This window comes from Emys orbicularis, chromosome 6, assembly GCF_028017835.1.
Source record: "Emys orbicularis isolate rEmyOrb1 chromosome 6, rEmyOrb1.hap1, whole genome shotgun sequence".
In the NCBI taxonomy this organism is placed as follows: Eukaryota; Metazoa; Chordata; order Testudines; family Emydidae; genus Emys; species Emys orbicularis.
The window spans coordinates 1,632,797-1,774,257 of NC_088688.1; the positions used below are offsets into that span (position 1 = coordinate 1,632,797).

The 141,461-nt window shown below is 57.1% G+C and overlaps 1 protein-coding gene across 1 annotated transcript; it reads right to left on the minus strand.

The window, feature by feature from the left end:
* Nucleotides 1-20,112: 20,112 nt before the first annotated feature.
* Nucleotides 20,113-108,151, minus strand: LOC135880332 (receptor-type tyrosine-protein phosphatase T-like). The gene is made up of 30 exons (XM_065406597.1): nt 107,723-108,151; nt 106,637-107,257; nt 106,032-106,279; nt 89,303-89,645; nt 86,704-86,833; nt 75,670-75,852; nt 67,741-68,058; nt 66,687-66,784; nt 62,273-62,465; nt 57,095-57,206; nt 55,359-55,614; nt 52,689-52,728; nt 51,659-51,767; nt 50,318-50,385; nt 49,762-49,910; nt 47,727-47,814; nt 46,789-46,859; nt 46,059-46,095; nt 44,630-44,727; nt 43,789-43,905; nt 42,548-42,705; nt 42,335-42,470; nt 41,418-41,567; nt 29,851-29,950; nt 29,260-29,339; nt 27,503-27,637; nt 25,695-25,820; nt 24,273-24,430; nt 20,730-20,865; nt 20,113-20,187 (listed from the first exon to the last, which is right to left on the minus strand). Exons 1-30 carry the CDS (start codon nt 108,149-108,151, stop codon nt 20,113-20,115), a joined length of 4,962 nt encoding a protein of 1,653 aa, XP_065262669.1.
* Between the last annotated feature and the right edge of the window lie 33,310 nt (nt 108,152-141,461).

Below are 141,461 nucleotides of genomic sequence, written 5' to 3' on the forward strand. Positions count from 1 at the left end.
GAGGCCAAAATTAGTCTGCTAGGTAAGGGATTGAAGTCCAGGACCTCCATGGTAGCATTCACTGAAATGCTTCCAGTTCCACGCCCAGGGCCAGTTAGACAGAACTGCGGGGTCTCAATGCGTGGATGAGATGATGGTGTAGAGAGGAGGGACTTAGGTTTATTAGGAACTGGGGAACCTTTGGGGAAAGGAGGAGCCTATACAGGAAGGATGGGTGCTACCCAAACCAAAATGGACCGAGACTGCTGGCATGCGAAATTAAAAAGGTCATAGGGTATGTTTGGCGCCAACGGAAACGACGTGGGAAGGCGGGACATAAGCCCTAAATGGGGCATGGAAACCTGTCAAAAATGCATGGTGATGAATGCTATTGAGCCGTATACTACTCATAATTATAATGTATTTTATACAAGATAAAATGTGACACAATCATTTCATAATATTACTATGACAAATATGGGGAGCAGTGTCACAGGACGGTCCCAACTACAGGATTGGTTCCCTCTGTTCCAGTTGGATGTTCTCCTTCCCTGAGACTTTCATCCTCCTCAACAGCACAGAGACTGTCAGACCGGGGGTGGGACCGTTCTACTGTGTCCCAGAAAGTCTTATCTATGTACGTCTTTGTCTCCCTCAGCTCCTTCGGTTCAGCCACTCTGCTCTCAAGAGCTTATACGTAGCCTCTGAGGGCCAGGAGTTGCTTTCACCGAATGCACACCTGCGCCACCTGCCCACAAGGCAGATCGTACATGCTGCATTCAGTGCAATAGCCTGGGTACCCCGCCCCCCCACACACACTCTTCTGCTGGACTCTTGACTGTGTTGTATTTACTTTTGCAGAGTTTGTTTGCAGGGATTTATTGGCCTAAGTTTAGGGAATGTTTGGTAGGTGTGTCTGGTTCTCACACTGCTTCTCTAAACTCCCGTTTGCTGCTCCTGTTCGCTAGCTTAGGACCATTCATGCAGGACCGGCCCCAACACCTGTGCGACCCTGGGGCCGGCTCCCCAGAGCCAGGGGCTGTCAGACCGTAGGGCAGACGCGTCCCCATGTCCGCTTTCCTGTTCCTTTCACAGGGATGTGCAATGACTGGGTGAGGCAGGTGGATTTTGACCCTGCACAGACGGAGTTTGGCGTCGGGGCTGAGGGTCGGGTGACCTGTCGTCAGGAGTTCCAGCAGAACTCGTTCAGTGTGACGTGCAGAGAGACGGAGTCGGGACGCTTCGAGTGGGATTTGGGTGCACACAAGTGTGTCAGTGAGTACGGGGAGCCGGCCCTGGGGCTGGCCGAGCGCCGTCTGGCCGGGGAGGGCTCCAGCCAGGCTGCTGAGAGGCCATGGGGAGAGTCCTGCTGCAATGAGGAGCTTCCCACCCACGGTGTCCCCGGGGGGCAGGCGCGTGGATCTGATCCCGGCTCCTGGCCCTGCTCCCCGTGCAGGAGCAGCAGAGACCAGGAACACCGTTCTCCCCACGGCCCAGTGGGGCTGACTGGTCTGCACTCGCCCTCCCCACGGCGGCCCTGAGCGTGTGAACGGAGTAAATGTACCTGAGCAAGTGGGGCCTGATCCTGAGAGGGGCTGATCCTTGCAGCCATCCCGCTTCCCCCCCCCCCCACCCTTGTGGGCGCCCAGCATGGTTCAGACTCAGCCCATAATACTCAGTGGAGTCTGCCTGGTTCCAGTGACCCCCAATACTCTGTTCTCATTTACCCACAGGAAAATGTGAAATACCCAGAACCTGGGACCCCAAATTGCAGTTTGCCCCCAAGAGGGAGTTCTACTCCCCGGGTGAATTGGTGACACTGAGCTGCCCAGAGGGATATCGGCCGTCACCACCTGTGATCGTATGTGCCAGAAATGGGAGCCAGCCTGTCTGGAGTGACACACCCACCTGCCAGCGGGGTAAGTGTGGGACCCCCCCGAGATTCCCACCCATGGTGTCCCCGGGGGGGCAGGCGCGTGGATCTGATCTCGACTCCTGGCCCTGCTCCCCGTGCAGGAGCAGCAGAGACTAGGAACACCGTTCTCCCCACGGCCCAGTGGGGCTGACTGGTCTGCACTCGCCCTCCCCACGGCGGTCCTGAGCATGTGAATGGAGTAAATGTACCTGAGCACGTGGGGCCCAAGGATCTGGGGGGGTTGTGGGAGTATTTTCAAGCTGCAGGAGTGGGGCTCAGGAGCCATCTGGCCCACGCCCCCCAGGACCCACTCGACCCACACCCCCTGGGAGCTACCTGCCCCCCCCGGCTCTGCAGGGTCCACCCATCCCATGCCTCCGAGTGTGTTCCAGCGAGCGCTCGGCGGAGAGAACAGCTGACCAGCCGTACCCAGAGAGCACGAGCCACGGCCGGGGGTCTCTGAGCCCCTCGTTGCCTTGCAGCCGGGCTCAGAGAGCGCCCTGCGTTTGCTGGTGGTGCACAGGGGCCTACAGCCACGCGAGGTGCCCACCAGTGCACCTCAGGAGCCTGGCGTGGCCGTGTGCCCTTCTGCTGCTCTCCCCGGCTGGCCACACAGGGCAGGCTGCGTCTGGGGGGACGTGCTGCTGTTCTCCACTGCGGGGCCCGGGGTGTCAGTGATGCCAGGCTGGCCAGCCTAGCTACAATCTGTCCCGCTCAGCTTCCCAGCCGCTGGCACCGGCTCTAACTCCTGCCGTAGGTGCTGTGACCCCACAGCCACCGCAGCAGCCCGAGGCCCTGGGGGTGGGCCTGCCGCAGCGTGCACAGCAGTCTGGCCCCGGGGAAAGCGGCCAGTGGGTGCTGGGACCTGGCTCCGACTGCAGCCTGAAGCCGAGGTGGCTGCGAGCCCACGGGCCAGCTGGGCTGCCCTGCCCCTGCTAGCATGGCCGTGGGTGATGGGGCTGGGTCCCAAGCCACGACAGACCCAGCTCTGCCTCAGCGCAGGCGGGGAGCTCTCTGCTGCACCTCAGGGACGCAGACAGATCCCCACTCCCCTGGGCGGGGGGACACCGCCCCCCTGCCCGCCCAGACAGACCCACTCTGCCAGCACTGCTGGGGGCACAGGGGCTGTGGCTGGGCGCAGGGACCGGATCCTATTTTCTTTCTGACCCTGCTGGTTCTGGTTCTGTTGCTTGCAGGAGAGGCCCAGACTCCCCAGCCCGGGGGCCTGGCGGTAGCCGTGGCAGTGCCGGTGGTCCTGGTGCTGCTGGCCGCAGGGGCCCTGCTGCTGTGGTTCGTGCTCACCAGGTCAGTGCGTTCGGTGGGGCCCAGCCTGGCCGGCCTCCGGCTCCGCCCCAGCGCTCTCGGCTGGGGGTTTATTCCTACCTGGGAGGGGCTTTCCCAACTGCTCATTGTGCCCACAGCTAATCTGTGTAGCCCTCCCCTCCCCTCCCCTGCCCGACCCACCCCGCCCCAGCCTGGCCTAGCCTGCCCCCTGCCCACCCCGCCCCTGCCTGGCCCCTGCCCACCCTGCCCCTGCCTTGCCTACCCTGCCCCCGCCTGGCCCACCCTGCCCCCGCCTGTACTAGCCTGCTCCCCGCCCACCCCGTCCCTACCTGACCTAGCCTGCCTCCACCTGGCCCACCCTGTCCCTCACCTGCCCCAGGCATTGTTACACCCACTGGCCCCTCTGGTCTCCGTGGGGGCTAGGAGCTCTCTGGGGCCGGCCACGTCTCTTGCAGGCTGTGCCCACGCGAGGAGCTCGGCAAGGAATCCCCGCAGGCGCGGCTAGTGGCTCAGCGCCCCCCCGGACGGGCCGGAGCCAGCCCTGGTGTAGACGGGTGTTGGGATTTCGAGCTCTGATGCCTCTAGCTCTGTGCACAGGGGGCCCTACTTCAGCGAGGGCATTTTATGAGCAAGGGGCGAGGCTGGGTCCGTCCCTGTCCCCCACCACAGCCCCCGGGGCCGCCGGCCGCCCAGCCCAGTGCAGGAACCCCATCGCCCCAGCATGGACCTGTCACAAAGTGGTATGAATCCAGCTGGGCCCTTTGCTGAGCTCCGGGGGTGCAACCCAGAGGCTCCCCCAATGCTCCTTTTCAGCCGGGTGCGTGGGGGGGGAGCAGCTGGCCCTGTCCCGTCCCTCAGCACGTCCCTCTTGCTGTCCCCAGGAAACGCCAGGCTGCAGCGAGCCGCCCTGCCAAGGACGCTGGGGAGGCACTGTACACAGGTAGGAGCCACCCGCCCCCACCGTGTCCCCAGCTAGGGCCGCCTGCCCCCGGGCTCCACCGGCGGGGCTGAGCTGCCTGGGGAAGGCGTGCGAGTCCCTCCCAGCCGGACTCAGCCACATGGCGGTGGAGGGCCCCGGCAGCAGGAGGGCGGGCGGGCGTACGTAGCACCCCACGGGTTGCCCACAGGACGGTTTCCCTGTGGAGGAGCCGGTTGGGCTGGGTGCCCTGCAGCGCAGTCTGGCCTGTGTCGGGCTCGCTGGGGCTTGGGGGCACACGAGGCTCTTACACCCTTGGCCTTAGCTGCAGCCGCCCCCAGTTTTCAGGGCTCCGGAGTTTTTACAGTTGTTCCCCAGGAAACCCCGGGCAGTGGAAGAGCAGGAGCCAGGCTGTGCATCCCTCCTGCCTGCCCTGGGCCGGGAGTCCAGCCCCCCATGGGGAGGGGGGGTCGGGGAGGTTACAGCTACCCCTGAGCCATCTGGCCAGTGCCCTAAGCAGCAGCCCCGGAGCATGTCAGCTGCAGTGCGGCTCCATCACCCTGCCTCAGCTCCCCCGACCCCCCACAATTTAGTAACATGGGGCTCCCCGGGGGCAGCTCTGCCAAGGCCGTTCCCGCCCCTCCCCGGGGGGCTCTGCCAGGGGCATTCCCACCCCACACCTCTCTGGAGGGACCTTTGCCCAGCCCCGGGGCTCAGACTCCTGCCTCGGGCCAGGGTCTCCACAGCCCTCCTCCCTGCGCCTGGGTGGCGTCCGCAGCCCGCTGCACCCAGGGTCTATCGCGGGCTCTTCCCTGCAGGTCCCTGCTGGCTCCAGGCTCCCCTGACTGAGCATTATAACCCTCTGCGCGTGGTCCCCTGGCTTAGGTACCAGCTGGGTCTGGGGATCCTTCCCTGACCTACCTGCTTAGGGGCCAGGCCTTGGAGCAGGGCGGGCTGGCCCTGGCCTCCCCCTGCCCTGCGCTGCTGGGTTACTGGGTGTGGGTGGTAGCTTAGGGCCAGACCCAGGCCACGGATCCTCTGAAGACCCCCATGCCCTGCTGCATTTGGAGGGCACCCGCTGGAGCGTTCCCTGGCAGCACAAGGCTAACGCTGACTAGCCCGTGGCCACCCTCGGTGCCTGTCCCTGGGGCGGCCGGCTGGCCGATGCTCCTGGCAGGAGCTCTGGGTGTCTCCACTGGGCCGGGAGCTGGCTGCCAGGGTCGCTGTGCCAGGCAGCTCCTCTCCCCAGGCTTCTCCCAGTGCCACCAGTATTAGCTCCCAGCAACACCAGGGACCATGGGGAGCAGGGGCTAATGCCCCCCCCCACCCCTCCAAGGATGGGCACCAGCCACACACTGCCACTGAGTCTCACCTCTCCTGTCTGCGTCCTGCTCCAGCCCCCTCCTGCCAGCTCAGCGCAGTGAGTGTGCTTCTGTGTCTCCCACCCGCAGAGCTCCAGCCCCGGGACACCCCAGATATTTACTGCACGATCCAGACGCCAGACTACGAAGCTGCAGGTAGGAATGGCACAGCCTCTGGCTGGCATGCGGCACCCAGGGCCCCGCTGTGACATATTAATATCAGCTGGGACCGTATAGATCATTGTTGCAACCAAGGTCCTGTAGTGGCACCAAATCTTGTATAAAGGGGGTCAAATAAGGTTTCTAAGACAAGCTTATGGTTTGCTGGTTATGATTATGCTGTCTGGGTGCATGTATCATTTTTGTATTTAAAGTTATAAGTATTGGCTCTGTACTGTCTGTATTTCAAACTTGTGCTGTGCTTCTGGGTGACACCCCAGACAATTTGGCATCAGCTCTGCCTGGCCTGCTTGATGGCCCATTAAGGACCATCAGCTAATACAATTGACCCATTGAGAGAAGGCAGATACACCTTGTGACTCAGCAAGGCAGGGACAGGCCTATGGACAGAACTCAGGTTTTTCCAGGCCATGTGCTGGGCAGCTTGTAGTTAGAACAAAGAGAGCAGAGGCCACATGGCAAGAGACTATAAAAAGCTGCTGCATCTTCTCCATGTTGTCTTCAGTCCTGCTTCTTACTTCTAGAGGAACCTTGCTACAAAGTGAAGCTCTGAACAAAGGACTGAATGACCCATCCCAGCTGGGGATGTTCCAGAGACTTGATTTGAACCTGCAGTTTATTCCGTCACTGCTACAAGCCTGAACCAAGAACTTTGCCATTACTGTATGTAACTGATTCCATTTAAGCAATTCTAGCTCTCATCTCTATCTTTTTCCTTTTATGAATAAACCTTTAGATTTTAGATTCTAAAGGATTGGCAACAGTGTGATTTGTGAGTAAGATCTGATTTGTATATTGACCTGGGTCTGGGGCTTGGTCCTTTGGGATCGGGAGAACCTTTTTCTTTTACTGGGGTATTGGTTTTCATAACCATTCATCCCCATAACAAGTGGCTGCTGGTGGTGATACTGGGAAACTGGAGTGTCTGAGGGAATTGCTTGTGTGATTTCTGGTTAGCCAGTGGGGTGAGACCAAAGTCCTCTTAGTCTGGCTGGTTTGGTGCCTTAGAAGTGAAGAACCACCAGTCTGGGGCTGTAACTGCCCTGTTTAAGCAATTTGTCCTGAATTGGCACTCTCAGAAGTGTCCCGCCAGAACCAGCATCGTCACAGTGGCGTAGTTGTGCAAGGACCTACAGAACCAGGTCAATTAAGCTTTGGATCAGAACCCCACGCTATCCAAATTGGAATTTTGGTATTGAGAGTTTTGTTGGTGTAACCCCTTTGAGGTTTAGAGAGCATGGTCCCTTTAAATCTTTTTCCAAAGTGGCGAGTGGGAGCAGTGAGAGAAAGGAGGGTGTTGCCCGCCCAAAGGGGCTCGAGGGGACAACAATGGTCCGTGGCCCGGTGTGCTTAGCACCAATGAAGACACCAAGGGGAGAAAGCAAGCCAAGTTTATTTCAGAGCTCCGAAATGGCACTAGGAGACCAGCATGTCTCAAATCCAGTGCAACAAATACAAACAACTTTTACCTTTTATACTCCAAACTGTTTGCATACATCTCTTTGTCTGGCTGTTCCCCTTACCCTCCCTTCCAGACAACTGTTACAATAAGCTCTACATAAGCTTGTGAGAAAACTTTCCCAGTCTCTGCGACCTTGGGTTAGACATCTGCAAACTAACTACCCCTCCTTTCCCCCGCTCCTTATCTCTATTATTTCTGCTAGTGTGAGTGAAACTGCAGCCATCTGCTAGAAACGCTGACCAATACATTTCTGCTTCAGCCTGCTTCAGAGCATGTAAGCAGTGAGCACAGAAGTAGGTGAGAGTTCACAAGATGGAGTCTGGGGTTTCAGGTAGGCCCAGAGCAAAAGAGTTTCATCGGCACTTTTGGCCTTCCGCTCTCCCGAGTTACCTGGTAGCTATGCCTAGTGGACCCCAACAAGGGAAACTCCAGGGGGTGGATCTGGAGCTCTGGTGGGGAGAAGGGCTGCAGCCCAGAGGCCCTCACAAAGTGAAGCAGCGAAGAACCTCCCTGAAGCCTGGGAAGGACAGGGCCGATCAGGGGCACCCCAGGACAGGAGCCAGGAGGAGCACTGTGCCAGGGAGGAATCGCTTGAGAAGGACAGGCCGGAGCTGGACCCAGTATCATGGCTGCCCAGAGCTGCATGGGGCTGTGAGTACTGGGGCTTGGGACTCTGCACTGGGAACAAGGAGGGAGGCTGTAGCTAGTTAAGTGGGGAGGTGGTCGCTCTGTGTGGCTTTGCAGAGAGCGGCAGAAGAGGGCACCGGAGGGGTTTGTTGGGGGAAAGTTCACTGGCGCCGAAGACAACCAGGAGCAGCCAAGACTCACCACTGGACTGGAACTTTGCTCAGGACTCCTGAACTCTGTGTGCAGACACATTGCTCAGTGTCTGCCCTTCCAGACTGTGCTACCACTGGGCCTGTGGGGCCTTGGTTTGGATGCAGCCCTGTTCTACTGCTCCCCCTATATTTCCCCTTGTTGTTTTTCTCCTCTCATCCCTCTGTAAATAAATATTTCCCTTGTTATATCCACTGTACTTTTCCTGTGGGTGTGTGTGTTAAGAACATAAGAACATAAGAAAGGCCGTACTGGGTCAGACCAAAGGTCCATCTAGCCCAGTATCTGTCTACCGACAGTGGCCAATGCCAGGTGCCCCAGAGGGAGTGAACCTAACAGGCAATGATCAAGTGATCTCTCTCCTGCCATCCATCTCCACCCTCTGACAAACAGAGGCTAGGGACACCATTCTTACCCATCCTGGCTAATAGCCATTTATGGACTTAGCCACCATGAATTTATCCAGTTCTCTTTTAATCGCTGTTATAGTCCTAGCCTTCACAACCTCCTCAGGTAAGGAGTTCCACAAGTTGACTGTGCGCTGCGTGAAGAAGAACTTCCTTGTATTTGTTTTAAACCTGCTGCCTATTAATTTCATTTGGTGACCCCTAGTTCTTGTATTATGGGAATAAGTAAATAACTTTTCCTTATCCACTCTGTGTTCACTCTGGGGGGTTTGGAACAGGTGCCCCTGGGGTGGAAGGGATTTCTCCTGCTGCATTCCTGCGCGCGCCGTCTCTTGGCCAGAGCTGCCTGGAGAGCAGACTCCATCTTGGCCATGAGGGTGCTAAAGTTACATTGGTTAAAGATCAGTGACCATGAGCCAGAAAGCATCCGCAGAAGCAATGAAACTGCAAGCCCTGAGAGACAGCCTGCAGTCTGAACATGAACAGAAACGGGCAGAAATTCGAAAGAGAGAGAAGCGAGCCTTGGCCCAGCTGGAGAAAGAAGCTAAGGAAAGGAATGGCTGAACTGGAAAAAGAGAGGAAAGGGCTCGTAGACGGCAAATGGAACGACTGGCAGCTGAGAAGAGGGTTGCCAGACTTAGGCTCCAAGTCAAAAAAGCAAGGGAAGATCGGCAGAAACTGTGTCCTCCTGGAAATCCAGATTCTAACAAGGTTGGTGTGTTGTGTTACTCTGAGCAGTGTCTGTGTTTAACCAGTTTTGCTCTGGCCAGGGAGAGGGTGACTCTAGCCTGGGAAAGGTGGCAAATAGCTGTTTGTCTGTGAATGAAGTGTCTGAATGTCTGTCTAATGTCTCCGAAGGGAATCTGGAATTAGATCAAACACAGAAAGATCTCATTGGTCAGGAAAATGTTTCTCAGGAGCAGATTAAAGTGGAGGATCAGGTTAAAGCCCCAACTGAGGAAGAAAAGGTTTTTGATGGGCGAGGAGGACAAAGAAAGTCTGGAGGAGCCTAGGCAGCCTTGTGAGCTGATGGCTTTGTCTAGTCAGCAGTTTGGGATGTCAGGGTAGTGGGAGATGAATGTCCCTATCCCTTACCTGTTACCTGTGTGGAGAACAGTGACAGTGAAGGGAATGTGCCTGTGTCTGTCAGGGGTATTGACTGGCCTATGGAGGAAGCTACCTCAGTCTCCAAGCAGTTGTCTGTGAACAGCCCTGTGTGCTGGGACAAGGGAAATGAAATCCCGAGCTGTGTGCCTGGTAAGGAGGGGCGGCAATATGTATTTTGCCGCCCCAAGTACGGCAGTCAGGCGGCTTTCGGTGGTGCACCTGCTGGAGGTCGGCTGGTGACGCGGATTCGGCGGCATACCTGCGGGAGGTCCCCCGGTCCCCGCCTTTGGTGTACCCACCGCCGAATTGCCGCCCAAACCACGGGACCGGCGGACCTCCTGCAGACATGCCACCCAAGGCAGCCTGACTGCCGCCCTCACGGCGACCGGCACGCCGCCCCCTGCACGTGCTTGGTGTGCTGGTGCCTGGAGCTGCCCCTGCTGCTAAAGGAGAAGGTGTCTCCGGCTCGTCTTTGTCTGTGGAGCAGACAGAAGGGGCCTTTCAGCCTGTGAGGGTTGAGAATAGTGCAGTTGTCTCAGAGTTGGTTCTGGATTCAACTAAAGCCCAGGAAGGAAATGGTCCTAAGTCTGTGTCTGCTGGGGAGAATGGCACTGGAACTAAGTTGCCTCCAGTTAGTGTCTTAGCAAAATCCCAGAGACCAGACAATTCTGGTGCTTGTATTTCACCTGTTGCTAATGTGTGGTTGGGAAAGGATGTAGCAACTCTGTCTAATCATAGAATCTCAGGGTGGGCCAATCCCCAGACAGATTTTTGCCCTAGATCACCCCTTCAAGGATTGAACTCACAACACTGGGTTTAGCAGACTAGTGCTCAAACCACTGAGCTATCCCTCTGACTGGGTGATATCCTAGCCAGTGTACAGGGAGAGCAGAAATGTGATTTGATTGTGTTACCTACTGACAGTTTGGAAACTGGTAGCCATAAGGAAAAGATTCCTGAGCTTGTGTGTGGCAAAGGGAAGGAGAATGCTTCTGACCTTTTGACTATGAAATCTAGCAGTTTGCCTGAAAGGGGATTGTGTAGGAATCCACCTGATAAGCCCAAGGTAATCCTGGATGTAAGTGACACCCAGGAAGAGTCTGTTGTTGCTCAGGGAAGTGTTCCTTTAGAGCAAGCCCTAGGTGAAGAGGGTAAGGGCAGAATTTCTGAAAGGGATGAATTGTTACTTAGAAAAGCTGCTGGGGAAAGGAATCCTCATGGTAATCTGTGCAAGCAGTTCCCTGCAACTGAAGGGTGTGAGAGTGATTCAGTCAAGAAAGTTTCAGTTCCTAACAGCCAGAAATTTTCTGTGGTGAATGGATCCCCTGACTTTCCTTTCGAAAGATCCAGTGTGGGTAGCTTTGAGACGGTCTCAGAGGGAATGAAAGTTGAACAGCCCTATGACCAAGTGGCTGTGCTTGCCCAGTTTGTTGGGAAGACAATGTTGTGGGGACAGAAATGTCTCCATGCAGATTCTGTGAGTGAACAGTCTGTGTCTCCGGTTCAGAGGGAAGACTGGGCAGCTGGGTCTGGAGAGCAGGACAGCTGGGCAGTTAATCTCTGGAGAATGCAGGGGAGGGCAGGTAAACTCTCAGCTCCAGACACTTTGCATATGACTTGTGGTCTCTCAGTGAACTTGACATCTGATTCCATGTGGACTTGAGTTGAACCTGCAGTTTATTCTATCGCTGCTGCAAGCCTGAACCAAGAACTTTGCCATTACTGTATGTAATTGATTCCATTTAACCAATTCTAGCTCTCATCTCTATCTTTTTCCTTTTATGAATAAACCTTTAGATTTTAGATTCTAAAGGATTGGCAACAGCGTGATTTGTGGGTAAGAATCATAGAATCATAGAATCATAGAATATCAGGGTTGGAAGGGACCTCAAGAGGTCATCTAGTCCAACCCCCTGCTCAAAGCAGGACCAATTCCCAACTAAATCATCCCAGCCAGGGCTTTGTCAAGCCGGGCCTTAAAAACCTCCAAGGAAGGAGACTCCACCACCTCCCTAGGTAACGCATTCCAGTGCTTCACCACCCTCCTAGTGAAATAGTGTTTCCTAATATCCAACCTGGACCTCCCCCACTGCAACTTGAGACCATTGCTCCTTGTTCTGTCATCTGCCACCACTGAGAACAGCCGAACTCCATCCTCTTTGGAACCTCCCTTCAGGTAGTTGAAGGCTGCTATCAAATCCCCCCTCATTCTTCTCTTCTGGAGACTAAACAATCCCAGTTCCCTCAGCCTCTCCTCATAAGTCATGTGCTCCAGACCCCTAATCATTTTTGTTGCCCTCCGCTGGACTCTTTCCAATTTTTCCACATCCTTCTTGTAGTGTGGGGCCCAAAATTGGACACAGTATTCCAGATGAGGCCTCACCAATGTCGAATAAAGGGGAACGATCACGTTCCTCGATCTGCTGGCAATGCCCCTACTTATACAGCCCAAAATGCCGTTAGCCTTCTTGGCAACAAGAGCACACTGTTGACTCATATCCAGCTTCTCGTCCACTGTGACCCCTAGGTCCTTTTCTGCAGAACTGCTACCTAGCCATTCGGTCCCTAGTCTGTAGCAGTGCATGGGATTCTTCCGTCCTAAGTGCAGGACTCTGCACTTATCCTTGTTGAACCTCATCAGGTTTTTTTTGGCCCAATCCTCTAATTTGTCTAGGTCCCTCTGTATCCGATCCCTACCCTCTAGTGTATCTACCACGCCTCCTAGTTTAGTGTCATCTGCAAACTTGCTGAGAGTGCAGTCCACACCATCCTCCAGATCATTAATAAAGATATTAAACAAAACCGGCCCCAGGACCGACCCTTGGGGCACTCCGCTTGAAACCGGCTGCCAACTAGACATGGAGCCATTGATCACTACCCGTTGAGCCCGACGATCTAGCCAGCTTTCTATCCACCTTACAGTCCATTCATCCAGCCCATATTTCTTTAACTTGGCGGCAAGAATACTGTGGGAGACTGTGTCAAAAGCTTTGCTAAAGTCAAGGAATAACACATCCACTGCTTTCCCCTCATCCACAGAGCCAGTTATCTCATCATAGAAGGCAATTAGGTTAGTCAGGCACGACTTCCCTTTGGTGAATCCATGCTGACTGTTCCTGATCACTTTCCTCTCCTCTAAGTGTTTCATAATTGATTCCTTGAGGACCTGTTCCATGATTTTTCCAGGGACTGAGGTGAGGCTGACTGGCCTGTAGTTCCCCGGATCCTCCTTCTTCCCTTTTTTAAAGATGGGCACTACATTAGCCTTTTTCCAGTCATCTGGGACCTCCCCCGATCGCCATGAGTTTTCAAAAATAATGGCTAATGGCTCTGCAATCTCATCCGCCAACTCCTTTAGCACCCTCGGATGCAGCGCATCCGGCCCCATGGACTTGTGCACATCCAGTTTTTCTAAATAGTCCCGAACCACTTCTTTCTCCACATAGGGCTGGTCACCTTCTCCCCATATTGTGCTGCCCAGTGCAGCAGTCTGGGAGCTGACCTTGTTTGTGAAGACAGAGGCAAAAAAATCATTGAGTACATTAGCTTTTTCCACATCCTCGGTCACTAGGTTGCCTCCCACATTCAGTAAGGGGCCCACACTTTCCTTGACTTTCTTCTTGTTGCTAACATACCTGAAGAAACCTTTCTTGTTACTCTTAACATCTCTTGCTAGCTGCAACTCCAAGTGTGATTTGGCCTTCCTGATTTCATTCCTGCATGCCTGAGCAATAGTTTTATACTCCTCCCTGGTCATTTGTCCAATCTTCCACTTCTTGTAAGCTTCTTTTTTGCGTTTAAGTTCAGCAAGGATTTCACTGTTTAGCCAAGCTGGTCGCCTGCCATATTTACTATTCTTTCTACACATCGGGATGTTTTTTTCCTGCAACCGCAATAAGGATTCTTTAAAATACAGCCAGCTCTCCTGGACCCCTTTGCCCTTCATGTTATTCTCCCAGGGGATCCTGCCCATCTGTTCCCTGAGGGAGTCAAAGTCTGCTTTTCTGAAGTCCAGGGTCCGTATTCTGCTGCTCTCCTTTCTTCCTTGTGTCAGGATCCTGAACTCGACCATCTCATGGTCACTGCCTCCCAGGTTCCCATCCACTTTTGCTTCCCCTACTAATTCTTCCCTGTTTGTGAGCAGCAGGTCAAGAAAAGCTCTGCCCCTAGTTGGTTCCTCCAGGACTTGCACCAGGAAATTGTCCCCTACACTTTCCAAAAACTTCCTGGATTGTCTGTGCAGATTGATCTGATTTGTATATTGACCTGGGTCTGGGGCTTGGTCCTTTGGGATCAGGAGAACCTTTTTCTTTTACTGGGGTCTTGGTTTTCATAACCATTTGTCCCCATAACGAGTGGCATTGGTGGTAATACTGGGAAACTGGAGTGTCTAAGGAGATTGCTTGTGAGACTTGTGGTTAGCCAGTGGGGTGAGACCGAAGTCCTCTTAGTCTGGCTGGTTTGGTTTGCCTTAGAGATGGAAAACCACCAGCCTGGGGCTGTGACTGCCCTGCTCTGAGCAATTTGTCCTGAATTGATACTCTCAGAAGTGTCCCACCGAAGGCAGCATCGTTACACCCGCTTGCAGCGTCCCCGGCTGTGCGGGGCGATGGGGGTGGGCACTGACCCTGACTGTGCTGGTCCCACTGGCTGCCCCACGCGTGGCAGAGACGTGGCCACAGTTTCCCTTCAGGCAGGGCCGTCCCTAGCCATTTTGGTGCCCTACAGGGGCTGTGTGTGAGCCCCCAGGCCTCTGCGGGGGGGGGGGGAGGGGCTGTGTGGGGCTGGCAAAGGGGCTGGAGTGACGTAGCTCACACGCAGCAGCTCCCAAGCAACGTCCCTTTAAGGAAGCCGGCTGCACAGTGAATGAGGCAGGGCTCCGGGGGGACTCTGGTCTGCCCCAGTCTGACGAAGTGGGAATGTTCTTAATGTTGTCTCTGAATACTGTGTGTGCCTCAGTTTCCCCAGTGTGTTACTCAGGTATCTAGGTGGTGGGATAAGGTGTGTGATCGTTGCAGGGCAGGTGTGAGTGCGACTGGCTGCCTGGGCACAGATAATGGCTGACAACCTGTATCCTGGCAGCGGATGGTGGGAGCCCATCCTTTGCACAGAGCCAGCCAGAGGTGCTGGAGAACAAAGAGTCCAGGCGAACTGTTTGCCTGGGAACGAGACAAAGCCCAGAGGCGGGGCAGCTGGGCCTGACAGAGGCTGGGCTGGTCAGTCTCCTGTTTTGGGACTCGGAGGTGGGGATAGGGGGAGGGAGCCCTGGGTCCCCCCAAGATGGACTTTGCTGAATGGTCCTGGTTTCTGAACTAACAAGCTCTGCTCTACACTGGGGTCCTGACGACTAATAACCAGGAGCGGTGCCAGGGTGTTTGCCGCCCTAGGCAGCAGCGCTCCTTGTGATGAACTGGGACTGTTCTTAATGTGGTATGTGATCTTTGAATGCTGAGTGGGGAGTGTTGGCTGGGAAGGCAGGGGAGTGTGGCTAGGATGTCTGCATTGGTGGATGGGAGACTGGCCGAGGGAGAATACCTGAGCATGTAACATGAGAACCCAGGAAGGGGTTAGAGGCCAAGGGACACCTCTGCCCGGGAAACTGAACAAAGGCTGGGGGAAGAGAGGCTGGAGGGAGTTGAGGTTGGTCAGGAGCTGGCTGGTAATGGAGGAGAGCCCAGACGGGGCTCTGACCCCCCCCAACAGGGCTGTGGTGCCCCTGGGACCCCAAGATGGACCTAACTGAGGGGGTCCTGTTGTCTGTGCCTGCAAGACCTGTCTTGGACTGTATTCCTGTCGTCTAAATAAACCTTCTGCTTTACTGGCTGGCTGAGAGTCATGGTGAATCGCAGGAAGCCGGGGGTGCAGGGCCTTGTGTCCCCCCCACACTCCGCGACACTCCTCCTGTGAGCATTCATGGGGCCTGGGGTGTTTGGCGGCGGGGGGTCCTTCCGTGTCTTCAGGGCACTTCAGCAGCAGGTCCCGGAGCGAGTGAAGGACCCACCGCCGAATTTCCGGAGCGGAAGGACCCCCCGCTGCCGAATTTCCGCCGAGGGCGGCAAAATCCCGCCCCCCAAGGTGACCGTCTAGGGTCGCCTAGTGGAAGTGCCGGCCCTGCTAATAACGCGTCTGTGTCACACGCTGGCTGAGTCACTGCTGGCTGCAGAGTGGGGGGCAGGGCCCTGTGGGGGTGAGGCTCCCCAGGGGGACTCGCTGTGGGGAGATCCGGGGAGAGCAGGGGGCTGAACGCTCCGAGGTCAGACCCAAGAGGTGCCGAAGCTGAGCAGACTCCTTGCCCTGGGGAAGGTGCCCTGCGGGGAGACGCTGCCCCAGAGTCCTGGCTGAGCTGCATCCAGAGCCGTTCCCGCTGTGACTCCGTGACACCCAGACCTGTGTCTACACACGCGGCCCCCAGCACGGCTGCCCATTGCAGAGCAGCACCAGGACCCCTCTCCCCTCGGCACCGTTGGCAGAGCAGCTGGGGCCCACGCCGGGGAATCATAGAACATCAGGGCTGGAAGGGACCTCAGGAGGTATCTAGTCCAACCCCCTGCTCAAAGCAGGACCAATCCCCAACTGAATCATCCCAGCCAGGGCTTTGTCAAGCCGGGCCTTAAAAACCTCCAAGGAAGGAGATTCCACCACCTCCCTAGGTAACGCATTCCAGTGCTTCACCACCCTCCTAGTGAAAAAGTTTTTCCTAATATCCAACCTAGACCTCCCCCACTGCAACTTGAGACCATTACTCCTTGTTCTGTCATCTGCCACCACTGAGAACAGTTTAGGGATTGGCGGATGAACGTAGCCCCTGAGCTCAGTGCTGGCGCTTCCTCACGCCAAGCCGGGCACCGAGGAAGGCGTCTGAGTAGAGAGAGGAAACGCAGGAGCTGAGGGAGCCGGGAAGGGGATACAGGGCCTTTCCCCTCCAGGGCACTGGCTCCCGTCCAGCCCAGCACGGTGGGGAAGGGCTGGCTAGGGTGGAGCCGGGAAGGGGGTACGGGGCCTTTCCCCTCAAGGGCGCTGGCTCCAGCTGTGTGCTCACTTCCTCACCAGCCAGCCCCTTGGGCCATTGTACACACCTATGCAGAGGGGCAAGAAATGCTGCCACATCCCCAGGTGCCAGGCGGTGCCGATGCAGGCCCCTGGCCTCTCCAGCACTTCGGGGGGGGGGGTGCTGGACTTGTAGCCGGAGGTCCCAGCTCTGGCTGTGCAGGTTCCCGCCCCGGCCAGCAGCAATGAGCGTGTCTGGCCACCTGCTGCGATGTTGCGCTGCTGCAGCAAAAGCGCCATGTCCCAGAGCACGAGAGGCCGGTCTGTCGTGCAGCTGCACCCAGGCTATGGGGCCCAGTGCGGGGCCGCGGAGCAGTGCGAGACACGCGGGGACCTGGAGCAATGGCTTATGGAGTGAAACGGGCCCAGCGTGGCTAAGCGAGGTGAGGAACGTGTGAAGGGGAGGTGTCAGCACCGCTGCCCGTCTGTAGCGATTATGCTTCCCAGCACCCGCCCCCTCGCCCCGCTTCCCATGCATGTCCCAAACCGGCCGCTGCCCCTGGAGCTACAGCCCATGAGGCGCACTAGTCCCATTCTGCTGGGCGGGCATCTCGTGTGGGAGCATTGACTGCGCTAAGGTTCAAACACACGGTTCCCTGGTCCTGACTGGGGATCCCCCAGCTGTGAGCTCCTCCCTCCACTGCCTCCATAAGTCACGTGTGGGGCAGCCTCCCGTCTCTTGGGCCAGCTACTGAGCAGCCCTGCGGGCCCCAGGCAAGACTAACTGCCCCTTTTCCTGGGCCCGGTGCCCTGTTGTCTCCCATGTGCGAACGCAGGGCCAGGGCTGAGTATGGGGCTATGGGCGTTAAACCACCTACCAATAGCTTGCAGTGAGACCCAGAAAAGTGAAGGTCAAATGGGGCAAATGCCCCTTCCCCCAAGAAATCCAACCCTCCCCCCATTCCCACAGCCCCTCTGTCAGGCTGGTTTGTGAACCAGCGCTCCAGCGCTCCCTCTGGCTCGGCTCTTGGTCCTCCCCCGGCCTGTATGCCCCCTGGGGGGGTGACATTAAAGGGACTGGATGTAATGGGGGTAGGAACTAGAGGGGATCTGGGTCTGGTGTCTTGTGCAGCGACTGGTGCACAACAGAGGCGGCAGGAATTGTTCCGCAGCGGAGGGGAAAAGACGATTCCCTGGCTCTAGAAGGAACCTCCTGGCTCACTGAGCATCGCAGAATCTCAGCAGCGACCCAGCGTGTAACTTGGGAGCATTACGAGACATTGCTGGAAAGGGGGGTCCCGGTGCTGGGCCGGGCGAATTCTCACCCACAGCCCAGGGAACGAGCTCACCCTCCCGGCTAGACAACGCGGTGAGGAGATTTGTTACCCACCGACACCTTCCACTGGACCCAAGCGGAGCAGCAGAGAACCAGCGCGCTGAGAGCTGCACGACGGCTGGTCAGTGCCCAGCACGGAGCTGCCTCCTCCCACGGACCCAGACAGGCTAGAGCCCCGCTGGCACTGTGCAGATCTCTGAGCTTTGCTGACGCCCTCCCCTCCCCCCGGGTCACAGGCCAAAGGAGGAGCGGTGAGATTTCAGGTCAGAGCTCGGGTTTCTCCAGCTTGTTCCTAGCAATAACTGAAGGTTCACGTGTGCAGGCGAGACCCAGGTCGGATCTGAACTCAAGCCGGGGGTGTGCTCGCCCGGTGAGCCCAGGCAACGTGGCCCAAGAGAGCTTTAAACTGAGCTTTAATTGGCTGCTTTTGATGTTTAAACTTGTGCCATTTATAGCAAGTTGTTCAATGGCAGCACCCACCCTCTGGGCAGGGCCTTGAACACAAGTGCAACCTTAGTCCCCGGCGCAGCCTGGAAGCGTGTTAATGTGTCTGAGCTTTGCCAGAATCCATAACTAATGACGATGTTTCAGAGTCGCAGCCATGTTAGTCTGTATCCGCAAAAAGAACGAGGTGTCGTTGTGGCACCTTAGAGACTAACATATTTATTTGGGCATAAGCTTTCGTGGGCTAAAACCCACTTCATCGGAAGCATAGAATGGAACATATAGTGAGGAGATATATATACATACAGAGAGCACGAAAAGGTGGAAGTTGCCATAACAACTGTAAGAGACTAATTAATTAAGATGAGCAGGAGAAAAAAAACATTTGTGGTGATAATCAAGATGGCCCATTTAAGACAGTTTGACAAGAGGTCTGAGGATACTTAACATGGGGAAATAGATTCTATTAGTGTAATGACCCAGCCATTCCCAGTCTCTAGTCAAGCCCAAGTTAATGGTATCTAGTTTGCATATTAATTCCAGTTCAGCAGTTTCTCGTTGGAGTCTTGTTTTGAAGCTTTTCTGTTGCAAAATTGCCACCTTTAAGTCTGTCACTGAGTGGCCAGAGAGGTTGAAGTGCTCTCCTACTGGTTTTTGAATGCTATGATTCCTGATGTCAGATTTGTGTCCATTTATTCTTTTGCGTAGAGACTGTCCGGTTTGGCCAATGTACATAGCAGAGGGGCATTGCTGGCACATGATGGCATATATCACATCGGTAGATGTGCAGGTGAACGAGCCCCTGATGGCGTGGCTGATGTGATTAGGTCCTATGACGATGTCACTTGAATAGATATGTGGACAGAGTTGGCATCGGGCTTTGTTGCAGGGATTGGTTCCTGGCTTGGTGTTTTTGTTGTGTGGTGTGTGGTTGCTGGTGAGTATTTGCTTCAGGTTGGGGGGCTGTCTGTAAGCGAGGACTGGTCTGCCTCTTACAGTCGGTATGGCTACTTCCACCTTTCCATGTTCTGTATGTATATATATCTCCTCACTATATGTTCCATTCTATGCATCCCATGAAGTGGGCTGTAGCCCACGAAAGCTTATGCCCAAATAAATGTGTTCGTCTCTAAGGTGCCACCAGGACTCCTGTTCTAATGACGATAAGGCAACAAACAGGAATCTGGGGATTGGGTTTTTCTTGGTACAGCTGCTGCCCCAGCACTGGGCCGTGCTCCTTGCTTACAAGACGACAGGCTGGGCTACACCTAAAATGTGGGTTGAACCGAGGTGAAGCTGGTACACTGAGGTGCCGTTTCCACAGGGCAGCAGATCGGTGTGTGTTGCTGGGGTCCAGGAGATGCAGGATCAGGCCCGGGAGTGGAACCGGGCAGGGCGTGTAAATGACCAGCCTGCAGAGGGAAGGCACAGGGCTGGTGGAGCCCGGAGTGGAGAGCTCGCGTTGCCGGCAGCCGGGACTCTGAGAGAGTTTTCCTGGTGGGCATGGCCAGGGCTCCCTCCCGCTCTGAGTGGCGGTAGCGACTCCCCTCGGACACCTCGGCTAACCCTGAGACGTCACAGTGCACACTCGCTCTGGCTCCAGGTAAGTTACCGCCCAAGTCCCTGGCTGGGCAGTCTGGGATCAACCCACGCCCCGGAAATGATCCCAGAGGAAATTGTCTGCTTCAGCCAGCTGCGTGGGCTCCAGGGTACGGAGTGTCAGGAGTGCAGAGCGTTCCAGCCGGCACCACCAGGACCCTCCTCGTCTCTGCCAGGTTCCATGGCCCCGGCTCGCTCCCCAGGACAGGGCGTCTGCCCGGGCACAGAGCAGCACGGAGGTGCCACGAGAAGCAGCAGCAGTGGCAGGTCCTGACTCGAGACGGTCCCTTGCTCGCCTCTATTTGAAATTCCCATAGATTTTTACTGAGTCCAGGTAGCTCAGGGCTAACTCGTAGCAGAACGTGTACTGCGCCTGGGGAGAGAAGCTGCACGTGAGCCCCCGGGTGACAGGCCCAGACCCACTCGCACATGCCCCTGCTCTCGCCCCTCAGCGTGCAGGGCCGGCTGTGGGGCTCGCAGCTCCTGAGTGAGTCATGCTCGAGTGTGTCCTCCCAGCCAGATCTAGGGTCAGAAACCCAGCCTCCATCAGGAGCGCGGCCCCTGGACGCAGCCTCCCCGAGCCGGCCCCGGCAGGAGCTCCCACTCCTCCCATGCTGTCTTGGCTCTAGCGGAGCCCATCACCGTAGCCTCTGACGTGAAGCACAATCCCCAGAGGCCGCAGGTCTCACTCCCCCCACCACCCCGAGGCAGCTGGGGCTGGGGTTTGTTTCCCTCTCTGGGGGTCTGGAATCAGCCTGGGCCCAAGGAGCCGGGGAGGGAGGGACTGAGAGCAGCGCACGGGGCGCTGGGGCGGCAGGACCTTTGATTGTGTGACTGTCCCCGGGGTGATTGGGGCAGTCGCCGGGGCTGCCTGAGCTGTGGCTCCTGGCCTTGGGGCCAGGCTGGGGCACTTACCACGTCCTTGATCATCTGCCGTCGCCGGCGCTTCAGCATTCTCACCGCCTGCGAGACATCCAGCAGCGCCTCGCTGCGGATCTGTTCACACACGAAGCTGGCGGCACAGAAGAGCCCGCAGCGGCTGGCACCGTCCCTGCGGGGGAGAAGGGAAGTGCAGATCGGCACAACCCAATGGCGCCGAGCTGCCAGCGCCCAGACCCGGGGCTGTTCTACGGGGCTGGTGCGCCAGGGAGCTGCAGCCCGGGCTATGGCTGGGGCGGGGCAGCCTGGGCTGCTGCAGCTCGGACAGGGGTGCCCGGTGTGCCTGCTCCCGCCAGCCAGTCAGTCGGGGGGGCTCGCAGCCGCCTGCTCCCGCCAGCCAGTCAGTCGGGGGGGCTCACAGCCGCCTGCTCCCGCCAGCCAGTCAGTCGGGGGGCTTGCGGAAGGCAGCCCTGGGCACTATGCTGGGCGGTTTGGGTGCGAGTCCCAGGGGAGGGAGCAGAGATGGGTCTGCTGTAGTGAGGCTGTTCCAGGTGACGAGGACCTGGAGGCTCAAGGGTCTATCAACTAAGCAGGATCTGAATGAATTCTCCCCTGACAGCTCGGTGGGGAGGGGGGGCGGCAGACTTCAGGACCAGACTGTATTTACATGAACACACCTACTCTGCCTAGGTACCCAGCTGTGATGTATTGACATGAATGGTGACCGTATAGATCATTATTGCAACCAAGGTCCTGTAGTGGCACCAAATCTTGTATAAAGGGGGTCAAATAAGGTGTCTAAGACAATGTTATGGTTTGCTGGTTATGATTATGCTATCTGTATCCATGTATCATTTTTGTATTTAAAGTTTTAAGTGTTGGCTCTATACTGTCTGTATTTCAAACTTGTGCTGTGTTTCTGGGTGACACCCCAGACAATTTGGCATCAGCTCTGCCTAGCCTGCTGGATAGCCCATTAAGGACCTTCAGCTACACAACTGACCCATTGAGAGAAGGCAGATACACCTTGTGACTCAGCAAGGCAGGGACAGGCCTATGGACCGAACTCTAAGGTTTTGCCAGGCCAGGTGCTGGGTAGCTTGTGTTTGGAACAAAGGAAGCAGAGGCCACATGGCAAGGGACTATAAAAGGCTGCTGCATCTCCTCCATCTTGTCTTCAATCCTGCTGCTGACCTCTGGAGGAACCTTGCTACAACCTGAAGCTCTGAACAAAGGACTGAGGACCCATCCTGTGACGAACTGGGACTGTTCTTACTGTGGTCTGTGAATGCTGACAGGGGAGTGTGGCTAGGATAGTCTGCATTGGGGGATGGGAAACTGGCCGTGAGGGAGAATACCTGAGCATGTAACATGAGAACCCAGGAAGGGGTTAGAGGCCAGGTGACACCTTTGCCCAGGAAACTGAACAAAGGCTGTGGGAGGGGTCACTGAAGGCAGAGTTTTCAGAGCTGGCTGGTGGAATGGCTGGGAGGCAGACAGGGCTCTAACCTCCCAAGGGGGCTGTGGGGCCCTGGGACCCCAAGATGGACCTAACTGGGGGGGATCCTGTTGTCTGTGCCTGCAAGACCTGTCTTGGACTGTGTTCCTGTCGTCTAAATAAACCTTCTGCTTTACTGGCTGGCTGAGAGTCATGGTGAATCGCAGGACGCCGGGGGTGCAGGGCCTTGTGTCCCCCCACACTCCGTGACACATCCCAGCTGGGGATATTCCAGAGACTTGATTTAAACCTACAGTTTATTTCATCACTGCTACAAGCCTGAACCAAGAACTTTGCCATTACTGAATGTAATTGATTCCATTTAACCAGTTCTAGCTCTCATCTCTATTCCTTTCTTTTTATGAATAAACCTTTAGATTTTAGATTATAAAGGATTGTCAACAGCGTGATTTGTGGGTAAGATCTAACTTTTATATTGACCTGGGTCTGGGTCTTGGTCCTTTGGGATCGGAAGAACCTTTTTTCTTTTACTGGGGTATTGCTTTTCATAACCATTCATCCCCATAACGAGTGGCACTGGTGGTGAGACTGGGAAACTGGAGTGTCTAAGGGAATTGCTTGGGTGACTTGTGGTTAGCCAGTGGGGTGAGACCGAAGTCCTCTCTGTCTGGCTGATTTGGTGCCTTGGTGTGCAAAGGACCCCAGCCTTGGCCTTGACTGCCCTGCTCTGAGCAATTTGTCCTGAACTGATACTCTCAGTAGTGTCCCGCCAGAGGCCGCATCGTTACACCAGCAGACAGAGCGGTGTTGCTCAAAGTGATCACCTTTGGCTGGTGTTGGGTTACAAATCACTTTAGTACTGACTGCAGGGGGGGTGAAACGTCGTTATCCATGTTGTTGTCTTTATTGTAGGAGTAAAGGGGGGCAGGGCTGTGCTTACCCTGCCCCAAATGAGGGGGTCGCCCTCAGCTGAAAGGACCTCATTAAGCCAGGGGCTCGAATGCCAGAGCCCCATGACAGTAAGAGGGGTGGGGACAGGTGTCCCAGCCAGGGGGTGTGGATTCTCCCTGAAGGTCCCTAGACTGGTTTAACCTGTTTCCTCCACTGTTCAAAGAAAGAGCTAACTAGGCTTCATTAGGAGTATCTTTGTTATGTTAAATGCCCAATCAGAGCTGGAACCGGTTCCTGCCCTGCCTGCTAAGAGCTAAAAATCCCTGAGAGCTGCAATCACTCCAGAGGGGGCAGTGTCTCTGCCCAGCCTGCACAGAGCTGTCAATCACTAAGAGACGGATGTGCCAAGGTCCCAGCAGAGTGGCAGGTGGCAGCAGAAGGCGACTGACAGTCAGCTGGTGACCGAGTGGCTGGTGCGGCGGTGAGCAGAATAAGTGGCTGGCAGGGCAGCCAGCAGAGAGGAACCGCAGCTGGCGGGGCGGCCGGACAGAGCAAACCAGGTGCCTTCTCCCCCGGGTGGGAGGGGAACTCACCCAGCTGCGCCTCTGAGCCCTGGGTCCTCACTGACCCAGGACACCCCCTGTGAGTGGGGAGCGGTGAGGGGAGCAGAGAGGGGCACAGAAAAGGAACCGTTGGTTGTAGGACGGAAGAACACGAGGCGGAAGCTCTGCCCCACGCACTCTGGGTGGGCGTCCTGCTCACAGTTTGTTTCTGAATCCTGCTTGTGGCATTTTCCCTAATTAATGCAGGGTGACTTCCCTCCTTTCTTTACAAGTTTCTTTCTACACTCAGACTCTGTGCTTGCGAGAGGGGAGTTTGGCCTCTCAGAGGTGCCCTGGGCGGGGGGTGTAATTGTCCCGGGTCACTGGGTGGGGGCTCGAGCCGGCTCTGTGTTGTATCGATGGAAAGGGACCCCCAGATATTGAACCCGGCCCTGCCTGCGGTTGCTGCTGGTTCCACAGCCATCGACGGTCCCAGTCTACGCCAGCCTCCACCCGGGAGAGTCTGTGCCAAGCGCCCGCTGCGCTGAGCCACCTCCTGCTGCAGGGATGGGAGTGAGCTCCAGCTCCCCACCGGGCAGAGACAGCCTGTCGCGCCGGGTGCTGCTGGAGCCGGGACCACGGGCCGGCTATCGCGCCAGGGCTGCCCGGCCAAGAGCCCTCACTCACCAGCAAGTGACGAGAACGTGGCTGTCCTGGCTTGCCCGCTGGCTCCGCTCCACCTCCCCCAGCAGGCTGATGATGGTGGCAGGGCGTGGGGGGAGCTGCTGCTGCATGGGCCAGTCGTCTACTTGCCAGAACCTGATCTCCCGCGCGGCCTTCTTAGGCTAGTGAGGAGGGGAGGAACCACAGCAGTCAGCCTCGGGCAGAGAAGAAACCCTCGCGCGAGGCCAGGGGGAGATTCAGGGAAGGATCATGGCAGAAAGGGGGCAGCCCCGGAGGGGGGAGGGGGCTACTTGCCATCAGACCCTTCCACAAGCTCAGCCATTGACCCCCAGCCCGAGGACGAGCTACGGGACAGGGACAGGCCTAGGTTGTACCAGACCCTCACGCAAACCTGGGGGAGCGACCGTCCCAATGGTGACAGCCTGCGTCTCCGAACAGCCTGGCTCCGGCCCCCCAGAGCCACAAACCCGACTCGGGGAAATGTGGGGCTGGAAGGGACCTCGAGAGGCCAAGTCGGGGGCAGGGCCAAGGAACCCTCGACCAGCCCTGACAGGGGTTTGTCCTACCTGGCCTAGGACCCTCCAGTGACGGGGATCCCACAACCTCCGCCGGGAGCCTCTTCCAGAGCTGAACTACCCTGAGAGTCAGAACGTTTTTCCTAATCGCTAACGGACAACTCCCTTGCTGCAGATTACGCCCACCACTTCCTGTCCTATCTCCGTGGCCACAGAGAACACTTGATCCCCATCCTCTGTAGAACAGCCCTTCGCATCTGAAAACTGTTCTCAGGTCCCCCCAGGCCGTCTGCTTTCCCCAGCCCTGAACGTGCCCTGTTCTTTGACCCTTCCCCCACCAGCCAGGTTTTCTCAACCGTCTCTCCTTTGTGTTGCTCTCCTCTGGCCTCTCGCCAGCTTGCCCCCCTTTCCCAAAGCGTGGGGCGCCCAGGCTTGGGCACAGGACGGCAGCCGAGGCCTCACGCGGCTGAGTAGAGCAGGACAGATGGAAGTCAGGATACCGTGTGGGCCCTGCCTTCTCTCCAGCCTGGCTGCCGGGCTGCCTTTCGCAGAGGACGGTTCTGAAAGGCAGCCGGACTCACCAACACCCTCCCGCGCACAGACCCATCCTCTGGAGGAGAGTAATCGCCCTCTAGGCGGGCGAGGGCCCAGCCCTGCTCCGAGGGTCCCACCTGGAGTCCCCCAGGGCCCTGGCCAGGCGAGGGTCACCCTCTCAGGGCAGCGATAGCGGCTCTGATCTCTGTGGTCGGATCAGTAGTTAGCCCTGAATCTCAGCTCTGAGCTGGGTCTCTGTTGAGCTGGGAGCCCTGCTGGGCCACCCATGGCTCTCCTGGGGGACAGGGCCCTGAGGGCTGACCTCAGAGGAAGACCCAGGACCATCCCAGGCACCCCACTCTGGGGCAGGGCCTACCTGTTGCCTGTTGGTTACAGCGAGTGTGCGGATGGTGAAGCCAGCTCCCGGCTCCTCCGAGATCAGCTTGACGTGGAAACGGCCGTAAGAGGCCTCTCCGTGCGCAGGCCAGAACGCCAGGTATGTCTGGGGAGTGAACACACGGGCCTGCTCACAGACGTGTGCTCACAGGGCACACACGGAACCATGCATACGCAGTCACACGCCTAATGCCAGCACGCACGGGAACCGCTCAGACCCCACACACGGGCCTGCTCACAGACGTGTGCTCACAGGGCACACACGGAACCATGCACACGCACAGACACAGGCCTAACGCCAGCACACGGGAAGCGTTCATAGCAGTGTTCTGATGCACAAAGCATCCCCCACCCCCTCGCGTGCCCACACACACCGGCCCGGCCAGAGACAGAGCACACGCATCTAGTGTCCTCACGCATGTGCATTCATACCGCTACGGGAACCACTGGCGCCAGGGTCCACACGTGCAACTGCACCCCCAGCAATCCGGCCAAGATGAGCACCCCCAGGCCTGCATCTCCTATCTCTCAGCCAGCCCCTGGGTCCCACTCCACCGGCTGGGACTGCACCTGGCAGACGCCCTGGGCGAGCCGGGAGGGGCTCGGGTTATGCGGGGAAGCAGTGCCAGGGAGCTGCAGAACAGGCGATGGATGGGGTGGGGGAGCCTGGGCTGCCGCTGCTAGGACAGGGGTGCCCGGTCCGCAGCTCCATGCCAGGCTGTGACGAACTGGGACTGTTCTTAATGTGGTCTTTGAATGCTGAGTGGGGAGTTCGGCTGGGACGGTCTGCAGTGGGGGATGGGAGACTGGCCTTGAGGGAGGATACCTGAGCATGTAACGTGAGAACCCAGGAGGGGGTTGGGGCCAGGTGACACCTCTGCCCGGGGAAACTGGACAAAGGCTGGGGGAGGAGCCGGGGGAGGAGGGGTGAGAGACGCTGGAGGGAGTTGAGGTTGGTCAGGAGCTGGCTGGTGGAATGGCTGGGAGGCAGACGGGGCTCTGACCTCCCAAGAGGGCTGGGGTGCCCTGGGACCCCAAGATGGACCTAACTGAGGGGGGTCCTGTTGTCTGTGCCTGCAAGACCTGTCTTGGACTGTGTCACTGTCATCTAAATAAACCTTCTGCTTTACTGGCTGGCTGAGAGTCATGGTGAATCGCAGGAAGCCGGGGGTGCCGGGCCTTGTGTCCCCCCACACTCCATGCCAGGCACCCTGCTGGCGGGGGGAGCAGAGAGGGAGGTGGCACAGCACCCCCCTGAACTGGGAGCCTGCAGCCGCCCGATGCACGGACACACGGCGTAGCCCCAGTCTCTCTGCAGAGGGTGCCAGTGTGTGATGGTGAGAGGAGTAAGCTGCAAAGCCCCACAGACAGACAGACGCCACCCCCAACCCCACTCCACACACGAATGCACCCACCCCCTGGAGGCACCCAGGCACCCCTAGCACCCTCCGCTGCCTGGCCTGGCCGGGCGGCTCCGCCGGAGGATCTGTCCCCCCGGGAGTGAGAAAGGCAGCTCTGGGGGTTACAGCGTGGGCAGACAGCCCCATGGCTGGGACGGAAACCCCGTCACTGCGGTGAGGAGGGGAGGTGGGGGTTCTCCTTCAAGCTCCAGCAACTAAGCTGCTCGGATCAGCCCCCTCCATCCCCCATTTGTGCTACGAGCCCGTAGCTGGCCACCCCGAGCCTCAGCAGGGTGGGCCAAGGCCCTGCTGTGAGCTGCTCATGCCCCAGGGCTGGCAGAGCCTGGGGAGGCCCCGTGTGGGCAGGGGAGATGGGCGCAGGGCTCACCTGGTCCAGCTCCTCGAGACGGTTCAGCATGACCAGCGCGGTGCAGGTGTAGTCCCAGAGCAGGGCCCAGAAATCCACCAGCGTCTCCCTGAGCGGCAGCTGGGTGACGATGACGTTGTCGTCTTCCGCGTACGTCTGCAAGACAGACGGAGCCAGTGGGAGCCACCAGCCATCGCCCCTGCTTCGGGCACCACCCAGAGCCTTCACCCCGCCAGCCATGCCGCTGACCCAGCCCTGCCATGGAGGGGACCAGCCAGGGGCTCTGCCGAGCGGAAACATGACAGGGCTCACCCTGCGGGGCAGGGCCACTCCAGCAAGCCAAGGGCAAAGGGGGGGATGTGGCACAGCTGGGCTGTGGGGGAGAAGGGGGAAGGGGACATGGCACAGCTGGGCTTTGGGGGAGGGGACGCGGCACAGCTGGGCTGGGGGAAGAGGGGGGAGGGGATGCAGCACAGCTGGGCTGTGGGGGAGTGGGGGAGGGGAAGCGGCACAGCTGGGCTGGGGGGAGGGGGGAGGGGACACGGCAAAGCTGGGTGTTTGGGGGAGGGGGAGGGGACGCAGCACAGTTGGGCTATGGGGGATTGGGGGAGGGGATGCAGCACAGCTGGGCTGTGGGGGAGGAGGGGGGAGGGGACGCGGCACAGCTGGGCTGTGGGGGAGGGGGGGAGGGAACACGGCACAGCTGGGCTATGGGAGAGTGGGGGAGGGGACGCGGCACAGCTGGTCTGGGGGCGAGTGTGGGAGGGGACGCGGCACAGCTGGGCTATGGGAGAGTGGGTGAGGGGACGCAGCACAGCTGGTCTGGGGGGGAGTGGGTGAGGGGACGCGGCACAGCTGGTCTGGGGGCGAGTGTGGGAGGGGACGCGGCACAGCTGGTCTGGGGGAGAGTGGGGGAGGGGACGCGGCACAGCTGGTCTGGGGGGGAGTGGGTGAGGGGACGCGGCACAGCTGGTCTGGGGGGGAGTGGGGGAGGGGACGTGGCACAGCTGGGCTATGGGAGAGTGGGGGAGGGGACGCGGCACAGCTGGGCTATGGGAGAGTGGGGGAGGGGACGCGGCACAGCTGGTCTGGGGAGGAGTGGGGGAGGGGACGTGGCACAGCTGGGCTGTGGGGGAGTGGGGGAGGGGATGCGGCACAGCTGGTCTGGGGGGGAGTGGGGGAGGGGACGCGGCACAGCTGGTCTGGGGGAGAGTGGGGGAGGGGACGCGGCACAGCTGGTCTGGGGGGGAGTGGGGGAGGGGACGCGGCACAGCTGGGCTGTGGGGGAGGAGGGGGGAGGGGACGCGGCACAGCTGGGCTGTGGGGGAGGGGGAGAGGGAACACGGCACAGCTGGGCTGTGGGGGAGGGGGGGAGGGGACGCGGCACAGCTGGTCTGGGGGCGAGTGGGGGAGGGGACGCGGCACAGCTGGGCTATGGGAGAGTGGGGAAGGGGACGCGGCACAGCTGGTCTGGGGGGGAGTGGGGGAGGGGACGCGGCACAGCTGGTCTGGGGAGGAGTGGGGGAGGGGACGCGGCACAGCTGGTCTGTCGGGGAGGGGATGCGGCACAGGGGACTGAGGCTGATCCTCGGGGACCATCTCCTGGTCTGAGGCCGGTGTCTGGGGGAGTCCCCAGGGAAGACTGGTGCTCGGAAGCCCCATCGCTGGGCACTGCCAGCGGGAGCAGACGACGCCCTGGCAAACAGACACAAGGGCTGGGGCTGGGGAGCTCCTGGGCTCGGTGCTCGCGCCCATGCTCGGGACAGACAGAGCCTTACGCCGACAAAGACCGCGTTGATGTAGCCAGGCGAGCCGTCCGCTTTCAGGGAGGACATCAGGATGGGGCGGCTGCAATCCGCTGGGAGGGGATGGAAGGAGAGAGGTCGTGTCTGAGCCAGGCTGTCTATACCCAAGCTCCTCACACGGGCGCGAGCCCCCGGCCTGGGCTGACAAGCACCACGTGCAGCTGCGCCCAGCCCCCCAGAGCTCACAGCCTGTGCCTGGCGCCTGGCCCTGCGGGGGAGCAGACCCCTTCCGTTTCCAGTGTCCCGGCCCTCGGTGGGGTGCTGGCGGCACGGGGCGGAGGTACCAGCTGGTGGATGCCGGGTGGGGCTGGGCCATGAACGCAGAAGGACAGAGGGATTTGGATAGAGAATAAAACCCTCCTGGGCCGGGGCCCTTGGCGCAGCACTGGCTGGGAGCTCTCCAGCCGGCGACAGGGGCAGGGAGGGCTGAGAGGCAGGGCACTCCCTCGGCAGCGAGTCTCCACAGACCCCTGCCAGGGCCTCGGGAAAGCCAGGTCCCTGAGGCATCCCGGGGCATGGTGCCCACCAAGTCGCCCCAGGCTAGGCCCGGCCCCGCTGTGTTACCTGGCAGGATCGCTGGCTTGCGGTTCTTGGGCTGGTTGCTGGGCTGCTGGGCCTCCTTGCATGGGGAGAGCGCGGAGAGTTCGGAAAACTTCTGCAAGGCCTGCAGGGCGGGAGGGTGGAGCGGAGTCAGGTCCCAGCCGCGGCTCCCTGCTCCCACCCCAGACCCGATAGCGCCATGCCCACGGCCCACCTCCACGCCGCACCTCAGCCACCCCCGGGCTCATGCCACGAAGCGGATCCCACCCACGTCTCCAGGGGCCAGGCCCCGTGGGGGAGCAAGCATGAGAGGGACTCTGCTGTTCAACACGTCAGGAGAGGGGCTGCCAGAGTGGTCCCTCCTCACTGCACACAGCTGCCCCCAGGCAGCCCAGAGAAGTGCAGGGTGGTTCCATCTCGGGCAGAGCTGGATTCTACTGCGTCAGCGCCAATCTCACTGCAGGATCCTTGTAATAAACAACAGCCTGGGACGCCGAGCACCTGACATGTCCCGACGGCCCGGGAAACGCTGATCCCAGACGACACCGAGCACCTGACACGTCCCCATGTCCCGGGAAATGCCGCTCCCAGACGACACCGAGCACCTGACACATCCCGACGGCCCGGGAAACGCTGCTCACAGACGACACCGAGCATCTAACACGTCCCCACGGACCGGGAAACGCTGCTCCCAGAAAACACCGAGCACCTGACACGTCCCGACGGCCCGGGAAACGCCGCTCCCAGACGACACCGAGCACCTGACACATCCCGACGGCCCGGGAAACGCTGCTCACAGACGACACCGAGCACCTGACATGTCCCCACGGCCCGGGAAACGCGGCTACCAGACGACACGGAGCATCTAACACGTCCCCACGGACCGGGAAACGCTGCTCCCAGAAAACACCGAGCACCTGACACGTCCCCACAGCCTGGGAAACACTGCTCCCAGACGACACGGAGCATATCACCAAACCCACGGTCCCTAAAATGCTGCTCCCAGTAGACACTGATCACCTGACACGCCCCCACGTCCCGGGAAACGCTGCTCCCAGACAACACCAAGCAACCGACACGTCCCCACAGCCTGGGAAAGGCTGCTACCAGACAGCATGGAGCCTCTGACACGTCCCCACTGTCCCTAAAATGCTGCTTCCAGACGACACCGAGAACCTGACACGTCCCAACGTCTGGGATACGAAGCTATCAGAGAACACAGAGCACCTGACACGTCCCCACAGCCTGGGAAACGCTGCTCCCTGATGACACCGAGAACCTTACACGTACCTATGTCCCAGTAAAACGCTGCTAGACGACATGGAGCACATGACATGTCCCCACGTCCCGGGAAACGCTGCTCCCAGACAACATTGAGGACCTGACACGTCCCCACAGACTGGAAAACGCTGCTCCCAGACCACACGGAGCATCTGAAACGTCCGCAACTCCCGGGAAACGCTGCTCCCAGACGACACCGAGAACCTGACACGTCCCTACATCCCGATAAAACGCTGCTCCTAGACAACACCAAGTACCTGACACGTCCCCACAGCCTGGGAAACGCTGCTCACAGACGACACCGAGAACCTGACACGTCCCTACGTCTCAGTAAAACGCTGGTCCTAGACGACATGGAGCACCAGAAACGTCCCCACGTCCCTGGAAACGCTTGTCGCAGACGACACGGAGCACCTTACACGTCCCCATGTCCCAGGAAACGCTGTTCCCAGACGACACTGAGCACCTGACAAGTCCCCACAGCCCAGGATACGCAGCTCCCAGACAACACGGAGCACCTGACAGGTCCCCACAGCCTGGGAAAGCTGCTCCTAGACGATACGGAGCATCCGACACGTCCCCACGTCCCGGGAAACGCTGCTTCCAGACAACACCGAGGACCTGACACGTCACCACAGCCTGGGAAACGCTGCTCCCAGACGACACGGCGTCCCTGACACGTCCCTTCGTCCCAGTAAAACGCTGTTCCTAGATGACATGGAGCACCTGACAAGTCCCCACGTCCTGAAAACGCTGCTCCCAGACAACACCAAGTACCTGACACGTACCTACGTCCCGGTAAAACGCTGTTCCTAGACGACACGGAGCACCTGACAAGTCCCCACGTCCCAGAAACCCTGCTCCCAGACAACACCAAGTACCTGACACGTCCCCACATCCTGGGAAACGTTGCTCCCAGACGACACCGAGAACGTGATACGTACCTACGTCCCGGGAAAACGCTTCTCCTACACGACACCGAGCAACTGACACGTCCCGGGAAACGCTGCTTCCAGACAACACCGAGGACCTGACACGTCCCCACAGCCTGGGAAACGCTGCTCCCAGATGACAGGGAGCACCTGAAAAGTCCCCACGTCCCGGGAAACGCTGCTCCCAGACGACACGGAGCACCTGACACGTCCCCACATCCCGGGAAACGTTGCTCCCAGATGACACCGAGAACGTGACACGTACCTACGTCCCGGTAAAACGCTGTTCCTACACGACACCGAGCAACTGACACGTCCCCACGTCACGGGAAACGCTGCTTCCAGACAGCACCGAGGACCTGACACGTCCCCACAGCCTGGGAAACGCTGCTCCCAGATGACAGGGAGCACCTGAAAAGTCCCCACGTCCCGGGAAACGCTGCTACCAGACAACACCGAGGACCTGACACGTCCCCACATCCCGGGAAACGTTGCTCCCAGATGACACCGAGAACGTGACACGTACCTACGTCCCGGTAAAACGCTGTTCCTACACGACACCGAGCAACTGACACGTCCCCACGTCCTGCGAAATGCTGCTTCCAGACAGCACCGAGGACCTGACATGTCCCCACAGCCTGGGAAACGCTGCTCCCAGACGACACGGAGCACCTGACACGTCCCTTCGTCCCAGTAAAACGCTGTTCCTAGACGACACGGAGCACCTGACAAGTCCCCACGTCCCGGAAACGCTGCTCCCAGGCAACACCAAGTACCTGACACGTACCTACGTCCCGGTAAAACGCTGTTCCTAGATGACACGGAGCACCTGACAAGTCCCCACGTCCCGGAAACACTGCTCCCAGACAACACCAAGTACCTGACACGTCCCCACAGCCTGGGAAACGCTGCTCCTAGACGATACGGAGCATCCGACACGTTCCCACGTCCCGGGAAACCCTGCTCCCAGACAACATGAAGGACCTGACACGTCCCCACATCCCGGGAAATGCTGCTCCCTGATGAAACCGAGAACCTTACACGTACCTACGTCCCAGTAAAACACTGCTGCTAGACGACATGGAGCACCTGACACGTCCCCACGTCCCGGAAACGCTACTCCCAGACAACACCAAGTACCTGACAAGTCCCCACAGCCTGGGAAACGCTGCTCCCAGACAACAGGAAGGACCTGACATGTCCCCACATCCCGGGAAATGCTGCTCCCTGATGACACCGAGAACCTTACACGTACCTATGTCCCAGTAAAACGCTACTGCTAGACGACATGGAGCACCTGACATTTCCCTACGTCTCGGTAAAATGCTGCTCCCAGACGACACTGAGCACCTGACACGTCACCACATCCCGGGAAATACTGCTTCCAGACAACACCGAGGACCTGACACGTCCCCACAGCCTGGGAATCGCTGCTACCCGACGACACGGAGCACCTGAAACGTCCCCACGTCCCGGGAAACGCTTGTTGCAGACGACACGGAGCACCTGACAAGTCCCCACAGCCCGGGAAAGCTGCTCCTAGACGATACGGAGCATCCGACACGTCCCCAGGTCCCGGCAAATTTTGCTCCCAGACAACAGCAAGGACCTGACACGTCCCCACAGCCTGGGAAATGCTGCTCCCTGATGACACCGAGCACCTGACACATCCCTACGGCCCAGTAAAACACTGCTCCTAGACGACACCAACTACCTGACACATCCCCACAGCCTGGGAAACGTTGCTCCCAGACGACACCGAGCACCTGACATGTCCCTACGTCCCGGTAAAACGCTGTTCCCAGATGACACTGAGCACCTGACACGTCCCCACAGCCTGGGAAAGCTGCTCCTAGACGATACGGAGCATCCGACACGTTCCCACGTCCCGGGAAACTCTGCTCCCAGACAACAGGAAGGACCTGACACGTCCCCACAGCCTGGGAAACGCTGCTCCCAGACGACAGCGAGGACCTGACATGTCCCCACGTCCCGGGAAATGCTGCTCCCAGACGACACGGAGCATCTAACACGTCCCTACGTCCGGGTGAAACTCTGCTCCCAGACAACAGGAAGGACCTGACACGTCCCCACAGACTGGAAAACGCTGCTCCCAGACAACACCGAGGACCTGACATGTCCCTACGTCCCGGTATAACGCTGCTCCTAGACGACATGGAGCATCTGACACGTCCCCACATCTCGGGAAACGCTGCTCCCAGACGACACGGAGCATCAGATACGTCCCTAGTTCCGGTAAAACGCTGATCCTAGACTACACCGAGAACCTGACACGTCTACACGGCCTGGGAAACGCTGCTCCCAGACAACATCGAGGACCTGACACGTCCCCACGTCCCGGGAAATGCTGCTCCCAGACGACACTGAGCACCTGACTCGTCCCCACAGCCTGGGAAACACCGCTCCCAGACGACACCGAGCACCTGACACGTCCCCACGTCCCGGGAAACGCTGCTCTCAGATGACATGGAGCATCTGATACGTCCCTAGGTCCCGGTGAAACGCTGCTCTCAGACGACACCGAGGACCTGACACATCCCCACAGCCTGGGAAACGCTGCTCCTAGACGACAGGGAGCACCTGACGCGTCCCCATTTCCCAGAAAATACTGCTCCCAGATGATACCGAGTATCTGACACGTCCTGAAGTCCCCGTAAAACGCTGCTCCTAAACGACATGGAGCACCTGACACGTCCCCATATCCCGGGAAACATTGCTCCCAGACGACACCGAGCACCTGACACGTCCCCACGTCCTGGGAAACGCTTGTCGCAGACGACACGGAGCTTCTGACACGTCCCCATATCCCAGGAAATACTACTCCCAGACGACACCGAGAACCTGACAGGTCCCCAAGTCCTGGTATAACGCTACTCCTAGACGACATGGAGCACCTGACACGTTTCCACGTCCCGGTAAAACGCTGCTGCCAGATGACACCGAGCACCTGACACGTCCCTACTGTGACGAACTGGGACTGTTCTTACTGTGGTCTTTGAATGCTGACAGGGGAGTGTGGCTAGGATGGTCTGCGTTGGGGGATGGGAGACTGACCAACGGAGAATACCTGAGCATGTAACATGAGAACTCAGGAAGGGGTTAGAGGCCAGGTGACACCTTTGCCTGGGAAAATGAACAAAGGCTGTGGGAGGGGTCGCTGAAGAGAGTTTTTTCAGGAGCTGGCTGGTGATATGGCTGGGAGGCAGACGGGGCTCTGACCTCCCAAGGGGGCTGTGGGGCCCTGGGACCCCAAGATGGACCTAACTAAGGGGGGTCCTGTTGTCTCTGCCTGCAAGACCTGTCTTGGACTGTATTCCTGTCGTCTAAATAAACCTTCTGCTTTACTGGCTGGCTGAGAGTCATGGTGAATCGCAGGAAGCCGGGGGTGCAGGGCCTTGTGTCCCCCCACACTCCGTGACAACTAGTGGGAACAGTGGGATCTACTGCACCCCGTGGACGGCGCTTCCTGCAGTAAGAGACTGGGGAGCAGTAAAACGAAGGGGGATGGACGGGGACCAGGTGGGCTGAAGAGTCGGAGAGAGACGGTTTCAGGGGGCGATTAACTCCTGGGAGTGTGTGACCAGTGAGAAGGACTTTTGCAGTAACAGGGTCCCCCGGGGGATCGCAGCGAGCGGTCCCGGGGTGGAGGAGTCTGCAGCTCGACCCTGGCAGAGAGGGTGTGACCTGAAGAGGGGCTGGCACACTAGGGGTCCCCCTGGAACGGTGAAAAGCGGAGAGCACAGGCCGGCGAGCGGCCAGCAGGAGGATGTATGCTAAACGCCTTAAGAGCGACCTGGTGGAGCTGTGCAGGCAGAGGGGGCTGCGCATTGGGAGGTCCACCAAAGAACAGCTCATTGCCCGGCTGGAGGAGAGGGATCGCTTGGATGAACCGAGCCCTGTCCCTGAGAGAAGCCGCCCGGCGGATGCAGCGTGGGCCCCGGGGCCTGACATGGCTGGGAGGGGTCAGACTGCTGCCGAGGACATCCCGAGACCCTGCCTACCTATACCTAGGGGAGGGGTTGGGGGAAGCCCAGCGAATACCGAGGGCACCCTGACCCCGGCGGTCAGCCGGGGATTGTCCCGGCGGAACTCCCCGTCCCGGGAGCGGATGCGACTGGAATGTGACAGGGAGCTGAGACTGAAAGAGCTCGAGTTAAGACAGCAAGAACTGAAGCATGAGCGGGAAGAGAAGGAGAAAAAACGTCAGAATGAGGAGAAACAGCGTCAGCATGAGCTGGAAGAGAAGGAGAACCAGCGTCAGCATGAGCGGGAAGAGAAGGAGAAACAATGTCAGCATGAGGAGAACCAGCGTCAGCATGAGCGGGAAGAACGGGAAAAGCAGCGTCAGCATGAGGAGAACCAGCGTCAGCATGAGCTGGAACTGGCCAGGCTGAGGAGCAGTGGGGCCCCAGCTGCGGTGAGCAAGGGGGGACCCAAGACTGCAAAGAGCTTTGATAAGTGCTTCCTGGCCCAGCGTAAGGAGGGGGAGGACATGGATACCTTCCTGACGGCCTTTGAGAATACCTGCGAGCTGCTCCAGGTTGACCCTGCAGACAGGCTCCAGTTTCTCATCCCCTCACTGGACTCCACAGCCAGGGAGGTGTACAGCCGACTGAAAGGGGCGGAGACAGGGGACTATGAACTGTTCAAAAAGGCCCTGCTCCGTGAGTTTGGGCTGACCCCTGAGATGTACCGGCAAAGGTTCCGGAATCAGCGTAAAACCCGTGAGGTCACATACCTACAACTGGCCAACCGGGCGCAGGGGTATGCCCGCAAGTGGACAGCTGGGGCCCAAATTAAAGAGGACCTGCTTGACCTAGTCGTACTGGAGCACGTGTATGAGCAGTGCCCATCCGACCTGAGGCAATGGTTGATGGACCAAAAGCCAGAGAACCCGCAGCACGCAGGCCAGTTGGCCGACGAGTTTGTGAACAGTCGGGCAGGGGATAACAGGAAGGAGTCCCAAAGGAACAGGCCTGTCACAACGCAGAGAGAGAGTCACCATGGGACCTCCCAACAGGGAAATACGGAAAACCCCCACCAAAGAGGAACATCCAGCGTCAGGGCCATCCGACCCACTTGAGGGGACCCATGGGACATGGGCTGCTATCACTGTGGCCAGAGAGGTCACATACGGGCCCAGTGCCCCAGGCTCAGGGACAGACTGAGCAGACCGAACCCACAGAGGGTTGACTGGGAAGAGACCCAGCCGGGCGAGAGGCAGCGTTCCCAGGAAAGGGGGACTGGCAGCGTACCACCTGCTAAGGAGGGAGGAGAGCTCCAGGCCAGCTCCTCTGGGGGGCTGGATGCTCCAGACTCAGGGTTTTTGATTTACAGGGTGGGCGCGGGGCTGCCACTCCGGAGAGAGTGCCTTGTTCCTCTGGAGGTGGATGGGAGGAAGGTCAATGGATACTGGGATACGGGCACAGAGGTGACACCGAGTACCTGACACGTCCCTACGTCCCGGGAAACGCTGCTCCCAGACAACACCGAGGACATGACACATCCCCACATCCCGGGAAACACTGCTCCCAGACGACAACGAGCACCTGACACATCCCTACATCCCGGTAAAACGCTGCTCCTAGACGACATGGAGCACCTGACATGACCCCACTTCCTGGGAAATGCTGCTCCTAGAAGACACCGAGAACCTGACACGTCCCTACGTCCCGGTAAAACACTGCTCCTACACGACAGGGAGCACCTGACACGTCCCCACGTCCCGAAAACGCTGCTCCCAGACAACACCAAGGACCTGACACGTCCCCCATCCCGGGAAACGCTGCTCCCAGATGACAACGAGTACCTGACACGTCCCTATGCCCCGGTAAAAGGCAGCTACTAGACGACATGGAGCACCTGACATGACCCCACTTCCTGGGAAATGGTGCTCCTAGAAGACACCGAGAACCTGACACGTCCCCACGTCCCGGGAAACGCTGCTCCCACACAACACCGAGTACCTGACACATCCCTACGTCCTGGTAAAACGCTTCTCCTTCACGACACCGAGCACCTGACACGTCTCCACAGCCCAGGAAACGCTGATCCCAAACAACCAGAGCACCTGACACGTCCCTATGTCCTAGTAAAACGTTGCTCCTAGACGACACGGAGCACCTGACACGTCGCTATGTCCTGGTAAAACGATGCTCCTACACGGCAGGGAGCACCTGACACGTCCCCACGGCCCGGGAAACGCTGCTCCCAGACGACACCGAGAACCTGACACGTCCCCACGTCCCGGTAAAACGCTGCTCCTACACGACAGGGAGCACCTGACACGTCCCCACGTCCCGAAAACGCTGCTCCCAGACAACACCAAGGACCTGACATGTCCCCACAGCCTGGGAAACGCTGCTCCCAGATGACACGGAGCATCTGACACGTTCCTACGTCCCGGGAAACGGTGCTCTCAGACAACACGGAGCATCGGACACGTCCCTACGTCCCGGGAAACGCTGCTCTTAGACGACAACGAGAACATGACACGTCCCCACATCCCGGGAAATACTGCTCCCAGACGACACCGAGAACCTGACATGTCCCTACGTCCCGGGAAACACTGCTCCCAGACAACACCGAGGACCTGACACGTCCCCACAGCCTGGGAAACGCTGCTCCCAGACGACAACGAGCACCTGACACATCCCTACGTCCCGGTAATACGCTGCTCCTAGACGACATGGAGCACCTAACACGTCCCCACGTCCCGGGAAACGCTGCTCCCACAAAATACCAAGTACCTGACACGTCCCTACGTCCCGGTAAAACGCTTTTCCTTGAAGACACCAAGCACCTGACACGTCTCCACAGCCCGGGAAACGCTGCCCCCACACAACACGGAGCAACTGACACGTCCCTATGTCCTGGTAAAACGCTGCTCCTAGAAGACACCGAGAACCTGACACGTCCCCACGGCCCGGGAAACGCTGCTCCCACACAACACGGAGCACCTGACGCGTCCCTACGTCTTAGTAAAACGCTGCTCCCAGACAACACCAAGCACCTGACACGTGCCCACAGCCTGGGAAACGCTGCTTCCAGACGACACGGAGCATCTGACACATTCCTACGTCCCGGGAAACAGTGCTCCCCCACTACACCGAGTACCTGACACGTCCCTACGTCTTGGTAAAACGCTGCTACTAGACGACATGGAGCACCTGACATCTCCCCACGTCCTGGGAAACGCTGCTCCCAGACAACACCGAGGTCCTGACACGTCCCCACAGCCTGGGAAACACTGCTCCCAGATGACACGGAGCACCTGACACATCCCTATGTCCTGGTAAAACGCTGCTCCTAGACGACAGGGAGCACCTGACACGTCCCCACGGCCCGGGAAACGCTGCTTCCAGACGACACGGAGCACCTGACACGTTCCTACGTCCTGGTAAAACGCTGCTCCTAGATGACACCGAGCACCTGACACATCTCCACAGCCCGGGAAACGCTGCTCCCACACAACACGGAGCACCTGACATGACCCTACGTCCTGGTAAAACGCTGCTGTCCTGACACGTCCCCACAGCCTGGGAAACACTGCTCCCAGACGACACGGAGCACCTGACACGTCCCTATCTCCCGGTAAAACGCTGCTCCTACACGACAGGGAGCACCTGACACATCCCTACGTCCCGGTAAAACGCTGCTCCTTGATGACACCGAGTACCTGACACGTCCCTACGTCTTGGTAAAACGCTGCTCCCAGACAACACCGAGAACCTGACACGTCCCCACGTCCCGGGAAACGATGCTCCTGGATGATACGGAGTATTTGAGACGTCCCCACATCCCGGGAAATCCTGCTCCCAGATGACGAGTACCTGACACGTCCCTACATCCCGGTAAAAGGCAGCTCCTAGACGACATGGAGCACCTGACACGACCCCACTTTCCGGGAAACGCTGCTCCTAGAAGACACCGAGAACCTGACACGTCCCTACGTCCCGGTAAAACGTTGCTCCTACACGACAGGGAGCACCTGACACGTCCCTACATCCCGGTAAAAGGCAGCTCCTAGACGACATGGAGCACCTGACACGACCCCACTTTCCGGGAAACGCTGCTCCTAGAAGACACCGAGAACCTGACACGTCCCTACGTCCCGGTAAAACGTTGCTCCTACACGACAGGGAGCACCTGACATCTCCCCACGTCCTGGGAAACGCTGCTCCCAGACAACACCGAGGTCCTGACACGTCCCCACAGCCTGGGAAACACTGCTCCCAGACGACACGGAGCACCTGACACATCCCTACGTCCCGGTAAAACGCTGCTCCTTGACGACACCGAGCACCTGACACGTCTCCACAGCCCGGGAAACGCTGCTTCCACACAACATGGAGCACATGACACGTCCCTACATCCCGGTAAAAGGCAGCTCCTAGACAACATGGAGCACCTGACACGACCCCACTTCCCGGGAAACGCTGCTCCTATAAGACACCGAGAACCTAACACGTCCCCACGTCCCAGGAAACGCTGCTCCCACGCAACACCGAGTACCTGACACGTCTCTACGTCCCGGTAAAACGCTTCTCCTTGACGACACCGAGCACCTGACACGTCTCCAAAGCCCGGGAAACGCTGCTCCCACACAACACGGAGCACATGACACGTCCCCACGTCCCGGGAAACGCTCCTCCCCCACTACACCGAGTAACTGACACGTCCCCACAGTCTGGGAAACGCTGCTCCTAGACGATACGGAGCATCTGAGACATCCCCACATCCCGGGAAACGCTGCTCCCAGATGACAATGAGTACCTGACACGTCCCTACATCCCGGTAAAAGGCAGCTCCTAGACGACATGGAGCACCTGACACGACCCCACTTCCCGGGAAACGCTGCTCCTAGAAGACACCGAGAACCTGACACGTCCCTACGTCCCGGTAAACGCTGCTCCTACACGACAGGGAGCACCTGACACGTCCCCATGTCCCGAAAACGCTGCTCCCAGACAACACGAAGGACCTGACACGTCCCCACAGCCTGGGAAACGCTGCTCCCAGACGACACGGAGCATCTGACACGTTCCTACGTCCTAGTAAAACGCTTCTCCTTGATGACACCGAGCACCTGACACGTCTCCACAGCCCGGGAAACGCTGCTTCCACACAACATGGAGCACATGACACGTCCCTACGTCCCGGGAAATGCTGCGCCCAGACAACACGGAGCACTAAGGCACAAATGGGTGGTGACTTGTCCAATGTCACAAAGCAAGTTGAGGGCAGCTCAGGGAGTAGGACCCGGAAGTCCTGGCTCCCAGCCCCCTGCTTTCCTGGCCCAGGGGAGAAGGCAGAGTCCCACCCCTGGGCCCGCCCCGTGGTTCCTCCCACAGGTACCTTGAACTCCCGCGAGAACCCGTTGATCTGCGTCTGGGCGTCGGGCTGGCGTAGGCGGCTGACGTGGCTGGGGGCGCTCTCCGCCAGGACCCCGGTGTTCCCGCACAGCAGCCCCTCCAGGAGCACCTCGTAGAGGAAGATGTACTGCTCCTGGGGAGGGGAACGCAGGCGTCGGCCCCAGAGCCCAGCCCGCAGCAGGGGGCCGGCACATGGGGCCAAAAGGTGATGCCAAGTGCTGGGGGGAGCCCAGAGACCATGTGCTATCAACTGCACCCTGAGGGCAGGCTGGAGACCCACCCCTACACCAGGCACTCTCGCACCAAGGAGCAGAGTCCTGGCACATTTCTCTTGGGGGGGAGCCCCATCCGCAGCCACACCTCCTCCACGGAGCCGAACCAGCAGAGCTGAGTCCCCTGTGACCTGTGGGACAGGCTCATCTCATGCTCCAGAGGAAGGAGACAATCCCCCAGCACCCCTAGCCCCAGCCGGGTGATCAGTTCCCTGCAGGCACATGTGTGAGGGTTCCCATTCCAGGAGCATCTGTGGGAGCCGGGGACCTGTCCAGGATGCTCTCAGAGCCCAGCATGGGGGTTCTGCCAGCACCCCCGGGACTCAGACCTCCCCTCAGAGACAGCATCCCAAAATCTAGTCTCTGGGCAGCTTCAGTGCTGGCTCCCTGCAGCTGGGCCACATGCCGCGTGGCCGGGCTGGCTTTGCAAGGCCAAATCCATGCGGAGGGTCCCTTGGGCGGGGAGTAACTGGCCTGACCCCAGGACCCAGGAGCTGAGGTCAGCAGCCAGGGGGTGGTACCCTGAAAGTACCTGCCCTTTGAACTGGGCACTACGGGCCGGGCGGGCAGCAAACACCTGCTCAGGTGGCCCCATCGGTGGCCCTGGGCACCCAGCTCAGCTCCTCACCTTTGTCTGCACCATGCTGACCCGCTGCTCCCGCAACCTCTGCACGCAGCGGAAGACATCCACGCTGCCCTCGGCCCGCGCCATCTTCAGGAGGAAGTCCAGGGCGATGAAGGTGCCTGTGCGGCCGATCCCTGCACTGGGGACATGGGAAGGGAGTGAGGCGCTCGCCGGGCCCTGGGCCTGTCCCACCCCCCAGCCCTTTCTGCCCAGTACCTGCAGTGCACAAGCACGGGGCCGGCAGGCGCCTCCGACACCCTCTCGTTCACCATCTCCACCAGCTGCAGGAGCCGGGCCGTGTTGCTGGGGACCCCGTGGTCTGGCCACAGCAGGTAGTGAAACTGCTGTATGTGCCTCGGGAGAGGAGAACCGGCCTGAGGAGAGGGCAGACAGGAGACGTGGGGGGCTGGGGGCGGGGAATTGAGCAGGGGATCCCAGCACTCAGGACTCCCTCCGGCACTAGCATCCCCTGTGGCCAGGCTGTCGGGAGCCCCAGCGCCCTGCGAACATGGAGCTGCAGGAGAGTGCCCGCACAAGGAGGGCTGGGGCGATGGAGTGGGGCTGGCTGGCAGGTACAGGCCAGTTTCAGGGCCCAGCCAGGCTATGCTACACAGGCTGTTTGGATCTAGAGCAGGGGTCGGCAGCCTTTCAGAAGGGGTGTGCCGAGTCTTCATTTATTCACTCTGAGTTAAGGTTTCATGTGCCAGTCATACATTTTAACATTTTTAGAAGGTCTCTGTTTATGTCTATAATATATAACTAAACTGTTGTATGTAAAGTAAATAAGGTTTTAAAAATGTTTAAGAAGCTTCATTTAAAATTAAATTAAAATGCAGAGCCCCCCGGACCGGTGGCCAGGACCTGGGCAGTGTGAGTGCCACTGAAAATCAGCTCGCGCACCGCCTTCGGCACGTGTGCCATAGGTTGCTGCACGGGCTGAGACAGCCTCCCTTGCCCAGCTGTGCTGCAGGTGCTGGTGTCCTCGCCTTTGGGATCTGCCCACAAGCAGCTCTCCTGTCTGCGCAGGCTAGAGACAGGGCAATGGCTGGAGCTGACTGCTGGATGGGCTAACGCGCAGGGTGGTATTCTCCAGGGGCTGCCTGCATCTCCCGGGCACAACAGCAACACGGGGCATGTCCCGCATCCAGGGGGGCCAGGGTCCCCAGGCGAGTGATGGCTCAGCAGCTCCTCCCAGCTGGCTGCTGGGCCCTGGGAAACGCCCGCACCCCAGCACTGAGAGTTTATCCATGCTTCAACAGCTGCTCCGGGTTAGGTTTGCTTGTGGGTGTATCATGGGCCTGCAGAGGGCGCTCCGAGCCCCTGGAACCTCCAACCCTCTCTCCCCCCCCCCCCACATTGGCCGCCCCCCCCCCAGCTCTGGGGAGTCCCTGGGGCCCTGGAGGGGCAGGGCTGCCAGGCTGTCGGTGAAGCCCAAGAAGGCTCTGCCCCCCCCTTACCCTCTGCAGGCGGAAGGTGCGTGTGACCAGGCCCGTGGTTATCCAGGTGTTGCTGAGTGTCACCGTGAAGTCCCCGTACACCTGCTCGCCCTCCGGCCAGTACTGCTCACACTTGGTCTGTTAACAGCGGGCAACACCTGAGCACTCTGCACCCCCACCCTCCGCTAGGGCTGTGCAGGGGAGTGGGGAGGGGAGCCCCTGGCAGGGAACGACCCTGGCCTGGACACCGGCCATGGGAAATGTCTGGCATCACCACGGTGTTACCGGTGCTCCCTACACGGCACACGCCTGCGATCCCACCATCCTCCTCCCCGCTCCCCGGCCGTGCGGAGAGTGGGGAGGGGAATGGCCCCGTCCCCTTCCCATCCACTGGCGCAGGGATCACCCCTGGCCAGGCCCAAGGATGGCTGGCCCCTGACTGGCAGGCAGATGCGCTGGCGCTGGGAAGTTGGTCTGGAATTTCTTCCCCTCTCCCCGCAGCTGCCGGGGGCACTGTCTTTCTCCACCCCGTGTCCATCTCTCCGCCCAGGACCTGGGTTCCTCTCAGTGCACTATTCCCTTAGCCTCCCCTTTGTTGCTGGTCCATGTAGGACTCTCCACCTCTCGTGTCTCTGCTCAGTTCCCCCTTCGTGCCCCAGGACAGGGCTCCCTCCCAGAGCGCGTCTCACCCTGGGCTGGCCTTCCCCTCCCACGTGGGGACAGCTATGCAGAAGGGAAAGCAGCAGCCTGGGTCCCATGTGGCCTGGCTGGCCTGGCTGAGGCCCCGGCTGAGCGTGGAGCCCGGCTGGGAGGGGCTGGGCTGTTTGAGGACCTGGGCCCCAAAGGAAGCTGGGTTCTCTACCTTGTTCTGCTCCACCAGGCCCGTTAACATCACAATGGCCGAGGTCTTCTCCTGCCAGATCATCTGCCAGAAATCCACCACGGTGCCAGGCAGTGGGCCTGGGGAGAGGAACATACCACGTCAGTATCCGCATGCTCCTGACCCAGTGCCACGCCCGTCCTAGGGCTCAGGGAGGGACTGAGTGGGTGCACCACCGGGTAGCCTGGAAGCTGCCGTGCTAATAGACCAGGAAGCCCAGTTACACTGCCCATGGCCTGTCCCCTGAGGACTCCCGCTCAGAGCAAGGCACAGCAGCGGGGCAGCCCAGAGAGCGCAGTGGCTGAGGTCAGAGGTGCCAGGGCCCAGTGTGGGGGCCGCCCAGCTGCTGGGCACAAGCAGGGCAGGGCGGGGGGGAGGATGAGCCAGGCGACGGGGGGGTCAAGGCAGGTGCTGCTCTCAGCTGTTTCCCACGGTCCAGTGACCGAAGGGGTAAGCACCTTCTCTGCCGTAGCACGTGATTTGGCTCGGAGCTCAGTGCCAGGCTGATCCCATGGGCCGGGGGGCCTCACCCTGGGGCGTCTCCTATCTGCACGGGAGCCTGGAAACCCGGGCCCGGGCGCTGCACAGAGCCAGGAGGCTGGGGGGATGCAGGGGGTGGCATCTGGAGTGGGAAGCTCCCAGCACTTTCAGTGACGAGCCCCGTGAGCCCCTGGGCACGTGGGAGCCGTCTGCGCCTGTCTGCTGTTAGAAGGGATCAGGGCTCTGGCCGCACGGTCAGGGCAGGAGCAGGGCAGTCTCTGTTGCTTAGTGCATCGCCCTCCCTCTCCTCCAAACTCCTCCGGAGCCTTCCAGCTGCGGTGCTGTAGCTGCTGATGCCCGGTCGCCCCGCTGAGCAGACCAGGACTGGGACAGAGGAGCTCAGACAGAGGCCCCTATTCGCCCCGTCTCAGAACCCAGGAGCAGGGCCATGGCCCCTGGAAGTGAGCGGCTGCATGTTTGCATGCAACCGATCAAAGGAAACCCTTTTTGTGCCCGACACGTAATGAGCATGTGGAACTCACTGCTACAAGGGATCACTGAGAGCAGCAGTCAGCCAGGGCTCAGTGCGGCGTGGAGGGTGAGAACCGCCGAGAGGATAACGCCATAGCAGGGTCTCACACCTGCTGCCTTGGGCATGAGCCAGCCCCCAGTGGATGCAGGTTAGGAAGAGACGTCTCCTGTGGCTGGCCACTCCAGGACTGGCCACTAGGCACTGGCCACTGCAAGAGGTAAGTGCCCAGGCTAGATGGGCCCTGGGCTAGGCTGGCTTGCAGTCCGTGTGTCAGCTCCACACATCTTGGGAATGGCTGGACTGGGCATGCCCCAGAGCCGGGACTGACTGCCCTGGGCCTGGACAGGGCCACGCGCTGGACTAAGCACCCCCCCCCCCCCCCCCCCGGGGAGCACTCACCCTGAGCAGCGATGAAGAAGCAGGGGCTCCTGTAGCTCTGAGAGGGAAAGAGACAGCAATGCCATTAGTCACATGATCTCAACACTTAACCAATCAGGAGTATGAGATGAAATACCCAGGGCCAGCCCTGAGCTGGGCCATGTGCCTGGGTTACAGGGCAGGGCCAGTTCCCACAGCCCCCACCCTCAACACGGTAGCCAAGCCCTCTGCCCGCTGGGAGCTACGCCCGGCTCTCTGGGCCCACGTGCGCTTCACTTGGACAAGGAGATCACTGCTCCAGGGCCCCTCGCACGCAGGGGCTCAGGTGGAGCGAGAGACTATCCAGCTCCTGCCGTATCTAGCATCCTCGGGGGGGAATGTCTCCAGAGTGTGTGAGCAGGATGACCGGCCGTCCCAATAGCAGGGGCTTTGTCTTACATATGCCGCTATACGCCCCCCCCCCCATCCCCAGGGGAAAAAATCCCCATTTTTCCCCCTTGCTACCAGGTCACTCTCTATGAGAGACGCTGCCCAGCCCCAGTGCACCCTGGAGGGCCCCGTTGTGCAACAGCTGCCCAGTACCCATGTGACTGGAGCAGGGCTGAGGGAGGGCGGCTGTCGCTCAGAGCAGGGGTGTGTTGGTTCCTGTGGTGCCAGGAAGGTGGGGCTGCCCGTGTGCCCCAGAGCCTCCCCTGCCCCCTCTCCCCGCACAGAGCAGCAGCAGCGCGCCCCTCGCTGCCTGGGTACCTACATCGACGTAGCTGGCATTGATGTAATCAGTTCCCGGGCTAGCAGACTGCAGCACCACACGGCAGTGATCGTCTGAAAGACAAAGGGGGGCTGATCACTGACCAGACAAGCCCAGTTGAGGGGGAGGCTCCTGCCCATGCTCCCTCCAGACAGACAGACATTGCCAGGGCCTCTGGCAGCGCCGGGCCCAGCTTCGCCGTGACCCTGGAGTTCTCAGGACAGCCCTGCTTCGACTCCCTGTGTGATCTTGGGCAAGTCCCGTAGCCTCTCTGTGCCTCAATTCCCCACCTGCACATGGGGACAGCAGCCCTGCCCCACCACACAGGGCAGCCACCTCTGGCAGGGGAGGTGGCAGCTGCTTAGCTACATTGCAAATCTACGTAGGGCAAGGATGAAGAGAGACTCATACGTGCAAGGAAAGGTGCCGGAGGGTGAATGTCGGGAGGCAGAACAGAATTATTGGAGTCAATATTTGATCAGGACAGCAGGTCGACCCACTGACTCTGGGGAAATGTGCCATGAGATCTAGAATGACCACGAGAGGTGAGGGGCTCCATGTTACGCAGCAGCCAAATGACGGCACCTCCAGCAACACAGGGCCCTCAGCACTGCATGGGGGTCAGCATGGACTTGGAGGGGACAGCGACTGAGTCACCCGCCCCGCTCCCCGCTGCACAGCGCCCCCTAGTACCAAGCCGGGGCACTGCACTCAGCACTCACTCCTAACGGAGAGCACCCTACTGAGTCACCCGCCCCGCTCCCCGCTGCACCTAGGTTTCCTTGGCAGTCTCCCATCTGCAGCAGCACCCAGGCCCAGCATTGCCTGGCTTCTGTGCTCTGCTGGGATCCCAGCCCAGGTGGCCTGGCTGCAGCGTCTCCTTTGTAAAACGAAGCGTTTACACAGTGCTCAGCAAAGATGCGAGAAGAGGCTCTGCTCACATGGGATGACGCTCTTGTAGCGGTTCTTGGCCTGGTTGCAGGGCTCCTTGCCAGTATGGCCTGGGTGCAGCAAACCCGAGACCAGTTTCTGCGGGGGAAGAGAAGGGACTTAGGTTAGGCACGCCCAGTTGCCAGCCCTATCGGCACAGGGGCCAGCCTGAGGGCACCACACCCGCCAGGGCGCTGGGGCCAGAGCGCGACCAAGGCGGCCAGCACAGCTCAGCCAGCACGGCTGATAGAGGCTTGTCTACACGGCGGAGTGATTCCAGAATAGGATCAAGCACTATAGCTGTATAGCTCCAGCTAGTCTGGAACAGCGCCCCATGTGGCCATTGTGGAACAGTGCCCCATGTGGCCATTCTGGAACAGCGCCCTGTGAGGCCATTCTGGAACAGTGCCCCATGTGGCCATTCTGGAACAGCGCCCTGTGAGGCCATTCTGGAACAGTGCCCCATGTGGCCATTCTGGAACAGCGCCCCATGTGGCCATTCTGGAACAGCGCCCCATGTGGCCATTGTGGAACAGCGCCCCATGTTGTTGGGATCTGTATATATATATTTATATATACAGTAACGCCTCACTTAAAGTCGTCCTGGTTAACGTTGTTTCGTTGATACGTTGCTGATCAATTAGGGAACATTCTCGCTTAAAGTTTTGCAATGCTCCCTTCTAATGTCATTTGGCAGCCGCCTGCTTTGTCTACTGCTTGCAGGAAGAGCAGCCCGTTGCAGCTAGCTGGTGGGGGCTTGGAACCAGGGTGGACCAGCAGCCCCCCTATCAGCCCCCCGCTCCCCAAGTTCCCTGCGCAGCAGCTGCCCAGCAGGCTAGCAATTGCTGGCAGTTCCTCCCCCTACTGCCATGTGCTACTCCTGCCCTCTGCCTTGGAGCTGCTCCTGGGAGCCTCTTGCTTGCTGTGCGGGGGGCAGGGAGGGAGGAAGAGGGGGGCTAATGTCAGGGTGTCCCCTTCCCCCCTGCTCCTGCACCCCGCTTACCCCATCTTCCATAGAGCAGGGGGGACACACGACAGGGCTCAGGATGGAGGGAGCTGGCAGCAGCTGCGGTCTCAGCAAGCTGATCTAATTAACAAGGCAGTGTACTTAAAGGGGAAATGTGCATCTCTCCCTCTAACACATACCCTCCATTCCTGCTGCCTTGCAGAGTGAGAGAGTTAACCCTTGAGGGCTCAGCCAATTGCTAGTTCATCGTTTAGCAGTAAGGGAAATATCCCACCCACTGACTCCTCCACCACAACCAAGCTTCACAATCATCATCACTGTGTACCAGTATTACATGGTTTGTTTAAAACTTGTACAGTGTGTGTGGGTGTGTGTATATATATATATATATAGTCCTTTTGTCTGGTAAAAAAAATGTCCCTGGACCCTAACCCCCTCATTTACATTAATTCTTATGGGGAAATTGGATTCACTTAACATCGTTTCGCTTAAAGTCGCATTTTTCAGGAACAGAACTACAACGTTAAATGAGGAGTTACTGTATGTATATATCTCCATGTAATGTGTTATAGGCTATTAAGGCCTAGTGTAAATGAAGTATACTTACCATAAGTAGGTGCATTACGTGTTAACAACAAAAACAAAAAACTAACGTCACAAAGTAAATTATAAATGAAGGCTTCACACATTGGCAATTTAAAGTCATTTATTAATCCAAAGCCCAGTTTAAATATGGTGTGGTATTTGCAAACTCCCCGCACCTTGTAATTAATAAAACCTCAACTAACCATCGGAACTTCTAACTACAAACTCTGGGGTAGAATGCTTGGGGTATAAATGTAAACTAAGTAAGGTTTATTTTGTAAGCAATAAAAAGTACTTAAAGTATTATATACCGACACTGTGTCCGTTATCTGCCTGCTCCCCGATCCCGTAAAAAGGCCCCTGCTGCGGGTCTAATGAAGTGGCCACTCTGGAATCAGAGTGTCCCAAAGGGGAGCATTTCCCCATGTAGACATGCCCTACAGCTCCGCTGCAGCGTAGTGAGACTAAAATGTGCAGTGAGTTCTGGCACCGACCTGGTACTCCGCATTGCGCCCCACTGGGGGCCGTTCGGGATTTGCGTCGTCCTCTGCCCCCTCCTCCTCCAGTTCCGCTTTCTTAAACCGCTTCAGAGACTCCAGCAGTTCAGCCACCGGGATCTGCGTGCGCAGCCTGCTTGCACCTGCTGGGATCCGGGAACCAGGGGTTAGCCTGTCCCTGGGGTCTGGCTGCTGCCATTCGAACTGGGCTGGGGTCACCAACCCTTCTGGCCAGGGCCCCCTGTCCCTGTGAGGGTGTCAGCACTCCCTTCTGGCCAGGGCCCCCTGTCCCTCTGAGGGTGTCAGCACTCCCTTCTGGCCAGGGCCCCCTGTCCCTCTGAGGGTATCCCTCCCCCCGCTGGCCAGGGCAGCCCCTGATTCCAGGGAGGGCATGACCATCCCCTGCCAGCCAGGGCCTCCCAGCCCCTGTAAGGGCATCACCCTCCCCGCCGGCCAGGCCCCGTCCCAGGGAGGGCATTAGGAGCCCTCGGCCTGTGCACTGAGACGCCAGCACATCCAGACAGGGCCAGGGTTGGCCTCGCTCCGCCCACACCTCCTCGGTTCCTCTTCAGGGGGATTGCCCCGTTGCTCTTGTGGTCCTTTGAGTCGTTCCGCTTCTTCCTACGGATTAGCAAGGCGAGACCCGGGATGAGCGGAGGAGAGCCTGAGAGGGGAAAGCATGTCCCCCGACGCCCCGGGAATGCCCCCCAGCTGGCTGCAGGGGGCCAAAAGCAGCCCATGTACCAGCCCCTGCTGTCACCGCCTTCGATCAGCCTGGCCCGTCCATGGAGAGACGCCTCAGCCCCCAGCATGCAGCGCTCTGCCTCGCTCCAAAGAGCCTGGCCCCCAGGCCCGCGCTATGCAGGGTACGGGGCTAGGCCAGACTCCCCGGAGTTGCCTGGGCCTTCGGGTGACTGTGGCTCTGCTGCCCAGGCAGGGGCACGCTGTGCAGTGCCGGAGGCCGTTCCAGCGGGCAGGCCAGGCTGCCTGGGAAGCCGTGCCCAGGGAGGGGCTGTACTTTGTGAGTTACAGTCGCTCTGGTGCTGCTGAAAGCAGCCAGCTCGCAGCCCTGCAGCCGACCTGGCAGCCATGTTCATGCCCAGCTCCGCAAGACACCCGTCCCCCACAGCCCCTGCCAATGTGCCCACCGGGGCCACCCTTAGGGGCGAACGGGGCAGTCGGATTGCATGGCTGTTCAGCCCTTGGCCGCTGCACTGAGGGGGCCAGCAAGGGGCAGACCCATGTTCTCCGGGACGGCTGGTTTGGGACGTCGCTCTCGGTGCATTAGGCAGTGCTTCATTTGTGCCAGGGCTTGGCAGGGCTGAGCCCTGGCACCTCCGGGCCTGGCAGGGCCGAGCCCGGCACCTCTGGGCCTGGCAGGGCTGGGCCCCATCAGTTATGAATGTAAAATGTTGCTTGAGCCTGGCATCCGTTTCATTACAAATTAAACGCTGGCGCTAGGAAGTGGGCTGCTGCCACCCCACTGGGTTTCCCACGCCGTGGGGAGGTCACTGAAGGGCCGGGGACACCGGTGACTCGGTCACTTCCGCCTGGACCTGGAGTTTATTCAATATCAGAGGCTCTGTCCCACTGCCCAGCCAGCAGTGCCGGGTGCTCTGTCCTCAGGCACATCAAGGCCTGTTACCAGGCCAATGACACGGGGCGCCACCAGCAGGCGTGTCTGGCTCAGCCATGGGCCAGGTGAAAAGAAACGTCCGGACACCGATGCCCCTTAGCAGCTTTCCGGCGAGCGAGAGGGTCGAGGGACTCAGGGACACGCTACCCCAGGCGCTGTCCGTCACACCCCGTGGGATTCGCCGCCTGGCACTACCAGCCCTACAGCCTGCGGAGCCGGTGCAGGATGTGACCCCGGGGCCCACTCAGTCACACTGACCTGGCGAGCACGAACCACAGCAGCAGGGCCCCTGCGGCCAGCAGCACCAGCACCACCAGCAGTGCCATGGCTAGCACCAGGCCCCCGGGCTGGGGCGTCTGGGCCTCTCCTGCAAGCAACAGAGCCAGTGGGCATGTGGCAGACTCCTGCCTAGTCGCTGAGCCGGGCCCCTGGCAGACCCACGGCACGCACAGCTGCCATGGGACTTCAGCCAGGCGCCCAGGACAGACACTGGCACCTGCCGTTACCCTAGCTAGGGCAGGGACCCAGGTGTGACCCATACGGCCACTCCCAGCCCTTTGAGACTGGGTCCGTGTCATTTTACGGTGGTGCCCAGAGGCCCCAGCCAGGCTCCGGGCCCCGCTGCGCTAGGTGCTGCACGCACACATGCAGGGAGGCAGCCCCTGCCCCGAAGCGCTTGCACTGGAATAGACAAGGACGACGAGGGGGAGAGGGACAGAAGTGAAGTGATTTGCCCGAGGTCACACAGACGGTCCGTGGCAGAGCTGGGCCTAAACCCAGCTCAATCTGTGTGCCGGTGCAGCCCCCTGTCCCCTGGACCGCCCAGCACCATGTGGCCCAGCATGCAGTGCGTCACCTTGGCCCACACCGCCAGGCTGAAGCCAGTGCTGGGACGGGTGGTCTCTGTGGTACGACCGTCAGACCAAGCCGGAGCACAGCATGCTGGGACGGCTGGTCCCTGCGGGCAGCAGCTCCATGTCTGAGGCGAGGGGGGCTGCAATCTTCCCCCTTGTGCCCAGCTGAGTGGCCCTGGGTTCCAGGTGATTTCCGCACTGCTGGGTGCCCAGGCTAAGTGCCACAGTGGGGCTGGCTCTACCCGCCCCTGGGGCGCTGACCTCGTCTGCCAGGTTCGGGGGTGAGCCACCTGCCCCCAGCATGGCAGAGCCCGTTTGTCGGGGTCCAAGCTAGTTCTACTCTGCGCTAAACGAGAGTTCCTAATAAAAGGAAGGGGGTGGAGGGGATTTCTCCCGGGCACTGGGTCAAAGCCAGGCCACAACGGGCTGCTTACCAACGGAGAAGTCATAGCGCACACAGCTGGATTTCTCCATCTATGGAAGAGACAGAGAGGGATGAGTCCAAAGTAGCCATTTCTATCAATGCCTTGTGATCCCTGAGATAAGGGCTCCAGGCACGGATCGCTGTGTGCTTCACAAACATCACTTCTAGGGCTGTCAAGCCATTAATCACACTAGTTAAACAATAACAGAATACCATTTATTTAAATATTTTTGGATGTTTTCTACATTTTCAAAACATTTATTTCAAGTACAACACAGAATACAAAGTGTACAGTGCTCACTTCATATTTATTTTTATTACAAATATCTGCACATAAAAAAACAAAAGAAATAGTATTTTTCAATTCACCTCATACAAGTACCACAATGCAATCTCTTTGTTATGAAAGTGCAACTTACAAATGTTGGTTTTTTTGTTACATAACTGCACTCAAAGACAAAACAGTGTAAAACTTCAGAGCCTACAAGTCCACTCAGTCCTACTTCTTGTTCAGCCAATCGCTCAGACAAACAAGTTTGTTTACATTTGCAGTAGATAATGCTGCCCGCTTCTTGTCCACAATGTCACCTGAAAGAGAGAACAGGCGTTCGCGTGGCACTGTTGTAGCCGGCGTTGCAAGATATTTACGTGCCAGATGCGCTAAAGAGTCATGTGTCCCTTCATGCTTCAACCACCATTCCAGGGGACATGCATCCATGCTGATGACGGGTTCTGCTCGATAACTATCCAAAGCAGTGCGGACCAACACATGTTCATTTTCATCATCAGAGTCAGATGCCACAAGCAGGAGGTTGATTTTCCTTTTTGGTGGTTCAGGTTCTGTAGTTTCTGCACCAGAGTGTTGCTCTTTTAAGACTTCTGAAAGCATGCTCCACACCCCGTCCCGATCAGATTTTGGAAGGCACTTCAGATTCTTAAACCTTGGGTCGAGTGCTGTAGCTATCTTTAGAAATCTCACATTGGTACCTTCTTTGTGTTTTGTCAAATCTGCAGTGAAATTGTTCTTAAAACGAACAACATGTGCTGGGCCATCATCCGAGACTGCTATAACATGAAATAGATGGCAGAGTGCGGGTAAAAGAGCCGGAGACATACAATTCTCCCGCAAGGAGTTCAGTCACAAATTTAATGAACGCATTTATTTTTTTTAAACAAGCATCATCAGCAGGGAAGCATGTCCTCTGGAATGGTGGCCGAAGCATGCAGGGCATACAAATGTTTAGCATATCTGGCACGTAAATATCTTGCAATGCCAGCTACAAAAGTGCCATGCGAACGCCTGTTCTCACGTTCAGGTGATATTGTAAATAAGAAGCAGGCAGCATTATTTCCCGTAAATGTAAACAAACTTATTTGTCTTAGCGACTGGCTGAACAAGAAGTAGGACTGAGTGGACTTGTGGGCTCTAGAGTTTTACATTATTTTGTTTTTGAATGCAGGTTTTTTTGTACATAGTTCTACATTTGGGGGGAGGGATAGCTCAGTGGTTTGAGCATTGGCCTGCTAAACCCAGGGTTGTGAGTTCAATCCTTGAGGGGGGCCACTTAGGGATCTGGGGCAAAATCAGTACTTGGTCCTGCTAATGAAGGCAGGGGGCTGGACTCAATGACCTTTCAAGGTCCCTTCCAGCTCTAGGAGATAGGATATCTCCATTAAAATTTAAAAAATTTGTAATTTTAACTTTCATGATAAAGAGATTGCACTACAGTACTTATATGAGGTGAACTGAAAAATACTATTTCTTTTGTTTATCATTTTTACAGTGCAAATATTTCTAATCAAAAATAATAATATAAAGTGAGCACTGTACACTTTGTATTCTGTGTTGTAATTGAAATCAATATATTTGAAAATGTAGAAAAACATCCAAAACTATTTAATAACTTTCAATTAGTATTCTATTGTTTAACAGTGCGATTAAAACTGCGATTAATCGTGATTAATTTTTTTAATCGCGATTAATTTTTTGAGTTAATCACGTGAGTTAACTGCGATTAATCGACAGCCTTAATCATCTCCCTGTAAGATATTGTCCTGACTTTATGGATGGGGAAACCGAGGCAGAGCCGGGCTCAGTGACTTTGCACCTGGATATTACGGGGGTTGGTGCCCTAAAATCCTAAAGCTTAGCTCAAATTAGAGAAAATAAATTCCATTACTTCGGCTTTGCCCAGGCCACACAGCAAACCATCAGCATGGCCTGAAATAGAACCCAGGCATCCTGGCTGCCAGCCTCTTGCTCTAACCATTAGACACACTCCCCGCACTGTCTCGGCCTGTGGATGGGCTCCCAAGGGCAAGTGTTGGAAGCCCCATCTCAGGAGTTAGCTTTGGGCTGGACAAACCCTAATAAAATGGACCAGTGGAGCTTGGGGGTGGGCGAAGCATGGACCAGATGTGGCCCAACAGGCCGTTCCCAGCCTCCACAGTGTGAAGGGGCGGGAGCAGTATCCCACCCACAGGGGCCATCCCGCTGCACTGCTTGGAGACGGCCATGGGGTGGGCAGCCAGGTCCTCCCCGTCTCTGATACCCCAGTCTCGGCTGCCACCGCCCAGCCTGCCCACTGCAGCATGGGCAGCCCTGAGCGAAGCCACTCCTGGCCTGGGAGAAGCCGAAGCCCAGGGGAGCGGTCAGCGTGCCAGGGGAATCGAGAGCTACCTGGTTCCAGCGGCTGACGACGCGGACGAAGGCCGTGTAGTTCCTGTGGGGGCGGAGGGGAGCATTGTAGTACCCGTAGTGACGGGTCCCGTCGCCCAGCACAAAGTCAGTCGGGCCTGTGAGGTTGTGCGCAGGGAGCACGGCAGCCAGGTACACGTCGTGCTCCAGGCTGGAGTTGAACGGCTGCAGACCTGGTGAGTGGCAGGCGTCCGCTTCGCTGCCGTTCTGCAGCGCAGATACAATGATCTGATACTCCCTGCAAGGGAGGAGTTAGCCAGACGGGGGGTGATGGGGAACTGAACGGGGCAGGGGAGGGGTGTGACGAAGTGGGTCTGTTCTTAATGTTTCCTCTGAATACTGTGTGGGTGCCTCAGTTTCCCCTATGCATTTCTTAAGTCTCTAGGTGGTGGGGAAAGGCCAGTGTGCATGAATCACTGACACTCTGTCTCCCTGGCAACAAATGGCCAGGGCCCCTTCCCCCCATGCAAGGAAATAGCTAAAGGTGAACAAAGAGATCAGGTGACCTCCTGGCCCAGGAAAGAGACAAAGTCCAGAGAAGGAGGGGCTAGAGGGGTTTTTCAGAGTTGGAGCTACCTGGGGACTAGGAGTGAGGGCAGACGGGGGTGTCTGGCTCTCTGAAACCCAGAATGGACCCGACCGAGGGGTCCCGTTCGCCGCTGTACCTACAAGCTCTGTTTTAGACCGTGTTCCTGTCATCTAATAAACCTCTGTGTTACTGGCTGGCTAAGAGTCACGTCTGACTGGGAAGTGGGGGTGCATGCAGGTCTTCTGGCTTCCCCAGGACCCCGCCTGGGCGGACTCGCTGTGGGAAGCACACGGAGGGGCATATGCTGAATGCTCCCAGGAGAGACCCAGGAGGTGAAGCCGTGTGAGCTTCTTGCCCTGAAGATGGTCTGCTCCAAGGGAGAGGAGGCTCCCCAAAGTCCTGACTGGGTTTGTGGGGAGCAGTTCCAGAGCATCGCCCGGGGACTCCGTGACAAGGGGTTAGCCAGACGGGGGCTGAGGGGTGACGGGGGAACTGAACGGGGCAGGAGAGGGGTTAGCCGGACGGGGGCTGAGGGGTGACGGGGGAACTGAACGGGGCAGGGGAAGGGTTAGCCGGATGGGGGCTGAGGGGGAACGGGGGAACTGAACGGGGCAGGGGAGGGGTTAGCCAGACGGGGGCCCGAGGGGTGATGGGGGAACTGAACGGGGCAGGGGAGGGTTTAGCCGGATGGGGGCTGAGGAGTGATGCGGGAAACGCAGGGTGACTATCAGGGAAAATTCCTGCCGCAGGCTGGGCCAGGCTGGGGAACCCTCCGGGAATGGGGGAGCCCATCGCTGGGTGTTTATCACCAGACTGGACAAAGCCGTGGAGAACAAAGCTCCCCAGCCCATCACCCCACCCACAGGGGCTGCTCGGAGGTTTCGGTGAAAGCTCCGTGGGGAAGGGGCCCGGGCGTCCCGTTCCCTCTGGGAAGTGCCCCGCACCCCTTTGGGCGCTATATGATACACACATACTAATAATGACCGGCAGCACCTCCTGACACCTTCCAGCCACGTGACCGCAGCCGGGGGGGCTGGCGCCCAGGCCAGGGCAGGGTGGGCTAAGCACACCCCCGGGCGTGGTGACGTGCTGTGCGCGGCTGAGGCCTCTGGCTGCAAAGACCCCTCGCTGATTCCAGGGGGTGTTTTCCTGCGGGTAGCAGCAATACTCCCTGCTGAGCTGCGCGTACCTGATGGGTCCATGTTGCTCAGGGAAGGGCTGCAGGGGGAGCAGAGCCGTCCCGCTCGACGGGGAGATGCTGTAGACGCTCAGGGTGGTGACGTTGGCGGGGATGGCCGGCTCTGCAGGGATTAACCAAAGGGCAAAGCGTCAGCGGGCAGCATCGCATGCTGTCTGGGAGACAGGAAGGGCCCCTCTGACAGCCAGAGGCACCGGCCCGTTTTGGGGGTGCTGCCAAGAGAGTGGTGCTGGAGACGCACTGCCAGGCTGTCTGGGCATAAACCCCCCTGCTCCTGCCCTGCTGTGCCTGGCCTGGGGTGAAGGGAGTGCACAGCATGGAGGTGAGCGCCACGCCGCACTCGGCTGAGCTTGGCACGCTGGGCCTGTGCTCTCCTGGGACACAGCACCGGGGAAAGGAGAGGGGCCGGGAGCCAGGCCAGAGAGATCTGGGAGTGGTTTTTGGTCCGTGCCCTGGTCCTCGGCTCCCTCAGACTCATCCTAGAGCAGGGACATTGTAACAATGCTGCCTCTAGTGGGACACAACTGAGAGGATCAATTCTGGACAAACCGCTCAGAGCAGGATAGTTACAGGCCCAGGCTGGTGGTTTTCCACCTCTAAGGCAGACAGACAGAGAGGACTTCGGTCTCACCCCGCTGGCTAACCAGAAGTCACCCAAGCAATTCCCTTAGACACTCCAGAAGTAAGAAGCAGGAGTGAAGACAAGATGAAGGAGATACAGCTGCCTTTTCTAGTCCTTTTGCCATGTGGCTTGTGCTTCCTTTGTTCCAAAGACAAGCTGCCCAGCACATGGCCTGGAAAAACCTCACAGTTCTGTCCATAGGCCTGTCCCTGCCTTGCTGAGTCACAATGCGTATCTGCCTTCTCTCAATGGGTCAGTTGTGTAGCTGATGACCGTCCTTAATGGGCCATCAAGCAGGCTAGCAGTGCTGATGCCAAATTGTCTGGGGTGTCACTGTGACAGGTTATCTGCCCCGCCCCTCTTCCAGAGCCCGCTGGCTGTCCCAATGAAGTGCAGAGAGGTTTCCAGCTATGCAGCACCCGTAGCTTTATTTACACACAGGATTCTCCCACCACCAGTGTTGGGCTATATACAAGGCTTGCGGGGTTAGTTCCCTCTTTCTAAGCAGTCAGCCCACAGCTCAGAGCCTGACCTTTCCCTGGCTGGGCTTTCCTTCTCATAGACTCATAGACTCATAGACTTTAAGGTCAGAAGGGACCAATATGGTCATCTAGTCTGACCTCCCGCATGATGCAGGCCACAAAAGCTGACTCACCCACAACAGAATCTTCCAGCCTGCGACCCCTGCCCTATGCTGCGGAGGAAGGCGAAAAACCTCCAGGGCCTCTGCCAATCTACCCTGGAGGAAAATTCCTTCCCGACCCCAAATATGGCGATCAGCAGAACCCCGAGCATACAGGCAAGATTCTACAGCCGGACTCTCATTTTACCCGCTATGGCCCGTTAATGCCTATTTGACTAAAATCACATTATCCCATCAAACCATTCCCTCCATAAACTTATCAAGCCTAATCTTGAAGCCAGAGAGGTCCTTTGCCCCCACCGTTTCCCTCGGAAGGCTGTTCCAAAATTTTACCCCTCTGACGGTCAGAAACCTTCGTCTAATTTCAAGCCTAAACTTCCCCACGGCCAGTTTATATCCATTCGTTCTCGTATCCACATTACTACTAAGCTGAAATAATTCCTCTCCCTCCTTGGTATTAATCCCTTTGATATATTTAAAGAGAGCAATCATATCCCCCCTCAGCCTTCTTTTGGTTAGGCTAAACAAACCGAGCTCCTCGAGTCTCCTTTCATAGGAAAGGTTTTCCATTCCTCGGATCATCCTAGTGGCCCTTCTCTGTACCCGTTCCAGTTTGAGTTCATCCTTTTTAAACATAGGAGACCAGAACTGCACACAGTACTCCAAATGAGGTCTCACCAGCGCCTTGTATAACGGAAGCAGCACCTCCCTGTCCCTACTAGAAATACCTCGCCTAACGCATCCCAAGATCGCATTAGCTTTTTTCACAGCCACGTCACATTGCCGACTCATAGTCATCCTGCGATCAACCAGGACTCCGAGGTCCTTCTCCTCCTCCGTCACTTCCAACCTATGCGTCCCTAACTTATAACTAAAATTCTTGTTAGTCATCCCTAAATGCATCACCTTACACTTCCCACTATTGAATCTCATCCTATTATTGTTACTCCAATTTACAAGGTCATCCAAGTCTCCCTGCAAAATATCCCGATCCTTCTCCGAATTGGCAATACCTCCCAACTTTGTGTCATCCGCAAACTTTATCAGCCCACTCCTACATTCGGTTCCGAGGTCAGTAACGAATAGATTAAATAAAATCGGACCCAAAACCGAACCTTGAGGAACCCCACTGGTGACCTCCCTCCAACCCGACAGTTCCCCTTTCAGTACTACCCGCTGCAGTCTCCCCTTTAACCAGTTCTTTATCCACCTCTGGATTTTCATATCCATCCCCATCTTTTCTAATTTAACCAGTAATTCCTCGTGCGGCACAGTATCAAACGCTTTACTAAAATCTAGGTAAATTAGATCCACCGCATTTCCTTTATCTAGAAGGTCTGTTACTTTCTCAAAAAAGGAGATCAAGTTGGTTTGGCACGATCTTCCTTTCGTAAACCCATGTTGTAATTTGTCCCAATTGCCATTCACCTCAAGGTCCTTAACTACTTTTTCCTTCAAGATTTTTTCCAAGACCTTGCATACTACAGAAGTTAAACTAACAGGCCTGTAGTTACCCGGGTCACTTTTTATCCCCTTCTTGAAAATAGGAACCACATTAGCTATTTTCCAGTCCATCGGTACCTCCCCCGAGTTTACAGATTTATTAAAAATTATCGCCAAGGGGCTTGCAATTTCTCGCGCCAGCTCCTTCAATATTCTAGGATGAAGATCATCTGGTCCACCCGATTTAGTCCCATTTAGCTGGTCAAGTTTGGCTTCCACCTCTGATACTTTGATGTCAATCGCCCCTCCTTTATTCCCCTCTGTCCCGCTCCCTCTATTCCTAAGCCCTTCATTAGCCTTATTAAACACCGATGCAAAATATTCATTTAGATATTGTGCCATGCTTAGATTGTCCTTAATCTCCACTCCATCTGCAAGCTTCAGTGGCCCCACTTCCTCTTTCTTTGTTTTCTTCCTATTTATATGGCTATAAAACCTCTTACTATTGGATTTAATTCCCCTCGCGAGGTCCAACTCTACACGGCTTTTGGCCTTTCTCACCGCATCCCTACATGCTCTGACCTCAATAAGGTAGGTTTCTTTGCCGATCTCTCCTCTCTTCCATTCTTTGTACGCTTTCTGTTTTTTCTTAATCGCCCCTTTGAGACGCCCGCTCATCCAGCTGGGTCTAATTCCCCTGCCTACTGACCGTTTCCCCTTTCTCGGGATACAGGCCTCGGACAGCTCGTGCAACTTCAGCTTGAAATAATCCCAGGCCTCATCTGCCTTTAGCTCTCTAAGTATGTTAGCCCAATCCACTTCCCTAAGTAGTTGCCTTAATTTATTAAAGTTGGCCTTTTTGAAATCGTAAACCTTAGTCACAGTCATAGTTTTATTTCTGTTAACCCTTCCATTTAGTTTAAACCAAATTAGCTCATGGTCACTCGAGCCAAGGTTGTCCCCTACAACCATTTCCTCAACGAGGTCCTCACTACTCACCAGCACCAAATCTAAAATGGCATCCCCCCTCGTCGGTTCAGCTACTACTTGATGAAGGAATTCATCTGCTAGCACGTCTAGAAACATCTGAGCCCTATTATTGTTACTAGCATTTGTTCCCCAATCTATGTCTGGGAAGTTAAAGTCCCCCATGATCACACAGCTCTTATTAGTTTTTACTTCCTTAAAAACATTAAATAGTTCTCTGTCCGCATCCAGGCTAGATCCCGGCGGTCTATAGCACACCCCAAGCAGTATCTCAGGGGAGGCTCTAGTAGTTCTTTTACCCAGTGTAATTGTTGCCCAGACAGACTCCGTCTTATCCATTCCATCACTTATTATTTCTTTACATTTTAGCTCATTATTGACATACAACGCCACACCCCCACCTTTACCTTTTTTCCGGTCATTCCTAAACAGCACATATCCTTCCATACCTGTACTCCAGTCATGACTACCATTCCACCACGTTTCGGTTATTCCTACGATATCAGGTTTCATTTCTTGGACCAGGAGCTCCAATTCCTCCATTTTGTTACCTAGGCTTCTCGCATTGGTGTATAAACATCTTACCATATGCTGTCTATCTTTTCTCCCATTAGTTGTGCACTTTGGTACGGACCCCGTAGTGTCCATCCGTCCCCTCCTTCTTATGTCCAATTCCCTACCCCTACCTATATCTGTGCTTTTCTCCTCGCCCTCTTTTTCAGTGTTGGAATCTGGCGTGGAGATCAACTGGACATCTCCCAACCGTCTCCCCCAAGTTCCTAGTTTAAAGCCCTTTTGATGAGATGAGCCAGCCTCCCTCCCAGAAGTCTATTTCCTTCCCTACTCAGGTGAAGTCCATCCCGCGAGAACAGCTGTCTGTCCCCGAAAGCCTCCCAGTGGCCATACATCCCAAAGCCCTCCTTATAGCACCACTCCCTTAGCCAGCTATTTATCCTCACAATCCTGTCTGCCCTTTGCTGTCCTTCTCTAGGAACAGGCAGAATCCCACTGAAGATAATCTGAGCCTCGACTTCCTTAAGCGTCTTCCCCAGCCTGGCATAATCTCCCTTGATTCTCTCTCTCTTCTGGCTCCCAGCCCTTGTAACTGCTGGCTTGGCAGGCCTGCAGGTGGAGCCAATCCCCAGGCCAGGCATCAGGTCTGTCTCACCAGCCCCAATCTATTTCTCTTGATTGGAGCTGGCTGAGCAGGGGTAATTAGGTGCTTTTGCTACAGTCACCCAGAAGCACAGCACAAGTTTGAACTACAGACAGTACAGAGCCAATACTTATAACTTTAAATACAAAAATGATACATGCACCCAGACAGCATAATCATTACCAGCAAATCATAACCTTTTCATAGACACCTTACTTGACTTTCTTTGTACAAGATTTGGTGCCACTATATGACCTTGGTTGCAACAGTGATCTATACGGTCACAGTTCATGTCAATAACGTCACAGAGGCCCTTACCAGAGATGTTGGTTTCAAAGTCCCAGCGCGACGCCTGCCCAAGGCCGGCAGCCGTGAGGCCCTGGATTGTCACCGTGTAGTTGGTCCCGTGTCTCCAGGACTGCAGCAGGTACTTGGTGACCGACTGATTCACCCGCAGCTCCTCGACCTCGAGGAAATCGCTGTCGTACTCTCTCCTGGCCGTGATGTTCAGCTAGAGAAAGGAACGTGGCTCTGGAGAAGAGCCGTTCTGACCCCCAGCCCCGCCTGATACACAGGGCACAAGCCCCACGTTGCTGGGCATTGCCTGGGCACACCTGTGCCAGCAGGGACTTCGCCCCCCTCCCCCTCCAGCACGGCAGAGCTGCCCAGCCCAGCAGCACCGGGGAGTTTCTCCTTTCTCTGCGGCAGCTGGCACGGCCACCTGGGCAGCAGGACGGGCACTGCTCAGGTAGGGTGAATGCCCAGGGCCGCTCCCGTCACAGGAGTCCCCCATTTGTCAGTGTCCCCCGGGACAGTGCTGGGCTGGACTGGGGTGAATGTTACTCAGGGGCAGCTGGCCTGGAACCCTCCCGCACCAGCTCTGGCTCGGTGCTGTTATCGCTTTCGCTGTGTTTAGCTGGGCCCCTCCAGCACCCCAGGCCCAGCCCCCGAGGAGCCTGCCACAGCCCACAGGTGCTGACGGGGCCGAGTGCAAACAGAGCGCTGCTGAACGGGTGCTTGTCTTTCCGTTCAGAATACAGTGCCCGACACAGGTCCCGAGCTCGCCTGGCCAGCCAGCGGCACGTACTGAAACGCCCACACCCCGGCCCTGGCTGTACCCAGCCCATGGGAAGAAAGGAGCCTGACTGTTGTGGACCGGAGGTGGGAGGGGATTCCAGAGCCAGAGGGCCCTGCCAGAGAACAGCCTGCCAGCGCAGCCTGCTGTTACACCAGGAGCTCTAGCCTCGGCCGGTCAGCAGAGATGAAAACCCAGAGCCGAGCGTCACCTGCAGGCTGCCTGCTCCCTCGCCCCCACCAGCCTCCTGGGGAGGCAGGCAGGGAACCCCACCCGAGTGCCCCTGGGCTACGAGTCATTTACCCCAGGATCTCCTGGGAGAGACGGCCCCTTGGCAGCGACCAAGGCCTAACCCAGACAGGGATTACAGGTGAAAAACAACTCCCTGGATCGCAGCAAAGACTAACAGGTGAGAGCCCGGAGCACAGCGGCACGGAGCCGCATGCTGCACCAGGCAGGAGCAGGGTCAGAGCCCGCACCACAGGGGCACGGAGCCACATGCTGCGCCAGGCAGGATCTGGGTGTGACGTTGCAGTCTATATGGTTTTATAAAAATATGCTAATGAGTGGGAATATAATGTAACTAGAATATGCTTCATGCAAAAGGTCTCTTGTAAGGTATCATTACAAAGCTTATAATCTACTGAGTGTGCTCATCCTATTTGTATAAATGTACCACTCTTGTATCTGAAACTAGAAATATGAAATATAACTCTGAGGGCCTATTGTAATTATGCAAAGTGTGTGGGCCATTAATGGTGGTTTGGAATCTTGATGGCTCCCATTAACCAGGACAATTGTCTGTAGATGGCTCTGTTTTACTTGCAAGTCTTCCAGTATACGCATGCGCTGGCAAGTGGGTAATGAAGGCTTGCAGTGACAAGTGATCATGTCACCTGAACTGGAATCCATCTTTAACCTGGTGCTTTTCCCATTCAGAAGGAGGGGTGGGAACCCAGAGAGGGACAAAGGATTACCGCCTTATGCAAAAGATATATAAGGGGGTGGAACAGAACAAAGGGGACTGCAGTTATAAGAAATCCCCTAGCTACCACCTGAGCTGGAACAAGGGCTGTACTGGGGAAAGGATTGGGCCCAGACTAGGAAGGCGTCCAGTCTGTGATAGAAGCTTATTGGAACATCTCTGAGGGTGAGATTTACCTGTATTCAGTTTTCTTATTGTATTAGGCTTAGACTTCTGTGTTTGTTCTGTCTGTTATTACTTGGAACCACTTCAATCCTACTTTTTATATTTAATAAAATCACTTTTTACTTATCAATTAACCCAGAGTATGTATTAATACGGGGGAGGGCAGACAGTTGTTCATTTCTCTCGATCAGTGTTATAGAGGGCAAACAATTTATGAGTTTATCCTGCATACGCTTTATACAGGGTAAAACGGGTTTATTTGGGGTTTGGACCCCACTGGGAGTTGGGCATCTGAGTGCTGGAGACAGGAACACTTCTTAAGCTGTTTTCAGTTAAGCCTGCAGCTTGTGGAGGACGTGGTTCAGACCTGGGGCTGTGTTTGCAGCAAGCAAGCATGTGTGGCTCAAACCAGGCAAGGGACTGAAGTCCCGAGCTGGCAAGGAAAACAGGCTCAGAGGTAATCTAGGCACATCGGGTGGCAGTTCCCAAAGGGGTTTCTGTGACCCAACCCGTCACACTGGGTCAGAGCCCGCAGCACAGGGGCACAGAGATGTGACGAACTGGGACTGTTCTTAATGTGGTCTTTGAATGCTGAGTGGGGAGTGTTGGCTGGGAAGGCAGGGGAGTGTGGCTAGGATGGTCTGCATGGGGGGATGGGAGACTGGCCGTGAGGGAAGATACCTGAGCATGTAACATGAGAACCCAGGAAGGGGTTAGAGGCCAGGTGACACCTTGGCCCGGGAAACTGAACAAAGGCTGGGGGAGGAGACGCTGGGGAGAGAGTTTCAGAGCTGGCTGGTGGAATGGCTGGGAGGCAGACGGGGCTCTGACCTCTCAAAGGGGCTGTGGTGCCCTGGGACCCCAAGATGCACCTAATTGGGCGGGGGGGGTCCTGTTGTCTGTGCCTGCAAGACCCGTCTTGGACTGTGTTCCTGTCGTCTAAATAAACCTTCTGCTTTACTGGCTGGCTGAGAGTCATGGTGAATCGCAGGAAGCCGGGGGTGCCGGGCCCTGTGTCCCCCCACACTCCATGACAGGAGCCACATGCTGCGCCAGGCAGGAGCCGGGTCAGAGCCCGCAGCACAGGGGCACGGAGCCGCATGCTGTGCCAGGCAGGAGCCGGGTGAGAGCCTGCAGCACAGGGGCACGGAGCCGCATGCTGCGCCAGGCAGGAGCCGGGTCAGAGCCCGCAGCACAGGGGCACAGAGCCGCATGCTGCGCCAGGCAGGAGCCAGGTGAGAGCCTGCAGCACAGGGGCACGGAGCCGCATGCTGCGCCAGGCAGGAGCCGGGTCAGAGCCCGCAGCACAGGGGCACGGAGCCGCATGCTGCACCGGGCAGGAGCCAGGTCGGAGCCTGCAGCACAGGGGCACGGAGCCGCATGCTGCACCGGGAAGGAGCCGGGTCAGAGCCCGCAGCACAGGGGCACGGAGCCGCATGCTGCACCGGGCAGGAGCCGGGTGAGAGCCCGCAGCACAGGGGCACAGAGCCGCATGCTGCACCGGGCAGGAGCCGGGTCAGAGCCTGCAGCACAGGGGCACGGAGCCGCATGCTGCACCGGGCAGGAGCCGGGTCAGAGCCCGCAGCACAGGGGCACGGAGCCGCATGCTGCACCAGGCAGGAGCCGGGTCAGAGCCCGCAGCACAGGGGCACGGAGCCGCATGCTGCACCGGGCAGGAGCCGGGTCAGAGCCTGCAGCACAGGGGCACGGAGCCGCATGCTGCACCGGGCAGGAGCCGGGTCAGAGCCCGCAGCACAGGGGCACGGAGCCGCATGCTGCACCGGGCAGGAGCCGGGTGAGAGCCCGCAGCACAGGGGCACAGAGCCGCATGCTGCACCGGGCAGGAGCCGGGTGAGAGCCCGCAGCACAGGGGCACGGAGCCGCATGCTGCGCCAGGCAGGAGCCGGGTCAGAGCCCGCAGCACAGGGGCACGGAGCCGCATGCTGCACCGGGCAGGAGCCGGGTCAGAGCCTGCAGCACAGGGGCACGGAGCCGCATGCTGCGCCAGGCAGGAGCCGGGTCAGAGCCTGCAGCACAGGGGCACGGAGCCGATTGCTGCGCCAGGCAGGAGCCGGGTCGGAGCCCGCAGCACAGGGGCACGGAGCCGCATGCTGCGCCACGCAGGAGCCGGGTGAGAGCCCGCAGCACAGGGGCACGGAGCCGCATGCTGCGCCAGGCAGGAGCCGGGTGAGAGCCCGCAGCACAGGGGCACACAGCAAGATGTATGCAATGCTGCAGACAGGAGGGATTGGGTAGTTTTAAACTCCCAACTGGCCATAAAGGGGGAAAGCTCAGGGAGGGCCAGGGAGGAGCTGGAGAGTGGGGGCGAGGTGCCCCTCGCTCTGGGGCAGGGCTCGGCGCTCCGGGAGGGGCAGCAGAGATGGATAATGACACCTGGATGATGCCCCCTGATGCTCCCTCCCTCTCTCGCTGTCCCTGCCCACTCAGACCATGCCCCAGGCTGAGACGCCCTCAGAGGCTGCCCAGCGAGTCGCTTGCCCCGGTACCTGGTACCCGACGATCGCCCCTTTGCAGGGCGGCAGCGGCTTCCACCTGAGGGTTTTGGTGCTGGGATCCGGCAGCTCGATCTCGGGTTGGTCTGGGGCTGAAAGAGAAGGAATCGCAGGTCACTGACCGGGCCCGGGGACGAGCCCCTGTGTGCAAAGCACTGGGAGGGGGCTCCCGGCACAGGGGTCAGCGCTCTGGGCGGTCCCTGCAGCAGGAGGGCGAGGGCTAGGCCCTGCCACCTCTCCTGGGCGGTGCTGCCTGGCTGGGCACGAGGAGCTGGCAGCGTCCTACAGCTCCTCCCCGGCAGCCCCTGGCAGCAGAGACACAGAGCTCCTGTCCCTGCTCCGGCTGCACGAGGGGCTCAGACACCACCGTGAGGGAAGGAATTTTCCTCCAGGGTAGATTGGCAGAGGCCCTGGAGGTTTTTCGCCTTCCTCCGCAGCATGGGGCAGGGGTCGCTTGCTGGAGGATTCTCTGCGACTTGAAGTCTTTAAATCATGATTTGGGGACTTCAACAGCTGAGTCAAGGGAGAGAACTATTCCAGGAGTGGGTGGGTCAGCTTTTGTGGCCTGCATCATGCGGGAGGTCAGACTAGATGATCATAATGGTCCCTTTTGACCTTAAAGTCTATGAGTCTATGAGTCTTGTACCGGGACTGGACTGGATGGACAGATTGCTGGGAAGGTGGGCAGCCGACCAGCTGGGCTAGGACAGCTAGTGAGTCCTCTCCCAACCGTCCCACTCCTGGGCCTTCAGAGCCCCGAACTCCCCGTGGGATCCACCCCCCGAGCCTCAGGTTCCAGGCTCACCCCACAGGCCTGTCTGGGGAGATGGGGAGGGAGACAGGGTTGGGGGACTCTGTTTGCTCTGGGGAGCCCCATACCCCTTTCTCCTGAGCCCCCCGCCCCCAGGCAGGGCCCCGATCACCAGCTAAGCCTGGTCACTTGCTCGGACAGGCAGGTTGGGTTGCAGAGCGACGGGGTCCGTCTGCCCCCATGCTCAGCACCAAGCCCAGGATTCACAGCCATGGGGTGACTCCCTCCCTCCCCTACCTGTTTCACTTGTGGTGACCCGCTGGGTATAAAGGACAGTGCTGGGTGGTCTGGTCGCTGGGTAGCCCCCAGAGATGGTGACACTGTAGGAGGTGAAGGGGTGCAGGGAGCTGCACGTTACTATTCCATTCCGTCCCTGTAACGGCTGCTCGCTGGTGAGCCCTTGTCTCTGGCAGGGGCCCGACCGGGGTCCATCCAGCCGGCATTGGGCCCGTATCTTCCAGCTGCCCTGGCAGGATTCGGGGGGCTCACAAGTCCAGCGCAGTTTGATGGTGGTGGGTGAAACCTCCAGGGCCCCTGGGATGATCCGGGGGGTCTCTAGAGAATAAGCACCAGCATGAGGGTTACTTTCCTGCCCCTTCTGGACGCACAGAGCTCTGCAAAGGCATTCCAGTCAAACAGCCCCTGCGCCCCACACACAGCGGGGTGAGAGGCCAAACCCATCAACTCTTTTCTTCCAGGCAAACTCACCCCCTTTGCAAACACCCCCCGTGCTCCCGTGAGTACCTCCATCACTCGGCAGCCAAGCAGGACACAGCCCTTTGAGGGATCTGGGATCTGGAGCTCCCTGCCCCAGGGGACATGCAGGCTGCAGTGAGACAGGGACGCAGCCCATGGAGACTACAGGTGCCAGCATTGGAGTCTCCCTGGGCCGTGCCTCTCTGTTAATAATCAGGGCGCATTTAATTCACGCATTTTATTTCTATTTCATCTCTAGTTGCTGTGAATTAGGTGCAGGCCCCGGGCTTCCAGCCAGCCCCCACCGTGCCCTGGCTGGGCCAGGTCTGAGAGTGCAGGAGGGGGTGCTGGCGTGAAGGCCACAGAGGATGCCAACCACACGGCTCCCCTGCCGCCCACACGACAGTAACATCCCTCGGGGCACCAGCCGCACAGTGAGGGGTTCCGGGTCTAAGCCCCGGGTGTCCCGCTAGGGACCCGGTGACTCCCCTCTGGGCTGCATGGGACCTGTTAGTGCAACTGACCCTAGGCGCTGGGCCCGGCCCTGGCTGGCCGCACACAGGAGATTCCGTCCAGGGATCAAACTGGTTCAGCTCCGAGGGTTTGGACCTGCAGCTGGGAACCGGTGCAGGCGAGGGGCCTCCCAGCCATGCCCCCATCCTCCGGCTGTGCCCCTGCCCCTGCCCTGCCACCGGGTGGGCACCGGAACTGAGCCCTCTGTGCTGGCTCTGCTCCCCGGGACGGGCCCCTCGCAGCATGCGACAGTCTTGGGGCTGGGCACACCCGCTTCATGGCCACGAGCTGCTGGAGGATCCGACCCACTGGTTTAAATCCCGGGTTTCTGTGGCCAAAGCAGACGCTCAGGCACCAGGAGAGTGAGAAACGGCAACGTACGAGGGGGGAGAGGTGTCTAGGGCACAGGTCTGAGGGCGGGAACAGACCATACACAAGGGAATTCACAGGTGCCATTAAGTAGGGAGGGGCTGCGAACAGAATGAGCCAAAGGGATCTGGAGAGATTAACACTTGGGCTGGAAATAGCAGGAGAGTCGACAGGGGAAATGCAGCTAATGCCGCTGGGGAGAATAACCTGTAGCACAGCTACGGGGGAGCAGGAACGGCTGAGAGCCGGGGAGAGAGCAGAGAGCACGAGACGTGAGTTTGCAATAGGACGGGGCAGAGAGAAAGGCCCGTGCAGCTGGGAGACCACACAGAGTTATCACAGATAACAATCACTAATAATGTAGAGGATCAGAGCGGCACCCTGTGTAGACAGCTCTCACGTGCCCACTCGGGAACACAGTGTTCCCATCTGGACACCCCTTTCCCACAAAGAGATTGCCAGAGAGAAGGGAGCTCAGGGGCTGGGAGTCAGGAGGTTCTGAGTTCTGATCCCAGCTCTGCAACTGACTCGCTGGGTGACCTGGGGACCCTCACTTCACCTCCCTGTCTCAGTTTAACCCTCTGTAAAATGGGGGATAATCGGAGCTGGAGCTGCGAGGGGAGGGGAGTGGTTGTATTATCTAAGCTCCACCCACAAGCCAAGCTCCACTCACTTCAGAGACCACTAGGGTGGCCAGGTGCCTGGTTTTCAACCGGAAAGTCATATCCACTGACTGGACACCCAAAGTCCAGTGACTGTGGGTGGGAGCGGCAGGGAGACGCTGAGTCACCACCCGCGCCAGCCCCTCCTCAGCCAGGGCTGCCTCCTACCTGCGTCGGGCGGCTGCAGCTCCCAGCAGTGGCTCCGCAGGCGAGTCCCTCCCGACCCGGGCAGGGGAGACAGGGGAACAGCAGTGAGCAAACGGGGGCGGGGTTTTGGGGGAGGGGCAGAGCGGGGGTGGTCCCAGCACTCCTGCTGGAGGGTCCAGTTTTAAATATTACCCTAGAGGCCACTCACAGTGGATTGAGGAGCTGTTGAAAACTGGGGGTGCTGCTGGGCTCCCTGTCAGAGGGGCCAGACATGCCCTGGGGCAGGGCTGGTTTAAGGCCCAGGCTCCGCAGGCGCGTGCCCAAGGCCCTGTCACGGGGTGACGACAATCCCAACGCTCATTAAAAACACTGCTTCTAGCCCTGTGGGTTGCAAAGAAGAACTTGAAAACGTGCCCTGAGTGTGAGTGATGCGGTGATGTCTGCCTGAGTCTGCAGACAGCCTCTAGACCAGGGGTCTCAAACTCAAATGACCATGAGGGCCACATGAAGACTAGTACATTGGCCCGAGAGCCGCATTACTGACACCTCCCCCCCCCCCGCCTTCAGCCCCGTCCCCACTCCACCCCTTCCATGAGGCACCGCCCCGCCCCGCCTCTTCACACCCCTTCCCTGCCCCCATTCCAACCCCTTCCCCAAAGTCCCCACCCCAACTCTGCCCCCTCCCTGCCCCCATTGGGCGCAGGAGGGGTGCGGGGTGCAGCAGGGGACTCAGGGCAGGGGGTCGGGGTGCAGGAGGGGTGCGGCAGGGGGCTCAGGGCAGGCGGTTGGGGTGCAGGGGGGTGCGGCAGGGGGCTCATGGCAGGGGGTTGGGGTGCAGGAGGGGTGCGGCAGGGGGCTCAGGGCAGGGGGTCGGGGTGCAGTAGGAGGCTCAGGGCAGGGGGTTGGGGTTCAGGAGGGGTGCGGGGTGCAGCAGGGGGTTCAGGGCAGCGGGTCGGGGTGCCGAAAGGATGCAGGGTTGGGCAGAGGGCTCAGGGCAGGGGGTCGGAGTGCAGGAGGGGTGCGGCACGGGGCTCAGGGCAGGGGATTGGGGTGCAAGAGGGGTTCAGGGCAGGGGGTGTGGGGTGCAGCAGGGGTGCGGCAGAGGGCTCAGGGCAGGGGATCGGGGTGCAGGAGGGGTGCAGCAGAGGACTTAGGGCAGGGGGTTGTGGTGTGGCAGGGGGCTCAGGGCAGTGGGTTGGGGTGCAGGAGGGATGCGGGGTGCGGCATGGGGTTCAGGGCAGCGGGTCAGGGTGCAGGAAGGGTGTGGGGTGCAGCAGGGGGTCAGGGCAGGGGGTTGGGGTGCGGGGTGCAGCAGGGGGCTCAGGGCAGGGGGTTGGGGTGCAGGAGGGCTGTTGCAGGGGGCTCAGGGCAGGGGGTTGGGGTGCAAGAGGGGTTCAGGCCAGGGGGTTGGGTTGCGGAATGCGGCAGGGGGCTCAGAGCAGTGGGTTGGGGTGCAGGAGGGGTGCGGGGTGGGGCGGGGGTTCAGGGCAGGAGGTTGGTGTGACGAACTGGGACTGTTCTTAATGTGGTCTTTGAATGCTGACAGGGGAGTGTGGCTAGGATAGTCTGCATTGGGGGATGGGAGACTGACCGACGGAGAATACCTGAGCATGTAACATGAGAACCCAGGAAGGGGTTAGAGGCCAGGTGACACCTTTGCCCGGGAAACTGAACAAAGGCTGTGGGAGGGGTCGCTGAAGGCAGAGTTTCAGGAGCTGGCTGGTGATGTGGCTGGGAGGCAGACAGGGCTCTGACCTCGAAAGGGGGCTGGGGCGCCCTGGGATCCCAAGATGGACCTAACTGAGGGGGGTCCTGTTGTCTGTGCCTGCAAGACCTGACTTGGACTGTATTCCTGTCGTCTAAATAAACCTTCTGCTTTACTGGCTGGCTGAGAGTCATGGTGAATCGCAGGAAGCCGGGGGTGCAGGGCCTTGTGTCCCCCCACACTCCGTGACAGTTGGGGTGCAGGAGGGGTGTTGCAGGGGGCTCAGGGCAGGGGGTCGGGGTGCAAGAGGGGTTCAGGGCAGGGGGTCGGTTGCAGAATGCGGCAGAGTGCTCAGGGCAGTGGGTTGGGGTGCAGGAGGGGTGCGGGGTGCGGCAGGGGGTTCAGGGCAGTGGGTTGGGGTGCAGGAAGGGTGCAGCGTGCAGCAGGGGGCTCAGGGCAGGGGTTTGGGGTGCAGGAGGGGTGTTGCAGGGGGCTCAGGGCAGGGGGTTGGGGTGCAAGAGGGGTTCAGGGCAGGAGGTCGGGTTGCAGAATGCGGCAGGGGGCTCAGGGCAATGGGTTGGGGTGCAGGGTGCGGCAGGGGGCTCAGGGAAGGGGGTCGGGGTGCAGGGTGAGACAGGAGGCTCAGGGCAGGGGGTGCGGGGTGCAGGAGGGGTGCGGCAGGGGACTTAGGGCAGAGGATCGGGGTGCAGGAGGGGTGCGGCAGGGGACTTAGGGCAGGGAGTTGCAGTGTGGCAGGGGGCTCAGGGCAGTGGGTTGGGGTGCAGGAGGGGTGCGGGGTGCAGCAGGGGGCTCAGGCGGGGGGTTGGGGTGCAGGAGGGGTGTGGCAGGGGATTCAGGGCAGGGGGTCGGGGTGCAGGAGGGGTGTGGCAGGGGGCTCAGGGCAGTGGGTTGGGGTGCAAGAGGGGTTCAGGGCAGGGGGTCGGGGTGCAGGGTGCGGCAGGGGGCTCAGGGCAGTTGGTCGGGGTGCAGGAAGGGTGCGGGGTGCGGCAGGGGGCTCAGGGCAGGGAGTTGGGGGTCGGGGTGCAAGGTGTGGCAGGGGGTTCGGCTGCAGGAGGAGCTCGGGGGCGGCTCTGGCCTGGCGCGCCCTGGGGGCAGGGCGCGGCCGGAACCTGGGGAAGGCGGGGCACCGGCGTCTGTGTGTGGCTCTTGCTTCAGGCACTGCCCCCAGCAGTTCCCATTGGCCGGGAACGGGGAACCGTGGCCAATGGGAGCTGCTGGGGGCGGTGCCTGAAGCAAGAGCCACACACAGACCCATGTGCCCCCCCTTCCCCAGGTTCCAGCCGCTTCCTGGAGCGGCGCGGGGGCAGGGCAGGGCAGTCATTGAGGGAGCCTGCCCTGTCCCCGGTGCGTGCCGGGCCAGAGCCGCTCTAGGGAAACACAGGGAGGGGCTGCGAGGAGCTTTCGGGCCACAGAAAATAATCCCGTGGGCTGCGTGTTTGAGACCCCTGCTCGAGCCTGTGGGTTTGTAGCTGGGCGCACTCGGTGGAACAAGGAGAGCTTACACTGAACACCAGGACAAACGTTTGGGAAAAGACCTGCCCCTCCTGCTCCAGGGCGTGAGCCAGCCTCTAACTGGGGGGTGGGGACTCTCCCTGGTTCTCAGTTACCCCACGCCCCAGCTGAGTCTCCAGCCGCGTGAGCAGGGAGCTGGCCAGTGCCGAGAGCCGCTGTGTCCTCACTCACCTGCACAGGTAATGTTCTCTGTGATAGGGCGCCAGGCGCCCCGGCCCCACGCGTCCCGGTCCCACACAACCCAGTAACTCTGGGTCTGACCCGATCTCACACATCTGATCACAGAGGACGAAGGCTGGAACCCCCCAGGGCAGCTCAGCCTCGTCTCTTCATTCTGGCCATAAAACGGCCAGTCTGGCACAAACCGGAGTCTGGGGTCCCACTGGGGCCTGGGGCATTTCTCTGCCAGAGGAAAGGGGGTTGGTGTTAGTGAGGGCTGGGATAGCCCGGCTGGGGACGTCTGAGGCTGGGGATCATCACCCAGGGACGGGCTGGCGCCCCCTTGCCTGGACCATTTAGACCGAGGGCCGGAGCACGAGGCCCGGCCTCTGGAGCCCTGGGGAGGGCGGGGGGGTCTAACCGAGCTTTCCCGGCTCTCACTGGTCCCACCCGAGGGCTCACTTGCCCCTCATGGGGCAGGGCCATGAATGACGCAGCCGCTGGTGGAAGCACCAGGGGTCTGAACACCCTGGAAGAGCCCGGTGGGGACGGGGGCTGACCCAGGTAGCTCATGGTGGGGCGGTGAGGGCACAAGCCTCCTTGGGGAAGGTTTATGTCCTTGGGGCATCGCCCTCTGCCCAGCCTGGGGCTTCTCCTGCCTCAGGCACATGCCCCCGCAGGGCGTGACAGGGCCTGAGGGGTCAGGCAGGGCTCACGCTCACCCCGATGGCTGGGGACCTGAGATGGGAGCTGGCCCTGGGTGCTGCTTTCCTGAAAGCAGGGTAATGTCAGCGAGAGCAGAGACCTCCACCCCATCCAGCTCCCTGAGGCCCATGGGCCTCGCGCCTGCGCAGACGGGTCCTGGGTTTGAATTCCCCCAGCCCCTCCTGCAGCCCGTCTGTGCAGAACTCACCCACACATCTCACACGGCTCGTGTCCCACTCCACGCGCCCAGCCATCTCCTTACACTGCATCCAAGCCGGGCTCCCCTCGTACTGCTCCGGGCGACAGATCACCTCAACCCACTTGCCAACGGCAAACTCCGTCTGTGGGGAGACAGCAGAGACCGACGGGGGCCAGTTTCCTGCCGTCGTACAAACCCCTGGAGGGAAAGAAATGTCCAGTCTCTGCAGATCCCTCCCCCATGACGACTGCGTCCTCCCCTCCCAGCAGAGCGACCCGGACTGCGCCCTACCCTGGGAGGGGGGGCCCCAATGCTGGTACCGCCCCTACCCCATAACGTTGTGAGAGGGGCCATCAGCCCATCTGCCCAGGCCGGGCCCCACCCCCATCACCTAAGGGGTTCTGACACGTGTTGGCCTGTGCCCTTCATCCCACCGCATCTCCCCCTCCCCCCACGTTAGCCAATGTCCCTCCCCCACACCCCGAACACCCCCCAAGCAACTGAGCTCCTTCCCCAGTGTCCCCCTAGCAGCTCAGTGTCTCCTGAGCCACCCACCTGCCCCGGCACCCAGCCCCTGGCACCCCTGCCTGGGTAACATCTGCTCCCTCCTCTGTGCCCCAGACAGATCCCAGCCCCCTGAGATCCCTCCCCACAGCCCTCTGCCCGCTCCTGGCAGCTGCTCCCCAAGGACTATCCCCCTTGAGCAGCCCCTCCCTTGGGCCGAGGAGCTGGGGTCACAGTCACACCAGGGCTGAATTCAGATTCTCCACTCTCTGAACCTCCCCCTGCAGCATCTCGGCCTCGTCTCCCATGTCCCTCCGGGCCCAGACTCACTGCTTTGCCGCTGCCTCCTTTGCCCGAGCCTGCCATGCTCCCACCTGGGCCCACAGAGCCCGGCTGGGTCTGGCCACTGTCCCTGCCTCCCTCCTCCACCACTGACCCCCCCCGGACCCTGCGCTCACCCCTCGCTGGGTCTGGCCACTGTCCCTGCCTCCCTCGTCCGCCACTGACGAGCCCCCCAGACCCTGTGCTCACCCCTCGCTGGGTCTGGCCGATCTCCCTGCCTCCCTCCTCCACCACTGACCCCCCCGGACCCTGCGCTCACCCCTCGCTGGGTCTGGCCACTGTCCCTGCCTCCCTCCTCCGCCAGTGACCCCCTGGATCCTGCGCTCACCCCTCGCTGGGTCTGGCCGCTCTCCCTGCCTCCCTCCTCCGCCAGTGACCCCCCCGGACCCTGCGCTCACCCCTCGCTGGGTCTGGCCCGGGGTTTACACCGCAGGATGTGTTGGCCGTATCAGGGTGCCAGGGCCAGAGACAAGGGGACACCCCTCATTAGGACACAGGCTGAGACGCCAACATGGACGCCAGGGGCTGGGCCGGGAGAGCGGCAGGGGGGCGCGAAGGCCGGTCACTCGGGAGCTGCTGGGGGGGGGACGCCGGAGCCCTGTGATCGCGGTGACTCCGGGGCTCACACTCACCAGTGCAGGCGGCTGTACCACTCCAGCCACTCTGGCTCCCCTGTCTAGTGCATCTGATGTCAGGCTGTGAGGGCCGGTACCCTGCAGGGCAGCTCCATGTCACCGAGTCCCCTGGGCTGTAAAACTGCTGCTTGAGGGCGAACCGGACCCTGGCGTCCCGGGTGTCTGGAGCTTTACACTTTTCTGTACACAGGCGTGAGATGGGGGTGAGGGGGCTGAGACACGGTTTGAACAGGGGCCTCTCGGGGTACCTTGGTGGAGCCACGTGTGTTGTTACCACACCACAGGCTGCCGGCTGTCACCTCCGCAGGGCCTGGGCTGGGCTGGCTGGTCTCCGACAGATTTCACACCCATGGGCCGTTATCATTGTGACTAGTGCGTTTATCACCCACCCCAGGATTCAACACCACGCGCTCAAATGGGGAACTCAGTGGGGACGGGGGATAGCAGGCTCCCACTGTGTCGTCTTCAGCCCTTAGATACAATTTCCCTTCTGGGCAGAGGGAACACTTCATGGCCTGGCTGCGCATGAACTTTGAATGTGGCTCCAGCTCCTGATCTAACCTCACCCTGGGGGCCGGGGGCGGAGGATTGGGAGGGAGGAAGGGAGTTAGACAAATAACGGAGTTAATATTTCTCTCATTCTGTTTGCAGTGTTCCTGTAGCCGAGTTGGTCCCAGGAGATTAGAGAGACGAGGTGCGTGAGAATCTCTCTTATTGGCCCAGAAAAATATAGGACCTCACCCACTTGGTCTCTGTAATTCTGTAGAGCTTCACCCCAAGGATCCCAGGCTCTACCCCAACTACACACAGGGACCACGTCAGCCAGCTGCCAAGTGCAGCTACCCGTGGGGGGAGCAGGGGGGGGCTTCTTCTTGGCAACAGCCCCTAGGACCTCAGCATGATTCACCCTGGGGTAACTAAGGAACTGGCTGAAGCAGTCTCAGAACCGTTAGCAATTATCTCACAGAACTCCAGGAGGACGGGCGAGGTCCCAGAGTTCTGGAGAAGGGCAGACACGGCTTATCTTTAAAAGGGGGAACAAAGAGGATTCTGAGAATTATAGACCGGTCATCCTGACTTTGTCCCCTGGAAAGATACTGGAACAAATTATTAAACCATTAAAGCACCTAGATAATGATGGGGTTGTAAGGAACAGTCAGCATGGATTTGTCAAGAACAAATCATGCCAAACCAACCTAAATTCCTTCCTTAACAGGGTCACTAGCCTAGCAGATGGTGTTGTTAGATGTTTGGCTGTGTGTGTGTTCGCTCTGTGTGCTGCCCCAGCTCTGCACGGACAGCTGGCACAGCTGACCTCGAGCTAACCGCCCAATGACCACAAGATCCGTTAAGGGGTGAAGGCACCCGGCCAGGTTTATTGTCGACAAAGCACGGTAATAGCACCTGGAGGATTCTACAGGTACACTTAATACATGTATGCCTGTGACAATGAACCAGCTCAGTGAATGGCAGGACTTTCCGTTCCCCCCTCGACTGGACCAAGACACTCTCTCAGAGATACCTCTTCATACCCCGATACAAACAAGTTACGTAGTGCCCCTCTGACATAGTTACTGCTCCCTGAAGTGGGTAGTTATCATCCAGCTCCTTGTACATGTTGGTTCAATTAAAACATCTCTATCCATCACCCTGTCATCCTGACCTTATCTTCAGTGTGTTCCTGTTCTCCTTGGGGAATGATTTTGTACCATCCTTGATACTGGGATGTTCTGGTACCACTCTTCAGGAACGTGTTTGCGTGAGTGCTCTGTGCCTAGCACTCTTTGGGAATGTGTGTTTCTGCAACATCAGCCCTGTTCTTGCCAGTTTCTGTGAACTTGCAATGGGGCAGAGCCTGACGTTTGCTCACAGCCTGACTTTTGCTAACTTTGCTTTATATCAGCAAAGCTTGGCCACTACTTTAGCTCAGGCCTCATACCAGGCCTCTGATACAAAGGCTTATATCTTAGGCTCTCTTCCTACTACAGCTGGGGGAATCAGTAGACTTGATATATCTTGGATTTAGTAAGGCTTTAATACAGTCCCAGCTGACATTCTTATATGCAAACTAGGGAAACGTGGTCTCCATGAAATTATTATATGGTGGGTGCAGAACAGGTTGAAAGAGCATACTCAAAGAGGAGTTATCAAGCGGAGTGCCCCAAGGGTCGGTCCTGGGGTTGGTTTTGTTCAATATCTTCATTAATGATCTGGAGGATGGCGTGGACTGCACTCTCAGCAAGTTTGCAGATGACACTAAACTGGGAGGAGTGGTAGATACGCTGGAGGGTAGGGATAGGATACAGAGGGACCTAGACAAATTAGAGGATTGGGCCAAAAGAAATCTGATGAGGTTCAACAAGGACAAGTGCAGAGTCCTGCACTTAGGGCAGAAGAATCCCATGCACTGCTACAGACTAGGGACCGAGTGGCTAGGCAGCAGTTCTTCAGAAAAGGACCTGGGGTTACAGTGGACGAGAAGCTGGATATGAGTCAACAGTGTGTCCTTGTTGCCAAGAAGGCTAACGGCATATTGGGCTGTATAAGTAGGGGCATTGCCAGCAGATCGAGGGACGTGATCGTTCCCCTCTATTCGACATTGGTGAGGCCTCACCTGGAGTACTGTGTCCAGCTTTGGGCCCCGCACTACAAGAAGGATGTGGACAAATTGGAGAGAGTCCAGCAGAGGACAACAAAAATGATTAGGGGGTTGGAGCACATGACTTATGAGGAGAGACTGAGGGAACTGGGATTGTTTAGTCTCCAGAAGAGAAGAATGAGGGGGGATTCGATAGCTGCTTTCAGCTACCTGAAAGGGGGTTCCAAAGAGGATGGATCTAGACTGTTCTCAGTGGTGGCAGATGACAGAACAAGGAGTAATGGTCTCAAGTTGCAGTGGGGGAGGTCTAGGTTGGATATTAGGAAACACTATTTCACTAGGAGGGTGGGGAAGCACTGGAATGCGTTACCTAGGGAGGTGGTGGAATCTCTTTCCTTGGAGGTTTTTAAGGCCCGGCTTAACAAAGCCCTGGCTGGGAAGATTTAGTTGGGGATTGGTCCTACTTTGAGCAGGGGGTTGGACAAGATACCTCCTGAGGTCCCTTCCAACCCTGATAGTCTATGATTCTATGAATGGTTCACTGTCAAACTGGGAAGGTGTATCTAGTGGGGTCCCACTGGTCCTGGGTCTGGTACTACTCAATATTTTCATAAATGACTTGGATAATGGAGTGGAAAGTACGTTTATAAAGTTTGTAAATGACACCAGGCCGGGAGGGGTTGGAAGCACTTGGAGGACAGGACTAGAATTCAAAACAACTTGGACACATTGGAGAACCGCTCTGAATCCAACAAGATGAAATTCAGTAAAGACAAGACAAAATACTTCAAATGGGAGGGAAAAATCAAATGCAGAGCTACACACTGGGGAATAACTGGCTAGGTGGCAGTGCTGCTAAAACGGACCTGGGGGTTAGAGTGGATCACAAATTCCATATGAGACAATAACGTTCTTAGAACGTGCCCTGTGTCCATAGGCGCCCACTCCAGGGGTGCGCCAGGGGTCAAGCACCCATGGCAAAAAAATAGGGGGTGCTCAGCACCGAAGAGCCAGAGCCTGAGTGTGGAATGTGATGAGTTCTGTGCTGCTAACAACTTCTGCCCTTGGGGCAGGGAGCTTGTGTATAAACAGAGAAACATAGAATCTCAGGGTTGGAAGAGACCCCAGGAGGTATCTAGTCCAACCCCCTGCTCAAAGCAGGACCAATTCCCAACTAAATCATCCCAGCCAGGGCTTTGTCAAGCCGGGCCTTAAACACCTCTAACAGAGGGAGGGTGATTAAGATAACGAAAGGCTGTCATTAAATTAAATTAAAGATCGTTAGATGATCCTGAAAGCATTCCCAGGCAGTCCAGTTAAAAGATAGGAAACAAAGGGTAGGAATAAATGGTCAGTTTTCAGAATGGAGAGAGGTAAATAGTGGTGTCCCCCAGGGGTCTGTACTGGGCCCAGTCCTATGCAACATATTCATCAATGATCTGGAAAAAGGAGTAAACAGTGAGGTGGCAAAGTTTGCAGTTTCTTTTCAGAAAAGATGTGCACAAGTTGGAGAGAGTCCAGAGGGGAGCAACAAAACGATAAAAGGTTTAGAAAACCTGACCTGTGAGGAAGGTTAAAATACTGGGCATGGCTACGCTTGAGAAAAGGAGACTGGCTGTATTTTAAAGAATCCTTATTACGGTTGCAGGAAAAAAACATCCCGATGTGTAGAAAGAATAGTAAATATGGCAGGCGACCAGCTTGGCTAAACAGTGAAATCCTTGCTGAACTTAAACGCAAAAAAGAAGCTTACAAGAAGTGGAAGATTGGACAAATGACCAGGGAGGAGTATAAAACTATTGCTCAGGCATGCAGGAATGAAATCAGGAAGGCCAAATCACACTTGGAGTTGCAGCTAGCAAGAGATGTTAAGAGTAACAAGAAAGGTTTCTTCAGGTATGTTAGCAACAAGAAGAAAGTCAAGGAAAGTGTGGGCCCCTTACTGAATGTGGGAGGCAACCTAGTGACCGAGGATGTGGAAAAAGCTAATGTACTCAATGATTTTTTTGCCTCTGTCTTCACAAACAAGGTCAGCTCCCAGACTGCTGCACTGGGCAGCACAATATGGGGAGAAGGTGACCAGCCCTATGTGGAGAAAGAAGTGGTTCGGGACTATTTAGAAAAACTGGATGTGCACAAGTCCATGGGGCCGGATGCGCTGCATCCGAGGGTGCTAAAGGAGTTGGCGGATGAGATTGCAGAGCCATTAGCCATTATTTTTGAAAACTCATGGCGATCGGGGGAGGTCCCGGATGACTGGAAAAAGGCTAATGTAGTGCCCATCTTTAAAAAAGGGAAGAAGGAGGATCCGGGGAACTACAGGCCAGTCAGCCTCACCTCAGTCCCTGGAAAAATCATGGAACAGGTCCTCAAGGAATCAATTATGAAACACTTAGAGGAGAGGAAAGTGATCAGGAACAGTCAGCATGGATTCACCAAAGGGAAGTCGTGCCTGACTAACCTAATTGCCTTCTATGATGAGATAACTGGCTCTGTGGATGAGGGGAAAGCAGTGGATGTGTTATTCCTTGACTTTAGCAAAGCTTTTGATACAGTCTCCCACAGTATTCTTGCCGCCAAGTTAAAGAAATATGGGCTGGATGAATGGACTGTAAGGTGGATAGAAAGCTGGCTAGATCGTCGGGCTCAACGGGTAGTGATCAATGGCTCCATGTCTAGTTGGCAGCCGGTTTCAAGCGGAGTGCCCCAAGGGTCGGTCCTGGGGCCGGTTTTGTTTAATATCTTTATTAATGATCTGGAGGATGGTGTGGACTGCACTCTCAGCAAGTTTGCAGATGACACTAAACTAGGAGGCGTGGTAGATACACTAGAGGGTAGGGATCGGATACAGAGGGACCTAGACAAATTAGAGGATTGGGCCAAAAAAAACCTGATGAGGTTCAACAAGGATAAGTGCAGAGTCCTGCACTTAGGACGGAAGAATCCCATGCACTGCTACAGACTAGGGACCGAATGGCTAGGTAGCAGTTCTGCAGAAAAGGACCTAGGGGTCACAGTGGACGAGAAGCTGGATATGAGTCAACAGTGTGCTCTTGTTGCCAAGAAGGCTAACGGCATTTTGGGCTGTATAAGTAGGGGCATTGCCAGCAGATCGAGGAACGTGATCGTTCCCCTTTATTCGACATTGGTGAGGCCTCATCTGGAATACTGTGTCCAATTTTGGGCCCCACACTACAAGAAGGATGTGGAAAAATTGGAAAGAGTCCAGCGGAGGGCAACAAAAATGATTAGGGGTCTGGAGCACATGACTTATGAGGAGAGGCTGAGGGAACTGGGATTGTTTAGTCTCCAGAAGAGAAGAATGAGGGGGGATTTGATAGCAGCCTTCAACTACCTGAAGGGAGGTTCCAAAGAGGATGGAGCTCGGCTGTTCTCAGTGGTGGCAGATGACAGAACAAGGAGCAATGGTCTCAAGTTGCAGTGGGGGAGGTCCAGGTTGGATATTAGGAAACACTATTTCACTAGGAGGGTGGTGAAGCACTGGAATGCGTTACCTAGGGAGGTGGTGGAGTCTCCTTCCTTGGAGGTTTTTAAGGCCCGGCTTGACAAAGCCCTGGCTGGGATGATTTAGTTGGGAATTGGTCCTGCTTTGAGCAGGGGGTTGGACTAGATGACCTCTTGAGGTCCCTTCCAACCCTGATATTCTATGATTCTATGATTCTATGAGAGGGACCTGATAACAGTCTTCAGATATGCTAAGGGCTGGTATAAAGAGGACAGTGATCAAGTGTTCTCCATGGCCACTGGAGGTAGGACAGGAAGTGATGGACGTAATTGGCAGGAAGGAAGATTTTGTTAACTATCAGGAAAAACTTTCTAACTCTCAGGGTAGTTCAGCTCTGGAACAGGCTTCCCAGGGAGGTTGTGAGATCCCCGTCACTGGAGGTTTTTAAGTCCAGGTTGGACAAACCCCTGTCAGGGCTGGTCGAGGGTTCCTCGGCCCTGCCTCAGCGCAGGGGACTGGACTAGGCGGCCTCTCAAGGTCCCTTCCAGCCCCACATTTCTATGATGCCATGACAGAGAAGTCAGTGCTGGTCTGGGCTGCGGCTGCAGGGATCTCTCTGTAGGTAGCAACAGATTCATAGGTGTCAAGGCCAGAAGGGCCCATTCTGACCATCCAGTCTGACCTATTGCCTAGCCCAGGCCAGAGACCCGCCCCGGGGTCCCTGCAGGGGGGATCTTCTCCCCTTCTGCCAGCGACTCTGCTGCGCTCAGTAACTGGTGGCGGAATTAGCGCGAATCTTTAGAAAGGCAGCAGCCACTCTCAATGTAAACGTTCCATGTGTCAGAGACCCCACCCCGTCCCAGAACGGCTGTTCCCCTGGGGAATGACCCTCACTGTTAAAAAGTTGCACCATAAATGGCCTCACCCCCATAGTGTCCGCGGGACTGGCACAGCGACAGAGGCTGCAGCTCCGGCTCCTGGGGGCGGCTCTGGGAGTCTCAGTAGAACAGAGCCTCAGCTCCCCCTGAGCTCTGTCTCTCTGCCTAGGGCCCTGTACGGCTGTGATGAAGTGGGACTGTTCTTAATGTTTCCTCTGAATAGTGTAGGGGTGCCTCAGTTTCCCCTATGCATTTCTTAAGTCTCTAGGTGGTGGGATAAAGGCCAGAGTGCATAAATGGCCGACACTCTGTCTCCTGGCAACTAATGGCCAGGGCCCTTCCCCCCTGCAAGGGAATGCTAAAGGTGTTGGAGAACAAAGAAATCAAGTGACCTCCTGGCCCGGGAAAGAGACAAAGGCCAGAGAAGAGGGGCTGGAGGGGGTTTCAGTTGGGAGCTGGCTGGGGACGGGGAGTGAGGGCAGACGGGGTTGTCTGGCTCACTGGGCCCCAGAATGGACCTGGCTGAGGGGTCCTGTTCTCTGTACCTACAAGCTCTGTTTTAGACCGTGTTCCTGTTATCTAATAAACCTTTGTTTTACTGGCTGGCTGAGAGTCACGTCTGACTGCGAAATGGGGGTGCAGGACCCTCTGGCTTCCCTAGGACCCCGCCTGGGCGGACTTGCTGTGGGAAGCGCACGGAGGGGCAGAGGATGCTGAATGCTCCAAGGGCAGACCCAGGAGGTGAAGCTGTGTGAGCTTCTTGCCCTGAAGACAGTCTGCTCCAAGGGAGAGGAGGCTCCCCAAAGTTCTGACTGGCTTTGTGGGGAGCAGTTCCAGAGCATCGCCCGGGGACTCCATTGTATGGGGAGACTTTGGCAAACCAGTAAAGTACCCAAAACCACTATGTCTTATTGTTAAAAGCAAGCTGTTAAAAACAAGTCTCAGCTTGACCAAGGCAGGAGGGGAGTGGTTTTTGGGTGTCTCAGAAAGGGCAGCTTGACCCCGCGTCCTTCCTGATAAGAATTGTGTTGAAGTTGCTGGCACATGCATTTTAAAAGAGCAGGATGTGCCCCAGGAATGTCTATTGGGGGTCTCAAGGCTACAAACTCTGGAAAAACCCACACCTGGTTATTCAATAATCAGAAGGAACCTCTTGCTTGATCATTGAAACTGCTTACTTCACAAGGTTTCTTTAAGGGACATGTCATTCTATTACTAATGTATAAATAAGGGGGAAAAGCTTGAGATAGTGGGACTCGTTTTGGGGACTCTTTTGGTCTCTTTTTGGACTCTCCCTCTGGATACATCTTGCGGTCCCCACCGGCAGACGGAAGATTTGGCCACCGGAAGCCTGCCGCTGTGTCACTCGAGCGCCACACTCAGCTTTGGTAATTATCAAGGGTTGGAGGTGTTTTACTAATCTTGTTGCGGACGTGTGTAAGTGCTTGAGACTAGTAAGGTTTAGCTTTAAGTGAAAGCACTCTTGTGTTGTCCTGTTTGTGCCAGCCATCTATCGGTCGGATGGCCGTGTCTCCCCTGATTTATTTCCTGACACCTCCTCGCACAGAGTAAAAGTTACCAGGAGCTTTGTGTTGAAAGAACCCCAGGTAACACCGTGACAATGGCACATCCCCGTAGTGCCTGAACTGGACCATTGCTCTGATCTGGGACGGCAATTTCTTCCTTCCTACGGTATCGAAGGGTCACGGAGCATCCGGCACCAAGCCAGGCCCCTGGGATCACGGTGACCCAGGCGAGGGGCTCACACTAACCCAGGCAGGCAGCAGTCTGATTCCAGACACTCCAGCTCCCCTGTCTAGTACAGATCTGATCTCAGGCTGCGAGGGTTCGAACCCCTCAGGGCAGCTCAGGGTCACTGGCTCCTCCCTGCTATAATACGTCTTGTCCGGTTCGAACTGCAGAGCTGAGGCCCAGCTGGGTTTGCAGCACTTTTCTCTTGGGAGAACAATCAGGTTTGGAGCCATTAGAAAAGGGTGAGATTCCAGTCCCCACATTAGACTGTCAGTCCCTGCCCCAAGGAGCTGTCTGTCTGTCCAGCGTTTGTACAGCGCCTAGCGCCAGGAGGTCTGGGGCCATGGCTGGGGTTCCTAAGGGCTATCGGTAATACAAATAAATAATCACAACAGGCCTTACCCATGAACCCACACACTGATACACACCGGGAGGGACAGCTCAGTGGTTTGAGCATTGGCCTGCTAAACCCAGAGTTGTGAGTTCAATCCTTGAGGGGGCCACCTAGGGATCTGGGGCAAAATCAGTACTTGGTCCTGCTAGTGAAGGCAGGGGGCTGGACTCAATGACCTTTCAGGGTCCCTTCCAGCACTATGAGACAGGTATATATTCATAGAATATCAGGGTTGGAAGGGACCTCAGTAGGTCATCTAGTCCAACCCCCTGCTCAAAGCAGGACCAACCCCCAACTAAATCATCCCAGCCAGGGCTTTGTCAAGCCTGACCTTAAAAACCTCTAAGGATGGAGATTCCACCACCTCCCTAGGGAACCCATTCCAGTGCTTCACCACCCTCCCAGTGAAATAGTGTTTCCTAATATCCAGCCTAGACCTCCCCCACTGCAACTTGAGACCATTACTCCTTGTTCTGTCATCTGCCACCACTGAGAACAGTCTAGATCCATCCTCTTTGGAGCCCCCTTTCAGGTAGTTGAAAGCAGCTATCAAATCCCCCCTCACTCTTCTCTTCTGCAGACTAAACAATCCCAGTTCCCTCAGCCTCTCCTCATAAGTCATGTGCTCCAGCCCCCTAATCATTTTTGTTGCCCTCCGCTGGACTCTTTCCAATATTTCCACATCCTTCTTGTAATGTGGGGCCCAAAACTGGACACAGTACTCCAGGTGAGGCCTCACCAATGTCGAATAGAGGGGAATGATCCCGTCCCTCGATCTGCTGGCAATGCCCCTACTTATACAGCCCAAAATGCCATTAGCCTTCTTGGCAACAAGGGCACACTGTTGACTCATATCCAGCTTCTCGTCCACTGTGACCCCTAGGTCCTTTTCTGCAGAACTGCTGCCCAGCCATTCGGTCCCTAGTCTGTAGCAGTGCATAGGATTCTTCCGTCCTAAATGCAGGATTCTGCACTTGTCCTTGTTGAACCTCATCAGGTTTCTTTTGGTCCAATCCTCTAATTTGTCTAAGCCCCTCTGTATCCTATCCCTACCCTCCTGCGCATCTACCACTCCACCCAGTTTAGTGTCATTTAGTATTATTTTTTATTTATTTTTATGTACAGGCGCTGCCATCCCCACACACTGACACACACCCTCATGTACAGGCGCTGACTCCGTGGGTGCCCTGGGGCTGCTCAGCACCCACCGACAGCCCCACGGATCAGCGCCTCTCCCTCCCCCACAGCACCTCCCGCCCGCCGCTATCAGCTGTTCGGTGGTGTGCAGGAGGCGCTGCGGGGGAGGGGTGGAGCGGGGCAGGAAGAGGCAGGGCAGGGTGGGAAGAGGTGGGGCAGGGGTGGGGGCATGGGGGAAGCGGTGGAGTGGGGGTGGGGCCTGGTGCGGAGTGGGAGTCGAGCACCCCCCTGGAACTGAGGAAGTTGGCGCCTCTGCCCTGCTACACAATGACGCACCCCAACACCACCTACATCGCACAGACACAGCAATACACACCGCTACAAGCTAACACACATCTCCCACACCCTTACAGACACATGATATATCCTCAAGCCCCTATACACACAAGAACACCCCCGACACCCTATACACAACCCCATATACACACCCCTATAATACTTAGCCACACAACCCCCTACACAAACACACACTCTAACACACCCCACAGACATCCCCTCACGCCCCTCCAACACAGCCTAGAACCTCACCACACACACCCCACACTCCCCCCCACGCAGGCTGCTTTGCCCCACACACTCGCTGTCGCTGTCATTTCACGCCCTTCAGAAGGTCTGAGCTGAACACTCAAGACATAAAGACGCCCCAGGAAGACGCAGGGCTCTCGGAGGCTTGGAGGCTCTCGGTGTCCCAGGGTTTGGATTCTGCCCCCCAGCCCGTCCATCAGCCCGTCTGTGCAGAACTCACCCACACAGCTCACATTCCTCGTGTCCCACTCCATGCGCCCAGCCGTCTCCGTACACTGCATCCAAGCCGGGCTCCCCTCGTACTGCTGGCGACAGGTCACCTGAACCCCCTCGCCAACGGCAAACTCTGTCTGTGGGGAGACAGCAGAGACCGACGGGGGCCAGTTTCCTGCTGTCGTACAAACCCCTGGAGGGAAAGAAATGTCCAGTCTCTGCAAATCCTGTTCTGGTGAAAGGTGCCGCTGGCTGCCCCCGGGTGATCCTGGGGCAGAGCTGAGCCAAAGGGAGCCCGGGAGCAACCAGCACAGCAAAGGGCTGGGGAAAGGCGAGGAACACGGACACGCTGGGTGACAGGGAGTCTCTGGGCTGGTCCTGCCCTTCCTTATTGGCCCCTGGGCCCAGGGCCTGGGGGGGGTGGGGAGTTGGGGTCTGGCTCAGGGCCCCTGCAATTCCAGCAGGGTTTAGGTCCCCATACGAGAGGCTGAGAGGCCAAAACGAACCAGAGGGTTTACGGGGCGAGAATTCACCTGGCTCCGGAGATACCAAAGTGTCACGGAGTCTGGCTGCCGGCCCGGCCCCTGTGCCCGCAGTGACTCGGGGGGGCTCACACTTACCCCGGCAGGTGGGTGTCTCACTCCAGACAGACTGGCTCCCATTTCTGACACATTTGATCACAGGCGGTGACGGCCGATACCCCTCAGGGCAGCTCAGCGTCACCGAGTCACCCGGGGTGTAGAACTGCCTCTCGGGGGCAAACTGCAATCCGGAGTCCCGGGGTTTTGGTATTTCACATTTTTCTGTGTAACAAAGAAATAAGGGGAGACTCCTGAGGGTAATTGAATCATGCGGCTTCCCCCAGCCATTATGGGCCCGATCCCGAGCCACGCTGGGCACCCACACTACAGTAGGGGTTGCCGGGATCAGCTCCTCTGTGATCAGGTCTATCTCCCCCGTTTCTCTCTACAGGATTCACACGTGCTCAGGGCCTCGGGGGGGTGGGGGGAGTGAGGTGAGGGCAGGCGAGTCAGCCCCACGGAGTCGCGGGGGGAGGACGTATTTCCCTGGGTGTCCAGGCCAGAGGGGCCCATTCTGACCATCCAGTCTGACCTATTGCCTAGCCCAGGCCAGAGACCCGCCCCGGGGTCCCTGCAGGGGGGATCTTCTCCCCTTCTGCCAGAGACTCTATTGTGCTCAGTAACTGGTGGTTGAATTAGGTCTTGTCTACACTTGCACGTTAGAGCGCATTAAATCAGCCCCAGGAGCCCTAACTCACAACGCATCCACACTGGCAAGGCACGTAGAGCGCCCGGACTCCCCTGCTGGAGCGCTCCTGGTAATCCACCTCCACGAGAAGCATCAAGCTTGCTGTGCCCTGGCTGGAGCGTTTTGGCGCCAGTGTGGACGCCCTGGTCTGTTAATGTGCTCTGATCGGCCTCCAGAAGTGTCCCACAATGCCTGCTCTAGTCACTCTGGTTATCACATTGAACTCTACTGCCCTGCTCTCTGTCACGGAGTCCCCGGGCGATGCTCTGGAACTGCTCCCCACAAAGCCAGTCAGGACTTTGGGGAGCCTCCTCTCCCTTGGAGCAGACCGTCTTCAGGGCAAGAAGCTCACACGGCTTCACCTCCTGGATCTCTCCTGGGAGCATTCAGCATATGCCCCTCCATGCGCTTCCCACAGCGAGTCCGCCCAGGCGGGTCCTGGGGAAGCCAAAGGGTTCTGCACCCCCCACTTCACAGTCAGACGTGACTCTCGGCCAGCAAGTAAAACAGAGGTTTATTAGACGACAGGAACACGGTCTAAAACAGAGCTTGTAGGTCCAGCGAACGGGACCCCTCTGCCGGGTCCATTCTGGGGCCCAGCGAGGCAGACTCCTGTCTGCCCTCCCTTCCAGTCCCCAGCTAGCTTCAAACTCCCGTCCAGCCCCTCCTTCTCTCGGCTTTGTCTCTTTCCCGGGCCAGGAGGTCACCTGATCCCTTTGTCTCCAACACCTTCAGTTGGCACCTTTGCAGAGGAGGGGCCCAGGCCATCAGTTGCTAGGAGACAGAGTGTCGGGCATTTATGTGCACTGGCCCTTTGCTCTGCAGCAACCATACACCCTTATCCCACCACCTAGATACTTAAGAACTGCATAGGGGAAACTGAGGAAAACATTAAGAACAGTCCCACTTCGTCACATCTCTCCCCCCTTCGAGACCGAACTGAGCGGGGTCACTGCAGCCAGTGACCTGGGGAAGTTCGAACCCACCAACGTTCCCATGGATGCCCCAGCATCTCTCCCATTCCTTGGTGGGAGTTACACCAGGCCCTTCCAGTTTCGTGCCCTCCCTTAGTTCGAGTGCGCTTGATGGCACTCGCAGGCCGCATGTGGGAAGGTTTATGTGCCCCGTGCCCTTTTGCCACCCCAATACCCCTGGGGTTCAAACTGGGACTGGGTCTTCTCCCAGCACGTTGGTCTGGAGGGCTGCGATTCGGGGCTCTTTTGGTTAAGAGCCCCCATCTTGACCTTGGCCAGCTCTGGGCTTGGGCAGCCGCTCCCCACCTTGTGGCCCAGATACAACACCTCTGTCATCCCCACCTTACACTTTCCAGCTTTTACCGTCAGTCCCACCTCCTTGAGGCAGCCCAGCACCCTCTTCACCTGGGACACATGTCCCTCCCAGGTCTGGCTAAAGACACACATGTCATCGATGTACGCCAGGGCCAAGTTCTCCATCCCCCTCAGCTTGTCTAGAATCTCCCCAGGCCTAGGCATGGGGTAGGCATCGGACACGGTGATGGCTTTAAGCTTCCGATAGTCCCCACAAAACCAGATCATCCTGTCTTCCTTGGGGACCAGCCCCACGGGTGAGGCCCATGGGCTGTTGAACGGCTGGATCCCATCTAAAGTCAGCATGTCCTTGATCTCTCTCTCCAGGTTCTGGGCTACTTTCCCAGTGACTCTGAACGGGGAACACCTGATGGGGAGATTGGCTCACACCTCAGGGAAGAGATCCACCAGGGGGTCTTCCCCCTTCTCCTCCCAATCCTCCCTTTTCAGGTCCAGGGGTCCCCTCACTCTCCTCCCATCCAGCAGCTTGAAAGGGAAGAACCCTGTGGATTCCTGGGGCACCACCAGCTGCCTCCCGATTCCCCACAGTTCTGCTTCCCCTTGGGGAGCCCATTCCTGGTACAGGAATCCCTTCTCCCACAGGACTCTGTCCCTGCAGCCTTCCCAAGGCGGTTTGCAACGCTGTGGCCAGCAAGTTCCCTCAGATTCTCCAAGGAGGGATCCTTCTGCAGCTCGGTCTGAAATTCAGCTGCTGGGGAAGGGAGTGGGACTTGTTCCCTCTCGCTGGCTGGGCCTGGGGGTCACAGCCCCGCTGAGCCCTGTCCCTGGTAGCTCCCTCCCTGCTGTGTAATCACTTCCCAGCAGCACGTCTGGACCAGGCAAACCTGGTTGGCAGCCGACCTGCCCTGCCTGTGTGTCCCCCCACTCAGCTGGGGTCTCAGCTCCCACCGTGCCCAGCACTGCCCTGGCTGTCCCAGTGGGGCCAGGCAGCGAGCTCTCTGCTCTCCTTACAGCATCAGAGCCAGCGTGAGCTCCGGTGTGCAGGGGGGCGGGGAGCATCTCTCCATCCCACTCAGCCCCAGGGGTCTGGTTACAGGTAGGCAGGTACCCTGAGCCCAGCAGCCCCTCCCGCCTACCAGCCAGGTCATTTGCATTTTCACTGACCATTTCCCTCTTAGCCAATTGGTTCCCTGGATCCTGTCCCAAAGAGACACAGTCACCCCCGCAACAGGACCTCACAGCTGATATCATCCTGTGTCTGCACAGGGATCCAGGCCATAGGCAGGGTGAGGGGCTTCATCCCTGGGACCTTCACCCAGGTCACACAGCCCCTCAGCATCTGCCGCTGCACTACCCGGGGCCCGACAACAGTTCTCTCTGTCCCAGGGTCTCGCCACCCCAGGCATGTCCCCCCATTGACCACCACCTTCCACTCCCACTGGGGGTCCGAGGGGCCTGAGCCCAGGAGACTCCACGCAGAAATATAGGCCGGGGCCAGGAGTGGGAGCCTGTCCACCACCCCACCCATCTGGCTGACAGCGTCTATGGCCTTGTGTCACGGAGTGTGGGGGGACACAAGGCCCTGCACCTCCGACTTCCTGCGATTCACCATGACTCTCAGCCAGCCAGTAAAGCAGAAGGTTTATTTAGACGACAGGAACACAGTCCAAGACAGGTCTTGCAGGCACAGACAACAGGACCCGCCCCCAGTTAGGTCCATCTTGGGCTCCCAGGGCGCCCCAGCCCCCTTGGGAGGTGAGAGCCCGTCTGCCTCCCAGCCATTCCACCAGCCAGCTTCTGAAAACCCTCCCTTCAGCGACCCCTCCCACAGCCTTTGTTCAGTTTCCCGGGCAAAGGTGTCACCTGGCCTCTAACCCCTTCCTGGGTTCTCATGTTACATGCTCAGGTATTCTCCGTCGGTCAGTCTCCCATCCCCCAATGCAGACTATCCTAGCCACACTCCCCTGTCAGCATTCAAAGACCACATTAAGAACAGTCCCAGTTCGTCACATCTCTCCCCCCTTCGAGACCGAACTGAGCGGAGTCACTTTAGCCAGTGATCTGGGGAAGTTCGAACCTACCCACGTTGCCATGGATGCTCCAACATCCCACCCGTTCCTTGGTGAGAATTACACCAGGCCCTTCCAGTTTCACGCCCCCCCTTAGGTCGGGGGTGCTCGATGGCACTCGTAGTTCGCATGTGGGAAGGTTTATGCGGCCTGTGCCCTTTTCCCACCCCGATACTCCTGGGGTTCCAACTGGGCTGTGGTCTTCTCCCAGCGTTCCAGTCTGGAGGTCGGTGAATCGGGCTCTCTTGGTTCAGAGCCCCCCTTTGAACCTTGGCCACCCTCTGGAAAGGCTCCTCTATGCTGGGCAAGGGTCCTAAAGCCGTTTTCCCCTTGTCCCGGGCCTTCCTCCCCCTCTGACAGGGATCACAGGATCGGCAGTACTGTCGGACAGTAACAAAGACCCCAGGCCAGTAAAAGCTCCGTAGCAGCCTCTGCTGGGTACGCCAGGTTCCCTGGTGCCCTGAGAGGGGGGTGTCATGGGCCCGGTACAGCAGCTGGCGGCGATACTTCTGGGGTACCACCAGCTGCCTCCTGATCCCCCCGACTCCATTTTCCCTGGGGGAGCCCATTCTCGGTACAGGAACCCCTTCTCCCACAGGAACCTTTTCCAGCCACCTCTCCCCATGGTCTGTACCGCACCGAGGTCGGCCAGGTCCCTTATCTTCCGCAAGGAGGGATCTTTCTGCACCTCGGCCTGGAACTCAGCAGCTGGGACAGGGATGGCACCTGCTATCTCTCGCCGGCTGGGTCTGAAGCCGCAGCCTCCCTGAGCCGTGTCCCTGGGTGTTCCCTCCCCACCAGGTTAGGGTCCTGCACCTCAGGCAAGGCACCCTCCCCAAGGCCAGGGCGCAGTGCCCCTTGCCGGCTCTGACTGCGGGTCACAACCAGGGCACCCTGGGGGTTGCTTGGCCAGTCCTCCAGGTCCCCCCCCCCCATCAACACCTCAGTGGGCAAATACGGGTGTACCCCCACGTCCTTGGGGCCCGCCTTGGCCCCCCACTTCAGGTGTACCCTCGCCACAGGCACCTTGAATGGGGTCCCACCCACCCCCGTCAGGGTCAGGTAGGTGTTGGGCACCACCCGATCTGGGGCCACCACCTCGGGCCGGACCAGCGTCATCTCTGCGCCCGTATCCCAGTATCCATTGACCTTCCTCCCATCCACCTCCAGGGGAACAAGGTACTCTCTCCGGAGGGACCACCCCGCGCCCACCGTATAAACCAAAAACCCTGAATCTGGAGCATCCAGCCCCCCAGAGGAGCTGGCCTGGAGCTCTCCTCCCTCCGTAGCAGGTGGTACTCTGCCAGCCCCCCTTCCCTAGGAGTGCTGCCTCTCGCCCAGCTGGGTCTCTACCCAGTCAACCCTCTGTGGGTTCGGTCTGCTCAGTCTGTCCCTGAGCCTGGGGCACTGGGCCCGTATGTGGCCTCTTTGGCCACAGTGATAGCAGCCCATGTCCCATGGGTCCCCTCGAGTGGGTCGGATGGACCTGACGCTGGATGTTCCCCTTTGGTGGGGGTTTTCCGTATTTTCCTTCTGGGAGGTCCCATGGTGACTCTCTCTCTGGGTTGTGGCGGGCCTGTTCCTTTGGGACTCCTCCCTGTTATCCCCTGCCCGACTGTTCACAAACTCGTCGGCCAACTGGCCTGCGTGCTGCGGGTTCTCTGGCTTTTGGTCCATCAACCATTGCCTCAGGTCGGATGGGCACTGCTCATACACGTGCTCCAGTACGAATAGGTCAAGCAGGTCCTCTTTAGTTTGGGCCCCAGCTGTCCACTTGCGGGCATACGCCTGCGCCCGGTTGGCAAGTTGTAGGTATGTGACCTCACGGGTTTTACGCAGACTCCGGAACCTTTGCCGGTACATCTCAGGGGTCAGCCCAAACTCGCGGAGCAGGGCCTTTTTGAACAGTTCGTAGTCCCCTGTCTCTGTCCCTTTCAGTCGGCTGTACACCTCCCTGGCTGTGGAGTCCAGTGAGGGAATGAGAAACTGGAGCCTGTCTGCAGGGTCAACCTGGAGCAGCTCGCAGGTATTCTCAAAGGCCGTCAGGAAGGTATCCATGTCCTCCCCCTCCTTACGCTGGGCCAGGAAGCACTTATCAAAGCTCTTTGCAGTCTTGGGTCCCCCCTCGCTCACCGCAGCTGGGGCCCCACTGCTCCTCAGCCTGGCCAGTTCCAGCTCATGCTGACGCTGGTTCTCCTCATGCTGACGCTGTTTCTCCTTCTCTTCCCACTCCTGCTTCAGTTCTTGCTGCCTTAACTCGAGCTCTTTCAGTCTCAGCTCCCTGTCACATTCCAGTCACATCCGCTCCCGGGACGGGGAGCTCCGCCGGGACAATCCCCGGCTGACCGCCGGGGTCAGGGTGCCCTCGGTATTCGCTGGGCTTCCCCCAACCCCTCCCCTAGGTATAGGTAGGCAGGGTCTCGGGATGTCCTCGGCAGCAGTCTGACCCCTCCCAGCCATGTCAGGCCCCGGGGCCCACGCTGCATCCGCCGGGCGGCTTCCCTCAGGGACAGTGCTCGGTTTATCCAAGCGATCCCTCTCCTCCAGCTGGGCAATGAGCTGTTCTTTGGTGGACCTCCCAATGCGCAGCCCCCTCTGCCTGCACAGCTCCACCAGGTCGCTCTTAAGGCGTTTAGCATACATCCTCCTGCTGGCCACTGCCGGCCTGTGCTCTCCGCTTTCCACCGTTCCAGGGGGACCCCTAGTGTGCCAGCCCTTCTTCAGGTCACCCCCTCTCTGCCAGGGTCGAGCTGCAGACTCCTCCGCCCCGGGACCGCTCGCTGCGATCCCCCGGGGGACCCTGTTACTGCAACAGTCCTTCTCTCTGGTCACACACTCCCAGGGGTTAATCACCCCCTGAACCGTCTCTCTCTGACTCTTCAGCCCACCTGGTCCCCGTCGATCCCCCTTCGTTTTACTGCTCCCCAGTCACTTACTGCAGGAAGCGCCGTCCACGGGGTGTAGTAGATCCCACCCCTGCCACCAGTTGTCACGGAGTGTGGGAGGACACAAGGCCCTGCACCTCCGACTTCCTGCGATTCACCATGACTCTCAGCCAACCAGTAAAGCAGAAGGTTTATTTAGATGACAGGAATACAGTCCACGACAGGTCTTGCAGGCACAGACAACAGGACCCCCCCCCAGTTAGGTCCATCTTGGGCTCCCAGGGCGCCCCAGCCCCTTTGGGAGGTCAGAGCCCCGTCTGCCTCCCAGCCATATCACCAGCCAGCTTCTGAAAACCCTCCCTTCAGCGACCCCTCCCACAGCCTTTGTTCAGTTTCCTGGGCAAAGGTGTCACCTGGCCTCTAACCCCTTCCTGGGTTCTCATGTTACATGCTCAGGTATTCTCCGTCGGTCAGTCTCCCATCCCCCAATGCAGAGTATCCTAGCCACACTCCCCTGTCAGCATTCAAAGACCACAGTAAGAACAGTCCCAGTTTGTCACACCTTGGGACCCAGCAAGGGAGCTAGATACCGGGGCTTTTCCGCAGGGTCCCCCTGGTTCAAATCACCAGACTGCGTGAAGACCGTGTGGTGGGCATCCACATCACCCCCCCTCCTTAACCAGGGGCAGCAATTTAGTGTCAAGGTTCCCTGCGGAACTGGCAGCCCGGGGTCTATCCCCACTCACCCCTGGGGAGTCCCCTATGCCTCTCCACTCCACCATCGCCAGTCCATGCTGCTGCTGCTTCTCCTGCAGCTCTTCCTCGGGCTCTTGCTCTCTCTCACGGTCCTCTTGCTCTCTCGGACTCAGCTCCAGTCCCATCTGTCTCCAATCCCCTGATGGGGAACCTGATCATGAAGACCCCCGTCTGGTTGGGGACCAGACTCTTGGGGATGCCTGGCTACTGCTCCAGCTGCTCCCAGATCCTCTTGTAGCCCCGTCTGGGTCAGGAATCTGCTCCTTAGAGCGGTCCTCATCCTCCAACTTCCCAATGCGTAACCCTCTCTTTTTGCACAGGATCACAATGTCCTTCTTGAGGAGATGGCGATAGGCCATCACTCCGCTGTTCCCAAGTTGCTTTGGACTCACAGGCCCGTGTGCTCTCAGCTCCCCCATGGTTTCCAGGAAGAACCCCTAGTGTGCCAGCCCTTCTCGTGGTCACCACTTCTTTGCCAGGGTCGAGCTTCAGACTCCTCCGCCCCTGGGACCGTTCGCTGCAATCCCCAGGGGAACCCTGTTACAGCAAAAGTCCTTCTCTCTCCCAGGGTCGAGCGGCAAGCTCCTCCGCCCCTGAGACTGCTCGCTGCAGTCCTCAGGGGGACACCGTTACTCCAACAGTCCTTCTCGCTGGTCACACACTCCTAGGGGTTAATCGCCCCCTGAAACCGTCCCTCTCTGAGCCTTCAGCATGCCTGGTCCTCGGTATCCCCCCTGTTTTACTGCTCCCCAGTCACTTACTCCAAGAAGCGCCATTCACGGGGTGCAGTACATCCCACCTCTGCCACCAGTTGTCACGGAGTCCCCGGGCGATGCTCTGGAACTGCTCCCCACAAAGCCAGTCAGGACTTTGGGGAGCCTCCTCTCCCTTGGAGCAGACCATCTTCAGGGCAAGAAGCTCACACGGCTTCACCTCCTGGGTCTCTCCTGGGAGCATTCAGCGTATGCCCCTCCATGCGCTTCCCACAGCGAGTCCGCCCAGGCGGTGTCCTGGGGAAGCCAAAGGTTCTGCACCCCCCACTTCGCAGTCAGACGTGACTCTCAGCTAGCCAGTAAAACAGAGGTTTATTAGATGACAGGAACACGGTCTAAAACAGAGCTTTTAGGTCCAGCGAACGGGACCCCTCCGCCGGGTCCATTATGGGGTCCAGCGAGGCCGACCCCCGTCTGCCCTCCCTTCCAATCCCCAAATAGCTTCAAACTCCTGTCCAGCCCCTCCTTCTCTGGGCTTTGTCTCTTTCCCAGGCCAGGAGGTCACCTGATCCCTTTGTCTCTAACAGCTTCAATTGGCACCTTTGCAGAGGAGGGGCCCAGGCCATCAGTTACTAGGAGACAGAGTGTCGGGCATTTATGTACCCTGGCCCTTTGCTCTGCAGCAACCATACACCCTTATCCCACCACCTAGATACTTAAGAACTGCATAGGGGAAACTGAGGAAAACATTAAGAACAGTCCCACTTCGTCACACCCTCAGGTGACCGACCGTCAGACCTGCCCTTTAAATTCTCTGGAATTTTGAAAATCCCCTTCCTGTTTGCTCAGCCAGGCGTGGAATGCTCTCAGTGCATCTTTCCAGGTGACCATGTCTCCATGCGCTAGGCGATCCCCAGTATGGAGTAATGGCGAGGTGCTGGGCCTCAGTGTTTGGTGGGAGGGAGCTGTCCAGTCCCAGCTGCGCTCCAGCCGTAGGAATTACGATACCTTTGGACAGATATCAAGGGACATGATGGAAAGGGCCATGACCGGGACGCAGTGCAGGGTTAAAGTGAAGGAGCTGCGGAACGCCTACCACAAAGCGTGGGAGGCAAACCGCCGCTCCAGTGCTGCCCCCGCGACCTGCCGATTCTACAAAGAGCTGGACGCGATACTTGGGGGCAACCACACCTCCACTCCGAAGACCACCATGGACACTTCAGAGGCCGTAAGCAGTACAGAGTTCCACAAGGCAGGAGGAGGAAAGCAGGAGTGAGGGTGCTGAGGATGAGGGGGGGCACAGAGCCAGAGGACGGCCCGGCATCCCTAGATGCATGCAGCCAGGAGCTGTTTTCAAGCCAGGCGGAAGGTAGCCAGTCACAGCGGATGGTGCTTTGGGAAGAACAAACACCAGAGGAGGTGCCCGGTGAGCGGCTTTTATTTTGGGAAGGAAGTTGTTCGGTGCAGGCTCTTGGGGCGAGGAGGGTGAGGGCTGCATGCATGCCTAGATGCGGAATAGGGCATTGATGTGCTCTCTCACATTGCGGTAATCAGCCTCAGTGATCTCATCGAAGGTCTCATGCAGAAGCTGGGCAATGCACTTGCACAGGTTCCTTGGCAGAGCTACTGTGCTCCTTGTCCCAGTCAGGCTAACATGTCCGTGCCATTGTGCCATGAGGGGCGGGGGGACCATTGCTGCACACAGGCAAGCGGCATAAGGGCCTGTGGAAAATGTGGGGACAGTGTTCAGTATAGGGGCCCCCTTCAGCTGTTGGCTCTCTCCAAGGCACAGAACCCCAGAGGACAGTACGGCCCTGAAACAATCAGTCCCCCTTGCTGTGACGTTATGAGTGTAATATAATATCTCATTGGAAGGTGACAGGGCCAGAAAGAGTTAATTAACTCACAGACTGACCTGACCTATGGCTGAACTGTAGAAACTGGTTAGGAAGATCTGTAAATGAATAGAGCTTTGAAATGCAAGTCTGCATTGTTAGAGGTAAAAGGGGAGATGTTTGCTCAGGTCTTGTGAGCAAACAAGTCTGGTCTATTGCTATAGCTTTGATTCAAAGATCAAAAAAGGAATATTAACATTTAGGAAGACAATTGAGGGAAATTGTATTATTGTCTCTATGTCTCTTTGAAGGTTGTGGTAACCTGTATCTGAACAGTTTAGTGGATAAATTCCCCTGTGCTAATTGCCAGGATGTTTGAGAGAAGGAGAGTTAAGCGTATTGTTTTCTCAGGCAGAAAGGCGGCTGGAAATGTATAAAAACCCTGGGACATGATCCTTCCTCATCTCAGATCTGCTTTGGGTTTCAGGAGGGGGAAACCTTAAGCCACAAGGATTGAGATCCCCAGTCAGTGACTGAAGCCACCCTGAATATGGACATTGGACTATAACCTATGGACTATTTCTAAAAGGACTTTTGTCAACTACAAGCTCACCTCTGCTATGTGTCTGAACCTCAAGAATTGAATTCAAGTCAATTCTTAGTTTAGTTAATAAGAATTGGCTATAAGCGTGTATTTTGGGTAAGATCTAAGTTATAATTGAACCTGGGTATGTGGCTGATCCTTTGGGATTGGAAGAACCTTTTCTTTTATATGATGAGATAAGATTTTCAGTAATCATCATCATATCTGATGTGTGTGTCTGGACGGAGGCCTGAGGCTGGGCACTTTAAGGGAACTGCGTTGTTTGGACTTCTGAGTAACCAGTGAGGTACTATAGAAGTTGTTTTGTGCTGGTTGGTAAATCTAAGTATTGGAATATCCACCAGCGTTTGGGGTTTGTCTGCCCCGTTTTGTTTGCAGTTCACCCTAATTGAGTGACCTCAGCTGGCTCCCACAGGCAGCACCGTCACACTTGCCCCTGTGCTTACTCACCATTTTGGGGCTCCTGTGGGTTATGTGCACTCATTTTGGGACCAGCACTTTCTGCTATTGTGTAGACTGTACTTGTCTTTAAGGACAGCCGAGTCATTGCTCTGTCTGGTGTGAACAATGCTGCCTCTGTTAAGTGTTGCATTTTGGCTTTACAGATGCAACCTTGAGATCCCATCTGGCCTTGTTATCAACGGCCAAAAGACTACAAAGAATCAGGAAGCGTACGCAAAGAATCAAAAAGGACCTGCTGCATGAAGTCATGCAACACTCCCTTACTGAAAATCAAAAAGTACAGGAGTGGCAGGAGACTGAAAGGAGGCTCTGCCAGCAGAATGCGGATCGCCAGCACCAAAGCACAGCGCGGCTCATAAGCATTATGGAGCGCCAAGCGGACTTGATACAGGTGCTCATAGCACTGCAGACGGAGCAGATCCACGCCCACCCCCCCTGCAGCCCTTGTCCCAAAACTCTTTCCCTTGTGCCCCCATATCACCACCAACCCACTTCCCCCAACATCTGCTTTCTTATCGCCACCAGCTGCCTCCAACACCTGTAGCTTCACCACCCAGCCCTGCAAACTACAGCCATTACCCATTGTACTCAACCCCCATCACCATGCATTTTAGCCAGCCTGAAGTGCAGCACTCATTGCACGGCATTCTAGACAGGAAAGCTGAGTATGATAACAGGACATACACAAATCTGTGATTGTCCTGTTCCACACCCCGCCCCCTTCCCTCCTCCTACACAGCACAGATGTGTCATGCCCTTTCTGTTTCCCCAGCAGTTGTTTCTTTTCAATAAATGAATTTTTTTGCTTTGAAAACATTCTTTATTATTGCATAATATAAAAGATACCGTAGCCCAGGAAAGCAACAGGCACTGCAAGTCAGTGCATCACACGTAGCAGACACAGATGCCTACTAGCATTGGAACCACTGCACTTCACTGCAGGGCACCAAACATTACTGGTGGCTTTCAGCATCGAATTGCTCCCTCAAGGCATCCCTAATCCTTGCAGCCCCGCACTGGGCCCCTCTAATAGCCCTGCTCTCTGGCTGTTCAAATTCAGCCTCCAGGTGTTGAACCTCCGAGGTCCATGCCTGAGTGAAGCTTTCACCCTTCCCTTTACAAATGTTATGGAGGGTACAGCACGTGGGTATAACCGTGGGGATGCTGTCATCGGCCAGGTCCAGCTTCCCATACAGAGAGCGCCAGCGGCCCTTTAAACAGCCAAAAGCAAACTCAACAGTCATTCTGCACTGACTCAGCCTGTTGTTGAACTGCTCCTTGCTGCTGTCAAGGCTCCCTGTGTAGGGTTTCATGAGCCACGGCATTAAAGGGTAAGCCAGTTTCCAAGGATCACAATGGGCATTTCAACTTCCCCTAATAATGTGATCTTCCGCTCTGGGAAAAAAGTCCCGGCCTGCAGCTTCCTGAACAGGCCAGTGTTCCAAAAGATGCGTGTGTCATGCACCTTTCCGGGCCAGTCTGCGTTAATGTCAATGAAATGCCCACGGTGACCCACAAGCACCTGGAGAACCATAGAGAAATAGCCCTTCCGATTTATGTACTCGGAGGCTAGGTGGTCTGGTGCCAGAATAGGAATGTGCGTCCCATCTATCGCCCCTCCGCAGTTAGGGAAACCCATTTGTGCAAAGCCAGCCACAATGTCCTGCACGTTACCCAGAGTCAAGGTTCTTCTGAGCAGGATGTGATTAATGGTCCTGCAAACTTGCATCAACACGATTCCCACAGCCGTCTTTCCCACTCCAAACTAGTTAGCAACCGATCGGTAGCTGACTGGAGTTGCCAGCTTCCAGATTGCAATAGCCACCCGCTTCTCCACCAGCAGAGCAGCTCTCAATCTCGTGTCCTTGCGCCGCAGGGTGGGGGCAAGCTCCTCACACAATCCCATGAAAGTGGCTTTTCTCATCCGAAAGTTCTGCAGCCACTGCTCGTCATCCCAGACTTCCATGACGATGTGATCCCACCACTCAGTGCTTGTTTCCCGAGCCCAAAAGTGGCGTTCCACTATGGTAAGCATGTCCGTGAATGCCATAAGCAATCTAGTGTCGTAAGCGTTATGCGTGTCGACATCATCGTTGGACTCCTCACTGTCACTTTGTAGCTTAAGGAGTAACTCAACTGCAATTTGTGATGTGCTGGCAAGACCTATCAGCATATTCCTCAGCAATTCGGGCTCCATTCCCGCAGACCGAAAGGAAAGACAGAGTGCGCAGTACAAAAAACATTGAACGATGGCGCCAATTGTGGATGGAAGCACAGGGACTGCTGGGATGCAAACCGATGCATCACAGGGCATTGGGACAGGACCCAGAATGCCCCACACCTCCCCAGGGCCGGGTCCAGGCACCAGCTGAGCAAGCTGGTGCTTGGGGTGGCAGATTGTTGGAGGCGGCGTTCTGCCCAATCCTAGGGCGGCACGGCCGCTTTTTTTTTTTTTTTTTTTCTTGTTCCACTCCGGCCGCCCTGTAGGGGGCGGCGGTGCGGAGAACCAGAGCGCCCTGCAGGGCAGTCCTCTTCCTTCCCTCCCCGCCGACCAGAGCGGAGCCCTCGCGGCAGGCGGCAGGAGGCGGCGCAGCGGGAGGGGCCGCGTGGCAGCGCCCCTGCTGTAGCCCTGGCCGCCCCCTTCTCTCTCTCTCCCGCCCGCTCCCTCACCCCCCCAGCCGGTCCCCCTGTACCCGCGCTCCGCCTGGGCCGCAGGTTTTTTTGTTGTTTTTTTTTTCTGCTTTGCTGTTCTGGCCGCCCCGTTTTTTTTTTTTTGTTTTGTTTTTTGCTTGGGGCGGCCAAAAAGCCAGAGCCGGCCCTGCACCTCCCACCCCCTTCCCACAAGCCACAGCGCCAGAATGGGAAGAGGTGCTCTGTGGGATAGCTGCCCATAATGCACCGCTCCCAATGCCGCTGCAAGTGCCGCAAATGTGGCCACGCCAGTGCGCTTGCAGCTGTCAGTGTGGACACACTGCAGTGCTTTCCCTACTGCACTCTCCGAGGGCTGGTTTAACTCACAGCGCTCTACATCTGCAAGTGTAGCCATGCCCTTAGAGCGAATCTTTGGAAAGGCAGCAGCCACCCGCGATGTAAACACTCCATGTGTCAGAGACCCCACCCTATCCCTGGGGCGGCTGTTCTCCTGGGGAATGACCCTCACTGTTAAAAAGTTGCACATTATGTAGCCCCACCCCATAGTGTCCGCGGGACTGGCACAGCGACAGAGGCTGCAGCTCCAGCTCCTGGGGGCGGCTCTCAGAGTCTCAGTAGAACAGAGCCTCAGCTCCCCCTGCCCCCGAGCTCTATCTATCTGCCCACATGCTCAGGGTTTAGCTGATCGCCATATTTGGGGTTGGGAAGGAATTTTCCTCCAGGGCAGATTGGCAGAGGCCCTGGAGGTTTTTCACTTTCCTCTGCAGCGTAGGGCACAGGTCTCTGCACCTTGAAGTCTTTAAACCACGATTTGAGGACTTCAATAACTCAGGCATAGGTTAGGGTTTGTTACAGGAGTGGGTGGGTGAGATTCTGTGGCCTGCGTTGTGCAGGTCAGACTAGATGATCATAATGGTCCCTTCTGACCTTAAAGTCTATGAGTCTATGCCTAGGGCCCTGTACGGCACATCCCCCAGCGCCTGAGCTGGACCATTGCTCTGATCTGGGACGGCAATTCCTTCCTTCCTACGGTACCGAAAGGTCATGGAGCATCCGGCACCAGGCCAGGCCCCTGGGATCACAGTGACCCAGGCAAGGGGCTCACACTAACCCAGGCAGGCAGCAGTCTGATTCCAGACACTCCAGCTCCCCTGTCTAGTACAGATCTGATCTCAGGCTGCGAGGGTTCGAACCCCTCAGGGCAGCTCAGGGTCACTGGCTCCTCCCTGCTATAATACGTCTTGTCCGGTTAGAACAGCAGAGCTGAGGCCCAGCTGGGTTTGCGGCACTTTTCTCTTGGGAGAACAATCAGGTTTGGGGTGTCACAGAGTGTGGGGGAGTCAGGGCCCTGCACCCCCCACTTCCTGCGATTCACCATGACTCTCAGACAGCCAGTAAAACAGAAGGTTTGTTAGACGACAGGAACACAGTCCCAAGCAGGGCTTGTAGGTACAACCAGGACCCCTCAGCCAGGTCCCTCTGGGGGAGCAAGAAGCTTAGATCCCAGACTTGGGGTTCCCTGCCTCTTCCCAGCCAGCCCCAAACTGAAACCAAAAACCCCTCCCGCAGGCTCTCTCCCCCTCCTCTCTCCCTCTCCCTTTGTCCAGTTTCCCGGGCCAAGGTATCGCCTCGCCCCAACCCCCTTCCTGGCTCAGGTTATAGGCTCAGGTACCGTCCCTCAATTAAAATCATCCCCTGCTCTCCCATCCCCCATGCAGACAGTCCCAGTAAAACTAGATGACATTCCCAGGTCAATCCGCCCTGCTCCCTGCTCCGTCACATCTCTCCCCCCTTCGAGACTGAACTGAGTGGGGTCACTCTGACCAGTGACCTGGGGAAGTTCAGGGCCCCCTCTCCGGGACAGCGCGTCCGCTATCAGGTTGTCACTTCCCTTCACATGGACCACGTCCATCTCATAATCCTGCAGGAGCAGGCTCCACCTCAGGAGCTTGGCGTTGGCTCCTTTCATCTGGTGCAGCCAGGTCAGGGGAGAGTGGTCGGTGTGCACGGTGAAGTGTCGCCCAAAGAGATATGGCTCTAGTTTCTTGAGGGCCCACACCATGGCCAGGCATTCCTTCTCGATGGCCGCGTAGTTCTGCTCCCGGGGTAGCAACTTCTTGCTCAGGTACACGATGGGGTGTCTCTCCCCCTTTTCATCCTCCTGCATTAACACCGCCCCCAGTCCCGTGTCTGAGGTGTCGGTGAACACCATAAAGGGCTTGTCAAAGTCTGGGTTTGCCAGAACTGGCCACTGACCAGAGCCTCCTTCAGCGCCCGGAGAGCCCCCTGGCACTCCTCGGTCCAGACCACCTAGTCTGGCTTCCCCTTCTTGCACAGCTCAGTGATGGGGCCGGCTATGGCGCTAAAGTGGGGCACGACCCTTCGATAGTATCCCGCTGTGACGAAGTGGGACTGTTCTTAATGTTTCCTCTGAATACTGTGTGGGTGCCTCAGTTTCTGACCGACACTCTGTCGCCTGGCAACTAATGGCCGGGCCCTTCCCCCCTGCAAGGGGATGCTAAAGGTGTGGGAGAACAAAGAGGTCAGGTGACCTCCTGGCCCGGGAAAGGAACTCAGCAGAGAAGAGGGGCTGGAGGAGGTTTCAGTTTGGGGCTGGCTGGGGACGGGGAGTGAGGGCAGACGGGATTGTCTGGTTCGCTGGGCCCCAGAATTGACCCGGCCGAGGGGTCCCGTTCACTCTACCTACAAGCTCTGTTTTAGACCGTGTTCCTGTCATCTAATAAACCTCTGTTTTACTGGCTGGCCAAGAGTCACGTCTGACTGCGATGTGGGGGTGCAGGACCCCCTGGCTTCCCCAGGACCCCGCCTGGGCGGACTCGCTGTGGGAAGCGCACGGAGGGGCATATGCTGAATGCTCCAAGGTCAGACCCAGGAGGTGAAGCCGTGTGAGCTTTTTGCCCTGAAGACCGTCTGCTCCGAGGGAGAGGAGGCTCCCCAGAGTTCTGACTGGCTTTGTGGGGAGCAGTTCCAGAGCATCACCCGGGGACTCCATGACAACTGGTGGTAGTGGTGGGATGTACTGCACCCCGTGAATGGCGCTTCTTGCAGTAAGTGACTGGGGAGCAGTAAAACAAATGGGGATAACGAGGACCAGGCGTGCTGAAGGCTCAGAGAAGGACGGTTTCAGGGGGCGATTAACCCCTGGGAGTGTGTGACCAGCGAGAAGGACTGTTGGAGTAACGGGGTCCCCGTGACTGGCGAGCAGTCTCAGGGGCGGAGGAGTCTGCAGCTCAACCCTGGCAAAGAGGTGATACCACGAGAAGGGCTGGCACACTAGGGGTTCTTCCTGGAAACCATGGGGGAGCTGATAGCACACAGGCCTCTGAGTCCAAAGCAACTTGGGAACAGCGGAGTGATGGCCTATCACCATCTCCTTAAGGAGGACATTTTTCAGGTATCTGAAAGGGTGTTAAAAGGAGGAGGGAGAAAACTTGTTCACCTTAGTCTCTAAGGATAGAACAAGAAGCAATGGGCTTAAACTGCAGCAAGGGAGGTCTCGGTTGGACATTAGGAAAAAGTTCCTAACTGTCAGGGTGGTTAAACACTGGAATAAACTGCCTAGGGAGGTTGTGGAATCTCCATCTCTGGAGATATTTAAGAGTAGGTTAGATAAATGTCTATCAGGGATGGTCTAGACAGTATTTGGTCCTGCCATGAGGGCAGGGAACTGGACTCGATGACCTCTCGAGGTCCCTTCCAGTCCTAGAATCTATGAATCTATGAAATCCCGTGCAAAAAGAGAGGGTTACGCATTGGGAAGTTCACCAAGGTCCAGTTAATCATGCAGCTGGAGGACGAGGACCGCTCTAAGGAGCAGATTCCTGACCCAGACGGGGCTACAAGAGGATCTGGAAGCAGCAGGAGCAGTAGCCAGGCCTCCCCAAGAGTCCCCAACCAGATGGGGGTCTTCATGATCGGGTTCCCCATCAGGGGATCGGAGACGGATGGGATTGGAGCTGAGTCCGAGAGAGAGAGAGGACCGTGAGAGAGAGCAAGAGCCCGAGAAAGAGCTGCAGGAGAAGCAGCAGCAGCATGGACTGGCGATGGTGGAGCGGAGAGGCATAGGGGGCTCCCCAGGGGTGAGTGGGGATGGACCCCGGGCTGCCAGTTCCACAGGGAACCTCCACACTAAATTGCTGCCCCTGGTTAAGGGGGGGGGGAATGTGGATGCCCACCACACGGGCTTCGAGCAGGCTGGCGATTTGAACCAGGGGGACCCTGCGGAAAAGCCCCGCTATCTAGCTCCCTTGCTGGGTCCCAAAGCCATAGACGCTGTCAGCCAGATGGGTGGGGTGGTGGACAGGCTCCCACTCCTGGCCCCGGCCTATATGTCTGTGTGGAGTCTCCTGGGCTCAGGCCCCTCGGACCCCCAGTGGGAGCAGAAGGTGGGGGTCAATGGGGGGACATGCCTGGGGTGGCGAGACCCTGGGACGGAAAGAACTGTTGTCAGGCCCTGGGTGGTGCAGCCGCAGATGCTGAGGGGCTGTGTGACCTGGGTAAAGGTCCCCGGGATGAAGCCCCTCGCCTTGCCTATGGCCCGGATCCCTGTGCAGACCCAGGAGGGGTTGGGCTGGCTGGTCGTTGGGGTTCTCCAGGATATCGGCTGTGAGGTCCTGTTGGGGGGTGACTGTGTCCCTTTGGGACAGGATCCAGGCCCTGCTCCTGTAATGGCCGAGGATTTGAATTTGAATCCAGGGAACCAATTGGGACTGTTCTTAATGTTTCCTCTCAGGGCTGGCTTTAGCAAGTGCGGGGCCCGATTCCTGGGGCTTGTACTCACCGGGCGGCGCTCCCAGTCTTCGGCAGCACTTCGGATTGCCGGCCAGGGGAGCGGGGCCGCAGGGCTCGCCGCGCTCCAGCCGGGGTCGTGGGGCCAGGGGCTCTTGCTGGGGTCGTGGGGCTGCTGTGCTCCGGCGCGGGGCCGCCGCGCTCCGGGCGGAGCTCCAGCCAGGAGAGCGGGGCCGCGGGCTTCCGTGCTCCGGCCAGCACTGCAGCCGGGGTTACGGGGCTGCTGCACTCCGGCCGGAGCTCCAGCCAGGAGAGCGGGGCCACCGAAGACCCCGGAGCGGACCGCCGCCGGGGTGAATAAAAAAAATTAAAAAGGCGCCTAAGGCGCAGGGCCCTCTTAGGCGCGGGGCCCGATTCCGGGGAATCGGGCGAATTGGCCTAAAGCCAGCCCTGTTTCCTCTGAATACTGTGTGGGCACCTCAGTTTCTGACCCTCTGGTTTCCCAAGGACCCCGCCTGGGCGGACTCGCTGTGGGAAGCGCACGGAGGGGCATATACTCAATGCTCCAAGGTCAGACCCATGAGGGTGAAGCCGTGTGAGCTTCTTGCCCTGAAGACAGTCTGCTCCAAGGGAGAGGAGGCTCCCCAAAGTCCTGACTGGCTTTGTGGGGAGCAGTTCCAGAGCATCGCCCGTGGACTCCGTGACACCCGCCATCCCAACAAAGGCTTGGACCTGCTTTTTGGTTTGGGGAGCGGGCCAGTCTCTGATCACCTCTACTTTGGCTGGTTCCAGCTTTAGGCAGCCGCTCCCCACCCGATGGCCCAGGTAAGATACTTCAGCCATCCCCACCTTGCACTTCTCAGCCTTTATGGTCAGCCCCACCTCCTGGAGTCGGCCAAGCACTTGTTTAACCTGGGACACGTGGTCCTCCCAGGTCTGGCTAAAGACATAGATGTCGTCAATATACGCCACGGCAAAACTCTCCATCCCCCTCAGTAGCTGATCCACTAGGCGCTGGAAGGTGGCCGGCGCTCTCTTGAGGCCAAAAGGCAGGGTCAGAAACTCATAGAGCCCCAGCGAGTTGATAAAGGCCAATTTCAGCCTGGCATCTGCATCCAGCGGCACTTGCCAGTAGCCTTTTGTAAGATCCATGGTGGTGAGGTACCGAGCGCCTCCCAGCTTGTCTAGGAGCTCGTCAGGCCTGGGCATGGGGTAGGCATCAGATACGGTGATGGCATTAAGCTTCCGATAGTCCACACAGAACCGGATCGACCCGTCCTTTTTGGGGACCAGCACCACCGGCAAGGCCCAAGGGCTGGAAGATGGCTGGATCACCCCCAAAGCCAGCATGTCCCCGACCTCTCTTTCCAGGTCCTGAGCAGTTTTCCCTGTGACTCGGAAGGGGGAGCATCTTATAGGCGGGTGCGATCCTGTCTGCACCCGGTGGACAGTCAGATTAGTGCATCCAGGCTGGTTGGAAAACAGTTGTCGGTACAGATGCAGAACCCCTCTGATCTCAGCTTGCTGGGCAGGGGTCAGCTGATCAGAGAGGGGAATTGCTTCCAGGGGGAAACCAGCTCTTGTCCCAGGGAATAGGTCTACTAAGGGGTCATCTCCCTGCTCCTCCCAATGTCCACACACGGCCAACACCACATTCCCCCTGTCATAATATGGCTTCATCATATTCACATGGTACACCCGGCGGTGGTGTGCCCGGTTCGACAGCTCCACCACATAGTTTACCTCGTTTAGTTGCTTGACAACCTTGAAGGGACCTTCCCAGGCAGCCTGGAGTTTGTTTTTCTTCACGGGGATGAGGACCATCACCTGATCCCCGGTGGCGAAGGCGCGGGCCCGTGCCATACGGTCATACCAGACTTTCTGCTTCCTCTGGGCTCTGGCCAGATTCTCCCTGGCCAGACCCATGAGCTCAGCAAGTCTTTCCCGGAAGGGCAGGACATGCTCCAACACCGACTCTCCATCGGGAATGGCCTTTCCCTCCCATTCGTCTCTCATCAGGACTAGGGGCCCCCTTACCCTCCTTCCATATAACAGTTCGAAAGGTGAAAACCCAGTAGACTCCTGGGGTACTTCCCTGTACACGAACAGCAGGTGAGGTAAGTACTTGTCCCAGTCCTGCGGGTGCTGGTTCATAAAGGTTTTCAGCATCATCTTTAGCGTTCCGTTGAACCTCTCCACCAGCCCGTTGGATTGGGGGTGATACGCTGAGGCCCAGGTGTGCCGAACCCCACATTTCTCCCACAAGCACTGGAGTAGAGCCGACATGAAGTTGGACCCTTGGTCTGTCAAGACTTCCTTGGGGAACCAAGGGACTATTTTCGGCTGAAAATAGTCAGCAGCGCATCTGCCACGGTGTCTGCTTCAATGGAAGCTAAGGGCACTGCCTCGGGGTAGCGGGTGGCGAAATTTACCACCACCGGAATGTATTTCTTCCCCGACTGGGTCATCTTGTTGAGCGGGTGCACTATGTCCATGGCCACCTTCTGGAAAGGTTCCTCTATGATGGGCAAAGGCCTCAAAGCCGCCTTACCCTTATCATAGAATATCAGGGTTGGAAGGGACCTCAGGAGGTCATCTAGTCCAACCCCCTGCTCAAAGCAGGACCAACTCCCAACTAAATCATCCCAGCCAGGGCTTTGTCAAGCCGGGCCTTAAAAACCTCCAAGGAAGGAGATTCCACCACCTCCCTAGGGAACCCATTCCAGTGCTTCACCACCCTCCTAGTGAAATAGTGTTTCCTAATATCCAACCTAGACCTCCCCCACTGCAACTTGAGACCATTACTCCTTGTTCTGTCATCTGCCACCATTGAGAACAGCCGAGCTCCATCTTCTTTGGAACCCCCCTTCAGGTAGTTGAAAGCAGCTATCAAATCCCCCCTCATTCTTCTCTTCTGGAGACTAAACAATCCCAGTTCCCTCAGCCTCTCCTCATAAGTCATGTGCTCCAGCCCCCTAATCATTTTTGTTGCCCTCTGCTGGACTCTTTCCAATTTTTCCACATCGTTCTTGTAGTGTGGGGCCCAAAACTGGACACAGTATTCCAGATGAGGCCTCACCAATGTCGAATAAAGGGGAACGATCACGTTCCTCGATCTGCTGGCAATGCCCCTACTTATACAGCCCAAAATGCCATTAGCCTTCTTGGCAACAAGAGCACACTGTTAACTCATATCCAGCTTCTCGTCCACTGTGACCCCTAGGTCGTTTTCTGCAGAACCACTTGTACCGGGCCTTCCTCACCCTCTGGCAAGGGTCACAGGATCGGCAGTACTGTCGGACAGTAATAAAGACCCCAGGCAAGTAAAAGTTCTGTAGCAGCCTCTGCCGGGTGCGCCGGATTCCCTGGTGCCCTTCGAGAGGGATGTCATGGGCCCGGTACAGCAGCTGGCGGCGATAGTTCTGGGGTACCACCAGCTGCCTCCTTCTCCCCCATGACTCCACTTCCCCTGGGGGAGCCATTCTCGGTACAGGAACCCCTTCTCCCACTGGAACCTTTTCCGGCCACCTCTCCCCATGGTCTGTACCGCACTGAGGTCGGCCAGGTATCCTAGCTTCCACAAGGAGGGATCTTTCTGCAGCTCGGCCTCAAACTCAGCAGCTGGGGAAGGGATGGGGACCTGCTCTCCCTAGCCGGCCGGGTCAAGAGCCGCAGCCTCTCTGAGCTGTGTCCCTGGGCACTCCCTCCCCTCCGGGGTAGGGTCCTGCGCCTCGGGCAAGATACCCTCCCCGAGGACAGGGCGTAGTGCCCCTCGCCGGCTCTGGCTATGGATCACGACCAGGGCACCCTGAGGGTTGCTTGGCCAGTCCTCCAGGTCCCACCCCATTAACACCTCAGTGGGCAACTGGTGGTGCACTCCCACATCATTGGGGCCCTCCTTGGCCCCCCATTTCAGGCGTACTTTTGCCATGGGCACCTTGAATGGGGTCCCACCCACCCCCGTCAGGGTCAGGTAGGTGTTGGGCATCACCCAATCTGGAGCTACCACCTCGGGCCAGGCCAGCGTCACCTCAGTGCCTGTGTCCCAGTATCCATTGACCTTCTTCCCATCCACCTCCAGGGGAACAAGGCACTCGCTCTGCAGGGACAGCCCCGCACCCACCCTGTAAACAGAGAACTTTGAGTCGGGGCATCCAGCCCCCCAGAGGAGCTGGCCTGGGGCACTCCTCTCTCCTGAGCTGTTGGGAAGCTGTCAGCCCCCCTTGCCTGGGCCGTCTTCCCCTCGTCCTGCTGGGTCTCTATCCAGTTAACCCTCTGTGGGTTCGGTCTGCTCAGTCTGTCCTTGAGTTTGGGGCACTGGGTCTCAATGTGGCCTCTCTGGCCACAGTAATAGCAGCCCATGTCCCATGGGTCCCCTCGAGCTGGTCGGTTGGCCCTGACGCCGGGTGTTCCCCTTGGGAGGGGGTTCTCCATATTCCCCCTTTGGGAGGTCCCAGGGTGACTCTCTCTCTGCATCATGGCAGGCCTGTTCCTTTGGGACTGCTCCCTGCCACCCCCTGACCAGCTCGTCACAAACTCATCGGCCAGCCGCCCTGCGTGTCATGGGTTCTCTGGCTTCTTGTCCATCAACCACAGCATCTGGTCGGATGGGCACCGCTCATACAGTTGCTCTAGTACAATCAGTTTAACCAGGTCCTCCTTCGTCTGGGCCCCAACTGCCCACTTGCTGGCGTATCCCTCCATGTCGACGGCTAGTTGCAGATATGAGACCTCAGGGGTTTTATCCTGACTCCGGAACCTTTCCCGGTACATCTCAGGAGTCAGCCCAAACTCACGTAGCAGGGCCTTTTTGAATAGTTTGTAGTCCCCTTTCTCCGCCCCCTCCAGTTGGCGGTACAATGCCACGGCTTTGGGGTCCAGTAAGGGGGTGAGAACCCGGAGTCTGTCCGCAGGATCAACCTGGTGCAGCTCGCAGGCTGTCTCAAAGGCATCCAGGAAGTCATCCATGTCCTCCCCCTCCTTACGTGGGGCCAGGATGCACTTATCAAAGCTCCGTGCAGTCCTGGGTCCCCCCTCACTCACCGCAGCCGGGGGCTCGCGGCCCCTCAGCCTCGCCAGCTCCAGTTCATGATGCCTCTGTCTCTCTTCATGCTGCCTCTGTCTCTTTCTCCTCCAGTTCATGCTGTCTCTGTTTTTCGCGATCTTCCCGCTCTCTCAGTTTTAGCTCTTTCTCCCATTCCAGCCGCTTCAGCTTCACAGATACCGAGTGTCTCCGGGAGGATCCCCTGCTGGCCGGGGGGGGGGGGAGGGGATCACGGTGTCCTCGGTATTTGTTGGGCTCCTCCCCACCCTTCCCCTAGGCATAGGAAGGAGGGGTCTCGGGAAGCCCTCAGCAGCCGGCTGACCACTCCCAGCTGGGACAGACACTGGTGCCTGCGCTGCATTTGCCAGGCTGCTTCCCTCCGAGACAGGGATCGGTTCATTCGAGCGATCGCCTTCCTTGAGCTGGGCAATGAGCTGTTCTTTGGTGAGCCTCCCACTGCGCAGCCCCCTCTGCACAGCGCCACCAGGTCGCTCTTAAGCCGCTTGGCATACATCTTCCTGCTGGCCACTCCCAGGCCTGGGTGCTCACCGCTCCCCACAGTTTCCAGGGAGACCCCTAGTGTGCCAGCCCTTCTCGAGGTCACCACCTCTCTGCCAGGGTCGAGCTGCAGACTCCTCCGCCCCTGGGACCACTCGCTGTGATCCCCCGGGGGACCCTGTTACTGCAAAAGTCCTTCTCGCTGGTCACACACTCCCAGGGGTTAATCGCCCCCTGAAACTGTCCCTTGCTGACTCTTCAGCACGCCTGGTCCCCGTCAATCTCCCTTCGTTTTACTGCTCCCCAGTCACTTACTGCAGGAAGCACCGTCCATGGGGTGCAGTAGATCCCACCTCTACCACCAGCTGTCACAGAGTGTGGGGGAAACAAGGCCCTACACCCCTCTTCCTGCGATTCACCGTGACTCTCAGCAAGACAGTACAACAGAAGGTTTATTAGACGACAGGAACACAGTCCCAAGTAGGGCTTGTAGGTACAACCAGGACCCCCCAGCCAGGTCCCTCAGGGGGAGCAAGGATCTTAGACCCCAGACTTAGGGTTCCCTGCATCTTCCCAGCCAGCCCAAACTGAAACCAAAACCCCTCCCGCAGGCTCACTCCCCGTCCTTCTCTCCCCTTCTCCCTTTGTCCAGTTTCCCGGGCCAAGGTGTCGCCTCGCCCCACCCCCTTCCTGGCTCAGGTTACAGGCTCAGGTACCGTCCCTCAATTAAAGTCATCCCCTGCTCTCCCATCCCCCATGCAGACAGTCCCAGTAAAACTAGATGACATTCCCAGGTCAATCCACCCCACTCCCTACTGCGTCACATGGGGCCATTAGAAAAGGATGAGATTCCAGTCCCCACATTAGACTGTCAGTCCCTGCCCCAAGGAGATGTCTGTCTGTCCAGTGTTTGTACAGCGCCTAGCGCTGGGGTTTCCAAGGGCTACTGGTAATAGAAATAAATAATCACAACAGGCCTTACCCATGAACCAACACACTGATACACACCATTATGTACAGGCTCCGACATCCCCTCACACCCCTCCAACACAGCCTAGAACCTCACCACACTCCCCCCCACATTCCCCCCACGCAGGCTGCTTTGCCCCACACACTCGCTGTTGCTGTCACTTCACGCCCTTCAGAAGGTCTCAGCTGAACACTCAAGACATAAAGACGCCCCCAGGAAGTCGTGGGGCCTCCTTGGAGGCTCTCGGTGTCCCAGGGTTTGGATCCTGCCCCCCAGCCCGTCCGGCAGCCCATCTGTGCAGAACTCACCCACACAGCTCACATTCCTCGTGTCCCACTCCACGTGCCCAGGTGTCTCCGTACACTGCATCCAAGCCGGGCTCCCCTCGTACTGCTCCGGGCGACAGGTCACCTGAACCCCCTCGCCAACGGCAAACTCTGTCTGTGCGGAGGCAGCAGAGACCGACGGGGGCCAGTTTCCTGCCGTCCTACAAACCCCTGGAAGGAAAGAAATGTCCAGTCTCTGCAAATCCTGTTCTGGTGAAAGGTGCCGCTGGCTGCCCCTGGGTGATCCTGGGGCAGAGCTGAGCCAAAGGGAGCCCGGGAGAAACCAGCACAGCAAAGGGCTGGGGAAAGGCGAGGAACACGGACACGCTGGTGACAGGGAGACTCTGGGCTGGTCCTGCCCTTCCTTATTGGCCTGCGGGGGGTGGGTGGGGGCTGGCTGAGGGTCCCTGCAATTGAAGCAGGGTTTAGGTCCCCATACGAGAGGCTGAGAGGCCAAAACGAACCAGAGGGTTTACGGGGTGAGAATCCACCTGGCTCCGGAGATACCAAAGTGTCACGAAGTCTGGCTGCCGGCCCGGCCCCTGTGCCCGCGGTGACTCAGGGGGTCCCACACTTACCCCGGCAGGTGGGTGTCTCACTCCAGACAAACTCGTTCCCATTTCTGACACATTCGATTGCAGGCGGTGACGGCCGATACCCCTCAGAGCAGTTCAGTGTCACCGAGTCACCCACGGCGTAGAACTGCCCCTTGGTGGCAAACTGCAATTTGGGGTCCCAGGTTCTGGGTATTTTACATTTTCCTGTGGGTAAATGAGAACAGAGTATTGGGGGTCACTGGAACCAGGCAGACTCCACTGAGTATTATGGGCTGAGTCTGAACCATGCTGGGCGCCCACAAGGGCCGGGGGGGGGGGGGGGGGGGGGAAAGCGGGATGGCTGCAAGGATCAGCCCCTCTCAGGATCAGGCCCCGTGTGCTCAGGTACATTTACTCCGTTCACACGCTCAGGGCCGCCGTGGGGAGGGCGAGTGCAAGGATCAGCCCCTCTCAGGATCAGGCCCCACGTGCTCAGGTACATTTACTCCGTTCACACGCTCAGGGCCGCCGTGGGGAGGGCGAGTGCAGACCAGTCAGCCCCACTGGGCCGTGGGGAGAACGGTGTTCCTGGTCTCTGCTGCTCCTGCACGGGGAGCAGGGCCAGGAGCCGGGATCAGATCCACGCACCTGCCCCCCCGGGGACACCGGGGGTGGGAAGCTCCTCATTGCAGCAGGACTCTCCTCACGGCCTCTCAGCAGCCTGGCTGGAGCCCTCCCCGGCCAGACGGTGCTCGGCCAGCCCCAGGGCCGGCTCCCCGTACTCACTGACACACGTGTGTGCACCCAAATCCCACTCGAAGTGTCCCGGCTCCGTCTCTCTGCACGTCACATTGAACGAGTTCTGCTGGAACTGCTGACGACAGGTCACCCGACCCTCGGCCCCAACGCCAAACTCCGTCTGTGCAGGGTCAAAATCTACCTGCCTCATCCAGTCATTGCACATCCCTGCGAAAGGAACAGGAGAGCGGCCATGGGGACGCGTCTGCCCTGCGGTCTGACAGCCCCTGGCTCTGGGGAGCCGGCCCCAGGGTCGCACAGGTGCTGGGGCCGGCCCGGCATGAACGGCCCTGTGACCACGGGGAAGGCTCGGGGAGTGAGTCTGGGGCAGGGAGGGGACCGCGTGTGCGGGAGGCCCGGGCCTGGCCGCTCGCAGAAGCGGTGCTGGAAGAAGCACCCTGAGAAATGCTGGATCAGTTCCCAGGCCTCAGAGCTTCACTCCTCAAGAGCTGCCCAGCAGTGCCCGGCTGAGACTCCTGCCAGGCCGTGGCCACAGCCGCCAGCAGCCGCCTCAGGGCCTGGTGGGGAGCCGTGTGCACTGGGGGGCGGGAGCCTGTGTTTGTGGGGAGGGCCCACAGTGACAGCCCTGTGCGGGGTTTCTCGGCAGGCTCAGGGAGGGAGGACCCCCTTTCTCTGCCCATTGTCACGGCCTCCCAGAACTCCCCCCCAGGTCTCCCACCCCCGGCATCACATCACTGGCTCCAGTGGCTGGTTATCACCGGCCCGGTTTCCCTGGCCATTTCCTGCCCATAACTGGCTGCAGCTCCATGCCTGGGCTGGCTGGGGAGGTTTGGCCCCATGCCCGGGGGGTGGGCGCGGGGGTTGTATCAGTCTCCGCACACTCACTGAGACACTTGACTCCACTGATATCCCAGACTGCCCTCTGGTCCTTCAGCTTTGTGCAGTTTGCAGGGAACGGGCCGGATTTGGGCTCCTTAGCGCACGTCACCAGCACCGTGTCATTCACCCGAAACGCCGTCTGCTCGGAGGGAAACGTCACCTTCGTGGTCCAGGCTCCCTCCCTCCTGCACATGCCTGTGACGGGGGGAACGAGAGGCTTAGGCCTGGCTGGAGACGGAGCCTGGTCACCACCTTAGCACCGCCGCGGCCTGCCCGGAGCCCGAGGAACCATCCCGGGAAGGGCCCAAGCAGCAGCACCTGCTCCCAGTGTCTCCCGAGGTGCAGAGGGGGCAGGTTAGGGGCACCAGTCAGGTCAGAGAAGGGCCCCAGCACCCAGAGGTGACAGACCCCAGGGGGGGCGTCCTCAGCAGTTCCCTGTGGGAGCTCTGGGGACAGGTTGTTTCCCGGGCCCTGCCCCAGATTGGTCCTGAACAGGGCTGGATTCCTCCCTCTCATTGACCCGCCCGGCTCCAGCGGGGAGAGGCGCTGCACCCGCAGGTCCCTGCCCCAAGAGCTGCCACCCAGACAGGGAGGGGAGAGGCTGAAATCCACCCAAGCCAGGTGAGTGCATGGAGCAGACAGCAGCACCCAGTTCAGTAGGACCTTGTTCCTATCAAGGGCCCCCCTCCGTTAGCTGCCAGGGGCAAACCCAGAGCACCCCCATTGCCTTCTCGAGGCTGCAGGGGGGAAATCAGAGCGGGATTCAGCCCTCTCTATCTGCATCTCTCTGGCTCAGAGGTCTCCATGCCCAGAGCTCCCTGCCCTGCACAGGAGAGGAGGGACCCTCCCCGCCCTGGACCATGCAGAAAGTCCCTGGGAGGAGGGGTGGGATCTGGGTGGGCAGGGAGCAGAGAGTGGCTGGGCCTGCCCTGGGTGGGGACAGCCCAGGGGCAGGGTGGGTGCACAGCGCCCCCCACCAGCCCTGAGGAGTTTATCACTGACTGCATTGCCAGCTATGCTAGGACCCCTTTCAGAAGGAGCTGGGGGTTGCCATGCCCAAGGGAGGTCCGAGTCACGTGGGTCCTTGGAGCTGTGCTGCCACGCAGGAGAAGGGAGCTCTAGGGCTGGCTCAGGGCCTGTTGTCAGTCACACTAGGCCAGGGGGCAGGGCTTTCTCTCCTAACGCCACGGCGCACACTGAGCAAACCAGTGGGGGTGGCAGTGGCAGGAGAGGTGTGGGGGGCCCCAGAGCTGGGGAAAATTGGCAGCAACAAGAGATCCTAAAACTTCACACGAAAAAAGAACATGGCAGACTCCAAGTGTAATGCTGACAAACCCCAGTCGCCAGCCGGCAGGATCGAACCGGGGACCTCTAAAGCTTAGTGCATGAGTTTCTACTGCGTGAGCTAAAAGCCAACGGGCTGTAGAGCAAACTCATTAATCTCTCGCTCTCTAAGTGGTCTCAGTGCCACTAGATGGGACAGACACCACCCCCAGGAGGTGTGTGGGTTACACAAGGCAAGTCTGCCATGTTAGCAGATCCCCTGCCTCTTTCTGAGCACGGAGAACAGCGTCATGGGGGGGAACCACGAGGGGACGTAGGTGTTGCGATGCTGAGCATCACCGCACTTAACTTTTAGGTGCCTAGAAAATCACAGGAACACCCTGGGATCCACAGAGCAGAGTTCGACACCTGGGCTCCCTGTACAGGGACTGGGCAGAGACGGGCGCCCGCGACTGCGAGCCACAAAGCCAGCATGAGCCGTAGCGAGCCGCTAAAGCCAGCCAATGGGCGAAGCCAAATAGCGGGGGGAGGGGGTCCTAAGCCCCACCCCCTCACAGACAGAGGTGTCTCGGGCCTGGTCCAGGTCCTGTGAGCTGTCAGCTGGGGGTACAGTGACTGCATGGTGCGGGCAGTTGTAACAAGCATGTATGCAAATCATGCACACGTCTAGTTTCATACACTGCTGGGCACAGGCTGTTCTGAACGTGGTCGTGTAACTTTATGGAATTTTTGAAATGGCGCCTTCATTTCTACTGGCTTCATCTTCCTTCTTCTCCAGCCTGCTCTGTGCCAGCCCCCGAGGAATCTGCAACTGCCTTCGCTAATGAAGCTAGCAGGACTTGCGCTGTCCTTGCCTCTGCTAGTGGTGCCCGGAGTGCAGGGTCTCTTTTCTCTGATATTTGAACAGGGCTTTGGGGAGTGATATTGCTGCTCTAGGACCTTGGGGAGGTCTGCCAGCAGGAGCTAGGATAGTGATGGGTGCTATAGAAAAAAGGCAGAAAGAACCTCTTCTGATACCACTGCTATAATAATGCAGGTGTGTTCAGATCTCAGCCCTCGGCTTTCTCATGTCTCTGAGCCATGTGGTTCACTGGGGTGTACTAACAGCGCGTTGGACAGGTGTTCTGTAGGATTGCAGAGCTGGTGGGAAGCTGAAGAGACCCAGCAGGGGACTGAACAGAGAGGGGCCCAGAGGAAATTCTCTGCACATAGCCAGCTGCCAGCCTAGGGGCAGGAGCCTGCGGATAGCTATTGCAGCTAAGGTGCCCCAGATCCAGGGGATGAGCCTGGGAAGTGGGCGGCATGCTCAGTCTGGGGCTGAGTCCAGGAGAAGGGGCTGCTGTACAGGTTATATACACCCAGCAGGGACTGGGCAGGGCTTGCAGCCTAACTGCCCCCCACAGTTGGGGCATCCTGCTAGCCAGAGCTAGGCAGTGACACATGGGGGGGGGCCCGTAATTGTACACACATGGACTGATCCCAGCCAGGAGACCCGCTGCCAGCTGATGGCCTGTAATAGGGGACCCCGGCGAGGGCTCCCCAGGCACGAGGCTGGAGAAGCCAAACCCCTCTGTTGGACAGCCCTAGGGGCCAAGGTAGGAACTGCAGTGCTGGACCTTGAGGTGTAGGCTATTGGCAATTTGTCCTTTGGGTCAGCCCTAGCAAAGGCCCCTTCGCTGTAGCTGGGGTCCGAGTGGTCACGGGAACCCAGCAGGGTGAGCTCCCAGAGGGCTCAGCAGCTGAAGCACCTTCAGCACTTGCCTGCACGCTGTGGGGTGCTTGGTGCTGCTGGGCACCGTACGAGCTGGTGGGGCGCAGCACAGAGCAGCCAGGCGAACCACCAGGTGCCCTGGGTGTTGCTGTGGCTCCGACAGGCATTGAGGGCAGAGGCTGTGGAAATCTCTGCTTCCCTTGCTGCAGGACTGACAGGTCTCAGACTTTGTCTCTCTTTGGGTAGGTCTACACTGGAGTAATTTTCAGCTTGAGCAGACGTACCTGTGCTAGATGTGATGGGGTAGTGTGCTAAAAACAGGAGTGTAGTCGTGGTGGCACGACCGGTGGGACAGCTGAGCCGCCCCGAGTGGTCTCCCGCCTGCCTGAGACCCGGGGCATGTACCCAGGCGGCTAGCTCCTCCAGCTAGTGCTACTCTGCTCCTTTTAGCATGTCAGCTTGGTCAGATCTAGCACAGGTATGTCTGCTCGAGCTGAAAGTTACACCTCAGCCCCAGTGTAGACGTGCTCAGCGTCTCCGTGGCATCCCTGAACGGAGCCAGGCAGCTCATCCTTCATTCCTTGGTAAAGCAGGGAAAATGGGAACTCCGTTTTTGGCCCTCTCACTTGCCTTTGGACCCGAAACTCCATGTCTATTATTCTTATTATTTGTATTGCTGCAGCGCCTAGGACCCTTCGTCATGGACCAAGAGCCCATTGTGCAAGGCCCTGTACAAACACTGAACACAAAGATGGTCCCTGCCCAAGGAGCTTCCAATCGAAGTTGTACGACAAGTGACAGTGGATGGACGGATACAACGATTAAAGGTCTAGAAAACATGACCTCTGAGGGAAGATTGAAAAAATTGGGTTTGTTTAGTCTGGAGAAGAGAAGACCGAGAGGGGACATGATAACAGTTTTCAAGTACATAAAAGGTTGTTACAAGGAGGAGGGGGGTAAATTGTTCTCCTTGACCTCTGGGGACAGGACAAGAAGCAATGGGCTTAAATTGCAGCAAGGGAGGTTTAGGTTGGACATTAGGAAAAACTTCCTAACTGTCAGGGTGGTTAAGCACTGAAATAAATTGCCCAGGGAGGCTGTGGAATCTCCATCATTGGGGATTTTTAAGAGCAGGTTGGACAAACACCTCTCAGGGACGGTCTAGATAATACTTACTCCTGCCTCGAGTGCAGGGGACTGGACTAGAGACCTCTTGAGGTCCCTTCCAGTTCTATGATTCTATGATTCTAAGACTGCATTTGTCAAGGCCAGAGAGAAGGATGTTGCAATACTGAGATTATGAGACCCCGGAGGAGATCTGTAGCTATGTGGATGGATAGCAAAGGCCCAGAGGAGAGGTGTAGCAGTGTGGATGGATAGCAAAGGCCCAGAGGGGAGGTGTAGCAGTGTGGATGGATAACAAAGGCCCGGAGGAGAGGTGTAGCAGTGTGGATGGATAGCAAAGGCCCGGAGGAGAGCTGTAGCAGTGTGGATGGATAGCAAAGGCCCGGAGGAGAGCTGTAGCAGTGTGGATGGAGAGCAAAGGCCCGGAGGAAAGCTGTAGCAGTGTGGATGGATAGCAAAGGCCCGGAGGAGAGCTGTAGCAGTGTGGATGGATAGCAGTGTGAATGGAGAGCAAAGGCCCGGAGGAGAGCTGTAGCAGTGTGGATGGATAGCAAAGGCCCGGAGGAGAGCTGTAGCAGTGTGGATGGATAGCAAAGGCCCGGAGGAGAGCTGTAGCAGTGTGGATGGATAGCAAAGGCCCGGAGGAGAGCTGTAGCAGTGTGGATGGATAGCAAAGGCCCGGAGGAGAGCTGTAGCAGTGTGGATGGATAGCAAAGGCCCGGAGGAGAGCTGTAGCAGTGTGGATGGATAGCAAAGGCCCGGAGGAGAGCTGTAGCAGTGTGGATGGATAGCAAAGGCCCAGAGGGGAGGTGTAGCAGTGTGGATGGATAGCAAAGGCCCGGAGGAGAGCTGTAGCAGTGTGGATGGATAGCAAAGGCCCGGAGGAGCACTGTAGCAGTGTGGATGGATAGCAAAGGCCCGGAGGAGAGCTGTAGCACTGTGGATGGATAGCAAAGGCCCGGAGGAGAGCTGTAGCAGTGTGGATGGATAGCAAAGGCCCGGAGGAGCACTGTAGCAGTGTGGATGGATAGCAAAGGCCCGGAGGAGAGCTGTAGCAGTGTGGATGGATAGCAAAGGCCCGGAGGAGAGCTGTAGCAGTGTGGATGGAGAGCAAAGGCCCGGAGGAGAGGTGTAGCAGTGTGGATGGATAGCAAAGGCCCGGAGGAGAGCTGTAGCAGTGTGGATGGATAGCAAAGGCCCGGAGGAGAGCTGTAGTACTGTGGATGGATAGCAAAGACGTATCTTAGAGATGCTATTCAGAAAGAATTGGCAAGTTTTCGCCCTGGGCCCTAGATCCTCACATCCAGGCTGAGTCAATGATGACGTCCCGGTTATAGGCCTGAGTGAGAGGCATGATGGTGGTGTTGTCCACAATGATAGAAAAGAGACGCAGCAGGGAGGGCAGATTAGGAGCTGGGTTTTAGCCATGCTGAGGTCAGGCTGCTGGCTAGATCTCCAGGAGGAGATGCCAGAGAGACAGGTTGAGGTTCTAGGTTGGAGAGAAGGAGACAGGTCTGGAGCACAGAGGCAGATCTGTGAGTTGTCAGCATAGAGATGGTAGCTGAATCTGTGTTTGCAGATGAGATTACTCAATGTAAACTGCCGGAGAATGTGCACACTGGGTCTAAGTTAGTCAGACTGTAATTGGCAGAGTCATCTCAGTGTCAGCCGTCTGGAATTCACCAGTCATGCAAAAGGAGATGGACTCCCCTGAGTCTCCAAGTGTCGTTGTAGCTGGAGCAGGAACGGTGCTCAGTCAGAACGGGGAAAGTCACAAGGAGGCATTCAGCAGGGCTGGGCACAGCAGTGACTAACAGGAGCTAGGGGGGGAGAAAACTGCCCCCAGCTCTCTTTCGGTTACCCCTGCACCACAACAGAAGCCCATCCCATCCTCAGCAGCACGTGCCAAGCCCCCCACAACCAGCTGTAGGACAGCGGTTATCAGACCCAAGGGTGTTTCAGCACTGAAAACAGGTTTTAGATATGATGAAACAGGCAGATTTTATAACATGTAAGTAGGGGAGGTAAACTGAAAATGCTGAATGCTACATTCCTAGCCAGGGATTATTGTAAAACGTATTGATAAGAGATTCATCCATTTGCCTGATGCAATCAGAGATCGTTATACTTTCCCTTATTTAATTTTATTATTATTATTTTGTGGCACTCTCACCTGGGCTAAGAATTCTACAGAAAACATATGGAGCTTTGGGCCCTGCCCCCAAGAACTTACAGTCTAAATGATGGGCTTAGTCAGTCTCTAACCTAGCCTAGGACCGGGAGGCAAGGAAGAGTAACAGAAATCAGATGTCCCTGCTACTCAACCTGGGTGCCTGAGTGTCTTGGGCCCTGTCCTCACGAGGAAAAGAGGCGTGTTCTTACCTGGTGTTAGCTGACACATGGTAACTGACATGAGGGAAAATGCTAGTGAAGACAAGGCAATTTGTAGCTTTAACCCAAGGGATCAGGTCGAGGTAAGCTCTGCGCTCCCTTCAGGCATGGCACACTCCCCGTCGCTAAAGTGCAGTGCCCAGTACTTCCCTCCCCTGAAGCACATGCACACACCCCGGGCAGTGTGAAGAGAGAAGTGCCTCTGCAGTTCACAAATGCATCATGCAGAGACCACATCCTGTCCCTGCAGCTGCTCTTCACTCTCTGGCAACCTCACCCTCGGAGCAAAACCCCTCCCCGCACTTGGCATATGCAGCACACGGTGCCCCCAGCGCTGTGCAGATGTCACTCTGTGCTGCACCTTGTGCTTTTCAGGGAGAGCAGAGCTCTTCTGGCCCCAGCTACGCTGCCCCAGAGCCTCCCCCCCAGGGGGCACAGTGTCCTGAATTGCTTTTCAAGAATCAATATTGATAACAACCAGGACTGAGATGAAAGACCTGTGTGAATACAAGCCCATCCACTCCCACCCCCCCAAAGCCAGGGGAGGGTTTCCCCCAAGGGATCCCAGGCACAGTTTGCTTTAAGAAAGACAAAGGCAGCAGCCACACTCAGGAAATGCCCCTTGATTGAGAAACGGCATCTGCCATGGCAGATATTGGCATAGAAAGTACGCTTATTAAGTTTGCAGATGATACCAAACTGGGAGGGATTGCAACTGCTTTGGAGGACAGAGTCATAATTCAAAATGATCTGGACAAATTGGAGAAATGGTCTGAGGTAAATAGAATGAAGTTTAATAAAGACAAATGCAAAGTGCTCCACTTAGGAAGGAACAATCAGTTTCACACATGCAGAATGGGAAGAGACTGTCTAGGAAGGAGTACGGCAGAAAGGGATCTAGGGGTTATAGTGGACCACAAGCTAAATATGAGTCAACAGTGTGATGCTGTTGCAACAAAAGCAAACATGATTCTGGGATGCGTTAACAGGTGTGTTGTGAGCAAGACACGAGAAGTCATTCTTCCGCTCTACTCTGCGCTGGTGTGACATTATGAGTGTAATATAATATCTCATTGAAAGATGACAGGGCCAGAAAGAGTTAATTAACTCACAGACTGACTGACCCATGGCCGAACTTTAGAAACTAGTTAGAAAGATATGTAAATGAATAGAGCTTTGAAATACAAGTCTGCATTGTTAGAGGTAGAAGGGTAGATGTTTGCTCAGGGCTTGTGATGTAAGCAAACAAGTCTTGTCTATTGCTATAGTTTTGATTCAAAGATCAAAAAAAGAAATATTAACATTTAGGAAGATACTTGAGTGAAATAGTATTATTGTCTCTATGTCTCTTTGAAGGTTGTGGTAACCTGTATCTGAACTGTTTAATGGATGAATTACCGTGTGCTAATTGCCAGGATGTTTGGGACAAGGAGAGTTAAGCCTATTGTTTTCTCAGGCCAAAAGGCTGCTGGAAATGTATAAGAACCTTGGGACACGATCCTTCTTCATCTCAGATCTGCTTTGGGTTTCAAGTGGAGGAAACCTTAAGCCATAAGGATTGAGATCCCCAGTCACTGACTGGAGTCACCCTGAATATGGACATTGGACTATAACCTATGGACTATTTCTAAAAGGAATTTTGGCAACTACAAGCCCATCTCTGCTATGTATCTGGACCTCAAGAATTGAATTCAAGTCTGTCTGTAAATTGATCTTTTAACCAACACACGCTCTCTCTTTTCTTTTTTAATAAATTTTAGCTTAGTTAATAAGAGTTGGCTATAAGCATGTATTTTGGGTAAGATCTAAGTTATAATTCAACCTGGGTGTGTGGCTGATCCTTTGGGATTGGAAGAACCTTTTCTTTTATATGATGAAATAAGATTTTCAGTAATCATCATCATATCTGACGTGTGTCTGAATGGAGGCCTAAGGCTGGGTACTTTATTTGGACGTCTGAGTAACCAGTGAGGTACTATAGAAGCTGTTTTGTGCTGGTTGGTAAATCTAAGTATTGGAATAACCACCAGCTTCTGGGGTTTGTCTGTCCCGTTTTGTTTGCAGTTCACCTTAAATGAGTGACCTCAGCTGGCTCCCACAGGCAGCACTGTCACAGCTGGTTAGGCCTCAACTGGAATAGGCACCGCATTTCAAGAAAGATGTATTTGGTCCTGCCATGAGGGCAGGGGACTGGACTCGATGACCTCTCGAGGTCCCTTCCAGACCTAGAATCTATGAATCTATGGCTGACCCTGGCCAGCCCCTGCTTCACCAGTGCTGAAAAGGGCCTGGCCCCAGGCTGCCCAACACCCATTACAGAAAGGCTGCGAGACCCTCATTCCACCATCACGCTGCCAGAGGTCCTGCCCAGTGCCCTCTGAAGCCATGTCCCACATGGGACCCATCATGCCTGGGTGGGTGGGGTTGGTGCTCGTCTGCCCTCCCACTGCCCTACATGGGTCCAGCCCTCTTGCCAATGTCAGTCTGGCCTGGGGGAAAACCCTCTCTGCCTGCCCCAGCTGCCTGCCCCACTGCATACCTCACAACAGGCCCGAGTTTTGTGGGACTGTCCTGCTTTTGCCCCCAAGCCTCCTGGCTTGGTTGAAGTAGAACATTTCCCACATTAACCTTGCTACCTTAAAGGCGAATCAATTACCATGGGTGAACAAAAATACTGTTACAACTGAGTGTGCACACGTAGCCACAAAATTGTATTTCATTTCTTGTGCAGAGTCACAACTCTGTATTTCTCTCTTTTGGGTGATTACTCTCACTGTTTGTTTAAATGACTCTCACCCTCAGTGTTATTAAAACCCCCACACCCAGCTTGAACATCATGTCCAGCAGTAGTTGTGTGAGAGTTGTAACCCGAGAAGTAGTTCAGAAAGCCACAACCAGCCACAAGACCCGAGTGTTAAACAAGGAACAGTAGGGATAGGCCTATCGTAGTGGTAGTGCAGTCTCCAATAACTAAACATTCAAGCTGCATATAGCTGAGAAATCGAAAGATTACAAAGAAAAGCAAAGACTCAACGGCAGCAATGGTGGATGACGACACCCAGGATCCACCAAAGAAAAACATGAAAAGTCTTTATCAGTTTAACAACAAGGAGACTGGTAGCACCTTAAAGACTAACAGATTTATTTGGGCATAAGCTTTCGTGGGTAAAAACCACTTCTTCAGCATCTGCAGCTTCTGCCCAAATAAATCTGTTAGTCTTTAAGGTGCCACCGGACTCCCTGTTGTTTTTGTGGATACAGACTAACACGGCGACCCCCTGATACTTTATCAGTTTAAAGACTCGTGGCAGGCACAAGACCGTTTCCTACAGAAATCAAGGCGAGGGCTAACACTGGTTTCTGTGAGCTGGCAGTCCTGGTGGATACAAGGATATTTCACGCCATATTGCTACAGAGAAACGTGCAAGCTGTGCCACGGCTCCCACAGTCAAAATCAGCAGCAGCTTTTTCCCCACCTGTTGGATCAAACATGCGTGATGGTGTAACCAAAGCTGAAGTTTGAGAGGATTTCTTCGGGAGTATAACATCCCTTGTGCTAGCAGTCAAGAAAATGTTCCCAGACTCCAAAATTGCCAAGAGCTATGAGCATGCTTCCCCCAAAGCAACCCATGTTACACAAGGGGAAATCGCACCTAACACCTGAAAATGTACAATGTGGGACTGAAGGCCATGAACGACGGTTTGGCACTGGATGCTAGTTTAGACGAGTCTGAGAAGCATTTTCCAGTCTTGGTTACACATGCACACCCAGAAATCGGCTTTACAGTGACAGAGTTTTTAGCTATGGTTTTTTAGAATCATAGAAGATTAGGGTTGGAAAAGACCTCAGGAGGTATCTAGTCCAACCCCCTGCTCAAAGCGGGACCAACACCAACTAAATCATCCCAGCCAAGGCTTTGTCAAGCCGGGCCTTAAAAACTTCTAAGGATGGAGATTCCACCACATCCCTAGGGAACCCATTCCAGCGCTTCACCACCCTCCTAGTGAAATAATGTTTCCTAATATCAAACCTAGACCTCCCCCACTGCAACTTGAGACCATTGCTTCTTGTTCTGTCATCTGCCACCACTGAGAACAGCTGAGCTCCATCCTCTTTGGAACTCCCCTTCAGGTAGTTGAAAGCAGCTATCAAATCTCCCTTCACTCTTCTCTTCTGCAGACTAAATAACCCCAGTTCCCTCAGCCTCTCCTCGTAAGTCATGTGCTCCAGCCCCCCAATCATTTTTGTTGCCCTCCCCTGGACTCTCTCCAATTTGTCCACATCCCTTCTGTAGTGGGGGGACCAAAACTGGACATAATACTCCAGGTGTGGCCTCACCAGTGTCGAATAGAGGGGAATAATCACTTCCCTCGATCTGCCGGCAATGCTCCTACTAATACAGCCCAATATGCCATTAGCCTTCTTGGCAACAAGGGCACACTGCTGACTCATATCCAGCTTCTCATCCACTGTAATCCCTAGGTCCTTTTCTGCAGAGCTGCTGCCTAGCCATTCGGTCCCTAGTCTGTAGCAGTGAATGGGATTCTTCCGTCCTAAGTGCAAGACTCTCCACTTGTCCTTGTTGAACCTCACCAGATTTCTTTTGGCCCAATCCTTTATTGCACACTGAATAAATCTCAGGAATTGTTTGATGCAACCAATGTGCTACCAAAACACAACGCTGACTGGATTAAATGTGCTACATATTCAGTGGATAATGCTGCAAGCATGCAGGGTAAGCACACCAGTATATTGTCTCAAATTAAAGCCAAGCAAACAACAAACGAGGGAGTGTGTATGCAGGGGGGTGCCTCTGCCAGCCTGTGCACCTAATGGCCAAGCATGCCTCAACATCACTGCAGATGAATGGCGAGCATTTGATACTGACATTTACTACCACTTTCAGAGACGTGTCAAAAGAGATGCCTCGCTGAATGAACATGGGGCATTTTGCAATACTAGTGTGAAGAAAATTGAAGCATATGAAAAAGTGCTGGCTGTCTTAGGAGGGATCTACTGAACGCACCCTGGCTACTCGCGATGGGCTCTACTCCTACTTTGTCAGTGCTTTTGACGAGGAAGAGCAAAGAGCTGCTGTTGGACCACAGGAACTAAGAATACTTTGATAAAGGTGTATTTAGGGTTTTTGCATGCAGTACTGCCCACATTTAACAAGTTAAACGTTCTCCAAACCGAAGCACCAGTGATTCTCCTTTTGAACTCAGCAGTGATGATGCTACACAAAGTTATTATTTTGAGATTTGTGCAGTCCTCTGTGCTAGCCACAAGTGAAAATGTTATGGAACTAAATGTCAAAGACTCTTCTGTGCGGTTACTAGCACCTGAACTATTTGTAGGCTTTGAGATACGTAACTGTGCAAGAAAGGAAAACATGATTAATACAAAGCCATGTAACAACAGTCTTGGCTGAAGCTGTGGAGTTTGTTCTTTTTTTCTCTTTTTTTGCAAAAAGCACTGGGTTACACGAAGAAGGCAATGCACCTAGAAGACCCTGTACTTAAGAGTCTGATTTTGTTAACCCAACCAGTTGTTTATCAGTATCTTTCTGTGATATGGAGTTGACGATTGATTTCCTGGACCTGATGTGAACAGCATGCAACAAATGGATCCTCTGCTTTCCAAATGTAGGGATTATCAAGTCTGCGAGGCACTTCCTGAAATGACAGCCCTATGAGAACTGATGGGTTTTGGCATACAAGGTCTCAAATGAACAACCCAGTAAGTGGAGAGGCAAGAGTCTCTGTGCTTTGAAAACTTGTAACACTCAAATGTTTAATCTCCCACCGCAGCACTTCATGGAAAGACTATTCAGCATAGTTCAGAAACACTAACCAGCATGAGAAGTTCCTTGGGGGCGGGAGGGGAGAAACACAACTCACCCAGCAACCTGGGCCCAATGTGTAGGAAGAGGCAAGAGTGGGACACGCTCAGGGCCGCTCCAGACACCAGCTTACCAAGCAGGTGCTTGGGGCGGCCACTTCAGAGAGGGGCGGCACGTCTAGCTGTTCGGCGGCAATTCGGCAGACGGTCCCTCACTCCTGCTCGGAGCCAAGGACCTCCTGCCGAATTGCCGCCGCAGATCGTGATCCCGATCGCGGCTTTGTTTGTTTGTTTGTTTTTTGTTTGGCTACTTGGGGCGGCCAAAACCCTGGAGCAGGCCCTGGACTCGCTACATGCTATGCTAGCAGCAAAAATCACTCTCTTTTCCCACATGAGATCTCACCAGTGGCAGCCTTCTCCTGAACTGTGCAAAAAGCCAAAGGCTGCCACGTGTACCAGTTTGTTCAGACAAAAGGAAACACTCTGCAGAGTAACGGAAGCAGGCACTTTTATGTACATAAATACTTACTTTTGTTCTAGCCAAAGCCAGCGGTAAAAATGAAAAAAAATCCGATAGCTCACAGTCTTTTCAAAATTTGTCTGTCAGTTGTGAAGCCAGATAAAGAAACGTTTGCCTGTCTTAGTTTCTTTCATTATTTTGAACCTGTCATTGTTACAGGCATGACACCAAACCTTCCCCAGGAATGTCATCACTGTATGGAGTTGATTGCACTGCATCCTGCTGTGGCCACCTGAAATGTTGAGAGGTACGCCACTGCCCCGCCTCCCGAGGAAGGGCAGCCAATCAGGGCTGCTGCAGGAGGCAGGCAGAGCTGCCCCCACTTCCCCACAGGAGGCAGCACTGGTCTCATAGGAAGGGTGGGAGGAGCAGAAAGAGCCCAGCAGCTCAGGATGGCTCCACTACCCCTTCTGCCCCATGAGCAATAGGGACAGCTCCTCTGTTCCTCCCCTCCCCACTGTCACAACTGGGTCTTGGGCGGTCTGACCTAGTGGACAGAGCAAGAGCCAGGCCAGGTCAGATACCAGGAGAGCAGAGCCCAAGACAGGCCAGAGGGCAAACGGAGAGTCATGTGTCAGGCAGGGTCGGGTTACAAGGGGAGCAGGCACACCTATTGCAGGGGAAGCAGGCCTGAGCAGAGAGAACTCAGTTGCATCATCAACTTCCTGTTCCTGTGCTTGGATTAAATCGAGGCTGGGGACCAGTCCTGACCTGCAGGGTTTCACCAATCAGGTCCCAGACTGGCGTCCTCTGTTAGAGTTCAGCTGCTATTCTAGCACTTGTTAGCAGATCAGCCAGCGGCAGGCTGGGGCTGCTTAGCTCTTAAAAGCTACATAGACTAGGATTCAAGACCCAGAGTCCCTGATATCACCTCCCCCTCCCTCAGGGTGATGGGGGGCCAGGCTGTTCAGCTGAGTGCTTGCACAAGTGTGGGCAGGTGTATATTTTCTGCAGGCTCCCAGGTGTGCTCCTTAGGACCATACCCCTCCCAGTCAATAAGATACCAAAGCCTGCCACAGTTATGTTTAGGGTCCAGGATATTGCGAACCACGTACCCCTCATGGCCCTGTACCTGTACTGGAGGAAGAGGCGGTTGGGTCATGTGAGGGAAAAGGTTTTTTGTGTAGGGCTTCAAAAGCGATATGTGAAATACTGGGTGTATCTTCAGAGAGCGGGATCGCTGAAGTTCAAACCTGACTGGATTAACCTGTCGCAGGATCTTCAAAGAGCCAAGAACTGAAAGTCCAGCTTGTGAGTGGGTCTTTTGGTATGGAGATGCTCCGTAGAGAGTCATACCTTTTGTCCCACAGAGTAGGTGGGACCTTGCTGTTGATGCTTGGCTGCATGCCACTTATAGTCTGCTCTTGCTTTTTCCTGGCGCTTATTCACTTCTTCCTGGGCCAGACAAACCTGCTGCACTGGGTCTGAGGCAGCCAGGTTGGGAAAGGACGTGGGTAATTGCAGGTGAATCGGGGTGGTGCCCATAGGTGGTAAAAAAGGGGCTTTGACCTGTAGACGCATGGTCTGTGATGCTGGGTAGGCAAACTGTGTGTAAAAGGGAAATCATCCTGGTGATGACTGATGTAGCATTGCAGATACTGCTCAAGAATTTGGTTGGCCCTCTCTGTGTGGCTTTTGGACTGGGGATGGCCAGCAAAGGAAAGACATGTGTGGACCCCCAGCAGAACCAGGCCGTGAACTGAGACCCTTGCTTGGAGGTGATGCATTCCGGAAGGCCGTGGAGCTGGTCTGTATGGCTAATCCATAGCAGGGCTGTCTCTTCAGCTGAGGGGAGGCCTGTGCAAGGGATGAAGCAGGCCATTTTGTACAGTGGTCTGCTACCGTCAAAACTGTTGTAAATTTGTTGGACGCTGGTAATTCTACATAAAGGTCTATGTGATGGCCCCCAGGTCAAGATGGGGTGTCCAAGGGCTGGAGGAGACCGCAGGACTTGTGGCGTGGTGTCTTGGTACAGGCACAAACATCACAGGAGGCAATGACTGCATCATTGGTCACATCCGGGGCCACCAAAAGGAGCAGGATATTATTCGTTGGGTCTTGAAGCACTTCAAGTGTCCTGCTAGGGGAAAATTATGGCATAGATGCAAGACTGCAACTCTTGTGGGTCCAGGGGGAACAGAGATCACGTATGTGATCCCTTCCTGGGAGTCATGCGGTTGCTTGTGGATAATAGCTTGCTCATCAGGTGGAATTCCTGAGGCTGAGTGTATCAATCTGAGAAAATCCTGGTGACGAATGGCACTGAGAAAGTTATGGGATTGGAGAATGCGGGTTGTTCCTGGCTGAGGCCTCATGAGTTGATATTGTGGCTTCAGGGCAGGGCATTAGCCTTGTCATTTTTAGATCCAGGGGGGTATGTGATAATGAAATCGAATCATCAGAAGAACAGGGCCCACTGAAGCTGCCATTGATCGAAGGCTTTTTCCCTACATAGGTATTCCAGATTTTTATGATCAGCGAATACCTGGACTGGGTCGCGAGCTCCTTCCAGGTACTGCTGCCATTCTGCAAAGGTGGTTTGTGTCGCCAGGAGTTCCAGTCTAGTTCTGCAGGAGTGAGCTTCCTTCAATAACAAGTACATTGGTGTAACAACTGTTTGGGATCAAGCCGCTGGGAGAGGACAGCCCCAAGTCACCTCACTCTATACACTTGGGAGAGCTGGTGACACTACTTGCCACCCACACACTGGGGAAGGGGGAGTCACCAATCAAGAGACCGAACAAAACAACCACTTCATCCTTAAAATGTCTCATGATTTTTGGGTCTGGCTTGTGATTTTTTAACCTTTGGGGTTGGCGGGGCTGCAAGTGTGTGTGGGCAACAGGGCCCTGTCCGCTCTCTTGCCCCTCTGGGTGGTGGGACCCTATCTGTTGTCTCGCCCCTCTGGGTGAGGGGTCTCCCTGTCCATTCTCCCACCCCTCTGAGCAGGGGGACCCTGTCTGCTCTCCCATCCTTCTGGGGGGTCCCCGTTTCTCCTCAGGAGAAACCCCATTTAAAATTGCCCTCAGCTTAGAGCCTTCCCTCCTTGAGGCCCTATTGGAGGAGCAGCATCCTGCGTTGGCCTCGCCACCAATTAGATTCCTCCTGCACCAAGGGGGCGGGGCTTACAGGGCCCAGCGTTCTATGGGTTCTATGGGGTGACAGTTGGAGCCCAACTGCCATGGAGCCTTCTGACCCCAGAATCCCCCTGCCCCACTGGCTCCGGTGGGGCTGCCCTGGGCCTCTGAGCAGCTCCTGGGGTGGGCTTGGCCGGGCCCTGGGGAGATGGTTCATGTTTCCGAGGGGGGCCGGGCCACGTCCCTCGGCCGGGCTTGGGGGAGATGGTACATGTCTCTAAGGGGGCTGGCCACGTCCCTCGGCCGGGCCCTGGGGAGATGGTACATGTCTCTAAGGGAGGCCGGGCCACGTCTCGCAGCCGGGCCCTGGGGAGATGGTTCGTATCTCTGAGGGGGGCTGACCACATCTCTTGACTAGGCCCTTGGGGGAGATGGTTCGTGTCTCCGCGGAGGGCTGGGCCGGCCACGTTTCTCAGCTGGGCCCTGGGGGAGACGGTTCACATCTCCGCCTGGGGCTGGCCACTCCCCGCGGCCTAGCTTGGCCCTGGCGCGTTGCTGGGTGGGGCTGGGGTTGTTTCTGCACGGTTCCTCTTTTCACACACAGCAAAACTTTCAGCTCAGGCTCAGCGTGAGCGATCAGGGCGACCCCTCCCGCTTCTACCTGGGCACCATTCATGCCAGCAGTCCCTCATGACACACCCAAGGGGAGATGGTCCTGACTGCTGGGGTGCCGGGGCTCCTTTTCCGCTCACTGGCATGAGTCTGCTGCCCTGTGTGAGGGAGTTGGTGCCACCGTGGGTACCATGCCCCGGCCGGGAGCCGTCTCACAGGCTGCGCAAGTGGTTTTACTCAATACAGCACTGCCAGCCTGAGGCCCCAGGGACAGGAAGCCTCTGTTTCTCCTTGGGGCAACTCTAGCCCAGACAGCGCCAGCTTCCCCGACACGAACGCTGCCTGGCCTGCCCTGAGCTAGAGGAAGCTACAGTGGGGGAGGGGAGCTGAGCCTCCATGGCTGTGTGCTGTAGTGTGGACACCTGTGCACTAGGAACCCGACTGAGACGTTTCACACGAGCCCGGACAGCTGTCAGGTCAGGACTGTGCCTCCTCTTGGGCTGCATGAAAGCCAGCAGCCTGCGGGCCACAGGCCCGTCTCCCTTCTCTTGAGCCAACCTTCCGGGCCCTTAAAGCACCAGCGCTTTTAAACGGGCCCAGCCCAGAGCCAGCTCTGCTAGCCGTGACTACCATGCAAACTGCTCCTAATTTACTAGGCTTGTCACTCTTTCCAGACAGACCCATTTCAAGAAACAACTGATTTAAGAAAGATCTTGTCAAAAGCCGTTGATCTGCAGGGTGGGGTGCTACAGCCTCCATGGAAACAAACCGCAGCAGCTAACAAACAGAGGTTGAGGCAGTCCCACTCTGCTCCAACCCAAACGCGCTCTCAGAGCCATGTTTCCACTGACCAGTGACGGGGCTGGCACAACAATGCAGGACACAAGCCGGGCTTCTCCCCAGGCTGGCGTGAGCCACGCTCCCTGCCCGGGTTCATGCCTGCAGTCACTCTGCCCCGCTGAGGGGAGGATGAAAGCTGCACCTCGGCAGAAGGGGAGGGTCCCCGCCGTGAACAGAGATGGGTATCGCAGGCCATGTGACACAGGGGAATTGTTATGGCAAGACACTTCTGTACCACATTTCCCACCACAGACAATGACTCGGAGCTCAGGCTCCCCCGGCAGAGAGGGGTGGTTACTGGCGCTCTGTGCAGAAAGCTGCCAGCCCCACAGTACAGTGCCTGTGTCAACGTGCACCTGCCATAGAAACGAATCCCTGCTGCATGGTCCCATCGCTCATACCCGGTACCCCCCCCCCCCGCCCTTCAGTGGGCACTGAGAACGCAATGAACTCGTTACATGAATGAGCCCATGGTGCTGGGGGCTCCAGGGGAGTCTGCATGGCTCAGGGGGAGCAGGGAGCGCAGGGGGACTGGCTGGACTCCTGCTCCTGGTACCAGAGTTGTTCGCGGAATAGAAACAGAACCCCACCGGTTCCCCCCACCACGTGTGGGACTCACACCTGCCCCCCAGGGAACTGGTTATACTATTTGTAGGGTAGCGTGAAGGCCACTTCCCCGGGCTTCTTCTCCCCAGTCCAGAGCCAGACGCTGACCTGTCTGCTGGCGCCAGGGTTTTTGCCGCCCTAGGCGGCAGCGCTCCTCCTGTGAGCATTCGGCGGCGGGGGTCCTTCCGCTCCGCATCTTCGGGGCACTTTGGCGGCAGGTCCCGGAGCGAGTGAAGGACCCGCCGCTGAATTTCCGCCGAAGACCTGGAGCGGAAGGACCCCCCGCCGCCGAATTTCCGCCGAGGGCAGCAAAATGCCGCCCCCCAAATCCTGCCGCCCTAGGCGACCGCCTAGGGTCGCCTAGTGGAAGCGCCGGCCCTGCAGGGGAGGGACCTGCTTCCCAGAGGGGCGCATGGCTGCAGCTCTCCCTTGAGCCCCCCCAGGGGAACAACGTTTCCTGCCCCGGCGTCACCCCCAGCTGCCTTTCACCCCAGCTCTCTGAGCGGCGCTTGGTGCTGAGCCCCGCAGGCTCTGGCACGGACGCGGAGGGCAGCCCCCTCCCGGGGCAACTGCAGCAAGACTGACAGGGCAAAGCCCAGCAGCCACCTGCAGGCAGGGGAGCAGCAAAGCCTGAGGCGGGTCCTACCTGGAGCCTTGGGGCTGCTGGGACTGGCCGGTGTCGCTGCCTGGGCAGACAGCAGGGGCGGAAGGGCCAGGAGAAGGGCTAGAGCCCACACCTGCGGGGCCATGTTCCAGACAGTCCCAGGGCAGAGCTCAGCTCCGCGCGCTCTGCCTCTCAGCTCAGCTCCTGTGTGAGCTCAGCGCGACAGAGACCAGCGAAGAAAGGAAACAGCCAAACACACCGAAATCGCATGTGGTGCAAGAACTTCCTCCTTGGAGATAGAAACTCCTGTCAGAGCTGCTCTTGTTCCTCTCCGGGTGTGCGGGGGCATCGCGTGGCTCCAGACCTGTTCTGTGACCTCGCTGCTCTGGGAGCTGTCAGACTTCCCCTCATCACTGGGCCAGGACTCCTGGGTCCCTTTGGCCCATGCCCAGCTCGCGGGGGCGGGCAGGCAGGCAGGGAACTTGAGAGCAGCTGGGCCTTAGCGTTATAACGCAAGCCATGGACCAGAGTTCCAGGAAGGATGTGGGCTTCCAGGGTGCCAGCGGCTGCCAGGTCATGGTACAGCTCGTGAATCCTGGGGTCCCTAGGGCAGGACTGACGAGGGTTTATGAACCCTCCCCTCATCAGACAAGATGGCTAGGTTGTGCTAGGGTTGTGCTAGGGAGCTGGTTTAGGATGGGTGCTCTGGAGAGCCCCATGGAGTCGCTGCTCGGATGTCGTGGTGCCCCTGGAGTAAAGTGTCTCCCTCCTGCCCTAGAGTTCACAGAGAGAACCCCATGATTTAGGGGCGTAAGGCCCTCCAAACTCAGGAACAAAGTTACCCACCTTTTTACTGCCACGAAATGCTGGGCTGAAGATACTCCTTCCCCCTTGCATGGATGATGGTCTTCATCAGCCAGTGAAATCAGAGCCTGTGTCCCACGGGACCGGGCTAGGAAAAGTGAAAGTACAAGCAGATATTGACATGAACTAGAGGACAGTCACAGGACATCTGTCGCTGGACGCCATCATTGGCTGAGGCTTCTGAGAGCAAATGGCAAGAACCAGGAAAAAACTGGCCAGAAAGTTGTGGGGAGCAGGAGTCCCTGGAGCACTGTTCTACTGAACTGGTTCCGCCCCAGCGATTTCCCGGGCGTGGGGATGAACACGGGGGTGTGCTTAACGCACAGGGGGCTTTGGAGAGAGAGCTTTGCCAAGCACCTGCTCCCAAGGGGTCTATGGGGTCACGTGGAGGCCTCGGGGGGACTCCTCAGCGCCCCCTGCCATGCCCAGTGTCCAGAGGCTTGAGGAAGCGCTCAAGAAAGGAGGCACAAGCCCAGCGTGCCCAGGAGGAGAAGGCCTCAGGATGAAGGCCGCAGAGGGGAATGTGGAATTCCCCCAACCCTTTTCTCTCTCAGGCAGGTGAGGTCTGGAAGCACTGGCAAACCTGACCCCGCAGAGCCCACCTATGGCAGAGGTGGAGTAACTCATCCTGTGTCTGACTCCGGGGCGGGGGTCCGAGCCTGTTGTGCACTCCCTCCCCCTCACATGGCGCTGCAATGTGCAGCTGGGACTTGGGGAGGAAGTGAAACACTTCAGCATCTGGAGCCCTGAATTGTCTCCCTGTCATTCCCTGTGCCTTGCGCTCAGCTTCCTCTTTTCTGTGCCATTGGGGACTGGCCTGGGACTCCCCAGCCTGGAGCCTAACCTCGCTTTCCGCTGATTCAGCCAGTCCTCTCTGCTGTGCATTTCCTGACATGCACCTGCCTCTGGATGATCCAGACCGGGGGGGGGGCAAGGGGGACACACTCAACTTTTCCATAAAAAAATTGAACAAAAATAGCTTTATTTGGACATGCTGCCACAATGCCTCATGGGAGTTGTTCTCATAGATTCATGGATTCCAAGGCCAGAAAGGACCATTGTGATCATCTAGTCTGACCTCCTGCATAGCACATGCTTCTCTATAGGCTGGGCTCCCTAGTCACATTACGTGTCCCATGATTAAGGCTCCGTGTTTGTCACGGAGGTCACGGACTTCTGCAGCGGCCCATGCGGCTGGCCTGGGAGCCCCATGGCCATCGCACCGGCAGCTGCTGGGGCAGTCTCGGGCCCCCCACCCCCCAGCAGCAGGAGTTTGGGGGTGGGGGGACTCAGGACTGGGAGTTGGTGTGGGGGGCAGTGGTTACCTGCAGGAGGGCTCCCTGGAAGGGCGACAGGACCTCCCCTCCCAGCTGCACAGGCTGCCTCCACCTGCATGCGCGCTCCGCCAGCTGCTCTGCATGCTGGTGGCTGAGTGACCACAGCACCTGGAGGGGTTTGCTGCTTGTCACTGGCATAGCATTGTGTGAGAGAGCCAGCCCAGGCTGGAGAGTTAAGGGGGCGCAGTGATTCCACAGTCCCAGGCTGCCCCCTGGGGATCCCATCACTCTTCTAAGTTAAAAAGTGTGTTTTAGCTGGGTTCCTAGAAAGCATCTCTCTGTACCTCTGCATTACTGTTAACACTTCTGCTCTCCCCACTGGTAGAAACTCAACGTAGATAGTAATGTTTTCCAGTATCTTGGCATCCAGCCATCAAAGCAATGAGGTGGTGGGCCTCAGTTTCTCCTTCCACACAGCACACCACATTGATTATGATTGCTCGGCTGTGACAAGCTTTAAGTCTGTTTACAGGTGATAGCTGAGAAGCAGCATTACCATAAGGCTTCTTGACATTACATGTGTTTCCAGTTACCTTCATAGCATGTCCAAAGACTTTTCCCACACATTGTACCTAATGTGTCTTATCACCAGGTTTAACATTAATACCAATGGTTTATAACAGATTGGCATTTTACAAGTATCTTTATCATAGCACACCTTCTGTTCAGGCAGTTTGGTTCTGAGGTCGCTTTGGTCATGGAGTGGGGCAATTGGCCCACTCCGAGAGGCAGGGGTTAAAAGCAGCCAAGCCGGCTGATTGGGGAAGCAGCCACAGCTGTGGCCACCTCCATTTGGGCCCAGCTGGCCCTGATAAGAGGGCTGTGGGCCAGAAGCTGGAAGAGTCTCTCTCCAGGCCTGGAAGAAGAAGGCCGGCCGGCGAGGAAGGTACCTGAAGCGGAGCAGTGCTGGAGAGCTCCAGCCTGGTAAACCCCCAGCCTGTAGGCCTTGTTGAAGGCCTACAGAGATACTGGGGCTACAGAGGGGCAGCCTGGGGATAGGCAAAGGCAGCAGGTCCTATCCCATTGCCCATGATGAGTGGCCTTTACACTGCAGTCTGCCCCAGTGCGCGGGGGCTAGATGGTGACTGGCAGTAGCCACTGAGGCAAGGTGGATTTAGAGGGTTGGGGGTTCCCCTGGGAGGGGAGACCCAGAGAGTGGGGGTACTGCTGGGACAGAACCCTGAGGTAAAAGGGCACTGGGGTCCGGGAGGGACATGGGCCAGCGGCAGGCGAGACCCCAGCCTGCAGAGGGCGGTCTGTATGCTGGAAAAGAGCTAATTCCAAGACAGCCAGCAGGAGGTGCTGTACCGGTAAGTCTTTGCTTTGCTACAGGTCAATACCCATTGTGTCTTTTCCTTCTTCTTGAACCTTTGCATGTAATAATTTATTGGCTTTCCTTTCACTAGTGTCCCCTTCTGTTTGGGTTCCTAATCTATTCCTGTCTCTGGGATTCTGGTCCCTCAGGGTCTGGTGAGATAAGGGGGATCCTGCATATTGGCTGGCACTTTGTGGAGCTGTCTCCCAACGCCAGGACTGTACATATGCAAAAACTCCATCTCCTCTCCTGGGGTTACCCTGTGTTCCCCACTCCTAGCACTGGGTCCTTCCCTGCCCCTTTTCCTAGAGGGCTGTGATCGGTGGTCTCTGGGTTAGGAGCGCTCGCTCTGTTCCCGGAAGCTTCTGTTCCCAGCAGCTCTCCCTCAGCAGCTTTCTGTGTCTTACCAGCCTGGGGGAAGTCCCCGTCCCCTCTGCCAGCTGGGTCATTTGCATGCTTACAGACAACTGCTTCCTGGACTCAACTTCCTGCATCTTGACTTAAAGAGACAGGACCAGCGTTCTGACAAGGTTCTGGTTTGCTGGTTATGATTATGCTAGCTGGGTGCATGTATCATTTTTCTATTTAAAGTTATAAGTATTGACTCTATACCAGGGGTAGGCAACCTTTCAGAAGTGGTGTGCTGAGTCTTCATTTATTCACTTTAATTTAAGGTTTCGCGTGCCGGTAATACATGTTAACGTTTTTTTAGAAGGGGTCTCTCTCTGTGTATATTATATAACTAAACTATTGTTGTATGTAAACAAGGTTTTCAAAATGTTTAAGAAGCTTCATTTAAAATTAAATTAAAATGCTGATCTTACGCCGCCAGCCTGCTCAGCCCGCTGGGTGGGGGGTTCAGGGCAGAGGGCTGGGTGTTGGGGGGTGCAGGGCAGAGGGCTGGGGCTGTGGGGGTGGGGAGGTGCAGGGCAGAAGGCTGGGGTGCTCGGCTTGTGGGGGTGCTCCCAGCCCCCTGCCCTGAGCAGCTCATGGCAGGGGGCTGGGAGGGAAATGCCCTGTTCCACCCCCTTCCCCCAGGCCTGTCCCTACTTCTCTCTGCCTGCTCTAGGGAGCTGCGTGCACACTGCGCTCGGCTCTGCTCCTCTGGGAGGAGGAGGGGCCGGAATGCACCACACTGGGGGAAGAAGTGGGGGAGGGGGAAGCTTGGCTGCCGCAGGACCAAGCTTCTGCCTCCTGCCCCCGCAGGGGAGAGCGGGGGGGGAGGGGCTGAGTGCAGCGGGGGGCCAGGACCCCCCCGCACCGCTCTCCCCTGCGGGGGCAGGAGGCAGAAGCTTGGTCCTGCAGCAGCCAAGCTTCCCCCTCCCCCTTCTTCCCGCAGTGTGGTGTATTCCCGCCCCTCCTCCTCTCACCGGCAGGCTGTGTGCCACTCCGAATCGGCTCACGTGCCGTAGGTTGCCGACCCCTGCTCTGTACTGTCTGTATTTCAAACGTGTGCTGTGCTTCTGGGTGACACCCCAGACAATTTGGCATCAGCTCTGCCTGGCCTGCTTGATGGCCCATTAAGGACCATCAGCTAATACAACTGACCCATTGAGAGAAGGCAGATACACCTTGTGACTCAGCAAGGCAGGGACAGGCCTATGGACAGAACTCAGCTTTTTCCAGGCCATGTGCTGGGCAGCTTGTAGTTAGAACAAAGGCCTTGGCTACACTTGCAGATGTACAGCGCTGTGAGTTAAACCTGACTTCGTGCAGCTGAGTAGGGAAAGCGCTGCAGTCTGTCCACACTGACAGCTGCCCAGCGCACTGTCCTGGCCACATTTGGGGCAATTGCAGCGCTATTGAGAGCGGTGCATTATGGGCAGCTATCCCACAGAGCACCTTTTCCCATTCTGGCGCTGTGGGTTGTAGGAAGGGGGCGTGGGTGCGGGGGATTCTGGGTCCTGTCCCAATGCCCCGTGATGCATCGCTTTGCATCCCAGAAATCCCTTTGTTTCCGTTCACCTTTGGTGCCATCTTTCAACGGTTTCTGCGCAGCGCAATATGTCTGCGGGAAATGGAGCCCGAACTGCTGAGGCGTATGCTGACGAGTCTCGCCAGCACGTCACGTTTGGCTGTCGAACTATTCCTTAAGATCCAAAGTGACAGTGAGAGTGAGGGTGAGGAGTCCGACGATGCTATCGAGCCGCGTAACGCATACGACACGAAATTGCTTGTGGCATTCAGTGGAGAAGCGGGTGGCTATTGCAATCTGGAAGCTGGCAACTCCAGACAGCTACCGGTCGGTCGCAAACCAGTTTGGAGTGGGAAAGTCGACCGTTGGAATCGTGTTGATGCAAGTTTGCAAGGCCATTAATCACATCCTACTCAGAAGAACCGTGACTCTGGGTAACGTGCAGGAAATAGTGGATGGCTTTGCACAAATGGGGTTCCCAACTGTGGAGGGGTGATAGATGGGACGCACATTCCTATTCTGGCACCACCCCACCTAGGATCCAAGTACGTTAATCGGAAGGGGTATTTCTCTATGGTTCTCCAGGTGCTTGTGGATCACGGTGGGTGTTTCATTGACATTAACACAGGCTGGCCCGGAAAGGTGCATGACGCACGCATCTTTCGGAACACTTGGCTGTTCAGGAAGATACAGGCCGGGACTTTTTTCCCAGAGCGGAAGATCACGGTAGGGGAAGTTGAAATGCCCATTGTGATCCTTGGAGATACCGCTTACCCGTTAATGCCGTGGCTCATGAAACCCTACACAGGGAGCCTTGACAGCAGCAAGGAATGGTTCAACTACAGGCTGAGCCGGTGCCGAATGACTGTGGAGTGTGCCTTTGGCTGTTTAAAGGGCTGCTGGCGATCTCTGTATGGGAAGCTGGACTTGGCCGAAAACAGCATCCCCGCGGTTATATCCGCGTGCTGTGCCCTCCATAATATTTGTGAAGGGAAGGGTGAAAGCTTCACTCAGGCATGGACCTCCGAGGTTCAACACCTGGAGGCTGAATTTGCACAGCCAGAGAGCAGGGCTATTACAGGAGCCCAGCGCGGGGCTGCAAGGATTAGGGATGCCTTGAGGGAGCAATTTGAGGCTGAAAACCAGCAGTGATATCTGGTGCCCTGCACGGGAGTGAAGTGCAGTAGTTCCAATCTTAATCAGTGTCTGCTTAGCAGACAAGCAGACTTGCAGTGCCTGTTTAGTTCCTGGGCTAAGGAGTCTTTTACTTTATGCAATAATAAAGAATGTTTTCAAAGCCAAAGAATCCATTTATTGAAAAGAAACAAGGGGGTGGAGTGGGGAACGGTACAATCACAGATTCGCATATGTCCTGTCTGGTGTGCTGTGCAGTGAGTGCTGCACTTCAGGACAGCTATACTGCATGGTGATGGGGGTTGAGTGCAGAGGGTAAGGGTCGTGGTTTTCAGGGCTGGGTGGTGAAGATACTGGTGTTGGAGGCAGCGGGTGGCGTGAAGAACACGGAAGTTGGGGAAAGTGGGTTGGAGGTGACAGTGGGGCACAACAGAGTTTTGGGACAAGGGCTGTAGGGGGGGGGGGTGGCGTTTGCGGTACTGCTCCTCTTTCTGCATGGCTACCAGCTCCTGGATAGCATCTGCTTTGGCGCTCCAGGATGCTTATGAGCCTATCAGTGCTTTGCTGCCGGTGCGCGGTGCTTTGCCGCCGGTGCGCTGCGTTTTCCTGGTGGATCCTGCTTTCTCTCTTCCTCCAGTCCTGTGCTTTCTCATTCTCTTTAATAGATTGCCGCATCACTTCTTGCAGCATGTCTTCTTTGCTTTTTCGCGGTCTCTTCCTGAGTCTTTGCAGTCTCTGAGCAGGCGATAAGAGGGACAGTTGAGGTCTCAAGGTTGATGCTGCTGTACAGGCAAAATGCAACATTTAACAGAGGCAGCATTGTTTATACCAGACAGAGTACTGATTTCCCCCTGCACTTAAGGAGTAGAAAACACACACGGTCTACACAATAGCATAATTTTCCCGTCCGAAACAGAGCGCACACATCCCACGGGAGCCTCAAAATGGTGAGTAAGGGGGACTGATTGTTTCAGGGCTGCACTGTCATCTGGGTTTCTGTGCCTTGGGGAGAGCCAACAGCTTCAGGGGGCACCTACACTGAACACTGTCCCAACATTTTCCACAGGAGTTCGTCCTGGATGATATCTCACTGCTGAGGGTGACCTGGGAAGGTCTTCTATTGCAATGCAGCTTCCGCCCTGGCCCATATGCAGCTTGCCTGTGTGCAGCAATGGTCCCCCCGCCCCTCGCGGCACAGTGGCGCGGACACGTTAGCCTGGCTGGGACAAGGACCACGGTGGCTCTCCCGATAAACCTGAGCAAGCGCATTGCACACATTCTGGATGAGACATT

What these genes read in the sequence shown, in the direction of transcription:
- LOC135880332 (XM_065406597.1), bottom strand. Translation starts at nt 108,151, where the DNA reads ATGATGCTGAAAACCTTTATGAACCAGCACCCGCAGGACTGGGACAAG. An exon ending in TCAAGGAGGTGGGACTGACG is followed by an intron (nt 86,834 to 89,302) that starts GTAAAAGCTGGA and finishes GTCTCCCCACAG; the next exon opens with ACAGAGTTTGCCGTTGGCGA. An exon ending in CTACAAGAGCGTCATCCCAT is followed by an intron (nt 46,860 to 47,726) that starts GTGAGCAGAGCC and finishes TTTGTCTTTCAG; the next exon opens with ACGATCACTGCCGTGTGGTG.